Source organism: Protopterus annectens, chromosome 1.part1 (genome assembly GCF_019279795.1).
Source record: "Protopterus annectens isolate FY-2018-M chromosome 1.part1, PAN1.0, whole genome shotgun sequence".
NCBI classification, from domain to species: Eukaryota; Metazoa; Chordata; order Ceratodontiformes; family Protopteridae; genus Protopterus; species Protopterus annectens.
The window spans coordinates 1,915,728,215-1,915,872,393 of NC_056726.1; positions in this window are offsets into that span (position 1 = coordinate 1,915,728,215).

Sequence of the window (144,179 nt, forward strand, 5' to 3'; positions counted from 1 at the left end):
GAAACATGTCTTTTTGGCACTTTCCAAAACTAAAAACTCTATTTCCATGTGTCCTTACGATATCTCTAGATGTCTGCTGAGAAATATGAAGTCCCACTTAGCAGCAACTCTCCATTAAATCTTTGACCTGAGTCTCTCCACTGGTTATGTCCACAAAGAGTGGACAATGGCAGTTGTGGTGCCCTTGCATAAAGCTGGCACCTCTACTGACCCTGGGAATTACAGGCCTGTTAGTCTCACTAGTATTATTTGCAAGGCTTTTGAATGCATTGTAGCTGAACAAATAAACAATGATATAGGTGATATTATATAACTGGATACACATCAGTTCAGCTTTAAAAAAGGCAGATCATATTTGCTCATTCTGGCTGAATTCTTTGAAAAGGTTACTGAGGGCATGGATAAGAGTCATACAGTCCATATTGCTTATACAAACCTATCCAAGGCCTTTGACACTATCCCCCACATTGGGATTAATGACAAACTTTCCCACCTCAGCATTAACTCATACATAGTCTGATGGACTGGTAATTAGTTGTCTGGCAGAACTCATACTGATAAAGTCTTGGGATTTGCACTAGACAGAAAATGTTGTGTTCCATAAGGATAGTTTCTGAGTCCCATCCTGTTTGGTATTTCATTTTTGTGGCAAAAAGACAGTATCAAGGGACTTGGACCATCACATTCGCTAATGACTGCAAACTGGAAGCATTTATCAAATACCATTCTGATATGTAAATACTGCAGCAAAGGCTGAATCAAACAAATGCTTGATACATTAATCACAGACTTACCCTTAACACCAATAAATGAAGCATAGTTTCCTTCGGTAAAGCTATCATTCCTAGAGGCAACTATTATGGATAACTTTTCACTTAAATTTGATGCAGTCATCAGTGACTTGGGTACATATGTTTATAGCAAACACTTTTAACCACCATATCTCTGTGGTTATTAAAAAATCCTTCTGCCTTCTATAGCTTAACTTTTGTGGCATCTCCTCAAGATCCAAAGATATTATAACAGACATCATTCTCCCTTTATTAGGCTCATCACTGAATAAAAGCATGACATCACCAAGCACCTATACCAGCTTGACAAGCCTCAGCATTTTGCCACCAGAAAGGTTTCAGGCCTCAGTACCCTTTGTCACTTTGACAGACTGTAATTTTTGTTAATATACTCAGCCTCATCCAGACTCATGAGTGGTGTTCTCTGCTTAGCTTTCCATGCTATGAATAACCTAACACTCATAGAACTCATTTATCTAAATTGAACAAATGGTAAAGCAAACACCCCTTTCTAGAGGTGCAAACTTACACTCACAACAAGACCTAACCCAATGTATATCCCATTTCTGGAATAGTCTGCCCTTACTTATCAAGCAGGCTACTTTATTAGCAACTTTTTTACCAGTCTTGATGATAAATACGTGTTTTGAAATTGTCACCAGGAACATGTGGAGAAAATCTACTTAATAGGTGGGATCTCCTACTTCTTCCTGCTATTTTCTTCTTTTAATGACTTTTAGGACTTCTGTATTCATCGACAGCTTTTTTCATGTACCATATTTTCATACCTGGCTCAGCCACATATCTGTTCTCACACATGCTGTTTTGAGATGCTACCATTCTTCTTCAGCTCCACCTGCTTCCTTCCTCTAAGAATCTTAACTACTTCCTTGAACTCTTCTGGGACTTCAACCTAGTCTCTGTTGACCTTAGAACATTCTCTTATCACCACTTGCAGATGGTTGTATCAAACAATGGTTTATGCTGTGGGACCACTGTTTCACTGCAGATGACTTTGTAATCACTAATTCCACTGCAACACCCTTTCCTTATTAGGAGAAAGTTTACTTGAGTTGAAGTTGGCAGCTCTTGTATGCGATCTTGTCACTGCCTCTCTTGCTGAACCATATGGTGTCTACCATCAAGTCATTTGCCATAAAGTCTGGAATGGCCTCTCCTTTATTAGGGTTGCCCTATGAATGTATACTCAGGCAGTCCTTGTGTCCTTTTCTGTTATATCCCAATGTCACTCATTGTCAACATCACCTCATGTTGTCCTGCTTTCTCTAGTCGGTCTTCCTGGAACTTGCTTGTCTAACTGGACAAACATAAAACAACTTGATACATGACACAGATATCTGATTGCATACAGTATTTGGCTTTAATTTTGTATAATGGTGAATGCTGCTCGCCATTTTCATAACATAAGTACTGACAAAAGTATCATCCTCATTAGTTCCCTTCAAGAGCAATACATCTTGCTTCTGGGTTATTGTGACACAGATACCAAGAGGACAGATGGAAGATGCTATGGCTTACTAACTGAACACTATGGGAGGTCAGAGTCACGGACACAGGCCTGCTTCCAGTGTGTCCCTAATCAGTGTGCAAGGGATCTTACTGATAAAAAGGATATAAGGAACAAAACAAAAATGCCTCTACCCATGAAACCAGAGAAGCTCTGAGTGTCACTGTGTGATAATGCTCTCCCTGAGACTAGTTCATCAAGTAGAATAGAAATAATCCTTTCCTCTGTATGACCACATATGTAGCACACATATTTATCTGTCACTTCACTATGTTTGTCACTATGTTGGCTATAACTTACTGTATGTTGTATTATTCATGCAGATTTGTACAGATGATAAGACAGCACTGAATCAGACCCATGCTGCCTATTGTCCTAATAATGCCAGGTATATTGGAAGTGCCTGTTCCAGGACTCTACCTTTCACTTTTGCAAAAGGTTTCATATCTGTGCAGATTATCTCAGTGTATGTGTGCATATGATTACAGACTCTTTGTGAATTTAGCACAGTCATGTAACTGTCTGGTGGTTCAGGTGTGCTACTTTCATAAGGCATCTCCTTCACTTTACCTGTTGTTCAGTTCATGAACAAATGCTTCTCATTTGTAATCTGTTAACATTTTTGTGGTCTTTCTGCATTTGCTGCTGCACCCTGTAGTGCTAGCAGTTTGCCAACCAGTTTGAAGGTTAGACTGAAATTCTGAGTCAACAGCCATGCCTGCTCGGCCAGTGTTCTGCAATGTTACAGACTTGTGTAACAAAGTTAGTGATATACAGAGTATGGTTAAAAGTTATCTATGAGGCATGTCTAGTATGCTAATGAAGGTTATTGTCGAATATGGAATGATAGTGGTGGATGATGCAAAGGCACAGTTTAACTCTGCTTAAAACACCTCAGAAGGTGAAGTTCAGGGGCAGTGCTGTGCACACCCATGGTGCAGTAATCTATGAGACCCCTAGGTTGACTGCACAAGCAAGACATGCATAGGAGGTGGTTGTCTGTGATGGTTTGTATAAATATTGACAATGGTATGCTTGGGTTGTATGATTAACCTTCATCAAGCTCATCAGTCCAGGTATCCCACATTGCAATATGCAGCAGTACAATGTCTTTGAAGCTAGCCATGCAAGAAGATGTCACCATTTTTTATGTTGTCATACTGTGCAGCATAGCACACATGTACTGCTCATTCTAGATGTTTCCTCAGGTACATATTACAGGGCATCGCTGAATGTGTGCAGGCACCATTACCAGGATATCCCAATTTATCTCTTACCTGCTAGTGTGATAATTTGTGCTACCACTTTACGAGTTTTGAATTCATGTCGGCATCCATGTCTGTAGTGAACTTTCTTGTTTTCATTTGCCTCGTATTTGCCATATGATATGTGTGTATTATGGTCTGTAGTACATGTTTGCTATTATCCAATCTGATAAACAAACCACTTGATAGTTTTCTCTCAGACTATATAGGTTTCAAAGTCACCAGCTGTTTGGAGTTTGGTGAGGGCAGAAGAGCAGTCAGTATATCTTAGTGCCAGGCTGTCATCTGTTATTTTAATTAATTTATTTATGTATTTATTTATTTATTTGACATTTGTTTACTGAGAATGTCTGACTGGGCAGATACCCCTTTTCAGTGGAAGCCCAGGGGGAAAAGCGCCACAGTTATACAGAAAGAGAAATAAGCTAAAAAATATAAAAAAAAATAAAAAAAAAAACTTTGCAGGTGTTTTTAGGGAACTTAACCTGGCTCACTGACTGGTCACAGAGGATGGTAAGAAATGTTTCTGTCATGTGGGAGGTAGCAAATTAGGACCCATCACTGATATCTAACATAAAGCACTTGTAATCTTCAGACTCAAATTTGTTCAACAACGATTCTAGATTCAGGTGTCAGAGGTTTCACAGAGGCGTCACGTGATCACATATTTAACATAGCCATCACAAACTCTCAGTATATTCGTTATTGATCTACCACCTCATATTCAGAATTCTTCCAGAAGAATAGCTGTGGATTGCACAACAATCTGTGCTGCATGTGGGTGTGTCTGTGTGTGTGTGTGTGTGTGTGTGTGTGTGTGTGTGTGTGTGTGTGTGTGTGTGTGTGTCTGCATCTACACATTTGTGTTTTCGCTTATCATGATGTCATCTGCTATAAAACATTAGATTTATTGACCATGTCATGTTGCATTTATGGGAAATCATCTATGAATGTACCTTATAGTTTTGAGCCCTTATCCACAATCTTTGTCTGTCTGTGAGTGTGTGCCTCTCTCTCTCTCTATCTCTCTCTCTCCCAACCACCGTATTTACTATAATTTCTATTATCTATCACAAACCAAAGTAAGCAATCAGATGAGGGACCTGAAAGTCTGGTGTGAGGTAAGAAACAAGGGTACATTTTCCACTCAGATGATTATTTTCTTTCAATATTTTTTTTATTTGGTATGTAGGTATAGATGCTTAGGAATGGAATATGGTCCATTTTTAAACATTGCAAATTGGATATGACATACAGTAATAAACATGTAAGGAATGTCCATTGTATATTTTAAACAATGTCTGCTTAATGGTATAAAGTTTATCTACGATATATAATGATTAGTTGTTTTAAAGTTACTTCACTTTATTGCATTCTATATCTTACCAAGCAACCACAGACCTGAATGATGCTATCAGGTGCTATCTCAACTGTTTGCCCCACAATTGACTTATTCTGTTAATTCTAAACTACTTTTCTTCAGCAGATCTTCCACCTTACCATACAATAAATAATTATGTATAGTTGTTTGGATAATAAGCAGAAGCAGAGGGGTCAAATTGGTTGGATATTGGTTTGTGGATACTTGCATAATCATGATATATGGATGTAAATTCTATTCAGTTTCATAGGTATATGACATGGACAGCAGAAAATGTGATCTCAGGATCCCTTTGTACCCAATCAATGTCTTTCAGGTATATTGCCCTCTCTTACCTTAACACTTATCTTGATAGACTCACTTGAATCTGCCTCATGTTGTATATGTTTTGACAGGTACCCTTGTCCTGACCTATTAAACACCTATTCAGATGTTGCACATTTGTACATTGTTGTTTTCATGCAACATTAGTCTCATGTCAGAAATAAAAAGAGTCTCCCACAAGGAAAGTGACCAATAAAGGTAGAAAAATAATAAGAATAATCAAAAATAGATACCTCGGTCACTCACGGCAGGTAAATAAAATGTATATTTATTGCTAAAAGGACCAAAAGTAAGCGCTTTCGTGGTTCAGCATAACCGATTCATCAGACTTTAGTTGCTAACAGAAAGCATACCTTTATATAGGCACAATCAAGCTAGCATAATTAAAACAATTAAAAGCAATTAAGAATAAAAGCCACAGAGACCTCCAGAGTACATTTATATACAATTATGTCTGTGTGAATCCACACATCAGATACCTAATGTTTCAAGCATCTAGATTTTAGAAAAGGTTTTAATGAAACTTTACTATTTAGACCAGGGGGCTTATCAGCCTGTAAACGTATAATCCATTTTTGTTCTATTTCTTCCATTTTATTACAGAAATCACCACATCTGTTATTTACACCTATATGCTCAATGACAAAAAATGGAACTCATGGCCTAACTCTTCTCTCAAAACATGCTGTGCAAGTGCACTAGTTATGGAACTCATGGTCTAACCCTTCTCTTAAAACATGCTGTGCATGTGCACTAGTTTCTTTGCTGTTACGCATATCCCTGTGATGTTCAAGGATTCTATCCTTCAACATTCGATTAGTTTTACCTATATAGAATGCAAAACAAACTTTGCAGAAACAAAAATAAACCACGTTCCTAATTCTGCAATCAGCATAATATTTAAAATCAATCTTAAACTTCATAGAGGGATGTTCAAAGTGATTACATGTATAAATATGCTTACATGCAGAGCAGTTTCTACATGGATAAGTCCCTGTCTTATCGGATAACATTACAGTACATTTATTAGATTTGTAGCATAGTTGTTTCTTTAAAGAGCAATTATTCTTAAAGGAAAAAAGGGGGTCATCATGAATTACATCCTTTAATTCCTCTACAGCATGCAGACCATTCCAGTTCTTTTTAATAACTTCACAGGTTCTGTTAATGTCATTCAAAAAGGGGAGCACTACTCTGAGAGGTTCATGATCAATCTGCCTACTATCCGCAGTAGTATTGGGATTAATCTCAGTCATGTCACTAAAGTACGGCCTACATCTAGAGCCTCTTTCATTCCAAGCAGTCTTAATACATTCATCTGTTTCATGTTCTTTATATCCCCTGTCTAGGAACTCTTGTTTTAGTTCTTTCAGGGCTGTCTCAAGGTGTGCATCATTATTATGAATTCGCATTATCCTATACACTTGCCCTTTTAACACATTCCTTTTAACATGTCTTGGGTGCACGCTAGTGTAATGTAACAGGCTATTCCTTCTGGCCGGCGTCCTATACAGTCTTGTTTCAAAGATATTAAGCCTTTCCTTGTTGACCTTTATATCCAAAAACTCACTTTCAAAATCTGAAAATTTATATGTAAACTTAAGAAAATGACTAGTGCTGCATAAATAGGCGACAAAATATTTAAACTTATCAACAGTGCCATCCCAAAGTAAAAACAGGTTATCCACAAAATGTATATACCATATGACATGTTTACTAAAAGGATTTCCATCAAAGATAAAGTCCAACTCCCATTGGACCAAACAGAGGTTGGCATAGCTGTTGACACAAGGAGTGCCCACTGCTACGCCAACCTTCTGTAAATAAAATGCATAATTGAACAGGAAAACACTGTTCTCTAAAATCATCTCAAGTAAAGTACCGATGAATGATATTTTTAATCTATCCCAATTCCTAAGGGTTAGAGACTTCTCTATGTTAGCTATGCCCCAATTATTGGGGATCACAGTAAACAATGATTCTATGTCCAAGGTTACTAGTAAACAATCTGTCTTAAGATTCCAAATTTCACTGTGCAACTTTTGCATCATCACTCGTACTTGTTTAAGATTATGGGTAGTATTCATGACCATTATCATTAAGCACAGTGGGTATTTGCTTGGGTTGTGCCTGAGCACAGCTGAAGAACAATTCAGATACAGTAGGTGCACATGACACAGCTATTTGAACGGGTCTGAGAAAGTCTCATACAAATGAAGTATCAATGAGATACAAATTATGAAAGTGCGAACAATTTGCCATTTCTTCTTCTTTTTCTTTTTCATTCAGCTGCTCCTGTTAGGGATCACCACAACAGATCATCTGTTTCCATTTCTTCCTGTCCTCTGCATCTTTCTGTCACACCAACCACCTTCATGTCCTCACTCACCACATCCACAAACCTTATCTTAAGCCTTCCTCTTTTCCTCTTACCTGGCAGCTCCATCCTTGGCATCCTTCTCCCAATATACATAGCATCCTTCCTCAGCCCATGTCCAAACCAATGCAATCTCACCTCTCTGGCTCTGTTTCCAGAGCTGACACTCTAATATACTAACTTCTAGTCCTGTCCATCCTAGTCATACCCAATGTAAATCTTAAGATCTTTAATTCTGCCACCTCCAGCTCTGACTCCTGTCTTTTCATCAGTCCCACTGTCTCCAACCCATATAACATAGCTGCTCACACTACCATCTTGTAGACCTTCCCTTTCATTCTTAATGATACCCATCTGTCACAACTCACTGCTGACACTGTTCTCCACCCACTCCATCCTGTATGCACTGTCTTCTTAACCTCTCTTCCACACTCATCATTAATCTGAACTGTTGATCCCAAGTATTACAACTCATCCACCTTCACCAACTCTACTCCCTGCATCCTCACCATTCCTCTGTCTTCCCTCTCATTCACATACATATATTCTGTCTTAGTCCTGCTGACCTTTATTCCTCTCTTCTCTAGAGCGTATCTCCACCTCTCCAGGATCTCCTCAACCTGTTCCCTACTGTCACTACAAATCACAATGTCATCCGCAAACATCATAGTCCATGGGTACTCCTGTCTGATCTAGTCTGGCATCCTGTGAAAAATGTGTGATTACCTTATGTAAATTATGAGCCTTTCCTGCCTCTAACTTATTAATTGTCAGTTTTGATACACATCTATGCTGTGCACATAAGGCTTATAAAAAGGGAAGTTGCACCTTTTCCACTTCTTTGCAGTCAAAAAAGATGTTTGTGTTCACTGACAGCTTTGTTGATGTGCTCATGTTGGTCATGCCAATACTAGATGTGCCCAATGACAGCTGAGAAGACAAAGATATACGTCAAGCTTAACCAATCTGAACTTTGCTGATCAGAATATATTCAACACGTTAGACAGGACTGGGCTATAGTACATGATTTGATCATTTATTTGGCCAACAAAGGGCATGCCTGTGTATACCAAGGTATGTATAACACTTATTACACTTGTCACAAGGATCTTGGAGGGAGAAACAACTGACACATTGGGTGTGTGGCAGTCAACTGTCTTGAAGACACTTCCACAGTTCCTCAACATACTCTTGCCACATGTGGTTCAGTACGTTTATTTAACACTGTCACCTAGGATTGAGACTGTACTGTGCATGCCTTTTGTGGGACGGCATGCTTTCCTGAGATACATGGTACAATTGGCCACATCCATGTTGCTATAAGAGCCCCATTTGAACCATAGAGGAGCAATACCGGAAAAAGAAGGGCTACCATTCCATCATCTGCAAGGTAGTGAGTGATGCATGTAGGTGGATCACCAATGTGTTGCCTTAGCATCCTGAAAAAGCCTGCAATTTCCATATTTGCCACACAAGTTCACTGTACTACTTCTTTTTGCGTGATAAGATTTTTCATGTTTATCATATTTTTAAGTGCAAAATATTTAAACTGCTGCTAATCATAGTAATTTCTTTAACTATATATTTAAATATATGATGCTGGTCATTCCCCCCACCCATACTTTCACGAACACTTGGATCACTGAAATTTTACTTCAGGAAAGGAAAGACTTCGCCACCATGGTGAACCTTGTCATTTTCCCAGCTGTAGTTCGATCTCGGAGTTGGTATATTTAGTTAAGGGGTGGTGCTTTTGTGAGTTTGATTTGCTTCGGTTTGTTTATTTTCATTTTAGTTTATTTTGTCATGGTGGCCAAGTGGTTCCTTCTCCAGAGTGGTGATCCGAGTGCTCTTGAAAGTAAGATTTTGGTGAAGTCGTCTCGTTCTTTTATGTTTCGGGTAAGTGAAAATTCGATTATATGAAGTAGATCCTTTTGTTATATGTCCCCAACCTGCTTTGTTTTTCAGGTCACAGGCAAATGGTACAAGTGCTAGCTATTGGCAGTGTTTGATTGAAGTGTTGGAAAGCAGGAGTTATGAAACATGTTTAGGGCTATACTGAGACTTTAATACTGCAGTGACCAGAACAATGTATGGTAAGTTTAACTGTTTAATCAAATGAATTGCCCTAAAAAGAAGTGTGTGTGTGTGTGTGTGTGTGTGTGTGTGTGTGTGTGTGTGTGTGTGTGTGTGTGTGTGTGTGTGTGTGTGTGTGTGTGTGTGTATGTGTGTGTGCATTTTTCCCTCTAATATTGTGTGTTTATTGTTTTTCAGATGCAAGGAAGAACTGCTGCATTGGCCCTGTCTGGAAAGTGATTGCTGGGTGAATACTATTTACAGTATGTGTTACTAATGTTGAAAAATGTAACATATATTTGGAATTTACCATACAAAATGTACCCTAAGGATAGTGAGGGAGATGGTCCCATATATCATGGGCTAGCTCATGTCTTAGTTGCCCCAGTGGTAGGATCTATTCGATCCAGAGTAACCACTTTGCCTTTGACCTAACAGTGCTGTGGGACCTACACCTTGACTGAGAGGTTCTGCCATGTGTTGTGGAATTCTTGCTACATGTGGTTCAGTACATTTATTTAACACTGTCATCTTGGGACTGAGACAGTACTAGGCATGCCTTCTGTGGCCTGGCTGCCTTATCATTTGGTGAATTAATGCTTATTTGAGATATATGTGGTGACTTGGCTACTTTTCCACCATGCATGAGGTCAGTCCCTTGTTTGTGTCTAGCTGTGTGCTTTATGAGTGTACATATGGAGGCTGACATTAAAAATTAAGAAATCTGGTTCTGTCATCTGCCTTAAAATTAGTTTGTACCAGTGGATGGGTGACAGGGTATGCAACCATAGGGAATAAGCTGCAAACTCTTAGGTGACATGTCTTGGCTTAGAGACTTAAACATTGATTATTTTTAGTTCATTCATGATTTTTATAGACTTTTGTGGAAGTAAAGAGTCCAATGATGCTTGAAAATGTGGATTGAAGTAGGTTGTCATAAGCTGGGCTGATATGAAAAGTTCTCATGCAAAACGAGGCTCAGCCATGCTGAGCTCTATGATCACATTGCAGCATACCTGTGTATAGGCATAACTGCAGTCACTTGCTGTGAGTGAACTGCAGTCTGATTATGCATGCTCATGAGCACAATTCATGCTTCAGGTGAACTTCAGTATGTTATACTTTATGCATGGTGTGTAGGTATTTATATTGGTTATAACACATTAAATGTTCATAACATCAACATAAAATGTGAAAACAAAGGATTGACATTCACATTGACATATATTGCGCATGCTTTGAAGATTACCACTGAGCAGGCTAAACAAGCAAGTGTTTTTGTGGGGTGGGGCAAGCCTGCACCAGCCACACATCCTGTTAATTATATATACTAACTTCAAGATTGCACAGTCCCAGGGGATTGTCGATATCATGCACATGTCAACCATCTGTTTCTATTGGCCAAACTGTGTCAGCCAAACAGATGTCAACCTAATACCTGTTCAGCCTTAAGTAATACAACCACATATAGACATAGATACATAGTTATAGATATAGATATAGATATAGATATAGATATAGATATAGATATAGATATAGATACAGATCTAGATGATAAAAAAAAAGATATCCCATCCATGTGTATTGCAGAAGTGAGTTTTCAGGCATAAGGCAAGGCAGCAAAAAATGCAATGGGTCAGGGTTATTGTAAAAAAAAAAAAAGGGGGGGGGGACTGCTATCATTTCAAAATCATATTTAAAGTAATTTGTTAAGGAATGTTAATGTGCTGTAATAGTTATAGATAGCAGTTCATTCAGTCAGTTTCATAATTTAATAATAATAATAATAATAATAATAATAATATGTATTTATTTATTTCACATTTGTTAACTGGGTTAGTTCACCTGAGTTTGAAAACTAACGAATTTCAGTGGAGACCCGAGAGGAAAAGCCCCAGCAAACATAAGTAAAGATGAAGTGACAATATACAAATATTAAATAATCATGATACAAAATAATTGTAAAATGAAAAGGTTATTAGCTATTTGCATTGCACTAATAGTAAGCAACCCATTTTCAGTGGAGACCCAAGGGGAAAGAGCCCCAGCAAACATAACCAAAGGTAAACATACAGAACAAAAACTATTAAAAACAATTATGCAAATATGAAATTAATTATAAAGAGAAAAACAAAAGAAAAAAAATTATGAACATTAAGTTAAACATTAACTGATAGCAGTGGTCTAAAATTTACTACATATGAGAGTAAAAACAAAAAGATACTCATTGTTCAAAAGAAGGATAATGTATAGACATTGACAGGAAGTGGGGAGAAAAGATAAATAGTGTGGAGAATGGGAGGCGGAGAGAAAGCAGGGGGCTATAGTAGGGCTATAGTAGTAGAGCTGCAGGTATAAGAAGTTAGTTTAAGCAGAAGTTACTAACAGAAAGAAAGTTAGGAGATGCAACAGGTTATACAGTAGGTCTGACTAAGACTACGTATGTTCAAGGCAACGGCATAATTTCAAGTTTAGTAGGTGGGATTTAAGCTCCTTTTTAAAACAGGGAAAGGAAAGGTTGGATCTGATAATGATAATAATAATAATAATAATAATAACAATAATAATAATAATAATAATAAAACAGTTGGTGCTGAAAGTGCGCATTCCATGGCGTAAAATTCAGCATTGTAAGCTTTCAGTATAATGAGACTCAGTTGAATGAGTTTTCAGAATTTTGAAAATTAGGTAGTGTGGTCTCATTAAAATGAAATTCAGTACTTTGAGTTTTCAGTCTTGTGAAGTAGACCTATATATATATATATATATATATATATATATATATATATATATATATATATATAAAATGATAATCTGTGAATAGCACCACTATGCATAAAATAAGTAGAAAACATTATCGATATGTGCATAATAATTTAAATATATATATATATATATATATATATATATATATATATATATATATATATATATATGGGTCTAGGTTAGAAGATCGACAGCTGATATAACCGACAATGGATTAGCGGGCGCCAGATGATCGACACTCGGAAGACCGACGCTACGGATGAACATGCCGATGCCAGTGATAGTGAGTTGGAAAGAAGGCTGTGTGAGTATGCGGTGGTGACGGACGTTAGGGTGCGAGTAAGGTAAGTGTGGATAGTGACAGTCTGTGGGGATAGGGGTGGGTTAAGTGAGTTAGGGTTAGGGCACGGGTTAGGTAAGTGTGCGGTAGTGGTATTTTTTGGGTTAGGGGCGGGTTAAGTGAGTTAGGGTTAGGCGGTTAGGTAAGTGTCGGTAGTGGTATTTTTGGGTTAGGGCGGTTAAGTGAGTTAGGGTTAGGGCGGGTTAGGTAAGTGTCGGTAGTGGTATTTTTTGGGTTAGGGGTGGGTTAAGTGAGTTAGGGTTAGGGCGCGGGTTAGCTGAGTGTGCGATAGTGACGGACCTTAGGGTAAGGGTTTGGGTTAGGATTGTACATAGTTGTGTGTGTGAGGTTTAGTATGGGTTTGCGAGGATTTTGGTGTGCTTGTGTTCTGTGTGTGGTTTTTGGATAAGGGGATGTGTTTTGTTAGTTGATTGTTGTTATTGTGGTGTGTGCAGTGTATGGGGTTTCGTGTTTGTGGACCGTCAGTTACTTGTTTGTCGGGCATGTGAGGTGTCGTGTTTATGGTTTGTCGGTAATGTGGTGTCGATGTTTCTGTTGTCAGTGAAAGTGGCTGTCGATCTTATGACCTAGAACCATATATATATATATATATATATATATATATATATATATATATATATATATCTACAAAAGCATGGGAATATGAATATCTTCTTATGCAGTAACCTAGCAAGGATGGAGTGAAGGAGGCACTTACCCCAAGTGCAAAGTGTTGGGAGCATGATTGAGCAGCATGCTTTTCTGGGTACTAAAATGTTGGTAGAGAATGGAACTTGAGTTTGCCACAGTTAAGCTTTTTCTCTTTTTTGTCTTCAACTGAAGAGCTAAGGGGGATATGCTATATTGGTGGGAAGTCGATTTGTACAACAGTACAACTGGCATTCCACACTATACTGAAGTCTTTTTTGTTTTCTTTTTGCTCTCCAGGGGTAGGAGAGGCATGGATTAGTTGCTGTAGGAAGATGATGCCTAATTGGATTTCTACAGTAAACCAAAGTCCTTCTTTTTATTTTCTTTCTTTTTTTTTTTTGCTCTTGTCTCGAACAGCTGAGGGACTGAGTGTATGTGGATTGGCTGCTGTAGGAAGCGGATGTCCAATCAACTTCTGCAATATGCCAATAAGCCAAAGCCCTTTTTTTTCTTCACTTGAACAGCAAAAGGAATGGGGTGGTATAATGGGACTAACAGCATGAATTAGATGAGATGGCTATGGCTCAGATCCTCTTTCAAGCTATCCCAGTCTCACTTTATCTGGCCTCTAATCTAAAATAAGTCTCATACGTGTGACTATATATAAATTGCCTCTGCCCTACTAAAGTCGTTACAAAGGTAAATTCTTCAGACCTGCACCCAGTATTTCAGTTGGGATCTTATAATTGCCAATGTAAGGGGGTATTAATATTCATTGCACATGCAAACCTTTTTTCTCTACCACGTATAATGAGCAACTGTTGAAGTAATGCTGTCCATCATTCAAGCAGCCATCCATGAGACCTTAGTTCCCATTTTCCTATTCATTCCAAGATAGCAGTTAAGGGTAGGAGTGCATTGAGTGCTCTGGAAATGGTCGCTTGCATTTATGAATGACATAATCATCGCATGCATTGCCTACCTTGGGAACAGTAAGAAATGCACCCCTTCTTCATCCCGTCAGGTAGGTGAACCAACAAAGTCTTAGGATTCCTACCCACCTTTTGCATAGAGGGATAAAGCCTTGACCATGTCCAAGAAAATCTTAGTCTGAATAGTGTCTAAGATGTGCTTGAAGATGGAAGGATGGGAGTAAGCATCCACATGAGCTTGCACATCCTGAGGAGAGGGGAATTGTGTTTTGATTGGTGGATTTTCATAAATGAGTACACAAATGGGGATGGCAGAGTAGGTCCCCATAGTGGTATAGGTGCTTATGGCATTCTTCATTGGACGTAGTTAGGGCATACATAGAAATGTTTTCTACATCAGTAAGTACTTGTGATGGAATTAACCCCTCCAGGGCTGTCTGTATGACGCAGTTCTCCCATTCTTCTCACTGTTGTACTATAGACTTCCCATTGGCTGTGAAACAAATGGCCTTCACGGTTTACAGGCTTGAAGGAAAAAGCACCTAGAAAAAAAAATAAGTCATACCATTCTATGTTTTAACAGTCAGCCTGAAAGCCAAATTGCCTATGTTGTAGTTAGCGTTGCATTTTGCTATGCCACAGCGTTGAAAGGAATATTAACTTTGCCTTTGAATGATAAGCCCTATCTTCTGCATGTTGGTATTGCACCTGCCTACCACAGTGCCATTTTATGAAGTTTACTTAAGTTTATGAAATCTGCTTGTACTCCCCCACTTTATTTCCTAATTTCCTTCCAATATTATTTTAACTCTTGCTATGTTACAACATTTTTCATTTTATTTAGTTTCTTGTGTCCTTTTTCACATTTACTATTGATACTTCTTCATCTCCTACTATGTTCTATTATTTTGTTATTTATTCATTTGCTTATTTATCTTCCCATATGCACTATTGTTTTCATTTCTGTGTAACAGAATTAAGCTACCACATTTAACTGCATTCATTCAGTTTCATAAACGATTTTTCTCATCTTTTCAATATCTTATTGCATGTCAGTCCTATTGCATAAAAGTGAAACATTTCTAATTTATTGCACAGTTTCTGGTATTGCACCTATAGTGTATTTGGAAAGCACTAGTACCACAGCTGAACTTTTGTGCACCTAGTGGTGAAATCTGAGTATAAATAATTTAGTATGACTTTTAATATCTTAATAAATTGCTACTGTTTTCCCATGTTTATCAACCAAAAACTCACTCCACTCTTTCTAATTTATTTATTAACTTAATTGTGTAGAACTATGCATGACATTGTTAAATACTCTAACATTTTACTAAAAAGGGTGGGGATATTACAAGCTGTCCACTAAGGGCCTGTACCACATGAAATTAATTTTATAACTGAAGACCTTTAGCTTTGTTTTATATAACTTCATGCAGTTGTAAAACTTACATGACAAATCCCATCAGGCTTACTGGTGTATACAACTTTGTCTATTCAATTATTTTAGGATAATTTTTCTCTGCATGGAAAACGCGATCATTCACTTAATCCTGGGTTCTCTGATGTTTGGATTTTATTAAACTTCATTCTGTTCCGTCATGAAAAATAAGCTGTAATAGTTGGTTGGCAGGTTTGTTTTCTCACCATTTATTTTCTACACACTCTACCATCTTTTTCAGCAATACTTAATCATAGTTAGCTTTAGACACCAATGAACCCTGCAGTCGCTGGGGGCACCCTTTATCTGGGGGTCCCAGAACCACAACAGTTATCTTATCTTGATATTTTGTAACATGTCTGACAAACCAAAAAAACTAGTACAGCAATCTTGTATACTTAATAAACAAAGTGGGTAATAATAACTTTTATTTATATCTCCTTTAAAAATCAAATATATCTCTGGCTATAACAACAGTGTTTTATCAATTAACAGACTTCACAACTGCATTAAATATTTTACCTCTGACATAGTGCTCCTGGATTAGTTGAACCCTGCTGACAGACATTTTCTCCAGTAAAACTAACAACATAGCCAGCTTTAGGTACCCACAATGCTCATGGCTGCAGACAAGGGCATACCTCTTAACTTCTTAGTGTAATAAATCTGGCAAAACCTGACAAAATGGATGACAAAGACCCAACAATAGGGACATATATTAAATAGTATAAACTTAGAAAGTTGCTAGAGTATCAGGGTTTATTTTAACATACATTTTCTGAAGGATTTAGTCTGAAACCTTAAATGTATATCATTATTTAGTGATTTCAGTCCTCAGATCATCCCACTGATTTGACAGAAAACTACAAATTCTGTAGGACAAACCAAAAATATAAGGCAAAAATCTAGACAATCTGCAAACATCTGGACAGATTAGAGCTATGAGGAGGGAGTCTTTAATAATCTTTAACTGTGTGTGTGTTGGTGGGTACAGAAGCTGCTGCTGGTTGAAGAAAAGTGAGGAGAAGAAAAATGTATTAATTTCCTGATTACACTCTTTAACCTGAACAGGGCTCTGATATGACCCTGTTCAGATAAAGCTGACAATGAACATGAACAAAATAACACTAGAGGTCATCAGCCCAGAGTGACTGATCTCAGTCCTTACCTTGGATGTCAAGAAGAGCTGATGCTTCCAATCTTCAGCAATGCTTTTCTCCTTTAAGGAGTTTTATAAGTAATGGCAGAACACCTGATAATATAACTCTCAACTTCCTTGCTCAATAATTCTGCACAGTGCCAAAAATAATAGCAGAATAAAGGTATCAGGAACATTTTAAATATTACTCTGACTCAGTTAACAATTAATTGAACACTTTTTGCATAAGCTTGCACTTTCTGGACTATACAGAGTATAAAACTATCATGTCCTTAGTTTTGTATTCTTTTTCTTTTATTGATTGCTTTCTTGCTTCACTTTACTTTAATTGATGTTGGTCTCTTTCTTCCTACTTTTTTGTTGTCTTATTCTTTGTTAAAAATATGCTTTTTATAAAAGGAAGTGCCTTCTCTTTACAGCAATATAGTATATTTTCTTTCTATTTATTTACTTTCTCTTGCATATTGATTTTATTGAAAAGCATGTTACTTCTGTGGCAGAAGTGTTTATGAATTGTTTCTCTCTGAACCAACATTATGCCATTTCAAAGTACTGTTTCTCACATATTGTAATTTATGCTACAACCTTTGTCTGGCATTTGGCTTAGAGAAATATAAAGTTATTAGAAAGCTATTTCCTGTGGTCCATTGGTGGAATGTTTGATCCCCTCAGCTTTATTGCCTTACTGTGTAACTCTTAGCAAGTCACTTAACCAGAAACCGCAATTGGACTGAGTCTGAAAATGGTCACGGAAATCAGTACTCCACCCCAGAAAATAAATGCAAGCAAACCTGGCATCTTATATTTCAGAATAAATAAGCCCCGGGATTCATGAAGCTCGGCACAAGGCCGGCGTTAGGCTTGCGCCGACCATGTGACATGAAGATGGCACAGTAGAGCCAAATGCATATTAATGAAGGTGCACTGCCACCACAGCCACGTGCATATGAAAGGTGCGCGAGTGCATAGGGCGTGTCGAAGTGCCGCACGGAGGCGTAGAAATGTCAGCTGTCGATGTGCAACCTAAAATGCTTGCATATAACAATTTGCAAGCAATAGTAATCACATCTGTCAGTGTCCGTGGATACTGAAATGTATGCAAAGCATGCAAGACAGTTCCTGCGAACACAGAATGAAGAAGCAAACACAAATGCACGGTAGGGAATAACGGGTCCCTATCCCTTGAACAAATGACATTGAAAACCGTGTGCCCAGACAGGAAATGAATCTACCTAGAAGTTACATTGTTATAATGAGACAAGTTAAAGAACTAGCCTTGAGCTATTTTAGGAACTTTAAACCTGCAGCCGGATTTGTGGATAAGTGCTCTGAATTGTGGCAAGCTATCCAACAAGACACTAAATTTATAGCAACTGCATACAAACTAATTAAGGATTTGAAATTTCAGGACAAAATTTTGCTTTCAGAGTATTGGGTAAACAAAGTAACAGTAACAGACAATCAGATATTAAAAGCAATTGATATAACTAGGAAATCAGTTTTCAAAAACTGATGTACACGCAATTGATGATTTGGAACAATGCATATTACACACATCTTAGATTACATAAATTTAACCCTAGGAATTCTCCAATTTGTCCATACTGTGCAGATCAAACAGCGGATCTTCTTCATATGTTCTGGAGTTGTAAATGCGTATATAAACTTTGGAACTCTCTTAAAGTACAACTGTAAAAGATGGGTTATCAAAGTTCTACACTGTCATAGGAATTTATGATTCTACACATTCCTCCAAGAGAGCTTTCCAGATCGCAAACTATTATTTGTATGAATATTTTTTTGCTGATGAAAGTCTATATTGCCACAAATTGGCTAGAACCACATAAGACATCATGGAATAATTTTAAGCTTGTGGCTATAAAACATATACTAGCACATAAATTACTTCTGAAACAAACTAACAAAAATATTAATAACCCAAAAATATGGGAAAAGGTCTTCAATATTATATTAGCATAATACTGATTTTAGGAATATATTAAATATAGAAAGCATTTCATGTAGATATTGTATAAATGGTTTGTAGTAGTTATAGTGTATTATGTGTGTGATGTTTATTGTATTTTTGTAATGTTTTTGGAAAATATATTTCAATAAAAATTTATTATGGAAAAAAAAAAAAAAGAAAACCGTGTGCCCATAGTCCAACGCAGTGTAGATAGTTATACCAAGTGGAAGTGAAATGCATCATATGTTAGCATGCCGCCAATAGGTACGTCCAGCCCAATAGTCAGGGTCACCAGCTGACCCATATTGTGAGGGAGATTACACAGCTGGGCAGATGTGTCCATAACAAAAAACAAAATACATGTAAATATCTAGCGACCGTATGACCGAATTCTATCCCAAAATGCATGTAATAGTCACATGCAATAGGAATGTCCGTATTTAACATACCATATGTGACAGGAAATAGAATAAGCATGTAAACGAAACAGAAGGAGCATATAAACTGCTACAACAGTAAGGCAACATGTAGGCTGAAAGAAACAGTATTATCTGTAGCGTTGACTGTGGGTACGTGTTGTCCAGTACAATCGGATATGTGTCCGGAATATATCCCATCCTGGACATAGGAAAAGGTGGCATCCTACCAATGGTTAGAACAGTCAGCCAAAATCCGCACATCTGCGGTCCAAGCCGAACTTGTCAGGATGTGTCACAGTTGAACGGGTATTACCGGAATATACCAACCATGTCATGAAAGTTAAGTATGTGCGTGTACCTATGTGCATGAGGTATAGCATGTGGAAGGTCAAACATGGTAGGCTAGTCCACACAACCATACAGGTACCTGACATATGTAGGGTATGCAATGTGTTACCTTGACCGTGTCATGGGCCATCAACCAAAGCAGTGATGGATGGAGTGTCAAGAATATGTGTGTGTGGGAGATGGGTAATGGTATAATCCTCAAAGGTGAGACTGTGTCGTATGCAGAATAGTTGAACTGGAGGTGTATGAGAGAGCAGCAGGTGAAGCAGAAAGAAACACAAAAACATGTATACACATCTGCAGTACAACCAGACAGGCCATACTGTAGAACACAATCCCACAAACATATGAATACTAAAATGTGCGATACAAATGTACAGAAATGTCACCGGCACATACCCACAGATTGGTCCTGATGGAACTGGCCATATCAAATGCAACACACCTGGATGCATAATGGACTACCCAGCATCCCCTCTAAAGCACACAACATGCCCCCATACCTGAACGTCCATCAAATCCAGCCATACCTGGCCTACAAGTTTGGCGCAGCCACATCTACACATAGTGACCACTACGCATATGTAGTAGGTAGTGTCACCCTAGGCAGTTTCAGGATTGCAAACTATGTATCCCTTGCATGTAAAACCCCCAGCACATTTTCATAATGCCAGAAGAATGGTCAGTATCGGTCTTGTTTTTATCGGTCTTGTTAAATTTTTGGATATCCCTCATGGGATAAGTAACCTGTGTAAACATTAGAATGGGTATCAAGACACGATGTCCAGTCCTGTAGACATCTGGACACAAGTTGGAATGTGCAGTAGTGGTGCACGAGACTGTCCAGCCCTAGATGGTCATGCAGAACCTACTACCCAGGATCAAACACCTGCCAGTGATGCACGTGTCCTGACACGAATAAGCGAGAGAATATATTGCACACATTTGCATAGTGGCACATGGCACAAGGGTGATGAAGGCACTGATGTAAACAGGATAACCCCTGATCCACTGTGTGAGGGACAATTACTGTGTGTGTAGGTGGGAACTGACCAACAATGATACAATGCCAAATGTCCTGTGATTGTAAGAAATAAATATGTACCATACTGCATGTAACAGTTGCCTAAAGTGGTCACATCAGGATAGAATAAACGTAATTCATTCAAGAAACAGGCAAACAACAAAAGTGCTAAAGGTATAGGCTCACAGCTAGGAAACTAATGAATGTTCTAAACCTGCACTGACCATGGCTATGTGTTGGCCTAAACAATCTGGTGTCCCCAGAATATATCCCAACCTGTACATATGACAATGTCAACGCTACCAATGGTCAGAGCATTCACACAATAACTGGCCAGCCTCTTAACCACTCACAAAGCCGTGAACTTTGGAGGAAAGGTGTTGAATGAGAATGACTACTTACAACAATGAAGAGTAATAGATGCATTTAACTGCAGAAAATGAGTAGTATTACAAATCTATCAACACGTTCCAAGTTAATAGTACTAATATGGTAGAAGTGTCCATGACTGTCCCTGAGTTGTCATAGCCTTGTCCCTGTAGAAACGAGTCCCCGAGTATCACAGAGGTCCGTACACATAAGTACACCAAACAACTGTCACATCTGTTGACAGGACTATTTCATACCTGTAATGAATTTATAACTGATGTCCAGAATAATATTCATTGTATCTATAAATGATTGAAATAGTCAAATGGAAAGGGAAACATGTGGAAACCCCACCCCCGCATTATGTAGTGGAACCACTCCCCGCCCTAAATTATGTAGCGCCGACCGAATAATGTGGTCAGAGGTGCCCAAACACCTGCATCTGTAAACACAGGTAGAAAGTTAAAATCTGGACTAACTCTGTCTATGTGCTATGTCTGATATTTGAACAGCACCAGGGCAGTTCTAATTACCAGTTGGCCGAGCCAAAACCCAGACCAGCACATGAACACCCTGACAATCAAACACACGTATGTGCGAGGACTATAAGCGTAGGAGTTCTAAATATCCTTGGAGTGAGTAGACATGCAGCACGGGTCCAGAGCAGTAGGAAACAGGGAATGTCATAAGTGTAGTACTGCGGTTTTCTCAGCAGGAGAATGGATGCCTGCTGTGTAAGGGAAGCAGTGAGGCATATGTCAGAGTAGCTATGAACCATGGGTATACATATAAATGAGCCAGAACAACAATAGTGTAGTGGTTAGAGCAGCCGGCTAACGTAAAGGCATTCCCAGTTCAAGTACGACTATAGCACATAGTAATTGTGTAATGAATGCCTCTGTGCTGTAAAGCCAACATTTATACATGTAAAGGTGACCACGTTCACATGGGTCCGTTAACAGGATTCCGTCAATCAAAGTACTTTCATAAGGAATAAGGCACATGTAATCCCAAAGAAGTGCCAGTAAACATATGTAACTCAGAATAAGTAGATGCAAGTGTGCCTGCATGGGTGTACGCAGCTATTAGCATAGCAAATGTATATTGTCTTGTTCAGCTGTAACGTTTACATATATATATATATATATATATATATATATATATATATATATATAGATAGATAGATGTGTGTATAGATAAATATCCACAGACATAACAGAAATATGCAATTATATATATATATATATATATATATATATATATATATATATACATATATCTATATATATATATATATATAGATATATATATATATATATATATATATATATATATATATATATTTATTTTATTTTATTTTATTTTTTATTTTACATTTGTTGACCGGGCTGGTCCAACTGGATTTATGTCCATTTTCAGCAGAGGCCCGGGGAGAAAAGCTCCACATGCAAGCGATTGTAATATCAAGTAAAAATAATTAGACATGGTTATAATATATATGACAAAATCATTGGATATGAAGGCAGAAATGGAGAAAAAATAGTGAGTGTATTTTGTTAGGAGTTTCTAGAGCTAGAGAAAGTAAATATATATATAGGAAAAAAAAAATTTGTTTTTATAAATTTGGTGTAACTCTTATTGCCTTGTTTCAGCTGTTCTCTGCATGTGTTATTACGTAAATTGTACTATGTTTTACCCCATCAAATGTATATGTATTTCCTCTGTACTTGGTACTTTTCTCATGTTGAACCCCATGTTATGTCTATGTATATCCTCATTCTCTGTTAAATATGTATGTGGAGCTTTTCTCCCCAGGACTCCATTGAAAACGGGTTCTTGAGCCCAATGGACTATCCTGGTTAAACAAATGCAAATAAAATAAATAAATAAATAAATAAATATATCTATACATATATATATATATATATATATATATATATATATATATATATATATATATATATATATATATATACACACACACACACATATACATATATATATATATATATATATATACACACACACACACACACACACATATACATATATATATCTATATATATCTATATATATGTATATATATATATATATCTATATATATCTATATATATATATATATATATATATATATATATATATATATATATAGATATAGATATGGATATGTAAGGAACGCCGAAAGATGAAAGCAAACATAAGGGTTGAATCTAGAGCAAGTAAGGAATTATAAAGTGCTCGCAGCGTATGTCAGATAAAGCTGCACAAGTGTGAGTAGAGCACCGCTATACACACCAGAGGTAGGGTTATACCAGTGGCCATAACATCGTTGAAGTGCTACTTCAACATTGTAAACAGATGGAATGTAGTACATGTTGCGACCAAAAAAACTGGAAATGCGGATGACCTGGATTCCTACTCCGGTAACAGCAAATGTTCACCAGCAAAATGTAAAGTTTACGTTGTTGTAAAATACAACTTCGAAAAATTCCAAATGATGCCAAGATAGCAAGGAACGATGAAATCCAAACAAAATGCTTTATTCCACAAAGTGAAACACGTAAAACACAAGCGCTTTCGCCCGTTAACGGGCTTTTTCAAGTGTACAAGTTTCAGCTAAAAACAATGCTTTTATAGTACTTTGGCAAAGGAGTTATTGGTTAATTAACTTAAATCAATTAATTAATTCTTTTCATCAAGAACCAATGGTTTCTGTGATCAAATTTACTCCTAAAACAGTGCTTAAGTCACTACAATTGAATGAATATTTCTAAATGCTCGTGGATATTAAAACTTTAAAAATGTTGCATTACATTTCTTTTGTAATACTAAAAAATAAAAATTAGAATTCGCTTCCAGGTGCGTCACTACCATAATACTTAAAACAAAAATTTCATCTATGAGTTATTTAAGAACCTTTGAACCATTGTACAAGGAAGCAAATGTCTATGAAACATAATACAAATGAGTTTTTAAAAACAAATATGAAAAAAATAAGTTTATATAAGACATTTGTAAAAAAAACAATTATTAAATATACAATAATAAAAATTGATAAACATTGCATGCTACAATAATATGTCAAATTGAAACAGATAATTAACTGCACAGATTGCGGGGTATTACTTATAAAAATGCATCAGCTTAAATAAATTTAGAATATTCATAAAAATGATGATTGCTGAAAGGGCTGCAGGTTTCTGTGTGACCATGAAGTTAAATAAGTTCTAATTGTAAGGATTATAACCTATTTCTTTTAGCTTTAAGGATGCCAGCCAAACTCAGCCAATCATTCAATCCTGGATGCTTTGTGGCATTCAATCTTAATTACCACATTAATTCTCTGATACTAAGTGCCGTTTCCGAATCACCTCCCCTCAAATCTTGAAGGACCTTGTCAAGAACAAAAAAACGAATGGACATATTAGAGCAAGTCAAAGAATGTTTGAAGAAAGCATTTGTTTCTTTTTTGTTTTTGACCTCATACATATGCTCATATATCCTACGTTTCATTTCTCTTTCTGTTTTGCCCACATAAAATGATGGGCAGTTCTGACAAAGCCCTATATAAACCACTCCTGAGGAATTACAAGAATAGTGATTCCTAGTTGTTAATGTGATATTACGAGAAGAGATATGCACCTGGTCAGTATCAGCAATGAATGAGCATCGGTGGCATCTGTCACATTGGAAAGTCCCTTTCCTTTTGGCAGTACCATAATTTTACATCTTGTCTCCACAAAACCTGCTTTGTTCAAACATACCGTTTAAATTGATGTTCCTTTTCCTAATAAAAGAAATGTTGCTGGGAAAAATGTTAGTGAATTCCTCATGTGAAGAAACAACAGGCCAAAAGTTTTTTATAGTGTTTTCAATGAAAAATGCATCCTGCGAGTATGTGTATACAAAATTATTATGGACATTGAAATCCAGTGCTTCATGCACTCTGGGTGTGAATGTCCCTGCACCTAATAATAGGGGGAAATGCTGGTCTCTTTTCTCCAAAATGTCATCAAGTATGTTATGAAAAAATGCAGGTGGGTAACCCCTATTTAAAAATAAATTTCTAAGAAACTCTGCCTCTTCCAAAAATAAATCTTTAGTGCTGCACATTCTGGAAGCTCGTACCAATTGCCCCTTAATAATACCTTTTTTAATGTATGGAGGATGCCCACTGTCAAAATGCAGATAGGAATTGCAATATGTGTCTTTTCTAAAAATCTTGGAGACAAAACCTTGTTTGTTCAGATTTTTTGTTAACTGTATGTCCAAATAATGCAAAGTCATGTTGTTTATTTCGTAAGTAAATTTAAGAAAATCTGTGGTGTTGGTCAAATAATCCATAAATTTAAGAAACTGCTGTTCAGATCCCACCCAAAGGATGCATATATCATCAAGATACCTTTTATAAAAACTAATGTACTGCCTCCAGCTAGTGGAATGGATAAATTCCGTTTCCCATTTGTGCAAAACTATGTTCGCATAAGTTGTAGCACAAGGGGCACCCATGTCTACCCCGCTCTTTTGCCGAAAGAACTCCCCATTGAAATATATGAAGTTGTTGCTTAAAACTATGTTCATAAATTCTATTATTAAATTAATTAAACCATTACTCAGACCAGATTCCTTACTTATCACTTCACCGAACCATTCCATACCCTTTCCGTGGGGAATGCTGGGAAACAATTCCACAATGTCTATTGTGACCATGTATACATTGGAATTGTCCATATCTTGATTTAGACAAGTTAAAAATTCCCAGGAGTCTTTGCAAATAAATTTTAAACCTGCTACGTAGTTTTTTAGGTGGAAATTGACAAATTTACTAAAAGGTTCCGTTATACTCCCAGCTCCTGCAACTATGGGGCGAAATTTTAAAGGGTCAAAGCCCTTGTGCACCTTGGGTATGCCAAATAAAATGGGGGGGGTCTAGGTTTAGGAACTACTAAATAGTTGTGTGTCTTTTCATCAATAAAACCTTGCATTAAAAGGTCATGTATACAATATTTTATATTCCCTAATGCAATATTTAACTCATTCAAGGAGATAGGTTCATAAATTTTAGTGTCTTGCAAAAGGTTGTAAATGTAGTTTTCATACTCTAATTGCTGCATTAATACAATGCCCCCTCCCTTGTCGGGTTTCATTACCCGAATGTTTTCCGTTTTTAGTTTATCTACTATTGCCTGTAGTCTGTGAGGAAAATTAGGGGATTGTGTAGTCTGCTTTTTACCAAGATTTTCTCTCCACGCTTTTTCAATTAATTCCTCAAAGGTTTTTAACGTGGGATGGGTGGAGGGGTTAAAATACTACTTCTAGTGAGTGAGTGGTCATGGGCAACCTGGTTCTTAAAAAATGACGCTAAATTCAGGTTCCTTACAAATAATTTCAACTCAGTTAAGAGCTTGGGGAGATAACTGGTCCTGTGAGGTACATAATGCAACCCCTTAGTGAACAGTTCAAAAAAGGTAGGAGTAATCTCCATGTCCGTGTAGTTGTAAATGGTAAAATTGTCCAAGCTGTTAACACTACAGATTCCTTGCTCATTCTCCACCAATGAATGCATGATGTTATTACACACTAATTCATCTTCCCTGCTAAACGCCTTTTCACCCAAACATTCTGCTGAAAATGATTTGTTTTCCGCCGTGGTCTGCCCTGGGGAACTTGAAAACCCTGCTGCACATTAGCAGCACCCTTTTGCGCTAACTGTTCACTTCTTCTGGGAATTTCAGGGTGGGAGTAGTCATACCCTTCATCTAAAACTTGCACTTCGCTAACACCTGTTTCTTCAAAATTTAGTCTTTTCCTTCCACCCGGAGCTGGGTAGGCCCTCCCTTCACTGTATTCAATTAAATCCCTTTCCAATTTTTTGGCCTTTCTGTCTAAAACCTTAAAACAGTGCTCATCAACCTCCTTGAATGTGTCATCATATTTTTTCTTAAACCCTTTAAATTTCTCATCTTTAATGATACTGTCGTGCAAACCATTCAGTTCTTTTAAAATACAATTACCCTTATTAGTATAATCATCAATCATTAATTTCAGCATTTCTAACCCTGTTTTGTTAAATAGTTCAGTTAACTGAGAGTGTAAAGCAGAACCCAAATGTGCGTTGTTCGGGAACCGAAAACAATGCAACCCTTTGGGTACACGCTCCACCTTGATGCATTCTCTTAAGTAATTTATTTCTAGCTGTGAATTTTTGTACCCATATAACTTGTTTTTAAAAGTTTCAAACTTATTTTCTAGTTGTTCGAACTGAGCATTAACAGTACCTGTAGTGAAACGTGGTTGCTGCTCAGTCCAAGCTTTAAAATTGAAATTATTGTCCGTACCAAAATTTGAATAGTCATTTCTGCTGTTAGGCGTGTTGCCTTGAGGAGAAACCGATGGATGGTCCACAATAACCAGTTGCCTTGAAGACGTGTTTTTTTTCAGCTCTTTTTGCTGTTCCCCATTCCGCTCTCTTTCTTTATTATGCTGTTGATTACAAAGTAATCCTGACACGTTAGAGCTGTTAGCGTTGGCCAGTGATTTGTTTAGCTGAGTCAAAAGAGCAAGAACTTGATTTAGTTCCTTCCTCGTAACTGGCGTGTCATCTGGTTTCTCCATTAGTAAAATGGGAGTGTCAGCAAAGTCCGGAAAGGATAGGTCTTCCGCCATAACCCGAACAAACCAATAAGCAACGAGAACCAAACCCAAAAAAACTGGAAATGCGGATGACCTGGATTCCTACTCTGGTAACAGCAAATGTTCACCAGCAAAATGTAAAGTTTACGTTGTTGTAAAATACTTCGAAAAATTCCAAATGATGCCACGATAGCAAGGAACGACATGTTGCAACCACCTACACTTGTAACCCACAAACCATTCGTAATCCATAACACCAGGAAAGGCACGTATGTGTAAATATGAATGGATGGTGAGCCTGTGAATACATGAGCCTGTACAAAATGTGTGTAGGGCCCCAACACTCTGGAGAGGGCAATGTGTAAAGGTGTGTCATGGCTGTGATATCAGGTGTATAATAGCTGTTATGCGTGGAAACTCAACACCGGTGTGCTGGAGAAACTATGGATATGCGATTATGGACACAGGAGTGCTATGGTATTTTGCACCGGGTGCAAAGGAGCGGCCCGTGGAGGTCAGCTAGTACGTAGGTGCAATTCCCAGATAGAGCATCGTTTGCGTGGAGACATGCGTGAATATGCTTATCGTTGTTGGACGTTGTGCATCAGGGCTGGCAGCCCAGCACGTAAAACCTATACGCCACCCATTAGCGGAACAGAGTTCTGCTGTGACAACCCCAAACTGGGAAAAGCAGAAAGACACAACTACATGAAGACATCAATATGTTGACGTACAATCTCAGTAACACAAACATTCATTCTATCAACAGTAATAATATGAATGTACACAGAAACAAACACAGTAGCAGGAATAATAGGCTGCGCATACGAGTAATTGGTCAAATTACACTGTATCACATCACAACACACTTATCAGCGGCATCCCAGACATGAAAACCGTGCGACATCTGTCCACTGTATAATGTGCAATATACTGATCACAAGTTCACCGGAGTGAAGTGTCACTGTCATAATGACTAAGGCAATAGTATGCTGTTGAAGCAGGGATAAAACCCAATACGCATGTGTAAGAGTCTATGTCCGGGAAATGTATAGGTTAACAGACACACAGATGAATACATAGATAAAAACGTATATGTATATGTATATATATATATATATATATATATATATATATATATATATATATATATATATATATATTAATTTATATACACAGATATATTTATACAGATATATATATATATATATATATATATATATATATATATATATATATATTTATATACACAGATGTATTTATACAGATATATATATATATATATATATATATATATATATATATATACATATATATATATATATATATATATATATATATATATATACACACAAGGATATACTACGGATATATATAGCTAGATATATATATACACAAACAACAGGTATTGATATATAGACATACACACAAAACAAATGTATATGTCATTGTAGATATACACATGTACATAACTAGGTTACTTTACAGCAATTAGGGGTAACATATCTACAGCCCAGGCATATGTGACTGGGAGGTCCAATAAATAAATGTTGTACCCCCCACACTGCCCAGCTAGGCCGGTCAGACATACAGACAGGCAATACAGATCAATACACTACCACTGTCCAAAACGCCAGTAGGAAAGTACCAGTGGGAGAGATCTGCAAGGTCTACACTTTAAACATGGATAACGGAGTCCCTTGCGGGACCCCAAAAATTCAGGGTATGTGTGAACCTGTTGTCATCGATGCGAGCAGGATGTAGGTGTACATGGTACAGTAGGTTGTGCAAGTGTGATAATACATGGGTTGACAAAACGTACGACATGTGTCCCGAGACGGGGAGAGTGGGCAATGTGTAGGGGTGTGCTCATACCCCAGCTGCGCTTACAGTAAGTATTTGTCATGACTACTGTAGAGGGGTGCCAGGTAGGTGGACTATGGGTATGCAATAATGGGCTTAGGTGTGCAGGTGCTGGTTGGCAGAGATGTAATAGGCCCAACCAGTGGAAGTCATTAATATTCCTATGTGGGCATAGCATATGCCTACACCTCCCAAACCTGAAGAGCACATCTACCGGATAGTCTGTAAACCATCGGGGGAATACATAGAGACCAAATCAGTGCCGTGTACATGATTAGCATGGACATCCATAGTTATGAATCAGAATGCAACAAAGTCCAACTAAACACTTCCAGAACTAGTGATTCTAGGTGGACAGGTGGCAGAATACAGGTAATGACAGATGACAACAATTATGAGTCATAAACAGCATGTACCTCGACAAACGTGAATGAATACATATGCTCTGTGACTGTAAATGTGGCTGGTTAATAGAACCAATCATCTAAATGTGTCCCACAGGGTGTTATGCATTGTTCCTGATACAGTGTTCATTCACACCCATTGGTATGTGAGGTCTGCTAGTGATGGAAAGTGCATAATTTGCTGACCACCTTAGGTACATGATAGCATAATAGATGAGGTTCATCACCTGTACGCCTTTGAGGGACACATCCATCTGGGCAGTTGTGTCCTGCAAAATTACAGTTATGGCACATGGCCTGTGAGTTCGGGAAAGGAGGCTATATAGTGTGTGTAGTGGTGTCAGAAATTAATTTGTTGTACCAGAAACAGCTACATGTAATAGGAAACAGTATTAGCAATTATAATACTGGGCGGCCATGGTGGTGCAGTGGTTAGCATTGTCGCCTCACAGCAAGAGGTTCTCCGGTTCGATCCTCGGCTGGGGTGCCTTCTGTGCGGAGTCTGCATGTCCTCCCTGTGGTCGCGTGGGTTTCCTCCGGGTGCTCCGGTTTCCTCCCACATCCCAAAGACATGCTGCAAGTGGATTGGACACTCTAAATTGGCCCTAGGTGTGCGTGTGAGTGTGCCTTCTGTGGAAGGTTGGGCGCCGGGCTGGCAACTCGACACCGTAAAACTCCACTGCCATTCAATGTGCGGACAAGGTGATCCGCTGTGGCAACCCCTAACCGGGAAAAAGCCGAAAGAAGAAGAAGAAGATTAGCAATTATAATACTACAAGAATAACCTAAACGTATGTAAACCGTGGAAGTCGTCAGTTTACCACTGGCTGTGGGTATGTGTTGCCTTGACACATGTGATAGCTCTACATATAGGATCTATCGGGCTGCCACCATTCTGAATGGCCAAAGTGGAACCTGCTCTGTAGAAATGTCAGACATACCAGGGCAGAACATACCTACAGCCATGCATAGTACAGAAATATACATATCGGCACAAATCAAAGTGTAGTCTAGCAGCAGTAAGGTTGCTTATGCTACTACATATAACATATCAACATGTCAGGTATACAAGACCTGTAACAAGCAACCACTACAGACATGTACAACATGAGAATGTCCCCTAATCAGGACAGTTGCAATGGCTAGAGTATTGTCCATACCTCTCAACTGTCCCTGATTTTCAGGGACGTCCCTGATTTTGACTGAAAGTTTAACTCTGTCCCTCTGAATTCCTCCTAAAATTAGTGACTTTTGGAGGAAAGGTGGTGAATTACACTTAATGACTAATGACAATAAGTAAGAGTTATAAACTTCTTTTACTAAAGAAAATGTGTATTAATTGACATGCTCTGATTCTGTCAATGTTTCAAGTTAATAACACTACTTTTTTAAAAGTGTCCCTGATTGTCCCTGATGTTTTCTTGACTTGTCCCTGATTCAGTAGAAATTTGTCCCCAATTGGTTGAGAGGTCTGGTATTGTCACATGACATATGCCTAATGAGGGACTGTCCCATGCAAAGTGGGAAAGGTGTCACTCCTACAGTCTCCCGTCATGCAATCTGAAAGGTGGAAAACGTACAGTAGGTATGCGGTGGCATGACTCGGCAGACAGCTGCATTAACTAAATCATATTCACATGTCAGCATTGCAGAGTATCGGTTCCCATGCATCAGGCAGATGGGAGCAGATCATATGAGGAGCATGCATATAATATGATTACGTCACTGGACAGGCCACCGAGTCCGTACAGTCGAACGCCTGCCATCGCCAAATGGTTACACATACCTGATACTGTAGTCATGTAGTCTGATGTAATACGCATCACAAGGGATTGCACACACCCAGTGAGAGTGACAAATGTAAGCAGAAATGTGGGTGAGTGAGCGGCTGTAAGCGTGTTTGTCTACCAGTATGCCAGTAGTGCACTGTCAAAGAAATGTGGAGTCTAAATGGGTATAAGGTGCTGTAAGCAGAGGTCAGCAGTGCATAACACTGTGCAAACCCACACACAACTGCTCCCACCTGCTGGAATGTGCCTTACCCAGTCCGTATCCAAAAACGTTGGTCTGTCAGCAAAATAAAAACCGCCCTATTCATGTGTTGGTAACAGTACCCTGCGCACATAGCTCATGTGAATTAACAATAGACCATGGCATATGTACAGACAATAGACCACACACACACCATACAGCGCAGTCATCCAACAGTATAGCAATGTACTGGCAGATATGTCCGGACCACTGGTGCATGCATGCCTGCCTGTCCTGTGTTTCAGTGTGTGAGCATGCCCATTATGACTGTTATGCATGTTGTCAACCGACATTGCCGTCATACCATCATATGTGTGAGCATGCCAAGTATGGTCAACTGTATCGCATGTGTCACATGTCCAGATAGTTAGTACTGTGTTGCTGACCCCTCCGTTCTACACAGACAGGTGTCATGCTGTGTCTGCAGGGTAGCTAATGGTCATGTGACATTGACAGTTGCTACATGTCTGCATAGTGTGGGGGGACATCCGACTGCAACCACAGTCCTACACAGCACTGTGGGTGGCGCACATGACTCTCACATGTGTAGGTTGGACGGGGGGCACAGCTGACAGTTGTACACATCTGCCTCTACTGTACTGGTATGCCAGGCACTCCATGTCAGTGTGTGGACCTACCTAAATTGCTGGTTGGAGGGATACAGATCCCAGCTTTAAATACCAGCACAGTGGTGTTGGACATCCTAGCATTCACAACCTACATCAAACTGCCTGGCCTGCTGTAGTCTGTGTGTGTCTTAGGGGGTTGGGGTCATCATTGGGCATATCCATAGGCCATTGTATATCATTTGTCTGTATTGGTCCACACCTGTCCAGCTGCATGGAACGTGTGTGGGCTGTACAGACACACATGATGGTCAGCCCATAATCTGCAGTGGGTTAGGATACCCTGTGTACTAATGGCTAGCATTGTGACCCCCCGTATGTGCTACAGAGGTCATGGTGCCACTATGGATGTGTACTGTCTGCTGCCCTGACATTCGGCCACCACAGTCACTTGCATGCTCACATACATAAATACACATTCTAATACATCTGCCAGATGTTAGGTCGATAGACGTACCCTGGACCTGAGGACGGTGCTGGAGGACTGCCTATGTTGGATGCACACAGTGCACCTTCTCTACATGGCCGAGCACAGGTAGTGTCATGTTTGGCATCCATTGTACTGTGTGCGGGCCAGAGATGGGAAATACGTGGGTACCTACTGTGTCAGTGCATATGCCTTGTATTGCCTCTTTGCCAAGGGCAGGTCATACTGTGCACGGCCTTTCGCCGACTGTGCCCTGCTCAGGTAGTTCCTTCGCCAAGTCACACTGTGCCTGTACAGGCCTTGGCAGTGTTGTTGGGCTGTGTAGCCCTGCCCCATGCTGTTCCTGCTGCAACTGTTACTCCAGGATAAGATTGTGTAGCATAGCAAATACCATAATAACTTGTGTGCATGTAGCTAGTGAATACTGCAGGGCTCCACCGGATGTGTCCAGATACCAGAACCATGAAATGAGCATCCCAAACACATGCACAATTATATGTCTTGCCTGTGCATCCGCCTCATTATGGTGTGAGTGTTCAGGTGTGTGTATGCATTGCTGATGGGTGTAATCAGCCATGACACCAGTGTTTACCCAGCATCCCCCGCTAATAGACTGTAGGGGATGTCACACTGGCATTGGTGTGGTACAGCTGTTTCAGAAGCCATATATAAGAATCATCATAGCTTCCAGGGCAGACAGCACACACATTCAATCTCATGCCCTGGCCATCGCATATGGCCTAGCTGTTGGAGGGTATGCCCCTGCAGTGACTGTAGGCCCTACCCCACTCACTGGGTGGTACTTCCATGTGTATGTGTGTGCAGGCTATAGCACCCAGTACCCCAGGGTAGTCATCCATGTGGTTAAACTGATGCATATTGCTGGTCTACTAATCACGTGTGTTGAGGACATGTACGTGCTCACTAGCATGTATAGACATGGCGTCTGTGAACTGGTGCAATACTCTGGACGCAGATGCCTGTGAGATATCCATGATATCCCCTGTTGTGCTGTGTGAGGTACCTGTGGCTAGTACACCTAGGCTAACACATACCGTGGTATCCACTGTGATGGGTTTCCCTCAACCTGTTTGATGTGTCAGGTGTGGCAGGCACAGGTCAACAAGCCGCTGTAGGAGGTCTCTGTCCACCCCATAGTGCTCCACCATCCCCAGCTCATGTAGCCCCTGGTAAGTCACTCTGGGTGTATAAAGTCTTATGCCACCCCAGTAAGGGTTGTTCAGCAGCATACACATCCTCACTGCCCTCAGCCTCCTGCATATGTTGGTTTATGTTGCCTGCTGCAACCCTTCTCATTTGGTTGGACTGTGTCATGACATGTCCCCGCAGGTATACACCGGTGGTGTAGGGTGCAGAAGAAATCTGTGTGTACGCTGCTTGCTCACATTACCGTACTGTTCAGGTGCGGGCTGGCCATGTCATCTGCTGATTGTGCTGATCAACACCTGTTTGTGCAGCCTATACACCCTGCTACCCCACCACTGCTGTTGTCCCTCCCAATGTCACCAGGCAGGTATAGACACACCCCTATCGTAGGCGTGCTAAGGCAGGAGCACTCCCGAGGCACAGTTCTGCAATGTATGTACAGTATGCATGACCCCCCTCCCATGATGTCAACTATATTTGAGCCCTGCACCCTGCTAATTACACACATACACTCCAGGGACCTGCATCACACCCTGGGGATAAATGGGATACACTGTTGTCAACCTCATCTGCATAGTATAGTCTTCTACCTCTACCCTTATCTCCCCATAACCACACCCACCTTGAATTTGGCCAGTCAAAACCACATCTCTGTAACTCCCATTCCTTCTCACCTAATTAACTTCATTTTCCTCTCATTGACTAATCACCTAGCCAATCAAACTTATTTACCATCTCAACTCTCACCCACAACCCACATACCCCCTAATCCTTCATAACTCTCCACTCATTCACCTTTATTAGTCACTAAATAATTCATTTACCTACACCTCTCTTACTACCACATCTACTTTTACTACAACTAAATAACCTTGAATAGCCCCTCTTCACAATGCTTCCAAAACCCTCATTCTTACTAACTCTACTCCTTATCTTAACCTATCTTTACTACCTCACCCAGCCCAATTATTCCTACCACTCCCAACACTTCCATGTAACTAACCATCTTATCTCTTCTCTCTCACACCCAAACACTCCAATTTCACCAGACCTGTGCCCTCTAGAAAACCATTTACTTTTTCCATACAAACTTATCACCTCTCAAAAATGCTCTACACACATAGTTGTTTCCAAATCCTACCATATCATAAGAGAACCAAATCTATTCTCTAAACTATCCAACTATTTCTCCAAACTATTCCGATATTTCATTAGCAACCTTTTATCTGGTGACATTCATCCTAACCCAGGTCCTACCTCCTCATCCAGTTCAGGCAAATCCTTACTACTTACCTCCTTAAACTCCCAAAGTATAGTTAACAAAATCCCTAACCTCCATGCCTGGTTGATACACAATAAACCGGACATCCTATCTATCTCAGAAACATGGCTAAAGCCCCATATAAAAGACTCTGAAATAATTCCACCAAACTATTCTATCATTAGAAAAGACAGGTCCCACAAGAAAGGTGGAGGAGTAGCTCTCCTCTACTCATCCTCCATATCAGTTACACCTTATAACAAACCTACTCCTCAATTTAACAACGCTGAACTATTCATAACTCTACTTCAAATTAACAAACACAAACACATATGTATCGTTTCCCTCTATATCCCCCCAGGGGATAATATTTCCACACTCGAAGACATCCTCTCCTGGCTCACCAACAACATTAGCAATGAAACAATAATCTTAGGTGATGTGAATATCAACTGGGCCTCAATCCAGTCTCCCACACACCCACTCAATGTCAACCTATATAATTTTTCACAACTTATCACCTCTATAACACACCCCTCAAAATACCTCTCCAACGGCAGCATCCTGGATTGGATCTTAGTCTCTCATCCCCATTATTACTCAAACAATGGTACTCTCCCCGATCCTCTTAGTGACCACCTACCCATCTACACCTACCGACTCTTACTACTAGATCGCACCCACAATTATATTACCTTACGTAACCAAAAAAACTTCAACCCATCAACCTTTGTTAACTCCCTAAAAGCAATACATTGGAACTGTCTAAAAACCTTACCTTTAGATAATGCAGTTGCCCACTTCAACACAACTTTCTTAAATATACTAGACTTCCTTGCTCCACTAAGAACAAAGAGAATAAAATTAAAACCACCCTTGGCTTACCAAAACACACTAGCTACAATGCAAAGAGATAAAGTCTGGGCACACTATCAGAAAAATAAGTCCCCCCTCACCCTTAATGAATATAAAATACTTAGAAACAGGGTAAAAAAGCTCATCATCCATGATCGACAACATTACTTTTCTATACTCCAAAACAATAACAAAACAAATCCTCAGAAATTCTGGAAAGGTGTCTCCACTCTACTTAATCCCAGTAAACCTGTCACCCCCACCCCAGACCCTAATGCCCCAGATGCCCACTTAGCTACTCAATTCAACTCTTTTTTCATTGATTCTATTTTAAAATTAACCTCTTTTTTCTCTAACAACACTTTCGCCAACTCACCCCCATCCACCACAAACAACACCCCACCCTGCACTACTACCACTCCCCCTCTCACATCTACTAACTCTGTACCCTCTACCTCTACTCCTACTCTCACTTCCTCCACATCTTCTTCACCCACTAATACCCCCTCTCCACACTCCCCAGCATTCACACTAAGACCCACACCCACTTCTACTATACAAAAACTCCTTCAGAAACTAAAACCTAGCACTAATGCTCCTGATAACGTCCCCTCCTATTTTCTTAGCATATCTGTTGAAGCAACTGCCTACCCCATTAGCATACTAATTAATCGCTCTATCCAAGAAGGCATAGTTCCCCAAATCTGGAAAAAAGCCTTCATCATACCTTTACATAAGGGTGGTAACAATAACAATGTTAATAACTTTTGCCCCATCGCTATCCTCTCTCCCATCGCTAAACTCCTGGAAAAATGTATTCAACTACAACTACTTCCTTATCTCTTAGATAACCATCTGCTAACTCCCACACAACATGGATTCAGACCTAATCACAGCACTATGGCAGCACTCCTCTCCTTCCTTGAAACTGTAAATAAAGCCCGGGACTTGGGCCTTACTGTCTCTACCCTTCTACTCGACCTCTCTAAAGCCTTTGATACTATCTCACACAGGCTGCTTCTAACCAAACTTGCAAAACTTAACCTATCTCCCTCATCACTGAACCGGTTCTCCAGCTACTTAACCAATAGATATCAAGCAGTAAAATGGAAAAAGACAACCTCCTCATTCCTTAATACCCCAACCGGAGTTCCCCAAGGCTCCATATTAGGACCCCTCCTCTTCAACATATTTATAAATGATTTCCATACCGCTATTCCTCTCTCCAATATCATCCAATATGCAGATGATTCTACCATTATCTGCTCTGCCACATCTATCCCCTCCCTCCTAAAACTAACCCAGGATGCTTTTTCAACCACTGAGCAATGGATGAAAGATAATCACTTGCACTAAATGCCTCTAAAACCAAGTTAATGATTTTCACCCTTTCTAAAGTCAACTCTATCAATATAAACACCTTCTCTATTACTAGTCAAAATAACATTCCTCTGGAGCTAGTGTCAGAGACCAAACTACTTGGAGTCCAAATTGACAACCAACTAAAATTCAACTCCCATCTACAACTAAATATCAAAAAAAAAACATCAAAAAATTGGTATGCTTTATAGGCAAAAGTACTTCCTTACAACTGCCACTAAAATCACTCTTTCCACTTCCTTTCTTATTCCTTCCCTTCTCTATGGAGCCCCTCTTCTAACTAATCTGCAAACATCTTTAAAAACACAGCTCTCCTCCTGTTACAACAAAATTGCCAGGTTTGCTACCAGCCAAAAGTCTTTTACCCACCATTGTTCCTCTCTCCAACAACTAAAATGGCTAGAACTACCCAAACATCTCACCTATACTCAACTGTCCCTCGCTCATAAGCTCATTTTCAACCCCTCCCTCTGTCCCTCCCTGTCCACTGTCTTTAAACTGCACCTTCCGATAGAGTATTAAGGTCCAACAACCAAAATCTACTTGAAATATATAAACCTACTCGTCCCCCAGGCAAAAATCTTCTATCACATGGCCTTGCACGCCTCTGGAACTCCCTACCTCCATCCATTACCACCTCTAACCATTTTAATTTCAAAAATCTCTTCATTCTTACCTAGCATTACAGTGGGAATGCTCCTGCTTCCACCCCATATAACAAACACTAAAATTCACAAGTCCTCCTAACTCTAGCACTCTCATTAAATTTAGGGCATCTGCTAGAATACTGTCTTGAGATTCTGCAAGAATACTAACTCTTAACTTGTACCGAATTCTCATTTTAACTTTGTACACCCCTTATAATGTGTATTCGATACAAGTTTCATTAATTGTCAACTTATTTGTAATGTTTGTTTATAATATGGATTTCCTGCTTGAATTGTTACAATGTATAATGCATTTGTATTGTTTGTTTTAATATGTATTCCTGCTTGAATTGTTAAAAATGTATAATCATCTCTAATAACCTAATGTAACATTATTTTGTCTGGAGCTTTTCTCCCCAGGACTCCATTGAAAATGGGTTCATCTTGGCCCAATGGACTATCCTGGTAAACCAACTGCAAATAAATAAAAATAAAAATAAATAGTCATATGACCCATACTGAACCTCCAAATTGATAACCACTGCTCAGTGTCACTCAGATCCCTACACAACTGGCAACATGTGCCTTACTGTCACCATATTCGATGTCCCATGGTCTTCCCAGCAACAAAATAACCGGTGTCTACACGACTACAACCCATGACCCTGCACATTACAGATGATGTGCATTACCACTACGCCATGGCAGATGTACATACATCCCAGGTTATCACATATAGATCATCCAGCACAAACATTCAATAGTGCTGATGTCCCCAGACATATATGTTCACATCTATGTCTATCTCTCTATATCTACATATATCATATATATTATTTGTATACATATATACATAGACATATATATATATCTATCTATCTATAGATATATATATATATATATATATATATATATATATATATATATATACATACACACATATACATGTACACACATATGTAGATATTGCATATATATCACAGCAGCAGACCACATGACAGCAAAGCATTAGACAGGAATGAAAAGGAAACTACATGTGCCACCTGCATCATGTAGTGTTGTTACTATCAAGGCACGTGTATTTTGTCGCGTCACACGTGTCAGACTGTATCAAGGGTAAGAGTAGGGCTGCTGACATTTACTCACCAGACCTATTGGCGAATGTATGTGTTGACAAACCAGTGCCTTTGCAGAATATGCGGGCTGTGGACACCATATAGGTCAGCAACAAAACACATCCTGCAGCTAGCCACCCACAGCTACCAACACATACAGTATAACTGCCAAACACACACACCTGTTATGACTTGGAATTGATCATCTACCTGTCTAGTCTACCACTACGCAGTAACAGAATGCACTACCATGATTACTGGAACACAGTACTCCCACAGGCATACTTCTAGGTGGATGACATCATCCACAAAGGCAAAGACGCCGATAGGGAATGTATGGGGAGTGAGCCGTCTAAAAGCATGACTTTGTCTGCAGGCAGCTGGAAACACACACACACCTGGCAGGGCTGGGAGTCGAACATACACCTAACTACTTTATCACACTACAGGATTATGCAGTTACAGAACGTGCTACCAAGATTACTGGAACACAGCAGTCCCAGAGGCATACTTCTAGGTGGATGACATCATCCGCAAAGGCAAAGACACTGATAGGGAATGTATGGGGAGTGAGCTGTCTAAAAGCATTACTCTGTACCCAAGCAGCTGGAAGCACACACACACACTTGGCAGGGCTGGGAGTCGAACATACACCTAGCTACCTTATCACACTACAGCATTATGCAGTTACAGAATGCGCTACCGAGATTACTAGAAAATAGCACTCCCAGAGGCATACTTCTGGGTGGATGACATCATCCGCAAAGGCAAAAACGCAGATAGGGAATGTATGGGTAGTGAGCCATCTAAAAGCATTACTCTGTCCCCAGGCAGCTGGAAACACACACACACTTGACAGGGTTGACAGTCGAACATACACCTAACTACCTTATCTCACTACAGCATTACACAGTTACAAAACACGCTACCGAGATTACTGGAACACAGCACTCCCAGAGGCATACTTCTAGGTGGATGACATCATTCTCAAAGGCAAAGACGCCGATAGGGAATGTATGGGTAGTGAGGCATCTAAAAGCATTACTCTGTCCCCAGGCAGCTGGAAACACACACACACTTGGCAGGGCTGGGAGTTGAACATACACCTAACTACCTTATCACAATATAGTATTATGCAGTTACAGAGTGCGCTACTGAGATTACTGGAACACAGCACTCCCAGAGGCATAATTCTGGGTGGATGACATAATCCGCAAAGGCAAAGACGCCAATAGGGAATGTATGGGGAGTGAGCCATCTAAAAGCATTACTCTGTCCCCAGGCAGCTGGAAACACACACACACACTTGGCAGGGCTGTTAGTCGAACATACACCTAACTACCTTATCAGACTACAGTATTACGCAGTTACAGAATGCGCTACCGAGATTACTGGAATGCAGTACTCCCAGGGGCATACTTCTAGGTGGATGACATCATCCACAAAGGCAAAGACGCCGATAGGGAATGTATGGGTAGTGAGGCATCTAAAAGCATTACTCTGTCCCCAGGCAGCTGGAAACACACACACACACTTAGCAGGGCTGAGAGTTGAACACACACCTAACTACCTTATTACATTACAGCATTATGCAGTTGCAGAACGCGCTACTGAGATTACTAGAGCACAGCATTCCCAGAGACATACTTCTAGGTGAATGACATCATCCGCAAAGGCAAAGATGCCGACAGGGAATGTATAGAGAGTGAGCAGTCTAAAAGCATATTACTGTCCCAAGGTAGACAGAGACAAACACACGGCAGTTGTGTGAGCGGGACAACTGCCTATCTACGGAGCACTATTACAACACAACATAGATATGAGATGTGCCACAGACAATACACCCTTCAAGACAGTCAACCAGTGTGTTCAATGTAGGAATCCATCCTGACATGAGGTATGGACATCTGTTGCCTGGATGACCACCATCGCTATACAGGATTTCAATGGCCATGCCCATACACAGAGGCACATAACCGACACAAGGTGTCACTGGGCATGCTCACACACTTAGTATCACATGTCCGTTTGGAATGTACTGTGTGTCTATCTACACAAAGGCGTACTGGGCATGCTCACACAGTAGTAACGGAGGGCTGTCTTGCATGCACATGGATTCTAAACAGGGAAGGGCACAGTTTGGAATGTACTGTGTGTCCATCTACACAATGGCATACTGGGCATGCTCACACACTTAGTAGTAGCGAAGGGCTGTGTTGCATGCACACGGATTCTAAACATGAAAGGGCACAGTTTGGAGTGTACTGTGTGTCCATCTACACAATGGTGTACTGGGCATGCTCACACACTTAGTAGTAGCGAAGGGCTGTGTTGCATGCACATGGATTCTAAACACGGAAGGGCACAGTTTGGAATATACTGTGTTTCCATCTGCACAACGGCGTACTGGGCATGCTCACACACATAGTAGTAGTGAAGGGCTGTCTTGCATGCACACGGATTCTAAGCACAGAAGGGCACAGTTTGGTGTTACTGTCCCCACGTACATGAAGGTCACTCACATGTACTGACCAGTACACACTCAAGAGCCATCACAGATGTCTCGGGTGCAGATCACAGTGGTAAATGCCGCATTCTACTATGTAGCCCTCAGACATCACCATGTCCTTGGACAAGCAACACACATCCATACATTACTACAACACCATGTGACTCATGACCAGTGGACTGTACATAGGTCTACAGCAGCTGTGCAGACTACACATGTACTAACAGGGTTCCATCATATGTTATGCAATGCAATGATACCACTGTTCATAACCAGGTCGACTCTACACATAACAGGGGCCCTGGGTCTTATACAGCTTTAACAGATGACTGTCACTGTACACCAAAGAACACTCATGTTTGGATATGACATACATGTAATCGCAGTGGATATGTACATGGCCCACACACACACACAACACATATGTACATAGCATAGCTTTTGCTGTCCTTCATGCAGACAAGTGGCTACAGCAATCACACACATGCACATGGAAGGTAGGTCCATGGCTGTTGAATGCTAACAGTACATAAGGTTGCAATGTTGACCAAGGTAACATTCCCTCTGTACTAGTTACCCATGACAACCATCATATCATACAACAGTCCATGTGTTATGTATGCCATCACACATGTCCACCAATTGCAATGCATACAAACATGGCTACATGACAGGAATGTAGGACCAACACACATGTACATGTAGTTGTGTGCATGCAGCTATCATGCATGTGCAGTAGCTGATGTATGTCATTCATCTCTGCCTAACTACAACATGCAGTTGCAATGCAGCCCCATCACTGACACCTGCATATGGTGAAATACTGACAGTACGGTAGGATGTACATCAGGTATGAATGGATGTGTGTACATAAAGTGGTGATCCACCTTTGCAGATGGATGTTTGCTGAAGACGGCTCACAGGTGTGTCACAAGCCATCCTACCATTACATGTGCAAACAGTATGCTATGTTACTGTTACTTGAAGGTGAAGACATACAACCTACACAGTGGTCAGGGTGTTACTGACTATAAATCACTTGACACCTGTAACACGTACATCCTACTATGTGCATATAGCAGCACAATTGCCGGAGGTAGTGTTGGTACATGTAATGCGGCCAATACTGCTGCATGTCTGTCAGATGTATCATCATATAGCAGGTGTATGATTCACAGTACTTCCATGTGTGTTTGCTTGTGTGACCATATATGGCACGTATGGTGGGGAATACATCCCAATTGTTACACACCCCTGTACACTGTTGTACAGATCTGTACATACTGCAGTGTAGAAAGCATGACATAGGCAGGGGTGGTGTGTGTATCACACACTTGTCAGCTATCTGTATGTGAATGAAATTTGTGGACTCCACAGTGTGTGTGTGTGTGTGTGTGTGTGTGTGTGTGTGTGTGTGTGTGTGTGTGTATGTATGTATGGATGTCTGGTGCATTGAGTGAGGGAGTATGCTACCATACAGAACAGACAGGATCCATAACCCCTCACGGTGATGCAATCTACTAACCTGTTGATGCCATTGGTCTCAGCCTTACTGGCTACCTGTACATGTTCATTCTCTGTGTCGCGTCTTGTGGGTGCACAGTACTGTGAGGGTGATTACCACATAGGCAGGGGTCCTCACCTGAACACTATCGAGTGTGCATTATAGTGTTGTTGACCCTGTGAGTGTGGGCATGTTACTGTGTGTTTCTGTGTATGTCTGTGTGTGTTCTCATCCTGTAATGTGACAGTGTATTACTGCTACACAGTGAGGCCTCATGCTATCAAGTGGCCTCTAACGTTATCATCGGCCAGACCGCTGTGTATACCCCCCTGCACCATGTCACCATACCTGTGATGTGACCTGGTATGGATGTCACGTCTCTAGCCACTGTAGCCTATTAAACAGCCCACATGCTTCTGGATCAGTAGATGTGTGGACATCTGTGGAATGGTAGCCTTTCTAACAGTGAGGTTGAGGCTACATATAGCATGCTGGTATTGCCATACATGACTGTGAGTACTCCACATTTACACATGTGAAACTGCAAACACTGCTACTTATTGGCACATGCAAGTAGACCTTAAGGAGGAAAGCAGGGCATAATTACCAACATGCTGTTACCGTTGTTACCAAGACACATACTGTGAACATATAACAATGCATTATAAACCTGTACTACATGGTATGTCTGGTGCATGTCAACAGTACACAACTAATGTAATAGACACTTATCTCACTATTCTGTTCACCCTGTGCATCAGACCATATGAGCATGTCCTGCACCGATTGTGTGGATGACAGAGATGCGGCACAGGCATCATCATATGCACAGGATGATAATGTTTGCCAGGGGCATAGGCTGCACCAGTGGATGACATAATGTGTGCGGGTAAGGGCTGGTGATCTGATTCAACATGTGTGGTCATTATGCATGTGGGTGTTGTGGTGCCCTACAGATGTTTCTGCTGTGTGTGTGTATGTGTGCACACAGTTCTGCCTTTTGTCAGGCCTACACAGGGGTATTATTGACAGCTCCAGATTGTACAGACCAGGATGTACAGCTCATTGTGTCTGGCCAAGGCCACATGACCTGTGCCTGCCAGGGTTTGCACGGGCACTACCAGGCGGAGGTACAGATTGGCTACTGTCCGATGACACATGTCCACTAGAACCGGGTCCCCACTGGGAATGTCCAGGGCCATGTCCACGTGGCCTGCTGTGTCCTGGTGTGGACAGCACAGCACCAGCTGCACTGCTACTGCTACCGGCACTATGGGAGTGGGCATGTTAGGTGGCTTATTCACGTTGACCTGCACTAGGTGGTGTAGCTGGCCTACGTCCACGTGGCTTATGCCTCACTCCTACCAGATGTTCCAGCACAGACAGCTCACACTCGTGGATTGCCATGCCATGGTCAAGGATTCCAACCATGTCACCCAATCGTCTGTCCAGAACATCAGCAATCTGCTGTTGAGCATTTGCCAATGCCTCGATGTTTGTCATTTAGAGTACAGATAGCAGCCCTCTGAAGCCTCTGCCCTTCTCTCTTCTGCCATTCAGCACATGCTTGTGCCACCATTACTGTCTGGAACATGCGTCTGGTGACACCAGCTGCTGTGCTCTGTCCTGCAGATGCATGTCTGCCAGAGATCCTCCTATGAGCTGCAGTGGCCACATGCCTGTGTGCCTAATCTGCAGTCATTACACTGACATCATGGTGTGGAGACACACCTTCTGTAGCCACCACACGTTCCTGTTTGAAGCTAACACATGCTGACTGTCCTTCCTCTATGTACAATGGTGATGGGGTATGTGTTGGCATGAGAACTGTGTGCGGGGAAGAGGGGGACATAGCTGGGATGGCAACCATTGGCACAGATTCAGCCCCTGACAACCCTGCCTGTACCTCATGCATATGTTCATCACTGCTAGTATCTGTGGGGACACTAACATCAGATGGACCACAGGAGGTAATGCACCTACATGACCTGTGAATGCAAAGAAAGACTCTACATTACAATAGACACACAGACACACCATGCATGTGATTTGACAGATGGCATGCAGCATGCATGTGATACAGCAGACGGCATGCAGCATGCATGTGATTTGACAGATGGCATGCAGCATGCATGTGATACAGCAGACAGCATGCAGCTTAGACATTAATAGTGGTAGTTAGCATACCTCTCTGGGTTGCACGCAACAGCAAGCAGGTGTCATATCAGTAGCCATGCAGTTCACACAATCGTGGTAGTAAGCATGCATCCCTGTGATACACCATGTGGACTAGCACAGGTTAAACGTACACATGGTTGAAGTAACCTTGACATGTAATCTGCTGACGTGTGCATTGACATGCATACATGTCTGACACAATGGTGTCCTGACACATGTACAGCATTGTAATGGGTATCACATTGCAGTGTTGTCTGTATGCCCTACAGATAGAATGCACTTTTAGCAAATGTGCATGAGCATTGAAGTGTAGTGTGAGGCGTCTACATTGCTATACAGTGTGAAGTACAGACACTGTGCCATTGCATGGCATCACGAGGCGTCTATATTTCTATACAGTGTGTAATACGCACACAGTGCATAGCCATAACTGTGTGCATACACATTACATAACTGTGGATTGTGACCCACGTCGCTGAGGTGTATACACACCAAACCATGCTGTGTCATGTGACAGGTCACTAGAAGACCTACGGATGACATCCCTGCACAACTACTACAAAGTCTTAGCTGCCTGGCAACCATGTCCACACATGGCAGACTTGTCAATACACCATGTCCCACATGACGTTAATGTACCACACACATGAGGTGCATGGGGCTATGCAGACAACGGGTTGTATGTTTGGTATGTGGGGTATGCATTATGGGATAGTGAGACAATATTGCAGCCGGTACACTACATGTCTGGGACATGTCAGATGGCACATCACAATGTGTGCACCCATTGCAGGGGCATATTACACAATGGTGACTCCTGTGGGCTGCCCATATCCCAGCTCACTGTGTGGTACTGTTTGTGTACCACATATGTGTTGTTCCAATGTATAGTACATATGCCTACATTGAACACCTCCACCATTGTATGCACAGCTGTCCACACATCTAGCAATGACAGATATTGTGGTTTCATGTCGGTGTTTCATTTAGTTTGTTTATATTACACATGGGTAGCCAGTGTGAATGATTACAGATGCAACCTGTATATCGTAACTGGACCATACATTATGTGTACATGTGTTAATTGGCCACATGGCCAATTGATATATGCATTAACACACCTGATACTGATAACTGTCTCACCTGCAACGGACTGATGTCTGTGCAGCATGCCAGAGGTACCTGTATAGGGGTGACACAGCAGTTTGAACATTATCCATGACTGTATGACAGCCACAGGGCACACTGTGCATGTTAACACATTCACCTGTACAATAGCATATAGTATGCACATGTGTGCATACACAGGGTAGCATACTGTAGTATGCGGCATGTGTGTAAACATACCTTGCATATGATTTTACATTACATATTGTACAGTGACACATGCAACTAAATGGGATATAATAGTCATATGTGCAGTAGTGACTTACCAGGCAACTCCAGGCTCATTGGTTGGGAAACACCCACCTCCACGATGGCAGCTAGTGTTTGTGGATGCTGTTCTGAGGGTGTCCCCAGGCTGGCCAGTAGCTCCTCAGTGGGTGTGAGTGGGGGCTGGGTTGGTGGCCCACCACCTGTTCCACCTTGTTCCCTGGTGATTGCATTGACATGCTGTTTCGCATGTCATATCAGGTCCGTGCAGTGTCTGCGCACCTGCTGGTAGGTGCGGTTATGGCCACCCACATCATTAACCTTCCTGTGAAGGTCCTGCCACAGGTCGTCATGCTGCTGGGAATGTTGTGGCACATGGCTGAATAACACCTCGTAGTTCTCATGGAGGTATGGGATGAGGGCATCATCCTCCAGGCGGCTATACACTGGCAGGCGTGAACGAGGCATTATCTGGAAGACATAATGATGGAGACAGGTCACAGTATCACAGAGATGAAGAGAGATACAGCTGCACATACATTTGTATTAAATCTAGTACATCTGAATATTTATCTTTGCAAATCGTCATGACACTGACACGACTGACATGTTTGTGTCACACACATGTAACACCCGTTGTGCATTGGATATCATCACCATATATGTGTGTCACCTCATTACATTGTTCATACTTCATGTGAATGCTGTCTTGATGTGGGCATGTCTGTTTGCCTGTACTTGTGTTCTTACCTATCAGCACATGCCTGGTTGTGTCCACAGTAATGCTGTTGACCTTGATGCTGTGTATATGTCACATATCAACACATACACTGCCTTAATGGACATGAGCAGTGACAATGCACACTTATGCACGGAAACCTTTACATGCATGTGTTTTGCCATATACATCTACACGGCACTGTACAGCAGTTCAACATCCTGCCACATACCACCTGTGTTGCACATGTGATAGACATGGGACAATGGCTAGCTGGACGTCATTTGCAGTGATGGTTATCAACTATAGCATGTACGGGCAAGGTTTTCTAGCTGTATCCAACAGCCATTTTGCCACCATGAGGTGCACCAGTGCCACATTACTGATCCAGACAGTTAATAATACATCTACCATGCGGTCATCGCACCATGCATGACAGAGATGACATGTGCAGCTTTGATGGACAGGGCTGCATGGTATGGCAGGAGTATGTAACATGTATTGCACAGGGATCTGTCTAGCATGTGGCGATCCTTGTAGTAGGATGGTGGCTGTCCATGACGTATGTCTTTCAGATCAGGATATGTACGTGTAGCATGTCCAACATCACAGTGTAGCACATGTCTTTATGCAAGGTAGCCAGCATGCTGCATAGTGGAGGTGAGGATTGTGAAGGCTGGTATTGCCCATCCACGCATGGCCAATACCCCTTAAAGGTGATATGTGATCCGAGTGCTAAGTATGCCTGTCCAATGATCTCCATGCTCATGGATGGCACCCTGTCATGACATGGGTGCCTCGTATGACTACCTAATTGGCCTGGAGACGTCACCAACTCAGGGAGGTGAACTACACAGCACCATCCCTTCCACAGTGTCCATAATGTTGACCGCTGCCTAGGTGGTAGTTAATGGGTACAGGGTTATTCACCTAGCAGTGACAATGCTATTATCAGCTGTCAGATTGTGCACGTATGTCACACACCTCACCCACAAAGCCTATTCTGTATGTTGTCCACAACACTGAGACAGCTATTGCTCCTAGGTGATGGCCATTCACATACTTACATACACAGATGCCTCCCATTTGTCTGTGTGTTATGGGCTACAAAGCAGGAGGAGCACAAAACATTAACCCTGTTTTACTGTAGCTGCCACTGGTGTGATATGCACATGTCACTCAGACACCTTTTGTAGTGTTGCTTCTGTCAACAGGCCACTGGTAATACACTCCTGTGACATATGAAGGTACATCTAGTATACTCAGTGTAGCTGGAACACGGTATGGGTGATGATGTCCTATGACCTGTCACAGGTATGCTATGCAGTGTGAAATCATCCGTACTGTCATCTACTTCTGTACTGCTAACATCTACGTTGATAAAGGTTCATAGACATGCAGACCATACTCAGCAGGGTAATAGTGCAGTGCCTCCAATTATGACTGTCTTCTCCACTTGTGGGTTGCAGTGGGTTGATATTATCCAACACCCTATCTGTATTGCATATTCATGCTCAGCACTTGTTCAGAACATGTAAGCACTTCATGAGCTACTAATTATTATAGCACCCATTCTAACTAATTTCTTACAAGTACACTGTCTGTCCTTACATTTCCAGCTTGCTTACAGTACAACAGCTGTTGTACACATGTATCTCACATATCTTGTGAGACATGGTTGAATATACAGGCATGTCCAAGTGTCACTTACCAGTGCTACTGCCTGTCTATATGATGAATATGGCAAACATGTGGCAATAGAGCAATTGTCTCATGTACACAGTCAATGCTCACCTCCCAACATACGACACGACAGCCTGTGGGAGATGCAAATATGTAGCCATGCTGGGGGTAATGCTCTCACCAACCAGACTGAACCTGACATTCTTGCGGGGATGTTTAACATTTGCAGCACACCCCACTCATCATATAGTCTCACTGGATCTCCACCACCACAGGCCACACATAGTGTGAGTACGACATTTGCAGAACCTCTCCATACTCTGTGTAGGCACCAGAGGCAGCCCCCATCACCAAACACAACAGCAATTACTTATAGCCCACAGACTCATGTGTGCCCATCAACTACAGCCAATAGGGTGTTATAACATACCCAACACACTGGTCATAGGTGACTCTGTAGGCGGTCACACTGATATGCCAGGGATCACTGCAGTGGCTGTACTGTACAGAGGTACAGGTAACGTATAGCTCTGCTGTTCACAGACAGGACACTACCCTAGAGAGGTGCCGCCAGTGTAAACACTGTAGTTGGGCTTACACATAGACTTGCCAGACAGCATAGTACCTCACTATAAACCTGTGAAGCTATTACATGTCCTTTGTGCATGGTTAATTGAGTAGCTCTTCCATTTTGATTAGCTATCATGCTGTTACAGTGTCCTGTGACTACAAGCCATATGTATCCTGTTATTGTGTATTGTACATGCCTATATACGATACCTTTTGTTTGCATGATATAACAGTTATGCTGTGTAGAATATCTGACATATCTACCAACAATACTGTGCATTACACATATTTTACACATTATCCCATAATGCATAGCATACTTGCACAGCAGGACCACCTTAGGCATGTTATTGTCGTTATATGCCCATACACATGCCTACTGTGACAGTATATCAACATATACTATCCCCTGCTATGGCACGTACTTGTTGGACATACCCTACCACTGATGGCGGGTGGTGTAGAATTGTTCTGTCTAAAGCCCTCATGTAACATCCCTTGTGGTGTATGTGATGTTTACCTTGTGGCCCACAGCAGGACACACAATTTCTACAAGCATTACTATGCTCAACAAGCCATCACTACATAATACCTTTTCCCACTTTATGCATTGTGTACACTTTTAATTAATACAAAATAGGCTCTACATACACTAACATACTGAGTGTTCTACATACCTTGCTAGTGTTCTGAATCTTCGTAGATATCTCTCTTATACCTTTACTGTTTAAACAGTTCTATGGTATGAGCATAAAGTTTGAATGTATGGCAAGTCATCCTTATATACGTCGATACCTGTAACGTGGTTTCCTGCTGCCAGTTGGTGTTCCTGAGAAAATTATTACATGCACATCAGCTGTGCAGCTACTCCATTCACCAATTATGCGGCAACAGTGGGGTATAATTGAATTCTCCACTTGGGCATTGCCCTTTTGCCCTACCTTCGGGGAGATGGCCTGTATGTGTTTTGTTGTGAGGAATTGCAACTGCTATTTGTAGAGACACGGATATTTTGAATTCATGTCCCCCATGGATTGTGTGTGATGGCTAGAGTATGTGGTTCTACATGTGAGTGTACCTATCATCTCAACCGTCTGATAAGGGACTATTGCAAACAAAACCTATAACATCGCCGTCTGTTCCATTATACAACAGCTACGATTTCACATGGTGCCTTTACAAATGTGTCTCTCACAAGGTATGTTAACCCCTCTGCAGATGTAATTGAGTGAGTGGCTGTTTTTGATGTTATTACAGTCTGTATTGCAATTGTTTCGGGTGTGGGGGAGATGTAGGTAGGTGTTCATAGCATATAGAGGTTTGTGGGGACTGCATTTCTACATATTCCATATATGTGTATGGGCTCCTTCCCTAATTGAAGACCTATCAGTTAGTAGACAGAACTATGGTTGTTACAGGCTTATACATTGAGCCATTGTTAATTGGTTTCTATATAGTATGCAGGTGAAGCTGATACTTCCATACCTCTGGAAATACAGTGATATGTAAAGGAATGTTACTAAATGACAGCTGTCTCGTGTATTTCTGTCACAGATATTTGCACTCATTGCAGTTGTGTTGGTGACTGAACCTCTTTGGCATGGGTTGTCACCTTTTCAAATGGCCATAGTGGGACATTTGCAGGACACACAACGATGTTTACAGGCTGACACATACCCACGGTCAGTACACAGGATAGAACATACTTTTATCCTGAATACATACTTATTCTTGTAGCACTTTAGCTACTTGTCATGTTTCATGTAACATTTACGTTTTGTAGATACAGGCATAACTATTTAATGCAACTATTACATAATATATGGGACATAATTATGTCCTACAATCTCGGACATTTGCCCTTTTTAATATTTTTTGTCAGGACACAACTGCCCAGGGAGGGGCTGTCCCTCTTAAAGTGGGACAGTTGGTAACCGTATGCTTATGGCCAGCTATAACCACACTTACCGTAATGATCTACCTCTGAGTTAGCACTAACAGACACACGATGTAAAAACACACACACACACATTACAGTCCCACGGAAACGCACACGGCACCCTCAACATACACATACACAGACTACAGCAATCACAAACACAGTTGAACACAGTACCTACGTGGACCGCAACACCGGCAGCGATAACTAAATGTCCCTTAATATCATGATAATATTACACGTGGTTCCAGTGTTTTGGTACTGTGTTCTTTCGGTCTTTAAGCCACGTGATTACGCGTGTCAGTATGTGACACATTCCATAGTTGGCAGTATCCTATTTATTTCTACCTCCATGGTTGTGTACATGTCATTGACCTATCTATATATTTGCAGATATAGGTGAATCCGTATATATCAACATATATCTCTCTATCACCCTTTCTATCTCTATTATATATATATATATATATATATATATATATATATATATATATATCTATGAGAGATCGAGTGAGAGGGAGAATACACCTTTCATTGTGTACATGTCTGTGTATACTGTTTCCTGGACTCCGCACGTTTGTGTTTGGACCTGTCACATTACACATCTGCCATTGGTACATCTTGGGTAGCTTAGTGTTAGGTGATTGTGTACATGATTGCGTGTTCTACTCCTGGCAGTGGTTGTTTTACCCTTCAGAGCAGGCACTATTAGTACAGGGGTGAATAATGCAAGTTTCACCTGTTCTGGACATCACTGACCATAATCTGCACAATATTCAGAGAAGCTTAGCCCTGTTTCGCGCATATTCGTATAGTCATGTTTAAACGGCGCTTACCAGCACTGGGCAATGCATATTCCTGCTAACATGTGCTAAACCTGATCTGATGACCTGCATCCAACATCCATTATTCGTGCCTTCAGGATTATGTAACGTTCCTTGCAGGACGTGGAACTGGGAACATGCACGACAGTCAGTGCATTTACCACTTGGGCATCTGGGATTTGTATACGTGTTATGGCATTTTGTATGTGGACTGTACTATGGCTGTTACTCCATACTGCAATCAAATGGGTAACTCAGTTAGTTTACATATGGATGAGACCTATTAATGGTATGTCCAAGTGATATTTAATGGATGTGCTCCAGCACTGGGAATGTATGTCACAGTGAGCCACACACTATAATGTGCTACACCTTCACACAACCATAGGTGGAGCATGCTGGGGTGAGAGATACCTGTCATGGGTACACCCCATGCTTTGCCACTACATCCATGATTACATTATATGGAGCCCCTCATTAACACACCATGGAATCCATGCAGAGTGTGTGGGGAACAGTGATTACACACATGGATCCCGCAATTGGCTCTGATCCACTGAGGGACAGTTTGTTACTCGATGTGGTGGCAACAGCAGACACTGTTTGCCTCGATTGATGAATGGCCTCTGACAATTGGGCGTGTACCTACTGATGTACCTAGGAACCTATACATACAGTACCAACATACGCTGATAGGTGCGTGTACTGTTCAGGTGTTGACATTCCTTGTTCCAAAAGCTGTTGTGTGTGCAATGGTTGAGGGCTGCCTATGTAGAATTCCCACAGTAGGCCACCTTTACATTACAATTTACAGGGGGTCGTGTGTGTGTGCCATGTGTGCAGGTGGAGAGGTGTGTCAGTCCGTAGGGGCCTACACTGTCAGAGTATGTGCTATACGTTCCCTCTTTGCCAAGGCGTAGGCATATTGGGCACACCTCCGTCTGCCTACTGGGGCTGGCACAGGGTGTTCGTGGTCTGAATCCCTCTGTGCCTGTGATGGTCTTGGCAATTGCGATGGGCTGTGAGGGTCTTCACCATTATGTCCCTGCTGCAGCTGTTTCCGCAGGATCATATTATGTAGCATGGCACATACTATGAAGATGTAGGCGCACATGCCTGGAGAGTACTGCAAGGCTCCACCAGATATGTCCAAGCAACAGAACTGTGATTTCAGCATCCAGAACACATGCTCTATGATGATTCTGGTTTGTGCATGTGCCTCATTATGGCATTCTTGCATGAGTGTGTGTGCATTTCTGATGGGAGTCATCATCCACGGCTTCAGTGCAAAGCCAGCATCCCCCACAAGGTGGCCATGTGGGATGTCCCCCCTGACAAATACCTGATACAGCTGTGAGGCATAACAGACGTGGGAGTCATGGTAGCTTCCAGGGCTGCTAGCACACACATCCATGATAATGCCCTGGGCATTGCACACGACCTGGCAGTTGATGGAGTGGTATCCCTTGCGGTTTATGTAGCGCCTACCATACTCACCGGGTGGTGACTTGATATGTATGTGCATGCAGTCTATTGCACCCAATACCTCTGGGTAGTGTGCCACATGGTGGAAGAGATGCATATTGCTGGTCAACTCCTCCTGAGTTCGGGGGAAGTATATATGCTCATTGGCATGTGGTAACATGGCATCCAGGAACTGGTGTAGTACCCTGGATGCTGATGCCTGTGAGATCCCCATTATATCTCCAGTTGGCCCTTGAAAGGTACCTGTGGCTAGTATTCACAAGCTTACACATACCTTTGTGTACACTGGGATGGGTTCCCCTCTGTTGTTTCTGGATCTCAGGCATGGCCGGCACAGCTCAACTATTTGCTGTAAGATGTCCCTGTCCACCCTGTAATGCTCTACTATTTGCAGATCATGTAGCCCCTTGTAGGTTACCCTTGGTCTGAACACTCTTCTCCTCCTCCGGGGCCTGCGGTGGTTGTCAGCATCATCCTCCAAAGCACCTTCAGTCTCTAACACATGGTGATGAATCACAGCTATGGCAACTCCCAACATGCACATTGTAAAAGTTCCCTGTCTGTTTACACCGATGGTGCAGTGTTTGGAAATACACAGGTGTGTGTGAGGTGCTTTCACACTTTATACTATTGTGCTGTGAACACTGATGATGTCATAGGGTGTGTATGTATGATCGTAGCTACAGGGTATCTTATGTGTTTTATGACAGGTACTATTGTTGTGGTGCCTTTGGTGTTGAATTACATTTGGCTGCCGTGGATTACCTCTTGCCCTTCCCTTTACATTTCTTAATGTTTCACCTCCCATTTTCTAGCATGCATCCAGCAGCCTGCTTTCATTTGTACTTTCCTAAACCTGGCTTATCTTGCGTAATGTGTTCTATGGCCAGTCTACTGCAGGTTTGCTTTGCTCTGCTATGACAGTTCTCTTTTCTTTGCAATCTGACACCTCCCCTATCCTGTTTTGCAGGTTTCTGTGAGCAGACTTCTCAGCTGCCGTCGATTGCCCACTGTGAGTTAATAGGTGTTAATTGCTCAGTTGTACTCCAATTACCCTACTGCGGCATTTCCTTATTTTCTTCACTAACCTTCCTGTTTGAGCTATGGTGCGCGGCACGTACGTCCACTTACTGGGTTTTGGGCCCTTTTTCATCCCCATACAGATGCGCTTTCAGGCACCATATGTGCTCTCAGCTAAACTATGCTATACCTACATCCCCACCCCTGTCCTGCGGCTTTGCTTAGCAATGGCCAGGCCTGATTTGCATTGCTCCAATGTGCTTACAGCTACGATGGCACACCCCACTGCTGATGTCATGTATACCTCTAAACCACTCCTTGGTGTTGTAGCGCTGCACCGTATGGTACATCCTTAGTCCGGCGGGACATTTGCGATTCACTATTACATGCCTCATTTGCATGGCATTAACTACTAATTCCTAGTTACCATACCGAACACTGTCACAGACCCTTAGCAACCCTTGCAGCTTGGTTGTGGTGTACCATGGATACCATTGAGTATTATGGAGAAATCATGATTTGCATTACATTGCGATTTTATGACATTTGTATATATTTTCTTTGTGTTCCCATTTGCGCACACATGCCCTGTGGTTATACTTTGCGTTACTGTGGACATGACATTAAATGCTGTTTTTTAGGTGTTGTGCATCTTTTCTTATGCCATTGGCTGTATATTTAGCCATTGGCATATGTTAACTTTGTAATACATGAGTCTGGTCCTCTTTCATAGCTCCGATGTTCTGTTTGGAAAAATGTTAACCATTTTTTTTGGTTTACATTTCTGTGGGCTTACACTATGCCTGCACCACTTCATGAATCACTATGTACCTTCATTTGCATGGTGCGGCAATGTGCATGGGGTGATTAGCATACCTAAGCCGAGGGCTGCGCAGATCTGGCGTACGCTGGTAGTGCATGTGGAATTGGATCGTACCTGAATTGCTCTGCAACCATATTTGGCATTATACCGCCTACGCTACACCTCCGCCTGGCGCAAGCTTCATGAATCCCAGGGAAGGTGTTTCACACTCTCATTACATTAGCCTGATTGTGAATGTCAGTTTTCTAATTTTTGTTTTCCAAATAGCTGCCCAGTTATAGATGTGCTGTTTCACTCACTTTCTAGGAATGAAAAGTACAAGATTAGTGATTGTCTTATAGACTCTTTTACCAACTACCTGCCATCTGCCCGTCTTAGACATTGTGAATGATAATATTCCTTAGGGTACCTATAGTCAAATTCTTCATTTCATAACTGGCATATTAAATTCTCTTCACTTCCAGTGACAACAGTCCCTTCCTTCCCAGCCATCATGCAAATATGAACATATAAACATTTTTTTTCGTCTTTTTAGAGACTACAGTCTCCATTCAACTCCACGTTTGGAAATGTACCACCCATAGACATATACTAAAGGTAGTTGTAGTGCTGTTTGTTAATTTGTTCTGTTGTTCAAATCTTATTGATTATACAGACATATACAGATCCACTCTTTTATCTTTGCTGTAGCTTTCTCCTTTAGAATGTTCACTCTTAATTACTTATCAGTCACATTTCTCTGTATACCATAGATCTGCTACTGAGACACTTACAGGATGTTATGAAAACATTATTATTCACTGGCATTTTAGGACAACACAATTACTTTTTTATGGCTTGTTTATTTTGTTGTGCAAAATAACATAAGATCTATAAAGGTTTTTAAAGGTCTCTTAGGGTATTTCATTTCTTAATTACCTCACTCAGAGTTGAGCATTATACAGGTACTGATAGACAGTATCAAATCTAGAATTACCACATCTGTCTCCTTGGCAGCTTACTGTTCTAATGCTTTTGCTATAATTCCAGACTCTCGCTATTTTTGTGAGCAGTTCATTTATTTATTTGTATTACAATACTAAATTACAAACATAAACTATTGCTAAACCTGGCTCTAAAACATTTAAAAGTCTTCTTTCCTGAGAATGAAACTGCAAAAACCTGTTATTTATTGCATATTAGAGTTACAGTGCCATTCTTATACAAACCCATTATGCTGCACATTTTAATAAGCTATTATTCAACAAGTCAGACATAATATGTGGTCAGATCTTTACTGCATGTAGTGCAGTTAATGGAACTCTACTGGAGTTATTTGAATTTGAAATATTTTTGATAATGATCAGTTTCAGCACACAGAAGCTTGAGAGGAAGCTTTCAAAGTACAAGGCACCATTATCTGAAGGCATATTATATAAAATTACAATCGTTTTCCATTAGAAGCACAGCTTATGAAATTATATTTTTGCTTTGCAGAAAATAAGATATCCATGTATTTGAAGACATATTATATCAAATGATTACAAAGCTTCATAATGAAATCCCGATAGGAAAAAGATGAAATTTTATTATTCTGGTATATTGAAACACACCCATAAATAAAATCAGGGGTCTAATTTTGGGTGTTTTCACCCCCATACCTTCTGTATCTTCACTTGCCTATTGCAGGTGTACATAACTATGAAGCAGGTTGTGATTCATTAACAGCAGATTCAAGGAATGCAGTTTCTTTTCTTTGTTTCAGACATTTCTTATTCTGTTTTCAAAAGCACTTCCAGTTGATCTATTTACTGATGAGAGTTTACATACATTTTTTTAACTATCTTTAATTGCAAACTATACTGACAATCATGTTTAATGCAGTCTTAATTATACAGATTGATCTTGCTGAAATATTTTAAAATGTAATCAGTGTATGGATTGCTAATTTCAAGAAATATTTTACAGGGCAATAAGGGACACATTTGGTGTTTGTTAATAATTTTCTCTGAATTGACATCTATCGTTTAAAAAAGTAACACAACTAATTGTAAAGGATAGCAGGAATAAAATAAAATGCATTTTGTCTGTATGGCTTACATATTCTTTCAGGGTACATATGACCATTCCTTATCAACTAGGCAGCAGTGTAATGTCAACTGTCAAAGTTTGTGTCTTTGCTTGCCTGAACTTTAAAGCTTTGCCCAAAAACAAGGTTATTTTTTTTCAGCTAGAATGCTTATTGTCCTATTCCTTACTAACAGGAAACAGTATTGGAATATAACACCCCCAACCAAAAAGGAACAGCTGTCCTGGAACAAAAGAATTTGAGAAACAAACATTCAATCTGGTGAATCTATAGCCTAAACGTGGGAAACTAAGGATGCCGTTTTCTATCCATAACCTCAGAACAGACTAGTTGAATAAACTGTTTTACTAGATGTTTTGCAGCACTGACTTAAATAGTTTCTGCCTTGCTGATTATTACAAATCCATTGCACTGAGTTTTCATGTAAGGCAGCAACAATATACACACAAAACAAAGCATGCTAAATATGTATTTTCTTGAAAGCAGTTATTTTTCCATGTCTTATAATTGTCAGTGGTATCGACTTAATTTTGGATGGAAACTCATTGTAAGGTTATTCAACCTTATATTTGTCTCAGAAACAATGTACTGTTCTAATGGATCTACATACATATGTGTTCATTTTCAGTCATATTTTATTAGGTCTAGATTTCAATGCCCTTATAAGGACATATTTTGTAAATATTTTACTTATCTATATGGTATGTCCTGATAAAATTCATCATCATTCTTGCAACTAGTTCATTAACCATATGCATCCTTAGCAACTTCATTCACTGAAGACACACTTTCAAGGAGGTTTCTGTAAAATTCTTTGTCTGCATTGCCACTCCAGTGACATAGAGGGATAAAGCCCTGACTATGACCCAGGTGACACAGTTTCAATTAGCGAGTCAGGTAACTGATATAGTGTCAGGGAGGGATGGGCATGCCCATACCGGGGAGTGGGTGGGGGCTTCATGGGTCCCTCTTGATGGCAATACCTGGTGAAGGCCAGGGACATTGCTAGAAGATGCGTGGTTAGCAGAAGGGGAAGGGGACCTGGCTGAACTGCTGCAGAATGTGGGGCAATGCAGTACTTACTCACTTTGCATGCTCATCCTAGACCAAACCACATTGCCACAAATGAGGGGGGAAATGGGTAAGTTGTACAGACCTCCCACACATAATGGATGCTCAGATGTGCTGAGTCCCCATTAGTTAAGGATTCATGACCAGCCCCAGCAATACTAGAAAAAGTCTGAGGGGGGCAAAGAGTTAGTTGGTAGATGAGCATGGATTGGGCAGAAGGCCCTGAACAGCAGCAATGATGAAAAGGCAGGACAAAAAAAATATTTGCAGTACTGTCAAATTTGTTCAAGGTAACAGGAATTAAACTCATTTAGGTTATCCCACTGTAAAAATACTTCACATATTCAAGGGTTTTAGATACTCACTAGGCAATTGATCCTTTGAGAACCTTTAGAAGTCTAACCATGCATCCCTTTGAAATGTTTAGCCTTTGTAATTTAAGTGTGAATAACCCAGCGGCAGTCAGAACATTTACATGTTACCCCTAACCACAAAAGACACAGTGCTAAAACAGGAGAGAATTTATGGTCTCCCATCAACTTGTCCAGATTATGTTGGAATAGGGTAAGAGAATTCCTGATGAGGACGATGATTTCAAAGAAGTGGTATTCTCTGTGATACATACCTATCCCTACAACATGTTCATATTTGTGTTACAGAAGAGATTAATATTCTTAAGTGACATTTTATTCCATCATTGGACGTGTGGATGTGCAGTAGATCAGACAGGTTATGGTCTGTTGACACTCTGTAAGTGAGGAAGAGATTAAAAGGCTTTGTGATGGTCAGTGCAGTTTTTATGATTTAGACCCTTGATTTGTTTGGTGCAAAAGTGTTATAGTAATTCAAGTCATGGTTAAGTGTTTGGAAAGATACATACAAATCAGCTTAATAAGTGTAAATACAGTGGAATAATCACATCCCTGGACATAGATGCCATATCTTTACTATTAATCTGCACTATGAAAAAGGACTTTTTCACAATAATTGATACATGGTGATCAAAGGACAGTTTATTGTCCATTGTGGTAGCTAAAGGGGATGTCATGCTAGACAAAGGAGAATATTACATATTTGTTTGTATTTAGTTGTAGTCCATTGCTATGGCAACAGCTATTTCTTTGAGAAAGGCACTTTTGGAGAATCTCAGTGTCCTTTAGAGAATTTATGATGTCACCAGGTTTACAAACATGCAAACTAGAAATGCTAAAACTCTTTACATTATCTTTCACTTCTGAGGAGTAAATGCCAAAGAGAAGTGATTCAAGAACTTAAACATGAGATACACCTCTAGTGACAGGTCTTTTTGAGGAGACAGAGACACCAACCCTACTTTTCCGGGTAGTATTTGTGAGCCATTTTGCTATCCAACAAGTTACACAATGATGAGCATTTAGCTGTGATTGTTTAGCATCAATACCTGATTGTAGGATGGTGTTGAATGCCTTTGCGAAATCTAGATATGTAGTGTTCACTGATTTTACCTCATCTGTTGCTTCAGTAACTTTCTCCAAGACGTCAACCAGGTTAAGCAGACAGAATTTACCCTTGAAAAAAACAAACTGGCTTGGGTCAAGAGTTTGCAGGTTAACTATATCCTTATTTATAAATTCCATAATGATCTTCTCTGTAGTATTACAGATGAGGCTTGTCAGACATATAGGTCTGTAATTAGCCTGATCCATCAATGCCACTCCTTTGAGTAGTGGGATGACTATTGCAGTCTTCCATTCATCTGCACAGAGCCTGTTTGGAGACCGATACTGAATAGCCTCTGCAGATGGTTTTGCAGATTCCTGTTATCCATTGTAAGCTTACTATTTTTTGTCTTGCCCATTCCCATAATACCATCTGCATCAGCATGTATCTCACTGTCATGCATATTAGAAAGCTCAGGGTTCTGTCCCCACACCATAAATTTAAAAATGTATGTTTCATTCTTGCCACAGCATTGCAGCAGATGGGGTATATTTCAGTCCTGAAGTCCCGAGTTGCTAATATTTAAAACTGTACATGTGTTTCTTATGGAATTGAACCTAACTATGTAAAAATAGATATACAGGCATATACACACATATAGACAGATAGCTGCATAAAGATATATAGCTATAGCTATGCATATAGATAGTTACCTTGATAAGGGGGCTTGATTTGATGTTTATAGGGCATTTATGGCTCAAGTATGTCAAGGTGTTTTCATGGTCAAGGAATTTTAGTGTGATAATATGTATATCAAAATTCAGGGACTATCTCCTGCCGAATGTTTATTGTCAATCCATTCACTTATGTATGCGTCAGTGTTATAAAAGGAAATATTTTCTTCTGTTTAAATCTCTGTTGAATATTTTCATATAATACTTATTCTATGCATTGCTGCTGTGCACAGGTTATAGCCAAACACAGCCTACTGACTGATCTGCTTGATAAAAAGTGGAAGACAGGTCAAGTCTGGTGAGCTTGGAGGAAAAAGATCTGTTGGCAATATAACAAAGAATATGTATTGTTTCTGAAAAAAAACTGCAAATAACACTCGGTAGTCTTTTATAATGTATATCATAATTCAAATAACAACAAACCATCTTTTGATGTTTTATAGGTACTTCAGTTCCTGCTGCTCCTGGTTCAGTTGCTCACAACTGAGCACTTATCTGTGTGTCTGAGTGTGAGACACGAATACACAGAAGTTTGTTTTTCTAAATGCACTTTCTCTGAGTTTGTACAGCATAGGAGACAGTATATTTAAAGACAGCAGATGTGGGGGCAAATACTTTACATGATAGCTGATTATGAGTTGTACATGTGATTGACTGGCTCTGAGTAGCTGGAACTTGAGTTATCTAAGCAAATCCTCTCTTTTTATTAGTTTAACTTAACTTGTATCACCCTGCTTAATATACAGCAAAGCTCCACATCACCTATCCCATATTTTACAAATATAGAAGATAATAGCCCTATTTCTTATGCAAGTATTTATGCATTTTTAAATATCCATAACATAACAATTCATTAGTCACACCACTTAGCCCTTGAGGGACTTTTTATCATTTCCTTCTGTTGCTTTACTCTCATTGTAATGAAAGCATGTTCAGTAGTTTCCTCAGTTTTTCTGTACATCTCACATAATCATAACACTTTTTTCCTTGACTTTATATTTTATAGCTGCATTCTGAAAATGTTAAAAGGGTCAGGCTCCAGAAAAAAAAATACCATAACTTCTAATCCTTCCTTTCTTATCCTCTTCTTTTCTTAAAAGCTGATATAATTACAGTACATTAACCTTCTCTCATCAATTAATCTACTATCAACAAATAACATTTTAGTAAGACAAGTTAATCTCTAAACAACTTTGCACCATTGCACCCTTCCTCACAGCCAGTATCATGCAAATTCTTAACAAACATTTTATATTAGGGACCTGGGGACCCAAGTTGATAGCAATCTCTCATTTGACAACCACGTGGCCAAAGTGGTTAGAAAAACATTTTATATAGCCCACCTAATCATGAAGGGATTCACATCTAGATCAGGGGAGGTCATCGTGCCTCTTTACTCATCCCTCATCAGGCCCATAATTGAGTACAATGCCCCTTTTGGGATGTACCTTACCAGACACCTGCAGCAACTGGAAAGACCCCAAAAGTACCTCACCAAGAGGATCAAAGGGCTCAAACAGATGCCATATGCTGCCCGGTTAAAGAAACTCCAGCTCTACTCAGTGGCATACCACCTGTTCAGAGGCGATCTGTGCCTGATGTATAAAGCCATGTCCAACCCGGAATTAATGGACATGCTGCACCTCAGAAAATCCAAATCCCATCGAGCTATGCTCGAGACTTGAACCTCAGCACTGAAATAAATAGGACATGCTGGAGGGACAGATTCATAACCCAGAGGCTCCCTTCACTCTGGAATAAAATCCCAGTCCAGGTTAGGCAAAGTCCCTCATTGACTCTCTTCAAGAGGAATCTTGATGAGTGGATGGGAGATCGTAGGTTTACCCCAGGTATCACTTCTGTGTCACTGTTAGACAGAGGCACAGTATACTAACCTCGAAAAAGGGCATAGCAAAATAAATTTAAAATGGGTGGCGAAAGCCAAACACATTCTGGTAGGCTTATAAATGCCCTAGGGCAGATAGCCTAGTATGAACCTATGAACCTATGAACCTATATATACGTAATTGCCCAAATGCAGTCTTACATACTGTATGACTATACATATTAATGTTTTAGAAGATAAGAAAACACACTTAACAACTGTGCTTTTGCTCTAAACCATAACCTATCTACAATGTAGTATGCAAAATTGCAACAAACATTATACTATAAAAATTGTAATTGATCTGTACACATTTACCAAATTGTCTAAATATGGAACCTTACATATGACTATACATAGTTATGTTTTTAGCAGTTATGAGACACTCTAAACAACTATTTCCTCTCTAACCTAACCTGTCTACAGTGTAATATGTAAAGTCTTAACAAATATTTTATAGAAAAAAAAAATTGATCTGTATATATGTACCTAAATGTCAAAATGTGAAATTTTATATATGTACCTGTATATATGTACCTAAATGTATAAATGTGGAGCTTTTCTTCCCGGGCCTCTGTTGAAAAAGGGTTATGTGACCCACTTGGCTATCCTGGTAAACAAATGTCAAATAAATAAATAAATGAATAGTCAACATGACCAAATGCCTAGGGCCCATTTATACACTGCTGATTGGCCAGCCCTGATGCTACATGCAGTCTGAGGTCCATGTTCTCTCTCTTATCTATTGCATACTATGTACCAGAGTCAGTGACTGAAGATGTTGGTTCAAATGATTCTTCTGATAAGTGCCATCTAGAGTCTATGCAGCTACTCAAGTCTCTCTTCATTTCTGGGTACTTTCTGTTAGCAGAGCTCTGCAGTTCCATTATTAAGGCTAAGTTTGAATCTTGAATCTTCTGTCCATAAGGCGGAAACAACAAGCATGCTTTTTGGTGGTGCGAACAATTCCATACATACATAGTGAGATCATATAAACTCTATGCAGACAGTGACTAGAGGTCAAGACCATACCTGTCCCATAGATATAGCTCTTAAGCTTTATACCACCATGTAGTATGTTAGAATATCCCTTTCTAATCTGTTCCATCCTTCTTCCAAATAATATCTATCTACTGTGTTTCTATACCATTCCATTCTAGACCCAAGGAGGTCTCCCCATAACAATGCCATTTTCTAAAATTTCTTAATAAGCTCTTTCTTACTCTCTGTAATGTCACACTGTTCCAACATTTATTATTCCACAGTTTTTCACAGGAGTCAATGCACTTAACCTTTGCCAGACTAGCTAAAGAGCTGTTAGTTTCTTTCATTATTTTTGTACCCATGAAAACCACCCACAAAGTAAAATAAAAGAAGAACCATGTATATCATCAACTCCTCCGTCATCTCACTTTTATATAAAATTCCTCCTTTAATTGGGTTCATCCTAGATTCCCAAAGAGTTGTAAAAATAGATTTCTGATAATTATTTTCAACCAATTGTCAGATACATAATGCAGTGCCTAAATATGCCTAAGTCTATCAAAACAGACCTAAGTAACATACAATTTTGTCAATTATAAGTGCTCTTTCACAGGCAAATAGTCTTTCATAATCTTGGACCATATTTGCTCTATTTTTTTATATATACACATTTCCCATATGTTATTAAAAGAATTTCTGCATTCTTTTCTACCAAAATCCCAACTTTTTCCTTCATTAATGTTTCATCCCAAAGTTCTCATTCACTTCTACAATGGTGTCTGTCATATTAAAATCAGATATTAACATACATTATTACACAATGGACACAAATATCAAATATGTTCAAATTATCTGCTCCTGCTCTAAGTTTAAATTAATTTACTCATTCTTATATATATTATATATATTATTCATCAAGGGACTTAAATCCCTGTCTGATGCCCTCTATTAACTTTATACTTTGTCTACTGAATGCAATCACTATAAAACTCAAAAGTACTTTTGTTATATACTTCCATTTAGATCATCACTAATGCTGTTGCTTCCCAAAGCATAAAGCAGTCAGTTGTGTTCAACAAGATCAAATGTTTCTTTTTTATATCCATATTAACTATCATATCTTTCTTTATTCCATCTATCACCCTTATCCCTTACCTTATACAATACAGCATGTATAAATCAGGTATTTATTCTTCCCTCCTCTTTGTATTTCCCTTTTACATTGTCCAAAAATAATGCTTTCCAGTTCCACTGCATTATCATAGAAAACAGGTTGTAATGCATATATATTACTTAAAGGAAAAGACGCTAGTTGTTAATGTCCCTTATCACACCTTTTCCATATGAACTCAGTTTCCCACTTAAAAAACATCTCTGCACTGATTACTGCCTCATTCAGCTCTTGAGTATAAATCACAATCAGTGCTACTCAAAATATAACAAAAAACTTATATTCTATGCCATCCCACCAAGGTAAAGTACTGCATTGTTCACTTTCATTTTTCATGCACTTAATGTAATTATATCTGCTGACATCCATAAGTACCAAACTTAATTCAGTTCCATTAGCATTCCACAATTCTTTTCCACAGTTTTTTCCATTTTTCTGTCAATAGGCCTTCCATAAAATAATTATCCCAAAAAACAGTAAAGGTTAGACCATGTACCTCTTAGCCAACCCTTCCATTTTATTCCAAATAAATACCTTTAACTTCTTTCCTTTTCTTATCTTTCAGTATAATTAATCTCTGTTGCTGCGTGTAACTCCTGTACCACATCCTTCTTTTCAATGTTTAATTTTCTTTATCACCATATTCTCTCTGCACATTTGTCAAACATATAAAGTTTCCTTGGCACTCATAAACACCAAGTGAATACAAGCATTATATGCACTATATTATATTAAATATGGTGCAGTTCTGAACTGAAATTCATAGATATGGACCACATTCCTTAATATCAGTGTACGATTGCCCCCCCCCCATTTTTCATGAATTCCCCACATGAAAATATAGTACTCAGTAATATGCTAAGCTCTCCTTATCAAATTCATCCCGGAATCCTGAATGCAACCAAAGAGTCCCTGTTCTGCGCTGCATGAACACAGTAAGGAATAAGTATTTACTGAGATATGATCTGTATAACTTAGTAAATACATATTCATTGCAATGCCCTATTCAGCTGTCGTGGCCATGAGTGATTCATAAAAACTGTTCCACTACTTAGGCATAATGGCTGAGTTACAATCATTACCATACTATGGTCATGAGCAGACTTATTGATATGTAAGCTCCCATATTCTAGAGCTCAGGGATTTCACTTAGAAAGCAGGACTGCTCACTTGTGGTAGCATGTTTGCTTCTGCTACCAAGAACTCTATTCCCTGTATGGGCTTTCTTATAGTTCAAAAGAGTTATAAAGCATTTTCTTACATAGAGGACTAATATGTGGCCCTCCTCTGTACGCTAAGCAACAAGTAAGCAGGAAAGGAGGATGCTGGGCTTCTAAACTCTATAGCATCCACTGGTATAGGGTTGCATTCCATGTAACCCCATTAAAATGTGTTACTTAAAAAATTATGTGGTCCTGGTAAATTCATTTGTGTGTTTGGTGTGTGAATGATATGCCCCCGGATTCATGAAGCTCAGTGCAAGGCCGGCGTAAGGCTTGCGCCGGCCGTGAGGCGTATATATGCAGTAGTCGCGCCATATGCATATTAATGAAGGTGCGCAGCCACCACAGCCACGTGCATAGGAAACGTGTGCGAGTGCTAGGGGCGTATCGAAGTTGCGCAGGGAGGTGTGTCAATGTCAGCTGTCGAGGAGCAACATAAACTGCTGAATATTATATCCTGCCAGCAATAGTAATTCTACCTATCAGTGTCCGTGGATACTGAAACGTATGCAAAGCATAGTCCCTGCGAAAGAAAATGAAGAATCAAACACAAATGCATGGTAGGGAATAACGGGTCCCTACCCTTGAACAAATGACATGAAAACCGTGTGCCCGTAGTCCAACATAGTGTTGATAGCTATACCATGTGGAAGTGAAACGTATCATATGTTAGCGTGCCGCCAGTAGGTATGTCCAGTCCAACGGAGAGGGTCACCAGCCGACCCATAATGTGAGGGAGGGAACATAGCTGTGCAGATGTGTCCATAACAAAATACACGAGGAGAAATGTAGATATATGTAGTGACCGTATGTCTGAATCATATCCCACAAGTCATGTAATAGTCACATGCCAAAGGTATGTCCGTATTTCACATACCAAATGTGATAGGAAATAGCAAATGCATGTAAATGAAACAGAAGGAGCATATAAACAGCATAACAATACGGACACATGTAGGCCGAAAGGAACAGTATGATCCGTACCGTCGACCAAGATTACCACCTGTCCCACTTTGCGAATGACAGTCCCTCTGTGGGCAGATGTGTCCTGACACGAAACATGTAAAATTGACAAATGTCCAGAGACTATAGGACATAATTCATCCGTAGATGTCATGCAATAGTTGCATTGAATATATTTCACTGAACGTATAGTACATAAATGTCATAACAAATAGAATAAGATACCGAAATACTACAAGAATAAGCTTAGATATAGGCAAGAATTGTAAGTTCTATCTGCCAAACTGACCGTGGGTATGTGTCGGCCTGTAAAATATGCTGTGTTCACCACAAATGTCACAGTAGGGTTGCCACCTTTTCAAATGGCCAAAGTGGGACATGTTTGGTACAGACATCAGATTTTACAGGCTGACTCATACCCACAGCCAGTACAAAGAACAGAACGTAATTGTTTTGCCTACAGAAAAGCGTATTCTTGTAGCAGTTTAGTTGCTTATTCTGTGTCTCATAACATTTTGGTATTTCAGATACAGAATAACTGTTTAATGCAACTATCACATAAAATATAAGAAACAATTTTGTCCTAAAATCTCGGACATTTGCCATGTTTACAATTACATGTCAGGACACAACTGCCCAAAGAGGGACTGTCCCTCGCAAAGTGGGACAGGTGGTAACCCTATGTCACACTGTGGCCAAGTGAAAAGGTAGAAACACAACCGTCGACTGTGGGGAGGCATTGTCCACAACAGTCGGACATATGTAAGGAATAGCTTGGACATAGGAAAAGGTGCCATCCTACCAATTAGTACAACAGGCTGGCAAAATCCGGAAGGCAGCTGTATAACCCGAATGTGTATGTGACACAGTCGAACAGGTAGTACCAGGATACACCAACCAAGTAATGAAAGTGAAGTATGGGCATGTACCAATGTGCGTGAGGTATAGCATGTGAAAAGCAAACAAGGCTGGGTAGTCCACACAACCATAAAGGTACCCAACACATGTAGGGTAGTCAATGTGTAACTCTGGCCGTGTCATGGGCCAACAACCAGAGTAGTGCTCTATGGGGTGTGAGGAATTCGCGTGCAAGGGGTGGGTGTTTAAAATTCCTCAAAGGCGATACTGTGTCATATGCAGAAAAGATGAACTGGAGGTGTACGAGGGGGCAGCAGGTGAAGTGGAAAGAAACACAACCACATGTACAAACAGCTGCAAGACAAGCAGACAGGCCATAGTGTAGAACACAATCCCACAAACATATGAATATGGAAATATGTGACACAAATGTATAGATACGTCACCGTCACATACCCACAGATGGGTCCTGATGGAACTGGCCATAACAAACGCAACACACCTGGATGCATAATGGCCTACCCAGCATACCCTCCACAACACACAACTTGCCACCATACCAGAACATCCACCCAACCCAGCAGTACTTGGTCCACTGGTTTGTTGCAGAAACAGCCACATACACCCTACGCATATGTAGTAGGTATTGTCACCCTAGGCAGTGTCAGGATTGCAAACCATGTATCCCCTGCATGTAAAACCCCCTGCATGTTTTCGTGAAGCTACAAAAATCTTCGTCATCTAACTTGTTTTGGTCTAGTCCAATTTTTGGGATATCCCTCATGGGATGACCAACTTGTGTAAATAGCAGAATGGGTATGACGACAAGATGTCCAATCCAGTAGATATCTGGACACAAGTCAGAACGTGCAGTGGAGGTCCATAACACTGTCCAGCCCTAAGTGGGCATGCATAACCTACCAACCAGGATAAAATACCTTCCCATGACGCATGTGTCCAGACACGAATAGGAGGGAGAATATAATGCACACATTTGCAAAGTGGAAAAGGGCAGGAGGTTGAGGAAGACACTGACGTAAACAGGTCAACCCTGATCAAGTGTGACGGACACTGACTGTGTGCAGTCATGACCGACCATACCTGTCAATCTGTGGGAGCAAGATATCTGGACAGAGCCATGAATATAAGTGAGACAAAGGTCCAAAAACAGGGACAATCTGTAAAGATAGCTCTTGGAAACATTTGATAGAATAACAGTTTGCACATTGGCATTAATGTCTGGAGTATGAAGTCTGAAACCCAACTGCCAGCACGTTCCGACTGCAGTCTGTAATGCTGAGCTACTGCTGTGCCAGAATACAACGGCATATTACAGAGGTCCGTGCCATACCACTCAACTGTCAGGATATTCGCAGAACGACTAGGGTCACCACCTGTCCCACTTTGCGAGTAACTCTGTAGGCAGTTGTGTCCTGTGAAAAAATGCAAGACATAGCAAATGTCCTGAGAGTTTTAGACAAAGTTATTTCCTATGTTTCTTCACTAGTCGCATAAAACAGTTATCTTATATATGAAACCTCTATATGTTATGTGAAGAAGCAGAAGCAATTCAAATGTTACTAGAATAAGCTATTATATGTACAAAAAAGGTTAAAGTTTTGAACTATGCACGGCTGTAGGTATGTTTTGTCCTTGAAAATCTGACATCTCTACAGAACATGTCCCACTTTGGGCATTTGAAAAGGTGGCAACTCCAAGAATGACCACAGGTTCGCCCCATAGTGTTGATGTGTGCCTCTGACAATCTGCACCAGGGTGGTAAATAGCTGAGGATTGACATCACTAAATAATGAGAAATATCCTGAGTTTAAGACTCCACAACCTGCAGAAAAGTCATGCTAATGCAAAACCTAGTATTCTATCAATGTTCTAAGCTTGTAAGAGCAATTGTTAAAATGTGTCCCTAATAGTCCCCCTATCGTGTAGGTTTTGCACAGGTTTGGTGCTCTAAGAGGTTGAGAGGTATGGTCCGTACATATTTACAGTAACAACTCTTCACACTTGTGTAATGTACAACTGCATACCTGTAGTCACTTCATGTCCAAAATAATAATCCCCATTTGACTGTATACAGGTAATAGGCAAATGTGAATGGGAACACCCCTCACCGTGGAGTATGGACTGTAACAACCCCACCCATAATATGGAATGCCAACAGAATAAGCTGCTGACAGGTGTCCAAATACCTGTGTCTATAAACACAGGTAAAACTTCAAAATAGGGAGATAATCCCTGGTCTATATGCTTCGTCTGACATTTGAACTCGGCCAGGGAAGTTCCTTTCACCAGGTGGACAAGCCTAAACCGAGATCAGTACAGGAACACCCTGACAATCAAAGACCTGTATGTGGCTGGACTATATGCCTTGGTGTTCTGCATATCCTCGGAGTGATTAACAATGCAGCCAGAGTCCACAGCAGTAGGCAATAGGGAATGTGTAATATGTAGTACCACCTTTTTCCCAGCAGGAGAATGGATGCCTGTGTTGTAGGTGAAGTGGTGAGTCATATGTTGATGTAGCTAAGCACTATGGGTATGCATATCAATGAGGGAGAACACCAATAGAATAGTGGTTCCGGCATCCGGCCAACGTGAATGCAGTCCCGGTTGACCTATGACATCTGCACATATAACTTGAAAGTGTAATGAATGCGTTCGTGCTGTACACACATTTAAATATGTAAAGGTGAATGTGTGTTTCGCAGCAGTCCGTAAACTGGAATACAGATATGTAACTGTTACGGTCAGAATTATGAAAGTTCACATAAGCACAATTATCTATGAAACATATGTAACCCACAATAAGGATATGCAAGTGCGCCTGCGCGTGTGTAATCCACTCACAGAATAGAAAATGAATGGTGTTTTCCCCACGTTCCATGTACATGGCTCATGCCTGTTAACCCCGTAAAGTACAAAACCAGACAAAGCCATGACAACAACTGGTACAAATAGGGATAATCCCCAGATATTGCCCTAACAAACATAGAAAGTGGATAGAATAACAGGTGTGTCACTAGCATGGATTCTCTGAAGGGTATGAAGTCATAACCGGAAATGTTTGTCATTATTTACCAACATCAGTCTGTAATGATATGCCACTAACTAAGACTATGAAAAATGGACCAAAGATAAGAGGCAAACAGCTGTACATGCAGCGGAAATCTGTACAATTGAAAGGTATGATATGGAGAAATATATACACATATATCCACAGACATAAACTAAAGCAAATTATGAGATAAGGAACATACAGACATATGTATATATGTACATATTATATCTATACACACATGATACATGAATAGATATATACACAACAAACATATGTCCCTGTACATATAACACATGTACATAAATAGGTCACGTTATAGCTATTATGGATAGACAGACAGACTTGCATGAAAGGAGAATACACCGATGCTTTCCAAACCATTGCCCGGAAAGTACCAGTGTGACAGGGCCTGCAAGTTCTACACGTTAAACATGAATATAGGTGTCCTTTGCAGGACCCAAAAAATTGATCCTGTACGAAGTGCAAACCATCATCGATGCAAAAGGTGTCACAGCTGCAACTACGATATAGTTGTACATGCAACAGTAGCAGGTGCAAGGGTAATAGCACATAGGTCGATAGAATGTATAATGTACGACCTGATATCCGCAGAGTGGGGAGTGCTCAGAAGTGTCCTCGCACTTTATTATCGCTCACATTAAACATGTGTAATGGGTACTGTGGAGGGGTGTCAGGTATGGGAATCATGGGTATGCAGAAATGGGCCAAGGTGTTGGTTGGCACAGATCTCTTAGGTACGCCCCATGGGAGTGATCAATATACCTATGCGGATATAGCACACGCCTATATTCTCCAAAAAGGTGCAACCTATCTACTGGATATTGTGTAAACCATTGGGGGAAGATGTAGGGACCTATATCAGTGTCATGTAGGTGATTATCATGGATGGACATGCGTACGACCAAGATGATAACCATACCTGCCAAAATGTCAGAATAAGACAGCTGGACTAAGGCATAGTACACGAAAGACAAATAGGGACTATATTAAATATACCCCAGACAAAGTCAGAACATTGATAGAATAATTGTGAAGTCAGGAATACGAATGTTATGAGAGTTAGTAATCATGAAATAGAAATGTCAGTCATGATTACCTAACTGCACAGTCCATCATGCCTTGCCAGCAATCTACCAGAAAGGCACATTATCATGACAAATGTAACAGATTCATAAGTCAAACCTTGGGGCGTATACCCTTAATGTGTACAGGTGAGAGGTATGAAGGTAACCCGTCCTAATTAAATGTACAGAACAAGTGATACTAGGTGGACAGGTGAGAAGAAAGATGTCAGGACAAATGACAAAATATGTACAAGTCAAAAACATGTATTTCCACAAATGTGAATGACAACGTATGCCCTGTGAAAGTCAATGTGGAAGGTTAATAGACTCAAAAGACATGTGTCCCACAGGGTGTCATGCAGTGTCACCGATACAGTGCCCAGTCCCCCATACTCGTACATGAGCTCTGCCACTGATGGAAAGCGCAAATACTGGCGTACACATAAGGTACATGATAGAATAATTAGTGTGGATAGGCACCTGTTGGCCTGTGTGAGGAATATAACCCTCTGGGTGGGTGTGTCCTGCAATAGGAATGTGATGTCAACTGGCCTGTGATGGCGCCATGTATTGTGTGTATTGGTGTAAGAAATTGATTTCCAGTATCAGAAACATACCTCGCAACCGTACGAATGTGCAGATGTATGCCTCATATGTGTGGTGTGTTCCTCTTACAATCTGTACCTGTCTGCCAAATACCCGAGAACTGACGTCATTAAATAATGATAAACATATGAGTTTAAGACCCCAAATCCCTCAGAAAGGTCATACTAATGCAAAACCTATAATACTGTCAACTATCTATGTTTGTAAGAGCAATATGTATAATCTTCCCCTATATGTCCCCCCATCATGTTGGACTTTGTACAAATGTTTTACTCTAGGAGGTTGATAGGTATGATCAGAAACAGATACATGTCTGAGGAAACAGCATTAATGACTGCAAGATAACTCCGAAGGTATGAAAAGCGCTGCAGTAAGAAGTGCAGTATTGGCCGCAGGTATGTGCTGACATGTCAAATGACACAGCAGTCTACATGAAGTACATATAGGGCATCACCTTCACCAATGATGACAGTGGGACATACCCACAGCCATGCATACACCATAACTACACATAGCACACAGCAAAGCCTAGGCCATGGTACACGAAGCCTCCGGCATGTATGGCTTGAGTGAGAGTACAGCAAGGAATGATGACTGCCAGGCTATTCAGCAAACACCCATAGGGGCATGCAAGACCGCCCGTAACATGAACATTGCATGGACAATGTTGGGATTTGCAACATACCCCATTCCTATGTGTAAGCTATGCAAATGATGTAATTATGCGATACATGAAACAGTAAGCTGTCCGTGCAAGAGCAGAGTTATGTGTAGACATTTACCCAGATGTTATGCGACTAACATTTTGCACGTTGCTAAACGGAGCAATGACAGCTGAAAATACAGCATGAATACAGTCAAAGAAGCATGCCAATGTCCAAGTCCAAGACCAGTGGCGGCTTTGTCCATTGGATATCAATAAACCAGTAGTTGTCCTCCCCCAATCCCTGGTGTGGAAGCATAGCGCAGCGCCACGAGAAAGCGCTGCACTTCAAAACAAGACATATGTATAATATACATACAAAATGTATGTTTAGTTAGATGTTAGCATGCCATGCAGATGAATGGCAAGCTGGAGACAACATGGCTACTGCGTACTGGTTCTTATGTGTGGAAGCGCTCTGTCAGAGATGTAATGAAGCATTTCTAGGCAATGTGAGGCAAGTGAGGCTGATGATAGTGAATCACAACATGTCATGCCATATGGGCCAAGCCACTACAGTGTAGTGTAGGTTAAGGGGACTATTACAGTAGAAGATAGGTGACAACATGAGTCTGTATGTATAAAACACTGTAACCTCACTGGAGCAGTGTCACATGTGTGCTGTCAGTACTCAGTGGAAGAGGCATGTCATGAGCTATCCTAGTGAACGTCAGGAGACTGATGGTGTACGCCATTGATACCACTGATGTGACCTGCAAATCTGCCCACAGTGTGTCTGCACCCGTGCACACCAGTAAGCCCGAGTAAGCATGTGTGCGCACGTGTTAGCCCATGTGCGCGTGTGGAGTGTGGAAGAACGAGTAAGCTAATGTATGAATGGTGAAGCCCGTGTAATGTCGTGTATGCGTTTGTAAGCATGTATACATGTGTACTACACACATCACACACGTACTGCACACACAGACACACATGCAGCCAATACTACACACATCAGTGAAATGGCACATGGATGGAGAATACATCATCAGAAGTAACAGGGCTGTAAACTATGCTACAGTGATGGTCATAGCTGCAATGCATCATGCCTGCTGATATACCCAGGAAGTAACACACTGTGTGTTAACAGCATGCTAACATCAATACAGTGGAATAAAGCCACCATGTGCAGCAGCACCAGGTTAGTCAGATCCTGCATCAATGATACACATTACAGGTGGTGGCACAGGTGACATCATATGCACAGGGTGTGGTGTTAACATTTCCAGAGCTGTTAATGAGCCATCCAATGTACACGTAGGTGTGTGTGTGTGACGGACAATGGTTATTGCATGACCCAATGGTGGTGCAATGGGTGTGTGTATGTGATAGTCACAGCTGTTTGCGGTAAGTGTGGGTGTCTGCATATACACAGGTACAGCATGTGTCAGCCATATACAGGAGGTTGTGGGACAGTCACAGACTGCACCTGCCAGGCTGTACAGATCCCCATTACTGGCCATGGACACCCCTCCATGCATCCAACACAACCCAGTCCTGCACCTGTCATACAGTCCTGGGATCTATACCTCAACCTGTGGATAAACTTGAGTCTATAATGTTAACCTGAGGTGCATAGAATTGTCTGTTACTACAGATGGATATAAGCCATACTCACACTCCAATGTAATAAGCACTGCTGACTGTTGCCGAGATCTGCATACGACCATTCAAAGGTGCTGTACTAACATTGTTTCCAATGCCCGTGTAATACCCAGCAACACAATAACTGGTCACTACACATGTATAGCCCACGATCACTACAGCACACAGTATGTGCACTATCACAGAGCCATAGCAGATGTACATACATCCAAGGTGCTCATGTACAGATAATGCAGCACATTCAGGAGTGATAATCCCAACATACATATCTAAATACCATATACTATATATATATATATATATATATATATATATATATATATATATATATATATATATATATATATATATATATAAATATATACAGATATATATAGCTATATACATACATATATATATATGTAGATAGATACATACACACACACACACACACACACACATGGCAGGGTTGGGAGCAGAACACAAACGTAAGCACTGTACCACACGACAGCATTACACAGTTATAAAACGTGCTACTGTGATCAGTGGATTACATGATTCACACAGGCACACGTCTAGCCTGCGGACAGCAGCATCAAAGGCAAAGACGCCACGCGGATGTTATGGAGAGTGAATACTGTAAAAGCAATGTACTGTTGTCATACAGCTGGAAACACACACACACACACACACACACACACACACACACACACACTTGGCAGGGCTGGGAGTCGAACATACACCTAACAACCCTAACACACTACAGCATGATGCATTTACAGAACGTGCTACTGAGATTACTAAGCCCAGCACTCCCAGATGCAGACATCTAGGTGCGTGTCATCATCCGCAAAGGCAAAGACGTTGGTAGGACACTGCTGTGGTGTGAGGCATCTAAAAGCAAGACTGAGTCCCCAGGTGGACGGGAGCATGTGCGCAAACACACACACACACACACACACACACACACACACACACACACACACACACTTGGTAGGGCTGGGAGTCGAACATACACCTAATTACCCTAAAACACTACAGCATGATGCATTTACAGAACGCGCTACCGAGATTATTAAGCACAGCAGTCCCAGAGGCAGAAATCTAGGTGCGTGTAATCATCCGCAAATGTAAAGATGTCAGTAGGAAACTGCTGTGGTGTGAGGTGTCTAAAAGCAAGACTGAGGCCCCAGGCGGACGGGAGCATGCACGCAAACACACACACACACTTGGCAGGGCTGGGAGTCGAACATACACCTAACTACCCTAACACACTACAGCATGATGCATTTACAGAACGTGCTACCGAGATTACTAAGCACAGCAGTCCCAGAGGCAGACATCTAGGTGCGTGTCATTATCCGCAAAGGCAAAGACATCAGTAGGAAACTGCTGTGGTGTGAGAAATCTCAAAGCAAGACTGAGTCCCCAGGCAGACGGGAGCATGCACGCAAACACACACACTTGGCAGGGCTGGGAGTCGAACATACACCTAACTACCCTAACACACTACAGCATGATGCATTTACAGAACACGCTACTGAGATTACTAAGCACAGCAATCCCAGAGGCAGACATCTAGGTGCGTGTAATCATCCGCAAAGGCAAAGACGTCGGTAGGAAACTGCTGTGGTGTGAGGCGTCTAAAAGCAAGACTGAGTCCCCAGGCGGACGGGAGCATGCACGCAAACACACATACACACACACACACACACACACACACACACACACACACACACACACACACACACACACACACTTGGCAGGGCTGGGAGTCGAACATACACCTAACTACCCTAAGACACTACAGCATGATGCATTTACAGAAGGGGCTACCGAGATTACTAAACACAGCAGTCCCAGAGACAGACATGTAGGTGCGTATCATCATCCGCAAAGACAAAGACGTCAGTAGGAAACTGCTGTGATGTGAGGCATCTAAAAGCAAGACTGAGTCCCCAGGCAGACGGGAGCATGCGGCAAACACACACACACACACACACACACACACTTGGCAGGGCTAGGAGTCGAACATACACCTAACTACCCTAACACACTACAGCATGATGCATTTACAGAACGCGCTACCGAGATTACTAAGCACAGCAGTCCCAGAGGCAGACATCTAGGTGCGTGCCATCATCCGCAAAGGGAAAGACGTTGGTAGGAAACTGCTGTGGTGTGAGGCGTCTAAAAGCAAGACTGAGTCCCCAGGCAGACGGGAGCATACGGCAAACACACACACACACTTGGCAGGGCTGGGAGTTGAACATACACCTAACTACCCTAACACACTACAGCATGATGCATTTACAGAACGCGCTACCAAGATTACTAAGCACAGCAGTCCCAGAGGCATACTTCTAGGTGTGTGTCATCATCCGCACTGACAAGGACATCGACAGGGATTGTATAGAGAGTGATCAGTCTGAAAGCATACAGACATATCACTGTCCCACGGTACACGTAGACAAACACATGGCAGTGGTGTGATCGTGGCAACATAAGATTTATGGTGCACCATGACAACATGACATAGTCATGGGATGCCCCACAGACAGTACACCCATCAAGATAGTCGACCAGTGTGTACTCAGTAGGCATCCATCGTGACATTGAAAATGGACATCTGTTGCCTGGAGGACCACCATGGTTATACAGGATGTCAACGGCCATGCACAGAGGGACATCACCGACACAAGGTGTCACTGGGCATGGCCACACACTTAGTAATACACGTCCATTCGGACTGTACTGTGTGTCGATCTACATAATGGCATACTGGGCATGCTCATGCACTTAGCAGTTGCAAAGGGCCATCTTGCATGCAGACAAAATCTCAACTCGCAAGGGTTCAGCTGGGACTGTCATGTGTGTCCTTCTACACAACAACGTACTGGGCATGCTCACACACTTAGCAGTTGCAAAGGGCCGTCTTGCATGCAGACGGAATCTCAACTCGCAAGGGCTCAGTTGGGACTGTCATGTGTGTCCTTCTACACAACAGTGTACTGGGCATGTTCACACACTTAGCAGTTGCAAAGGGCTGTCTTACATGCAGACGGAGTCTAGACATGGAAGGGCACAGTAAGGTATAACTGTGCCCACGCACAGAGCGGTCACACACATGCAGTGACCAGTACACACTCAGCTGCCATCACAGCTGTCACAGGTGCAGATCCCAGATGTACACACTGCAGTCTACACTGTAGCCCTCGAGACATCACCATGAAGTTGCTGCAGCAGTACACAGCCATACATTACCACAACACTGTGTGACACATGACCAGTGGAATGTACAGAGGTCTACAGCAACTGTGCAGGGTACACATGTACTGACAGGGTTTCAAAAGGTGTTACGCATTGCAAGTATACCACTATACATGACCAGGTCAGCTCAAGACATACCAGGGACCCCGGGTCTTACACAGCTGTGACGGATGAGTGTTGCTGTACACCAACGAACACACATGTTTGGATATGTCAAACATGTGAGTGTAGTGGATGTGTGCATGGACCACACACACAACACATATGTACATAGCTAAGCCTTTGCTGTCCTCCATGCAGAACAGTGGCCTAAGCAATCATACGCACGCAAATGGAAGGTGGGTCCATGTCTGTTGAATAGTCACAGTACAGGAGGTAGCAATGTTGACAGAGGACACATTCCCCTGTATTAGTCACCCATGACACCCGTGATATCATACCACAGTCCATGTGTCATGCATGTCAACACACATGTCCACCAATAGCAATGCATGCAAACATGGCTACAGGAGACACATGTAGGACCAACGCACATGTACAATCTGTACTGTGCATGCAGCAACGATGCATGTGCAGTGGCCGATGTCTGTAACACAGCTGTGCCTATCTACAACATGCAGTCGCAATGCAGCCCCATCAGTGACACCTGTATATGGTGACATACAGACAGTACAGTTGGTTGTACATCACGTATGGAGGGATCTGTGTACATAAAGTGGTGATCCACCTGTGTAGATGTATGTGTGCCGGGGATGGCTCACAGGTGTGTCACACGCCACCCTACCATGCCATGTGCAATCAGTACACTATGTCACTGTTACTTAATGATGATGACTTAACACATACACAGCGGTCAGGTGTACCCAACTGTATGGCATGTGACACCTGTATCACTGACATCCTCCCATGTGCACATAGCCACACAATTGCCAGACATAGCTTTGGTACACATACTGCGGACAGTACCACTGCATATCTATCAAACGGATCATCATATGGCAGGTGTATCATTCCCAGCACTGCCATGTGTGTCCGCTTGTGTGACCACACATGCCACATATGGTGGGGACTACATCCCAGATGTAACACATCCCTGTACAACGTTGTAGGGTTCTGTACATACTGCAGTGTGGAAAGCATGAGGTCGGCAGGTGTAGTGCATCACACACATCGGCTATCCGTACACACATATCTGGTCACCACAATGTGTGTGTGTATGTATGTATGTATGGCTGTCTGGAGCTTGGTGTGAGGGTGTATGCTGCCATACTGTGGAAACAGGATCACTAACCCCTCATGGTGATGCAGTCTACTACCCTGTTGATGCCATCAGTCCCAGCCTTACTGGGTACCTGTGCATGTCCCTTCGCTATGCCACATCATGTGGGTGCAAAGTACTGTGAAGGTGATGACCACATAGGCAAGGGTCCACACATGTACACTATGGGGTGTGTTATAGTGCTGTAGACCCTGTGAATGTGGCCATGTTCCTGTACTGTGACAGGGTTATTACTGCTACACAGTGTGGCCTCATGCTATCAGTTGCCTCTAATGTCATCATTGGCCTGACCGCTGTGTACAACCCCTGCACCATGTTAACATACCTGTAATGTTTCCCGGTATGTATGTCACATCTCTGTCCACTGTAGCCTGTTCAACTGACCACATGCTTCAGGTGCAGTATATGTGCAGACATCTGTGTCATGTTCGGACATCTGTGTCATGTTCGACTGTACAACAGTCAGGTTGAGTACGTTTAGCATGCCAATATTGCCATACATGCCTGTGAGTACTCCACAGTTACACATGGGGGAGTGCAAACACTGCTACCTGTAGGCACATGCCAGTACACCATAGGAGAGAACCAGGGCATTACCAACATGCTGTTACTGTTGTAACCAAGACACATACTGTGAACTTATCACAATGCATGCTGCACCTGGACTACATGGTATGACTGGTGCATGTTGACAGTACACCACTGATGTCACATACACATCTCTCAGTATTCACACACGTCCAATGCAACATACACATCCCTCAATATGCATACACTAGTATTGTTAGATACACCTCTCACATCTCAGTATTCACACACAACCAATACAACATACACATCCTGCAATATGCATACACAAGTAATGTTAGATACAACTCTCACTATTCTGTTCACTCTGTGCATCAGACCATATGAGCATATCCCTGCACCGATGGTGTGGATGACAGGGATGTGGCACAGGCTTCATCATATACACAGGGTGATACTGTTTGCCAGGGGCATAGGCTGCTCCAATGGGTGACATCATGTGTGCAGGTAAGGGCCAGTGATTTGAATGGACATGTCTGTTCCATATGCATGTGGGTGTTGAGAAGCCCTACAGTTGTGTTTGCTGTGTGCATGTATGTGTGCACACAGTTCTGTCATTTTTGTGGCCTACACAAGGGTAATATGGACAGCTCCAGATTGTACAGACCAGGTTGTACAGCTCACTGTGACCGGACATGGCCACGTGTCCTGTGCCTGCCAGTGGTTGCACGGGCACTACCAGGCAGAGGTACAGAATGGCTACTGTCTGATGACACATGGCCACTGGAACCGTGTCCCAACCAGGAACATCCAGCACCATGTCCACGTGGCCTGCTGTGACCTGGTGTGGACATCGCAGCACCAGCTGCACTGCTACTGCTACCGGCACTATGGGAGTGGCCATGTGAGGTGGCACGCTCATGTTGACCTGCACTCGGTGGTGTAGCTGGCCTACGTCCATGTGTCCTATACCTCACCCCTACCACATGTTCCAGCACAGACAGCTCACGCTCATGGATCGCCATGCCACGGTTGAGGATTCTGACCATGTCACCCAATCGCCTGTCCAGAACATCAGCAAGCTGCTGTTGAGCATCTGCCAATGCCTGGATGTTGTTGTTTAGGGTACTGATAGCAACCCTCTGCAGCCTCTGCCCTTCTCTGTTCTGCCGTTCGGCACGTGCCTGTGCTGCCATTACAGTCTGGAACATGTGTCTGGTGATCCCAGCTGCTGCGTTATGTCCTGCAGGTGCATGTCTGCCAGAGGTCCTCCTATGAGCAGTACCAGCCACATGCCTGTGTGGCACATCTGCAGTCAGTATACTGCCACCATGGTGTGCGGACACACCTTCTGTAGCCACCACATGTTCCTGTTAAAGGCTAACAAACGTTGGCTGTCCTTCCTCTATGGCCACAGTAGATGTGGTATGTGTTGGCAGCTGAACTGTGTGCGGGGAAGAGGGGGACATAGCTGGGATGGCAACCATTGGCACAGATTCTGACCCTGACATCCCTGCCTGTACCTTGTGCATATGTTCATCACTGCTAGCATCTGTGGTGACACTATCAGATGGACCGCAGTAGGGTAACGCACCTACATCACCTGTGAATGCAAAGAAATACTCTACATTACAATGGACACACACACACACACACACACACACACACACACACACACACACACACACACACACACACACACAATGACACACACACACACACACACACACACACACACACACACTGACACATCATGCATGTGAGATGACAGATGGCATGCAGCATGCTTGTGATACAGCTGATAGCATGCAGCTCAGACATCAATAGTGTTTGTAAGCATACCCCCTGGAATGCACACTACAGCAGGAAAGTGTCATATCATTATCCATGCAATATACACGATCATGGTAGTATGCATGCATCCCCGTGATACACTATGTGGACCAGAACAAGATAACAGTGCACATGGCTGACGTGACCTTGACATGTAATCTGCTGACATGTTCATTAACATGCATGCATGCCTGACACAATGGTGTCGTGACACATGCACAGCATCGTACTGGGTATCACATTATGGTGTTGTCCATATGCCCTACAGATAGAATGCATGTTGAGCAAATGTGCATGGGCATGGTATGCGACTGGGCCATCTACATTGCTGTACAGTGAGATGTACAGACACTGTGCCATTGCATGGCATCATGAGGTGTCCATATTGCTTAACAGTGCATGTTATGTACACATTGCATATCCAGAACTGCATGCATGCCCGAGACATACCTGTGGATTGTGACCTACGATGCTGAGGTGTATACACACCCAACCATGCTGTGTCATGTGACAGGTCACTGGAGGACATACAGATGACACCCCTGCACGATGACTACAGAGTGTTAGCTGCCTGGCAACCATGTCCACACATAGCGGACCTGTCACATCACCATTTCACACATGACATTGATGTACCACGCACACATGGTGCACAGCAAACAGTGATGTCCTATGGCAGGGGGGAAAAAGTACAGTGTCTGTGACCTGGTGTCACTGTCAGTGGAATCTGTGAAGGTGACTACAGTCATGCTATGACACAGACATCATGTTCAACACATCTTATGAGGTACATGTCACTGACACCTCCACTAGCTGTGCACAAGCATTTATGATGTGCAGCGTATCACATCACCTGTACAATCGGTCTAGTACAGCTGTACGTGGACCATGTGTGGACAAAGTGGGACAGGGTGTATCCACATCCTGTCTTCTGTGTGGCTACGTGTCTCTGGCCATCCCCCATGGCCATGTGTGCACATGTGTTGGTCATGTATGTGATGGCCGTCTATCACACATGTCTGTGTTGTCCCATATGACATACACCCATAGATGTTGGTTATGTCACCATCCACAGGGCTATGCAGACAACAGGTGTATGTGTGGTATGTGGGGTATGGGTTATGGGAAATTGTGGCAATATTGCAACCAAGACCCTACGTGTCTCAGACATGTCGGATGGAACATCACAATGTGTGTAACCATTGCAGGGGCATATAACACAATGGTGATGCCTGTGCTCTGCCCATATCACTGCTCACTGTGCGGTACTGGTTTGTGTACCACACATGTTGTTCCACTGTATAGTACATATGCCTCCATTGTAGAACACCTCCACTGTTGTATGCACAGCTGGACACACATGTAGCAATGACAAATACTGTAGTTTCATGTCTGTGTATCATTTCAGTTGTATATATTGCACATGGGTGGCCTGTGTGGATGATGGGTGATGTAACCTGCATATCCATGTATTAAATGGCCACATGGCAAATAGATCTATGCTTTGACATGCCTGATGCTGATGATAGACTCACGTGCAATGGACTCTTGTATGTGCAGCACGCCAGAGGTAACTGTATAGGGTGATACAGCAGTATGAACATTATCCATGACTGTATGACAGCCACAGGGTGCACAGTGCAGGTTAACACATTTGTCTGTACAATAGCATATAGTCAGCACATGTGTGCATACCATACCTCTCAACCTCTTAGAACAATAATTGTGGACAAAGCCTACTATGATGGGGGATATATAGGGACAACTGTGACATATTGCTCTTACTAACCTGGATATTTGATAGACCAATAGGTTTGCATGCACATGTGTTTGCAACGGAATGTGCAGTCATAAACACTACTGTATGTCATCATTTAATAACTCCATTCCTCAGCTATTTGCCAGAAAGGGACAGATATTAAGGGGAACACACTGACAATATGAGGCAGACATCTGGACATCCTGCAAATACCTGTACAGTTCAGAGGTATGGTGCCTATACAGGGTAGCAGGAAGCATGTGTGTCCACATACCTTGCATATGTTGTTACATTACATGATGTACACTGACACATGCACATACGTGGGATATACTGGCCATATGTACAGTACTAACTTACCAGGCAACTCCAGGCAAATTGGTTGGGAGACACCCACCTCCACAATGGCGGCTACTGTTTGTGGTGGCTGTTCCGAGGGTATTCCCAGACTGGCCAGTAGCTCCTCTGTATGTGTGAGTGGAGGCTGGGTTGGTGGCCCACCACCCATACCACCTTGTTCCCTGGCGATTGCAGTGGCACGCTGTTTTGCATGACGTATGAGGTCCATGCAGTGTCTACGCACCTGCTGGTAGGTGCGGTTGTGGCCGCCCACTTCGTTGATCCTCCTGTGAAGATCCTGCCACAGGTCATCCCGCTGCTGTGCATGCTGTGGCACGTGGCTAAATAACACCTCATAGTTCTCATAGAGGTATGGTATTACAACATCATCCTCCTGTCGGCTATATGCTGGTAGGCGTGTACGCAGCATTATCTGTAAGACATGATGAAGGTGACAGGTCACATTTACAGACATGTACAGTGATACTGCTGCACATACATTCTAGTACATTCACACAGTTATCTTTGCAAATCAACATGACACTAACACGACTGGCATGTATGTGTCCCACACATGTAACACCCAGTATGCATTGGATATCATCCCCATATATGTGTGTCACCTCATTAGTGTTCCTACTGCATGTGACGTCAGTCTCCATGTGGACATGTCTGTTGGCATGCACTGGTGTTCTTACCTATCTACCCATGCCTGATGTATCCACGGTAATGCTGTTGACCTAGATGATGTGGATATGTCACATATCAACACAGACACAGCCTTACTGGACTTGGGCAGTGACAATGCACCAAGTACGCATGGAAACCTGTACATGCATCTGTTTTTCCATAGACATCTACACTGCACAGCAGTTCAACATCCTGCCACCGATCACCTGTGTTGCACATGTGATAGACATGGGACAATGGCTAGTCGGACGTCAATTCACAGGTAAGGTAATTGGCTATAGCATGTATGGGCTGGGTTTCCTAGCTGTATCCGACACCCATTACGCCACCACGAGGGGCATCAGTGACACATTACTGATCCAGATAGATGATACTACATCTACCATACGGCCATCACACCATGTATGGCAGGGATGATATGTGCAGCTATGTGGACAGGGCTGCATAGTATGGTGGGAGTATGTCACAGGTATGGCACACGGATCTGTGCAGCATGTGGCCATCCTAGTCGTGGGATGGTGGTTGTCCATGCCGTATGTCTTTCAGATCAGGCTATGGACATGTAGCATGTCTAACAGCATAGTGTGGCATATGTCTGTATGCAAGGTGGATAGCATGCTGCATATTGGAGGTGAGTATTGTGGAGGCTGGTATCGGCCATCCACGCATGGGACCTAGCCCTGGAGGGTGATGTGTATTCCAATATTGGTCACACGGTTGCTGTGTATACATGTCCAATGATCTCCGTGATCATGGATACCACCCTGTCATGTCATGGGTACCGCGGATGACTACCTAAAGGGCCAGGGAGATGTCTCCAGCTCAGGGAGGTGTACTACACTACACCATCCCTAACACAGTGTCCATACTGTTGACCACAGCCTAGGTGTTTCTTAATGGGTACGGGGGTATTCCCCTAGTGGTGTCATTGCTGATATCATCCATCAGAATGTGCACATATGTCACACACATCACACACACAGCCCATTCTGAATGTTGTTCACACCACTGTGACAACACTTGCCCATAGGTCATGGCTATTCACATCATCACATACACAGATGGCTGACATTTGTCTGTGTGGTATGGGCTGCACTGTGGGTGGTGTACAACACATTAACCCTGGTTTACTGTAGCTGACACCATGTGATATGCACATGTCATTGTAGCACCTTTGGTAGTTGTGAGTTTGTCAACAGGCCACTAGTAGAACAGTCCTGTGACATACACAGGCATCTGTAGCCAAACATCCGTACTGTCTTGTACATCTGTACTGCTAACATCTACATTGATAATGGTTCATGGACCTGCAGCCCATACCCGGCAGTGTTCTGATGCGGTGCCACCAATCATGACTGTTGTCAACACTTGTGGGTTGATAGTATACAACACCCTATCTGTAATGTATGGGCATGCTCAGCACTTGTTCAGAGATTCTTGGCACGTTATGAGCTACTGCTTAGTTGAGCACCCATTTCACACCAGTCCTCACAGGTACACTGTCTGTCCATACATTTCCAGCTTGATAACTGTGCAACAGCTGCCGTACACACATCACTCACATACCTCGTGAGACATGGTGGTTTCTATGGCCTGTCCACCTGCCATGTACCACTTATATACAGGCATGTCCAACTGGCATGTACCGGTGCTATTGCCTGTCACTATGATGACTATGTTGTACATGTGGCAATAGAGCTATTCTCATGTCCACAGTCAATGCACACCTCCCAACATACAACAGTACAGCCTGTGGGGGATGCACATATGCAGCCCTGCTGGGGTTTATACTGTCACCAACCCTGACTGCACCTGACAGTCATGTGGGGTTGCGCAACATTGGCAACGCACCCCACACATCACATGGTCCCACATGATCCCCACCACAGGCCACACATATGGAGACACCTTGTACAGTACCCCTCCATACTCTGTGTGGGCACAGATGACAGCCCACATTGCCAAACACAACCACACCAACCTATAGCCCACAGACACGTGTGCCCATCACATACAGCCAATAGGGTGTCATAACATAAAAAACACACCTGTGTTAGGTGACTGTCGGCAGTCACACTGCTGTTCCACTCAGCAGGATACACAAGGCGATAGTCACTTACATCCTGCTGTCCAGTAACTGGTTCTGCAACATAACCTATGCACACATGCCACAAGTCAGCAGGTACGATGTGACTCCCCTTCCATGTTTGTGTGACTGCAGTTGTCACTCAGGGCACAGACTACGTTTGCAGGGACATGCGATAGCCCACCAGTGTTGTCACCCTGATGGTGTGGTCCATGCCCTGGGAAGCATTTTGCGTTCATCCGGACCTGTTACCACTGTACTACGAACGACTGTGTCACTCCTAACAGTTGTCCATGCTTCTGCTGTCATTCCACAGGCATCCAGTATATGTCCACTTTGACAGACCCGGCCAAACAACATGATGCTGTGGCACAGTTGACCTGCACCTGCCAGCCCTGGGAGTACGGATCACATGTTGGACTCTTGCTGCTTTTATACTACCTGTCTTGCACAGTGCCCAGTAACAGTCGCCACCAGAATGGGAACTAGCTAGCGAAGCATGTGGTCATGTCACACAATGCTTGACATCATCCTCTGTGATGCACGCAGGCAAGGCACACCTGATACTGCACCACTGCAATATCTCTGCAGTGACTGGGACCTGCCTCTTGGCTCTGTGGAGCACACCTGCAATGACTGGGTATAGACAGACAGTACCTCTCAGGCACGTACCTGGACTGGCACACCCACAGCTGAGGTGTCCCCATATTCCACTATGTTGTACACACATCCCGGCTGGTTACTCCGCACAATACATCACAGGTGCTCCACATGCATATAACTGTGTCTGGCACTACTGCTGCTACTAGTGTGAAACTGACAGTAACCCACACTTAAATGTGATAGCCACACATGTTCTGGCACATTAGGCGTACACTGTGCATGAGTCATGACCTCCACTCAGCTGGTTCGACCCATACACCACCTCCAAGACCAACAGTATCCTTGACATGGACACTACCAACATGTGCCTGCTGTTCCACACCTGCGGCTATCCCCTCACTGGTGGAATCCGAACATCTGCTACCCACCCTTGTTAGCCACATACCGGCTCCACACACTCCACTGCATACAGAGTAGATGAATACTACAACACCAACTACAGATATCGTATGACAGCGGTAGTTGTTGTCATGACACACGTGCAGGTGGACAATGCACATGCAAATGCTGAGACATACCCCAGTGCACTTCAATAGCACATACATGACAATGTGGTTCATGCTATTCCACACAGAGCCATGCTGGTACACACCAGAATACAGACGACACTCTGGGGGTGCAGTCCCATGGACATACTGTACAACAACAGGTGGGGGCTGTTACACAGTGGTGTACATTCCCATGGGCAGGGTGACTCACTGGTCAGCCTTGGTAGGGCCACAGGGTCCCACATCACATACACCATAACTAGCTACATACACATTACTGCAACACATTCTGAGATGTACCACAAGGCATTATGATGGTATGTTGGTAGTCATATGCAATACCCACATCTGCTCACACATACAACTGTCACTCTGGAACATGACAGTAACAGGTGATGTTGGCAACATGCTGTCTGATGGCTTCATTGCTAACATTACACCCTCTCACTCCCTGCAGGGCCACATTCCTTGCAGGTACATTGCAGTGTACCTGCAGTCACACCTACACAGTACTGACCTGCACTCTATATGTCCTAGGACACAGGCCCCTTGTTACCCTGCAATATCCCAGGCTGTAATGTCCACAGAACTCTGAACAGCATGTCTCCCCACTGGGACACCATATTCAGTAATAGCCTTGTACCAGACATTGTGGCCCCTGACTGGCACACAGCGACAGTAACACTCCTCACAGGTGGCGCCACACTGCACGACTGGGACTATTGCCCTACACACCTCACTGGACTGTTATGCACGGCTATAGGGCACATCATCATGGACATTATTTGTTGAGTCTTTGTTGTGCTCCAGTCCTATGATGCCAGCTGTGTTGGTCTTGTTGGGGCCACAGCATGCCTCCTACACCTGTTGAACACCTTTCCTACAGTTGCCAGAGTAGTTGATGATGACAAGGGTGTCCACACAGCCTGCATTGTCCTCTCGCTGCCATTCAGCACCATTCTCCATTCTGGTATTGACTACATACACATCCACCTGCACATCACACCATATGTCTCCGGATGTTATGCAATGTGGCTAATGGACAGGACACACACACTGAGGGTGGCATACCATATCACATACTGCAATCCAGTTACACTTGGCTTACCGCAGTCCTGGGGGCCTCATGTTTGGTATATGCTTCCCTGAGGTACAGGCTACCACTGAGGGGACTTCCCTGCCTAGCCTTACAGACCACTGCAGACTCAGCGCCATTGTTGCTCCAGCAGCTGATACAGACCCCATCCATACGGGTGTCACTGTGACAGATACCAATATGAACAGCATGGCCTCTACCTGCATGACACATGGTGTGAATATCACCTTTGCATTACACCATCCTCCCACTGGTTATCACATAGGTGTTAGTCCCCTACATACATGTTGCATTGTACATGTTTGTAAGACACATGTATGTCACACACACTCCTGTGATTACCACATTGCCACTGTGGCATGGATATCCTTCTATGTGTTCACACATTTCTGTACTGGGTGTGTGGGTGGTACATAGGCACCCATTGTACCTCTGAACACTGGACGTATACACACATCCATTGGTACAACACCCCACATAGGGTGTACCTTACACAACAGCTTTACATAACCCAACATTAAAACACCGCAATGTTTATTGAGCTACGACTGTTACTGTATGCGACTTATGTACAGACACCACGTCTGTACACATTTGCAGACTACATACTCAGGGGTGACGTCTGCTGCAAAGACAGGGCCCATGTCTGCAAATATGTTTATGGATATACTCCACATACACGACATACACAATAGCCACTATGACCATGATGCTCATGGATATGTGCACACACGCGACTGTGTGTGGCATGTGCTTGGGGGTAGCATTCCCAGACCGGACACTCACCATGCTTTGGGACATGATTCCTATGTACATCACGCATGGACAGTCAGTAGCAGTGTTCATCTGATACCTCACTTGCTGGATGTTGGACACATGTACGCCAGGGATCACTGCAGTGGCTGTACTGTGCAGTGATGCAGGTTACACATGGCTCTTCTGTTCACAGGACACTACCCTGGAGAGGTGCCAGTGGTGTGCACACTGTAGTTGTTGTTACACATTGACTTGCCAGTCTGCATGATACTCCACTATGAACCTGTGCAGCTATTACATGTCCTATGTGCATGGTTACTGGTATAGCTCTTACAGTTAGATTGGCTGTCACGCTATAACAATGTCCCATGACTATGGGCCATATGTATACTGTTACTGTACATGCCAATCATGTTCATGTTAGTCTGTCACATCTCTTCTGCTATTCTAGTATGGGAGTAATGTTTGCGTCCTTTGCAAATGCACAGAGTGGAGTACATAGTTATTTCATCATAACTGTTTATACATATCTTAATTACATACTACTCACATCACTATACAATATGTTTGTTATGCATCATATGCCTGTTCTCCTGTGTAACATATCTGACATATCAATCTACTGTACTATACATTACACATGTTTTACATGGTATCCCATAATTCAACCATTACTTGCACAGAGGGTCCACCTTAGACATGTCATTGATGTTATATGCCCATACACATGCGTACTGTTACAGTATATCTACATATACTATCCCCTGCTATGGCACGTACATATTGGACATACCCTGCAACTGACGGCGGGTCATATTACATTGTTCTGTTTAACGCCGTCATGTTGCATCCCTTGTGGTGTCTGTGCTGTTTACCATGTGGCCCACTGCACATCTTCTACAAGCATTAGTACGATCAGCGAGACATCACTACATAAATACCATTCCCCACTTTATGTATGGCGGACACGGTTAATTACTGCAAACCAGGCTATGCATACACTGACATTACGTAATACAGAACATACTATACATACAGTTAGTGTTATACATACCTTGATATCGTTCTGGTATTTCATCTCTATCTCGCTCTTCTGTATCACTCTTTCAACTGTTATATGGTATAAGCATACAGTGTGCATATCTGGCAAGTCATCCTTATATACGTTTATACCTGCAACATGTGGTTTACTGCCACCAATTGGTGGTCCGGTGTGACTAATTATGTGCACTTCAGCTGTGCAGCTACTCCATTCACCAATTACGCGGCAGCAGTGGGGTATAATTGAATTCTCTACCTGGGCATTGGCCATTTGCCCTGCCTTTGGGGAGATGGCCTGTATTGTGTTTTGTTGTGTGTAATTGCAACTGCTTTGTGTAGAGCAAAGTCTATTTTGGGGTCATGTCCCCCGTGGATTGTGTGTAACAGCTTGAGTATGTGGTTCTACCTGTGACTGTACCTGTCATCCCACCCATCTGATAAAGGACTATTGCAAACACCTGTAACATCGCCGTTTGTTCCATTATACCACGGATAAAATTTTGCATGGCGCCTTTAAATGTCTCTCACAAGGTATGTCAATGGTTCAGCAGATATAATTGACTAACTAGATGTTTGGGCTGTGGTTACGGTCTGTATTGCTATTGTTTACAGTGTGGGGGATGTAGGCAGGTGTATTTAGCATATACGGTTTTGTGGAGCTTGCATTTCTACGTAATCCATATATATGTGTGTGGGCCCCTTCCCTAATTACAGTGCTATCACTTAATAGACTTCTATTATGGGAATTTACTTTGGGCCATTGTTAATTGGTTTCTATGTGGTATGCAGGTGCAGCTGATACTTCCATACCTCCGGATGTACGGCAATATGTGCAGGGATATTTGTAAATGAACGCTATCCCATGTATGTCTGTCCCAGATATTTGCAGTCATTGCAGTGGTGTTGGTGTCAGACCCTCTGTCACATGGCTTGCCACCTTTTCATATGGCCATAGTCGGACACTTGCGGGTCACACAGTGGTGTTTACAGGCTGACATATGGCCACGGTCAGTACACAGGATAGCACATACTTTTATCCTCATTACATACCTATTTTTCTTGGTCCTTCACTACTTATTGGTTTGCATGTAACATTTCCGTTTCTTACATACAGGCATGAGTATTTCCTGCAACTATTGTATATTATGTGGGACTTACTAATGTCCTACACTCACGGACAGTTGCCCTTTCTAAAGTTTCATGTCAGGACACACCTGCCCAGGGGGGGGCTGTCCCTCCCAATGTGGGACAGGTGTTTACCGCATACCTACGGATAGCTATACCCGCACCTACCATAATCATCTACCTCTGAGTTGCCACCTACAGACACACTATACACACACACACTTTAGTCACACGGGAACACACATGGCACCCTCAACACATACATACACAGGCTGCATTACTCACAACCACAGTTGTACACGGTACCTACGTGGAACGCACCGCAGACAGAGGTGACTACATGTCCTTACTATCGTCATATTGCTCGCGGTTCTACTGTTCCAGTTCTGTGTTCTTTCTGTCTTTCATCCTCCTGGTTACGCGTGTCAGTGTGTGACACATTTCATAGTTGGCGGTATCCTGTTTATTTGTACCTCAAAGGTGTTTAGAATGTCGTCGACCTATCTATATATTTGCAGATGCCAGTGACCCCTTGTATATCGGCATATATCACACTATCGCCCTTTATATCTGTATTATATATATGTAGATGTATATATATATATATATATATATATATATATATATATATATATATATATATATATATATATATGTATGTATATATATATATATATATATATATATATATATATATATATGTGTGTGTGTGTGTGTGTGTGTGTATATACATATCTTGGACAGGGGTGGTGACAGGCACTCTACGCCTTTCATTGTGTGTTTGTCAGTGTATACTGTGTTTCCTGGACTCCGCACGTTTGTGTCTGTACCTGTCAGATTACACACCTGCCATAGGTTAAGATTACCTCCCATCACGCTTTGCGAGGGACAATCCCTCTTTCTGCAGTTGTGTCCTGTGAAATATTTGTGAACATAGCAAATGTCCTGCGCCTTTGGGACAAACATATTCCCTATAGTTTATGTCATAGTTGCATGACACACTTATTCTGTATGTGACACACCTACATGTTACAGGACACGGAACACGTACCTGTGACCATTACTAGACGATAAGCTTTTTATCTATGCAAAACACTGTCATTCTGGTTTTTGTCCCGGCCGGGTGTGTGTCATCCTGATGACATTTGGCGTATGTCCCACATTGGTCATTTGAACTGTGGCAACCCTACCGTATGTACATCTTGCCTAGCAATAGTGTTGGGTGACTGTGTACATGACTGCCTGTTCCACTCCTGGCAGTGGTCATTTTACCCTTCAGAGCAGGCGCTATTTGTTCAGGGGTGACTAATGCTGGTGTCACCTGTTCTGTACATTATTTACCGTGATCTGCGCAGTGGTCGGTGACACTTATCCCTGTTTCGCGCATATCCGTATAGTTGTATTTAAACATCGCTTACCAGCTGTGGGCAATGCTTATTCCCGCTAACGTGCCGTCGGGATTATGTGACATCCCTTGTGGGACGTGGGACCGGGAACATGCACGACAGTCACTGCATGTACCACTTGGACATCTGGGGGTTGTATGCGAATTATGTCAATTTGTATGTGCAGAACACTACAGCAGTTACTCCACACTACACTCACATGGAAGACTCCGTTAGTTTACAACTTGATGGGTGCAGTTAATGGTATGTCCATGCGATGTTTACTGGCTGTACTCCAGCACTGGGTATGTATATCACAATTAGGTACACCCGATAATTTGCTACACCTTCATATGACCATGGATGCAGAATGCCAGGGTGTCTAATGCCTGTCATGGGTACATTCCCTGCCTTGACACTACATCCATGATTACATTTTGTGGAGCCCCTCAGTAACATGGCGGGTAATCCATGATGACTGTGTCGGACAGTGCTTACACACATGTGCTCCCGCGATTGCCTCTGCTCCAGTATGCAATAGTTGCTTACTCGATGTTGTGGTGACGGGTGTCACTATTTGCCCTGTTTGTTGTTTTGCCTCTGAAAAACAGGTGTGTACCTACCGATGTACCTGGGAACCTATACACACAGCACCAACAGATGCTGATGGGCACATCTATTGTTCCGGTGTTGACAGTTCCGTGTTCCCATGGCTGTTGCATGTACAATGCTTGAGGGCTGCCTATGTAGGATTCCACAGTGGGCCACCTATACATCACAATTTACAGGTGGTCATGTTTGTGTACCATCCATGTTACTGTGTGCAGGTGGGGATGGGTGTCAGTCTGTGGGAGCCTACACTGTCAAGGTATGTGCTATACGTTCCCTCTTTACCAAGGTGTAGGTTTATTGGGCATGCCTCCGTCTGCCTACTGGGGCTGGCACAGTGTGTCCGTGGTCTGGATCCCTCTGTGCCTGTGTTGACCTTGGCACTTGCGGTGGGCTGTGAGGCCCTCTCCCATTATGACCCTGCTGCAGCTGTTTCCGCAGGATCATATTATGTAGCATGGCACATACTATGAAGATGTGGGCACACGTGCCTGGAGAGTACTGCAAGGCTCCATCAGATGTGTCCAAGCACCGGAACCATGATTTCAGCATCCCGAACACATGCTCTATAATGATTCTGGTTTGTGTGTGTGCCTCATTATGGCTTTCTTGCATTGGTGTGTGTGCATTTCTGATGGGGGTCATCATCCATGGCTCCAGTGCATAGCCAGCATCCCCCACAAGGTGACCTTGTGGGATGTCCCCCCTGACAAATACCTGATATAGCTGTGAGGCATGCCAGATATGAGAGTCGTGGTAGCTTCCAGGGCTGCCAGCACACACATCCATGATACTGCCCTGGGTATTGCACACGACCTGGAAGTTGATGGAGTGGAATCCCTTGTGGTTTATTTAGTGCCTACCATACTCACCGGGTGGTGACTTAATTTGTACGTGCATGCAGTCTATTGCACCCAGTACCTCCAGGTAGTTTGCCACACGGTGGAAGCGACGCATATTACTGGCCAACTCCTCCTGAGTTTGGGGGAAGTGTATATGCTCATTGGCATGTGGTAACATGGCATCCAGGAACTGGTGTAGTACCCTGGATGCCGATGACTGTGAGATCACCATTATATTTCCAGTTGGCCTTTGAAAGGTACCTGTGGCTAGTATTCGCAAGCTTACACATACCTTCGTGTCCACTGGGATGGGTTCCCCTCTGTTGTTTCTGGTTCTCAGGCATGGCTGGCACAGCTGTACTATTTGCTGTAAGATGTCCCTGTCCACCCTGTAATGCTCTACTATCTCCAGATCATGTAGCCCCTGGCAGGTTACCCTTGGTCTGAACACTCTTCTCCTCCTCCGAGGCCTACGGTGGTTGTCAGCATCATCCTCCACAACAGCGTCGGTCTGTAACACATGCTGATGAATCACAGCTATGGCAGCTCCCAACATGTACATTTTAAAAGTTCCCTGTCTGTTTACACCTATGGAGCGGTGTTTGGGAATACACAGGTGTGTGTTGGGTGCTTTCACACTTTATACTGTTTTGCTGTGAACACTGATGATGTCATAGGGTGTGTATGTACAATCATGGCTACATCTTCTGTGTTTTATTTACGTAACCGCTATTGTGCTGCCTTTGGTGTTGCATTACATTTGGATGCCGTGAATTACCTCCTGCTCTTCCATTTACATTTGTGCACGTTACACCTACCATTTGCTGGCATGCATCCAGCTGCCTGCTTTCATTTGTACTTTCCTAGACCTGGCTTATCTTGCGTAATGTGTGGTATTGCTGATCTACTGTGGGTTTGCTTTGCTCTGCTATGACAGTTCTCCTATCTTTGCATTCCAGGTCCTCCACACCTTTCTTTGCAATCCTATGCCTCCCTTATCCTGTTTTGCAGGTTTCTGCATGAAGGCTTGTCGACTGCCGCCGATTGGCCACCGTGTGTTGATTGGTGTTAATTGCTCATTAGTACACCAATTACCCTGCTTCGGCATTTCCTTCTTTTCTTCCCCTGACCTTCCTGTTTGTGCTATTGTTCGCGGCGCGTGCATCCGCTTACCGGGTTTCAGGCACGTGTTCATCCCCGTACACATGCGCTTTCGGGCACCATGTGTGCTCTCAGCTGAATGGTTCTATACCCTCCTCCCCACCCCTGTCCTTTAGCTTTGCTTAGCAATGGCCAGGCCAGATTTGCATTGCTCCAATATGCTTACTGATACGGTGGCACACCCCTCTGCTGATGTTATGTATCACCTTTGATACACTCCTCTGTGTTATAGTGCAGCACCGTCGGTACATTCTTAATCTGGCGGGACGTTTGCGATTCAGTATTACCTGCCTTATTTGCATGGCATTGACTACTAATTCATAGTTACAGAGCCGAACACTGTTGTGGGCCCCTGGCAACCCTTGCTCCTTGCTTGTGGTGTGCCATACCTACCATTGCATATTATGGTGCAATCCTAATTTGTCTTTCATTGCGATTTTCTGCCATTTTTATATATTTCCTTTGTATTCCTATTTGCACACACATGCCCTGTGGTTGTACTGTGCGTTACTGTGGACATGACATTAAATGTTTTTTTTAGGTGTTGTGCATCTTTTCTTTTGCCATTGGCTGTGTATTTGTCCACTGGCATATGTTAACTTTGTAATACATGCATGTGGTCCACTTCCATAACTCCGATGTTCTGTTTGGGAAGATGTAAACCATGTTTTTTGGTTTACATTTCCATGGGCTTGCTCTATGCCTGCACCACTCCGTGGATCACTGTATGCCTTCATTAGCATGGTGCGACACTGCGCATGGGGTGATTTGCATACCTATGCCGAGGGCTGGGTAGCTCTGGTGTACGCCGGTTGTGCACACGGGATTGGTTCATACCTGAATCGCTCGGCGGACATATTTGGCGTTATGCCACCTACGCTACACCTGCGTCTGGCGCAAGCTTCATGAATCCGGGGGATAGAGTATATCCACAAGGGGTATATAGACTTACTCTACTGTGTACATATCTTATGAATTTCAGATGGCTTTCATACAAACCCAAACCTTGGTACAACATCTTTATGAACAGCACTTAGTATATATATTTTTTTAGCTTTTGCTTAAAGCAATCCAACAGTTTACACATGACTCATAAACTTATTGCATGGTAAAGCAATCAGTCTATGCATATCACTCTTTTTCTTAATAATTATACATTAATCTGAAGAAAACATTCATAAAAATTATGTTACAGTTTGTAATTTTCATATTATAGCTATAAGATCAGAAGAGCAATCACCTTTTTACAGGCACGTAAAATCATACATTTAGTTCAAATCTTCTTCTGTGTTTCATCCAGTAACATGACATATTTTCTTTCAAGTTTTTTTAATGATGTTATCATTTAGGAAAATACTTTCCTCCTATCTTATTTTTCTTTCTTGTTTTCATTTTTTTTTTTGCTTATTCTCTTTCTCTCTTTCATCTTTGCTTTATTTCTTTAAATATTTCATTTTATAAAACCCAGCCAATGTGGATGCACAAGCCAGTGCATTTCGTTTTGCCAGTCCCAAGCCTGGATAAATGGGGAGAGTTACATCAGGAAGGGCATCTGGTATAAAACTTTTGCTAAAGGACATATGTGGACAACAATACAGATTTCCATACCAGATCGGTCGAGGCCTGGGTTAACAATGACCACCACCAGCACTGCTAGCCAACAGGCTGTTGGTGGGAATTGGACTACTGTTGGTCAAAGGAGAAAAAAGGTGGAAGGCATGCCCAAAGGCAGGAAGAGAGGAGGAAGGTTAGGAGTTTGGTAGTGAGGGTAGGAACTTTAAATGTTGACAGTATCACTGGTATAGGGAGAGAGCTAGCTGATAAGATAGAGAGAAGGAAGGTTGATATATTGTGCATGCCAGAGACCAGATGGAAGGGTACTAAAGCCAGATGTATCATAAGTAGGTTCAAATTGTCATATCATGGTGTGGATGGGAGGAAAAATGGGGTTGGGGTTATCCTAATGGAACAGTATGCCAAGAGTGTTTTTGAGGTGAAAAGAGTGTTGGATAGAGTGATGTTTATGAAGCTGGAAATTGATGGTGTGATGTTGTATGTTGTTAGTGCATACGCTCTGCAAGTTGGGTGCGCAATGAATAAGAAAGGAAAATTTTGGAGTGAGTTGCATCAAGTGGTGGTGAGTGTACCCAAGGGTTAGAGAGTGATGATTGGAATGGATTTCAATGGGCATGTTGATGAAGGGAACAAAGGGGATGAGAATGTGATGGGTAGGTATGGTGTTAAGGACAGGAATGCAGAAGGTCAGATGGTAATGGATTTTGAGAAAAGGATGGACATGGCTGTGGTAAATATGTATTTAAGAAGAGGGAGGAGCATAGGGTGACATACAAGAGTGGAGGAAGATGCACACATGTGGATTATATCCTATGTAGGAAGGCCAGTCTAAAGGAGATTGGAAACTGTAAAGTAGTGGCAGGGGAAAGTGTAGTTAGACAGCATAGGATGGTGGTCTGTAGGATGATGTTGTTGATCAAGAAGAGGAGGAGGAGTGTGAGGGCAGTGCCAAGGATCAAATGATGGAAGTTGAAAAAGGGTGATCATGAGGTGGAGTTCAGGGAAGAGTTAAGACAGACACTGGGTGGCAGAGAAGAGTTACCGAATAGCTGGGTAACTACAGGAGAGCTGGTTAGGGAGTCAGCTAGAAAGGTGCTTCATGTGACATCTGGACAGAGGAAGAAGGACAAGGAGACCTGGTGGTGGAATGAGGAAGTACAGTAGAGTATACAGAGTACAGTGAAAGAGGTTGGAGAAGAAGAAGTGTGATTGTTAGAGAGAAGAAGAAAGTAGACAGGAGTATAAGGAGATGAGGTGTATGGCAAAGAGAGAGGTGACAAAGGCTAAGGATGAGGCATATGGAGAGTAGTATGAAAGGCTGGACACTAAGAAGGGATACAAGGACCCGTACCACTTGGCTAGACAGAGGGACCAAGCTGGGAAAGATATGCAACAGGTAAGGATGATAAAGGATAATGATGGAAACATACTTACAAGTGAGGAGAGTGTGTTGAGCAGATGGAAAGAGTACTTTGAGGGGCTGATGAATGAAGAGAATGCATGAGAAAGAAGGTTGGATGATGGGGGAATAATGAATCAGGAAGTGCAATGGATTACCAAGGAAAAAGTAAGGACAGCTATGAAGAGGATGAAAAATGGAAAGGCTGTTGTTCCAGAAGACATACCTGTGGAAACATGGAGGTGTTTAGGAGAGATGGCAGTGGAGTTTTTAAACAGCTTGTTTAATGAAATATTGGAAAGTGAGAGGATGCCTGAGGAGTGGAGAAGAAGTGTTTTGGTACTGTGTTTATGAATAAGGGTGATGTGCAGAGGTGCAGTAACTACAGAGGGATAACATTGATCAGTCACAGCATGAAGTTATGAGAAAGAGTAATGGAAGCTAGGCTAACAAGGGAGGTGATGATTAGTGAGCAGCAGTATAGTTTCATGCAGGGAAAGAGCACAATATATGTGATGTTTGCTCTGAGAGTGTTGATGGAGAAGTATAGAAAAGGTCTGAAGGAGTTGCATTGTGTCTTTGTGGACTTAGAGAAAGCATAAACAGGGTGCCTAGAGAGGAGTTGTGGTATTGCACAAGGAAGTCAGGAGTGGCAGAGAAGTATGTAGGAGTGGTAAAGGATATGTACGAGGGTAGTGGGACAGTAGTGAGGTCTGCGGTAGGAGTGACAGATTCATTTAACGTGGAGGAGGGATTACATCCAGGATCGGCTATGAGCCCCTTTTTATTTGCAGTGGTGATGGACAGGTTGACAGACCAGATCAGACAGGAGTCCTAGTGGACTATGATGTTTGTTGGTGATATTGTGATCTATAGTGAGAGTAGGGAACAGATTGAGGAGACCCTGGAGAGGTGGAGATATTTTCTAGAGAGGAGAGGAATGAAAGTTAGCATGACTAAGACAGAATATATGTGTGTAAATGAGAGGAAGGATACAGGAATGGAGAGGATGCAGGGAGTAGAATTGGCAAAGGTAGATGAGTTTAAATACTTGGGATCAACAGTTCACAGTAATTCTGAGTGTGGAAGAGAGGTGAAGTTGAGAGTACAGCCAGGTTGGAGTGGGTGCAGAAGAGTGTCAGAAATGATTTGTGACAGATGGGTACCAGTAACAGCGAAAGAGAAGGTCTACAACAGAGTAGTGAGACCAGCTATGTTATATGGGTTGGAGATGGTGGCACTGACAAAAAGGCAGGATTCAGAGTTGGAGGTGGCAGAGTTAAAGATGTTAAGATTTGCATTGGGTGTGACGAGGGTAGACAGGATTAGGAATAAGTATATTAGAGGGTCAGCTCAGGTTGGATGGTTTGGAGACAAAGCCTGAGAGGTGAGATTGCATTGGTTTGGACATGTGTTGAGGAGGGATGCTGAGTATGTTGGGAAAAGGATGCTAAGGATTGAGCTGCCAGGTAAAAGGAAAGGCCTAAGATAAGGTTTATCAATGTGGGGAGAGAGGACATGCAGGTGGTTGGTGTGACAGAGCAAGATGCAGAGGACAGGAAGAAATGGAAACAGATGATCCACTGTGGTGACCCCTAACAGGAACAGCCAAAAGAAGCAGAAGACCATTTTATGAAACTTACACAATTTATTTTTTTAAATACCAACATTTTTGTCAACAGTCATGTGCTTTCATTTTTTTCTTCTTTTGTATTAAACACAAAATTTCTTCACGTATTTGTTTTATGTAATCTTCCACATGTATTACCATTTGATAGGAGAGAATTAAGAAACTCAGCCACTTCACCAAATACAGATGGGATACTAAAATGTCCAACACAAAATTGTAGAAACACAGGCAAAAAGCTGCAAATGTCCAGGCAGGTGGCCCCTACAAAAGGCCAAATTGTTGTTTGCTTTCACTGGTTTATTTAAACTTAAAAAGTTGATTTAGCGCTTTCATGACAAAAGCACTAGACTAACATGTCCCTCATTAAGTAGACTTTTTCCACATATCCCTTGTGAAAATTTGTGATCACCCATCCACTTATTTAGACTGGTATTGAAGGCTACTATGGAAGTACAATGCTTGATAAGTGAAAGCAAACTATTCCAGAAATGGGGGGGGGGGTTGGATACACATTTGCAACACAATCTAAAACAACTGGTATGAGAGTATAGGCTTAGATCTCATAAATGGTCACTTGCTTTTTACCACTGCTTCTGTTTAAGTGAATGAATTCAAAGAGTGCTGAGTCATTTATCGCATGGAAGATCTAAGCAAAGATCAACCCCTCTGGAGTTTGTATGGCATTGAGTAGAGGACAGGGCCTGTTCTATCAGAGTAGTAAAGGGCACTGAGACCCAATATCTTTTCAGTGAGGTCTTTTGAGTGATCTATCTAGGTGCTTGGAAAGATGAATGCTGAAGGGTGCATTGTATTCTATCATTGGCCTAATAAGATACTGAAAAGTTGGATTATAATTTCTTTGCCCTTGGAGATTCCATAATGGATAAGTTATGCAGGGTAGAAGGATTTTCTAACCACCACAAAAATGTCATGGTCAAAGGAGAATCTCTTTCCAACTTATGTACCCAAGTCCCAGATAAACATACCAAATTTAACTGGGATGTTGTTTATATGATAAACAGTATTGATACTACATTTATCATAGGAAACTATGCTGCATATTTTGGCATTGATGGTAAGTCAATAATTACTAGCCTAAGTATTTGTTTGGTCTAAACCTGTTGGAGAATTTGAGTATCAGAACAGGATTTGATGACCACCCACAGTTTGCAAACATCAACAAACTTGGTTAGCCTTTTGTATAACAGAAATATATACCAAAGAGTGAGAAGCCCAGTAACGAGTCCTGTGATATAAAAATTATGATATTTTTCTATCTAGAGCTAATGCCATGACTCCTAATTTGTGTTTTGTCAGACAGCCAATTACCAGTCCAGCAAACTATATATGGATTAATATTGAGTTGGTAGGGGTTTCAATAATCCCAGCATTGAGAGATCGTAGGTTTACCCCAGGTATCACTTCTGTTTCACTGTTAGACAGAGGAACAGTATACTAACCTCGAAAAAGGGCATAGCAAAATAAATTTAAAATGGGTGGTGAAAGCCAAACACATTCTGGCTAGGCTTATAAATGCCCTAGGGCAGATAGCCTAGTATGAACCTATGAGTGATAGTATCAAAGGCCTCGGCAAGGTTGACATAAGCACAGTGGATTGTTTGACCCTTATCCATGGCCACAGAATTCCTTAGAAAGAATTCAACCAGGCTGAGCAGGCATGGCCTGCCTTTTCATTAAGGAAAACGTATATGCATCCAGGTATATAAGGTCACCTATATCATTGTTTATTATATCAACTGCAATACATTCCATATCTTAACAAATAAAACAAGTGAGATTAATAAGCCTGTAATTCCCAGGGGCAGGACTGTGATCACTTTTATAAAAGGGTACTGCAACTGCCATTCATCACACCTTGAATACATAATCAGTGGACTCATAGGTTCATAGGTGTTTGCTAGACCAATGACCACAAGGGCCATTTTAAGCCTAGCCATGCATCCCAAATCTCTGACATGTTTTGATGCCCTTGATAAGTGTAAAAAGGGGCTTGGGATATGAAACAGTTACAAGCAGGGAACTGGGAGATAAACCATTTTCAAGTTGCCTGTGTCCATTAGAGACATATGTGCCAAACCAGGTATGCATTTTCTGTTCCCCATTCAATTGTCCAAGCTGCACTTGAATTGGGTTAGGGAAGAGCTCTTCTTCACATTGATGTAGAGCCTGTTCCAGATATTGGGTAGTCTCTGGGATACATACCTTTCTCTCCAGCAGGTCTTATAAGATCTAAATACTAGGCTACATGCCCTTGTGGGCTATATTAAGCATAGCTAATTTTCTCAAGGTGAAAATCAAATGCTGTATCTATAGGTAAGCACCATAATCATTATGCCAACTCATAATTCCCCCAGGTTGAATATTTCATGAAATGGGTAACATTTATGCTTCCCATATGACATTCAGGAATATTTTAGGACCCATGTAAGTAGTGTCCTTAATTTCGTTAAGTGCCAAATACCATATTGATGGGTGACTTTAATTATCCCACTCTTGACTGGAAATCCTATATATTCATAGGTTAGTACTAAGCTGACTGCTCTTGCAAGCCATTGTAAGCCTAGCCAATTATCCCTTGTGAGACTCAAACCCTGCACCTTGTGCATGTAAGGCAAACACCTTAACCGTTAGGTCACCCTCCCAACCATGACACCAAACATACATGCACAGAGATTCCTGGATTTTGTAAACACAAACTACCTGGACCAGATAGTCAATACACCAACCAGGGGTGCAACCATACTGGATCTGGTCCTCAATAATATGGGATACTGCTGCACATGCCCTACTGTAATGCCATCCTGGTAAGGGCAGACCACAAAATGATCTCCTTTGAAGTAAAAATAAAACCTGGACCCCCAGTTCAACCAGGAATATTTAGGAGCTATTCTAAGGTTAACCTCCTGCTAATAAACTGAGAATCTAGCAAATTTAAAGCCCCATAAACCCTGAGAACACTTCTGCTTATGCATATTAATAGTTGCATAGAGGCAGCTGTACCCACCAGGAAGAAGTACTGAACTAACTCAAAAAAAAAGCTGTCCTGGTAGAATCACAAAATCAATCAGATGTATAGCAAGAGGAAGAAAAGCATGGCAAACATTAGGAGATGCAGTACCCAGCAGGATAAAAGCACTCTCATCAAACTAAACAAACAACTCAGAGGACAAATAAAGTCTACCAAAGCCAAATTTGAGGTAAATTTGGCCTTCCATGCCAAGGACAGCCACAAAGCATTCATTAGCTATGTCCACAACCTCAAAGGCAATACACAATTGTGTGCAGAGCTCATTGTAAATGGATCCACCTATACTGAGCCAGAAGGTATAGCATACCTCCTGGCTGATAAATTCATCTTCAACTTTACTCCTCTCTCCCCCCTCAATCTTCCCTCAGGAAATATCATCAAATATAACTCACCTACTATTACTAGGGAACAGGTCCTTAATGCACTCTCTAAGACCAAGAACACTGCATCAGTGGGCCCAGACAATATCTCAGGATGACTTCTAAATGGTATGAAACATGACCTCTCAGGGCCTCTGGAATTACTGTTTAACTGTAGCCTCCAAACAGGCTTTGTGCCTCATGAATGGAGAAAGGCAACAGTCATCCCTCTGCACAAAGTTGGGCCATCTACAGACCCTGGAAACTAAAGACCCATAAGTCTGACTAGTCTTATATGTAAAGCCATGGAAAGAATTATCATGGAGATGATCAACAGAGATATAGTTAACCTCCAGACACTGGATCCAACCCAGTTTGGTTTCGTCAAGGGCAGATCATGCCTACTCAACCTGGTGGACTTCTTTGAGAAGGTCACCAAAGCAATGGATGAGAGCAAAATCATTCACATGGCCTACCTTGACCTGGCCAAGGCATTTGACACAATACCCCACTTGAGCATTGTTGACAAACTCAAGAGGTTAGGTACAAATTCATATATTACCCGCTGGATAGCCAACTGGCTCACAGACTGGACCCAGGAAGTTAGAATTGGGGAGTCCACCTCTAGAAAGCGGCCAGTCACAAGTGGAGTCCCTCAGGGATCAGACCATGGACCACTCCTTTTTGGCATTTACTTCTCAGAGGTCAAGGCCAATGTCCGTGGTCTTCTGCTGACTAAATTTGCAGATGATTGCAAATTAGGAGCTGCCATTGAATGTCACACTGACACAAATGTTCTCCAGGAGGGGCTGACACAGACAAATAACTGGTGTCAGAGTCATGGACTAAAACTAAATGCCAAGAAATGCAAAATAGTATCATTTGGAAAGTCATCTGTCTCTGGTAACTATCATATTGACAACACATCCCTTAGAGTTGACCCAGTAGTCAGGGACTTAGGGACACACATAGTAATCTATCCTTTGATCATCGCGTGTCTATAGTGGTGGTGAGGAAATCATACTTTGTTGCACAACTTACAAACAAAGTATGGCATCTAAGTCCAAGGAAGTCATTGTCCCACTATATTCGACATTCATCATACCTATTATTGAGTACAATGCCCCTTTGGTATATACCTAAACAGGCATATCCGACAATTGGAAACTCATCAGAGGTTCTTTACTAATAGAATGCTGGGCATAAATAATATGTCCTATGCAGACCACTTCAAGGCCCTATCCTTGTATTCTGTCTCCAACAGGCTTTTCTGGGGAGGATCTATGCCTGGCATATAGGGCATTGTCAGACCCTACTCTGATGGACCTCCTGCATATCTACAAAACCAACAGTACCAGAATTACCCATTGTAAAGACTTAAATCTTGTCTGTGTTATAAATAGGACTTGTTGGAGAGATAGGTATGTACTCCCCCCCATCTATGGAACAGGCTGACCATCCATGTGAAGCAGAGTTCTTCCCTAACCAAATTCAAGTGCAACTTGGACAATTGGATGGGAAACCAGAAATTCATCCCTGGTTTGGCATCTATGTCTCTAATGCAAACAGGTAACCTGTAAATGGTTCATCTCCCAGGACCATGCTTATACTTATCGAGGGTATCAGAACTTGTCAGAAATTTGAGAGGCATGGCTAGGCTTAAAAAGGCCCTTGTGGTCATTAGCCTAGTAAACACATATGAACCTATGAACCTATAAAAATACTTCACCCATACCTCTCAAATGTTGAGATTTTAAAAGAATGTCCAGATTTTTTTGTCATATTTTATGATCTCCTCCTTATTAAAAAGTATTTTTCTGGCATATTATTGAGGATTTAAGTTACTAAATAATGACAGCATTTGAGTTTCAGACTACATATCCTTTAGGAAATTATACTTACACAACGCCTGTTATTCAAGTAACTTTCTAAGTTTATAGGAGCAATATTTAAAATGTGTCCCTATTTTTGGGCCTTTGTCCCCACTATCAACTTTGGCTTTGTTCAGATTTCTTGTGCAAAGAGGTTGAGAAGTATGGTCTTCACCCAGAATTGATCTCAGGCTTAAAATGATGTCACTGACCAAATGGTGCGCAGTTTGGCTTGCGCTCTCAACACATGTACATCTTCCCCATATTTCTGTCATTCTTGTATTATCATATAATCCCTTTAGCTCACTTAGCCTCTTCTGCTAGTAAACATCACAATATTGTCTAAGAGAAAAAAAATCGCATAATGTCATTTCACTAATATAGGTTCTTTCCATCCCCCAGATACCACGTATTTCTAAAAGTTTAGAAAAGTTACATTGAGACAAAAGGTTTCAATTATTTCTATGACACAAACATCCTCATTTCATAAAAAAAGGAAATGTTTCTGTGTGTTCACTATTAAATATAGAAAATAGTAATTCCATGAAGTTAAATTTATGTTTTTTGAAAACAGATAAACATTACAACTTAAGTTCTTATTCAAAATAAATGATATATAGGATCTGAAATCTGTTATAACTGCATACAAATCTTGATACATAAATCATGAAGGCTGAAATAATTTCTGTAATATAAAATGACATTATGAATGTAACAATGTTGATAAAAATGGTATGTTACGCTAAAGTGTAATCATTTACTTAGACACTACTGCCTATTACATGAAAGGTGAAGTCATAATGGCTTGTGATTTTAATTGTATTTTATCAGATAGAGATTCCACTGCAGACAGAAAGCTGATAATCAGTTCTTCAGCCAAACACTTAACAAATTTGCAAATCAAATGAATTTAAAGAGTATATATGAGCTAAAGAAAACAAACTCACTTCAATCTACCCATTATTCATATAGGTATGGAACACAGATATTGATAAAATGTTTGTCTCAAATAATCTTTTATCACATATCAAATAAGTTTCAATAGTGTATTGGAGCATAATTCTATAACCTTTAATATTATTTAAAAACAGACAATCTAATACATCAGTGTACATTATAAAAATAAAAAGATTCAAGGATTGGTATGTTAAAGAAATCAAAGATTTTCTAGAAATAAACATGAATGTTGAAGTAACTGACATTGTCCTGTGGGATTCGTTGAAGGCTTATTTAAATGGAAGAGTTACAAGCTAGTATAAACAAGAGAATGGGACAAAGAATTCAATATACTACAAGCCAAAATAGACACACTAAAGTTAAATCTTAAAACAGATGACATTATCAGTCTGTCTGAACTCAAAAACTTAAATATAAAATATGTTGAAATTCGAAATCATAAAGTTTCAATAAATCTAGAAAAACTTAAACTTCAGTCATATTCAGTAAACCCTATGAGCTTCTATAAACATGCTCTTAGATCAAAGAAAATTAATAAACTGAATCATATCAAAGAAATTATAACACAGATAAATATAAAAAAGAAAGTAGAACAAATTTTAAATATATTCTTGAAGTCCTTAAAATATTTCATGAAAATTTAAATAATAATACAAATAACCTAGATAATGATGATATAGTTGAAAGTTTTCTAAGGGAAATATAAATAATAAATTAACAAATGAACAAATAAAAAAAAATGATAAACTATTCATTTAACAGGAATAAAAGCTCAAATAAAAAGTAAAAAAATAATAAGGCACCGAGCCTAGATGGTCTTATACCAGAAATATATAAAATGCTACTGGATGATACAGTTAAAATACTAGATAAAATCTATAAACAAATAAAAACAACTGATGAAGTCCTCCCATCATGGAAATATTCCCTTATATCACTTATTTTAAAACAAGATAAGGATCCTACAAAGTGCTCATCATACAGATCCATTTCACTTTTAAATGTGGGCTATAATATGCTCATGACCATTTTAGCTAACAGAATTAACCTAATACCTAAACTACAAAACAATCAGCAAAATGAACCACATAAATCCAATAAACTCTTCCAAGTAGTACAATCAACTCTTTATTATTTTGAACACCAAAACCACAGGACGGCACGAAACAGAAATAGTAAGACCAGTCAGTCAAGCACTTTCACCTGAAGCTATGTCAGGCTTTCTCAAGATGAACCACAAGTGCTTAGGATTTGTTTATATGCAACAGTCAATTAAAACAACAATAAATTCATTTCAATTAGTGACTCTTCGTTAAAGTGCTACGTGCTTAATAATAAAAAACTTTCTGTACTTTTGAAATGCAGTTGCTGTTTTTTACAACAATGAAAATATATGATTTTAAAGTGCATTGAGAATATTTCTTGTATCCCAGTGCAACCTTGTCAAAAAATACATACATCTACTAAATAGTTTCCTTATCAAAGTACATCTTTAGATTACATCTTTTGTTGAGTATACTCAATAATTAAAATGTTTAAAAAATTTTAAATCCTCGTTGGCCAATGCACAGTTGTTAAACAAACATTTTTGTCGTGCAGTTCCGTAACAAGTCCATTCTATTTTGGTTATGTTAAAAAACACTTTAAATAGTGTATGCACAACATGAAAGTAAGTTTGTTCGGATATTGTAGATCTGATTGTTAACCCGCAGTATTTGATCTCTTTCGAAACCTAACTAGGTTGTACAATGTATTACTTCGTCTTGAAGAGACGAGCTGAAAAATAAAACGTTTTTGTTATTAAAGTCAAGACTTACTTCAAAAACCTACAATACTTGATGTGCTTGTAGGAAATAACTAGTGTAAATAACACAAGTATTAACTATTAAAAACCTGGGTGTAAAAGGAATTAGATATTAAAAAGGAAACATGTACTTGTTCTATCTACTGTTTTGATAAGAACTTGACTGTTAATGATAAACGTGTATTAAACAACGTTCTTTAACTAGTACATGTTTCCTTTTTAATATCTAATTCCTTTTACACCCAGGTTTTTAATAGTTAATACTTATGTTATTTACACTAGTTATTTCCTACAGGCACATCAAGTATTGTAGGTTTTTGACGTAAGTCTTGACTTTAATAACAAAAACGGTTTATTTTTCAGCTCGTCTCTTCAAGACGTAGTAATACATTGTACAACCTAGTTAGGTTTCGAAAGAGATCAAATACTGCGGGTTAACAATCAGATCTACAATATCCGAACAAACTTACTTTCATGTTGTGCATACACTATTTAAAGTGTTTTTTAACATAACCAAAATAGAATGGACTTGCTACGGAACTGCACGATAAAAATGTTTGTTTAACAACTGTGCATTGGCCAATGAGGATTTAAAAATTTTTAAACATTTTAATTATTTATACTCAACAAAAGATGTAATCTAAAGATGTACTTTGATAAGGAAACTATTTAGTAGATGTATATATTTTTTGACAAGTTTGCGCTGGGATACAAGAAATATTCTCAATGCACTTTAAAATCATATATTTTCATTATTGTAAAAAACAGCAACTGCATTTCAAAAGTACAGAAAGTTTTTTATTATTAAGCACGTAGCACTTTAACGAAGAGTCACTAATTGAAATGAATTTATTGTTATTTTAATTGACTGTTGCATATAAACGAATCCTAAGCACTTGTGGTTCATCTTGAGAAAGCCTGACATAGCTTCAGGTGAAAGCGCTTGACTGACTGGTCTTACTATTTCTGTTTCGTGCCGTCCTGTGGTTTTGGTGTTCAAAATAAAGAGTTGATTGTACTACTTGGAAGAGTTTATTGGATTTACGTAATACCTAAACTACTTAACAATGATCAAACTGGGTTTATTTTAAATAAAGTATAGGATAATATAATAAGAATACATACATTAATAAACTATGCAAATAAAATTAAAAAAAAGAACTTTCTGTCATTAGTATTGATTTAGATAAGGCTTTTGACTCACTTAATTGGTCATACCTGTTTAAACACATAAAGTATATAATTTCTCACCTCAGCTAATTGCATTAATTTCTAAGTTATAAAATAGCTTGTGTGCTTATGTTAAAATTGTTTTTTTCTTTATAGTTCCTTTAAATTACAAAAAGGCACAAAACAAGTCTGTCCGTTATCACCTTTACTTTTTGCATTAGCTATAGAACCCTTTGCTAATTGTATTACATCTAATAAGAACATTAATTGTATCAAAATAAAAGAAGATTTGGAACTAGAGATTCAACTCATTGTTGGTGATATTCTACTAATAATAGGAAATATAGGAATCTCATTAGAACATACAATTAGTTCTATGAGTCAGTTTGATGAAATATTAAATTTAAGATTGAAACATAGCAAACAAGAACATTATTAATTAACAAAAAAGTCATATAAAAATTATTCTAACTTCAATTGTAATAGAAGTCAAATGGAACACCTTGGTATAGCCATTATGTCTAATAGTAAAGAAATGATACAAACTTTCAGTAAGTTGCTTATAAAATTCCAAGTTTAGTCACAAATTAGAACAGTTTCTTCTTTACAATAGAAAAATTATTAATGCTTATTAAGATGGTAATTTCCCCCTAAAATACTGTTTGCCTACAATCATTAGTACTATCTCTAACAAAAAAAATGATAAAGAATATAAATAATATTCTACTTATTTTTTCGGTATCCCAATAAACCAAGGGCCGGACTCACGATGGCTTGCATGGAGTCTAAGAGTAGAGTAAGACTCCATGCAGCCATCATGTCTGACGAGCGATTCAGGAACAGCCTGTAGGGGTGTGTAAGAGAGCTCCTAAAACGGCTCTTACATGGACAGGGCTGGGATATGCAAATTACCTCAATTGCAGGCAAAAGGCATGCAAATGAGGTAGATTTGCGATTCAGGAAACCCGAACCTGTCCGAGTAAGAGCAGTGTTATCTTCAGAAATGTACTCAGTTGACAACTGAGTACCGTTCTGCAAATAGCAAAACGAAGCCATGACAGCTCCAAATAAAGGTTGCGTCCAGTGCAGGAAGCATGCCAATGGCCAAATATACGGCCATGTGAAATGTTTCCTGATGTAATATGAAAATAAAAATATTTTATTTTTTCCGCCGATTTCCGATGTTTAAGCATAGCACAGCGCTGCGCAAACGGTCTGCGCTCTAAAACCCAGAATACTAAAAATTAAAACCCACAAATGTGGATTTTATTGAAATTGTTAATGTACAATGCAAGGGAATGGCAAGCTGAAGACAACATGGCCACCGAGTAGAGGTTGCCAAGGGGGGAAGCTCAGTCTAAGACATGTAACCAAGCATTAGTAGGCAAGCCTATGTAAATGAGCGTTAGGATAGTGAATCGCAAGTTTACATAGCAAATGAGCACAGTCAGTGGAGTGTTGGAGTAGGATATGGGGAGTAACAGAGTAGAAGATAGGTGAAATCATGAGGGGAGTGTGTATGAAAGAAGTGAAGCTCATTGGAGCAGAGTGGCATGTGTCAGCTGTCATTTACACATCATGGAAAGAGGTGTGTCAACAGATAGGGAAAGGCAAGAAATGGAAGGTGTATGCCGTGGATAACACCAAAGTTTCTTGCTGAGCGGGTATGCGTGCGTGTGCATGCCTGTAAACCCGGGTAAGACAGAGTGCGCACGTGTAAGCGTGAGTGCACTGGTTTAAGCTGGAGTAAGCATGTATAAGGCTGTTTAAAGTGTTGTAAGTGTGTTTGCGCTGGTGTGCGCGTGTTTTAACTCGAATAAGCAAGATTTAGTCCATGTAAATATGTGTGCACACATGTTAGCTGCCGTGCACGTGTTTGCACTTGTGTACGCGGCACCCCCCCCCCCCCCGGGGAAACAGAAAGGAAAAAGGAAGCACAACAAATAGTAGACCAGGGAGTACTAGCAGAGCTAGCAGGTGAAAACAATCAGAATCAGGCAATTACGCAGGCAGTACACTAGCCCAGCCCAGCCTAGCACTTAAAACTCTGCAAACAACAGTCCATTATGTTTCTTACAACAGACACTGCAGTAATCTAATAGTAGTGAAAACTGAAAAAGCTTTACTGAGACAAAGAAATGTTAGGGGCTGCCATTGCTGTTATAAGATGACATATGCAACATGCTGAGGGTGGTGACAATGTAAATGCTGCTGGACAACCCACAGTGAGGAGACGGAGAAGAGTGTACAGGCCCAGGGTAACCTACCAGGGGCTACATGAGCTGGAGATAGTGGAGCACTATAGAGTGGACAGAGACCTCCTGCAGCAAATTGTTGAGCTGTGCAGGCCATGCCTCACACACAGAACCAACAGAGGGGAACCCATCCCAGTGGAAATCAAGGTATGTGTTGGCCTAAGAATATTAGCAACAGGTACCTTCCAGAGACCAATTGGTGATACGATGGGGATATCACAGGCATCAGCATCCAGGGTACTAGACCAGTTTCTGGATGCCATGTCAGCACATGTCAGTGATCATGTATATTTCCCCAATTCCTGTGAGGTATTGGCCAGCAATATGCATCTCTTCCAGCAAATAACGGAATACCCTGAGGTAGTGGGTGCAATAGATTGCACGCACATACACATCAAAGAACCAGCCGGCGAGCGGGGTAGGGTCTACTTCAACCACAAGGGCTTCCCCTCCATCAACTGCCAGGTTGTGTGTGATGCCCAGGGCATAATACTGAATGTGTGTGTGCAGGCTGCCCTGGAAGCTACCATGATTCCCATATCTGGCATCTGATGCAGCTGTACCAGACATTTGCCAATGGGGAAATCCCACTTGGTCACCTAGTGGGGGATGCTGGCTATGCACTGGAGTCGTGGCTGATGACACCCATCAGAAACACACACACACCTGAACATGAACGCCATAATGAGGCACACGCACAAACACGTAATGTAATAGAGCGTGTGTTTGGGCTGCTCAAGTCACGGTTCCTGTGCCTGGACACATCTGGTGGAGTCTTGCAGTACTCACCAACTACATGTACCCAAATTGTCATGGTATGTGCTATGCTACAGAAAATGATCCTGCAAAAACAGCTGCAGCAGGACCAGCATAGGCCTGGGCCAAACAGCCCCCCACCATTGCCAAGGCCATCACAGGCAGAGCGTGACTTGGAGGAGGAACAACCTGAGCCTGCCCCAGTAGGCAGAAAGAGGCATGCCCAGTATGCTTTGGCCTTGGCAAAGAGGCAATGCATAGCACATACACTGGCTCAGTAGGAACTCTGGAAATGATACCTCTCTCCGACTTGCACATATAGTAAAAGGGATGCCAAAGTTTACACTACCTGCTTTCAAACATGTACAGGGAGTGTAGTATGTGCATCCGACATAGGCAGCCCTGCAGCACCACCTAAGGCATGATTGCCATGTGTTAAGCAATATAAAGCAGTGCTAAACAGCATTTACCACCATGTAGTATATGCAAACAAAATCGCACACACCAACTAGCACAACTGCGGTCAATGTTCAGTAATATTGGGCAACGTCCAGCAATGTTGGTGAATATTGAGCAATGTCGGACAAGCCTGGTCTAAGTAGGGCATAGCTGAACAAAAGCCAACATGTTCATATTTGCTTAACTGGCCCTTAAGCAGTCTGGTCTGCTCAGTATGAAAATATAAAGCAGTGATGGGCCTTGAACCCAGGATACTGTGCACTATAGCCAAAAGACTAAACCACTAAACCATGACAGTATTGCGGTGGTCAGCCTGTATGAAGGAATGTTGATAAGTCTATGCAAAGTATTTCATGGAAACCCTGCAGGCACAGCATAATCCTTGTCGAGTTATGACACAAAGGTGAGTCCTGCAGTGAGAACAGAACCTGACTTCCAACACACACTGTATAAATATTAATATTGGTCATGTTCGCACACATCAACAAATGTAGTGGACCTCAGATAGCAACATACTGAAAGGTCACACTGGGCATGCTCACACACTTGCATAAATGAGACAAATGTCAGGCAACAAAACACGGAATGGCAGAACTGGGCATACTCACACACTTAGGCCATGTCTGAGTACAGCAGTGGGCCACACATATCTGGCAGTTCCATGTGTTAACCCAGGAACCTGTCACTATACAGCAATCCTCCCTGTGCACACAGTTATATGACAACAGACACATCTATAATATAGTGGAACCCTGTCATAATCAAATATGTTCTGCAGATACCGAAGTTGTTCATAGAAACTGGTAAAGCAAAGATGATAAAGACCTGGAAACAGTATCAGCAATAAACATTGTGCATCTTGAACATTAGCATAGGTTCAGAGGTCGATACTAGGCTATCTGCCCTAGGGCATGTACAAGCCTAGCCAGAGTGTGTTTGGCATTCGCAACCCTGTCAGATTACTACACTGTGTGTGTGAATAGTAGGTCACACAAGATAGTCCATGTACGTTTAGGCTAGTGTTCCTCTGTCTAGCAGGGACACAGAAGATATCCCAGGGGTAAACATACAATCACCCATACAGTCATCAAGATGTCTCCAATTTTTGGTCAGTGGGTTGCTCTGCCTATGTGAAACTGGGATTACATTCTGGAGTGAGTGGAGACTCTGGGATAAGAATCTGTCCCTCCACAATGTCTTATTAACATCTGTGCTGAGGTATACGTCCCTGGAGTGTGTTGCTCCAAGGGAGTTGGATATCCTGAGGTGGAGCATGTCCAGTAATTCTGGGTTGGGTATATCTGTAAACAACAGGCACACATCATATCTGAGTAGGTGGTAAGCGACTGAGTAGAGCTGGAGTTACTGCATCTGAACTGTGCAGGGCATCTGTGTGAGTCCCTAGATCTGCTTGGTGAGGAACTTCCGTGGCCAGTACAGTTGCTGCAGGTGTCGGGTAAGGTACACCCCAAATGTGGCATTGTAACCAAGCATGGATGTGATGAGTATAGGGGCACAATGACCTCACTCGATCTAGATGTGAAACCATATGGGATAAGGTGGCCTACATAGAAGGTGTGTCCAACCACTTTGGCAATGTGAATGTCAAAGGTGACAGTACGAACAAGTCATGTCCCCAAACCCGTAACAACACCTACCATATGTAATGGAGTACTACCTATGTGGTAATGTGTGGGCATGTTGTTATTCCCATAGGGGATGACTATGCAACTAATGGCATTTAGCTGTAGGCCATGGCTCAGGCATCAGTCATCCATCTCTGTGAGACCCTGTTTGAGTATGCATTTGGCAACTGCAGAGTTGATCATGGCACCCAGTTTGCAGTCAAGTGCAAACATGTACAGCCATATTCCCCCTGTGGTAGCCTGTACATCAGACAAATATATACTGAACAAGAGAAGTGCCAGGACTGAGCCGTGTGGGATGCCACATGTAACTGGTGTATAGTCAGACATGGCACCTGCAATTGTGACCATGTGGGTGCTATCCCTGATCCAGGTATCAATCCATCGTGTGAGATATGTGTCCATATCGACGCTGGTAAGCCTATGCATAATGGCCCAGTGGGTTATTGTGTTAAAGGGTTTTGCAAGGTTCAGGTAGGCTGTGTGGACAGCCATCTCTATGTCGATGGACCTGTTAGCCATTTAAAGAATACAAACAGGTTCAAGAGGCAAGATCTGCCCACAACAACACTAAAATGTGTAGGACACAGTGTCCGTAGGTTCCCGATGTCTATGTGTATGAGTCCCATGACAATACACACCATAGCTTTGCAGAACAGGCTACTTAGGCTTATAGGGCAATATTGTCTGTGATCCGTTGTGGCACGAACTCTATGGAGCGGGACCCTGTTGCTGTACACCATTCCTTGGGTAAATATATCCTGTGGTAACTCCGATATTGAACAGTGATGTAATGTGAGGGTTACGTCTGTCATGATGCTCGTGTAAGATGCAGGCTGGGACACCGTCTGGTCACATTGATACTGTGATCTACACTTTGGGGAGAGCAGCACTCACCTGTTACTGTGTGATGTCAGGGAGGTTATACTCTTTTGGGATGGATAGTTGCTCCTTAGGGGGGATGGGTGGGAGACATCTGCACTGAACCTGTTTGCCAGGATGTTGGCAATGCCAGTTGGTTCAGGGTAGGTTTAGTCAGTATGCAGTAACTCACAGCATATCAGTGAGTGTCCACCCAGGTTCCTGACATAACTGAAGAAGGCCGTGTGATAGTCCTATGTGTCTGTTGCAATTGTCTGGTAGAAGCGGCCCTTAGAAAAGTTCATAGTGATCTTAGCTGTCTGCTAGTACAGAATTAAGATGCCTTCCCAGTCTGGGATTGTGCTCTATCATGTAGCAGCTTCCTCCTGATGTTGTACAGCTTATTAATGGCTGGGGTCTACCAGACAGGTCCCCTGCCATTGGAGTAGTGAGTCCTGTTGTTATTTGGGATAGCACAATCCATGCAGTCCACTAGGTGTCCATAGAATGTGTATGTAAAGGATGCAGCAGTGTGAGCCGTATTTGCCACTGTCTCAGGGTCTATGAAGGATACCACCTTGCTGCATTGAAGTGAGACATTGGCTCATGAGAAGTTCACCAAGATTACCGAGGATGGGTGTGTGGAGGGTATATGTATGTCCAGTGAGATACATGTATGTTCTGACCTTACCAATGAGGGGTATATCGCTGGTGTGGAACATAGAGTCCCCATGTTGGTGATGATCAGGTCCAATATGTATTCCCCCTTGTGGCTGTGCTGACTGGTTGTGCCATAGCATATGAGTCTACAAATTGTAGCGACTGTTGGGTGAGGGTGTCGGGGCTTGAGTAGTATCCCCAGTCAATATTTGTGTATATGAAGTTACACAATATAATGGTGTTTGTGGAGACCTTCATATTCTTCATAGTTCCCACGAAAGCCGAGTGTGGTTCCTGAGTTTTGGAGTGTGTTCTGTAACAGGCAACAAACTGAAAGGCAGTATTGCACAATGGTGGTTGTATATGTATGGTCTGTGATGCTTTGTGCAGTGCTACTAACCCGGAGGTGTGTGTATCTGTGATGTATATGGATACTCCCCCTAGTTGTGTTGTCTGTTCCAAGGCTTCTTGTCAGACAGCATGGTATGAAACATAACCTGGTAGTGCTGGTGTGCATAAGCGAGCCTGAACCAGGCGTCTGTCAGTGCACAGATATCGCTATCCTCCATACTGAAGAGAGTCCTGAGTGGCCACAATATGAGGTTAACACAACTGTTGTTGAGCAGCATTACCCTTAGTTTCATTTAACCTGTAATGTCTATGTTGGTGGGTTTGTCTTCTGAGCCCTGCTTAAAAAAGGCACTATGGTGGTAGCAAGAGCCTTAGCCAGCATTCCAAAGTCCAAGGATGACAGGTGCAAGCTGTCCATAGTGAAGCTACGTGGCATGTTGAGCATGTCACCATAGGCTGACAGACACTGTATCCCCTATGAATTAAACAAATGCGTTAGGCAACTGTTAAATGTGATATGTGTGTCTGTATACTGTGACATCATAATTGGTGGGTGTAAGATGCTAGACAAGGTAAGGGTCATACTGGCCTGGGCTACATGATCAGAGTGTTCCTCCATGTATCATGTCATGTGGTCCAGGGAGTAACATCTGAGGTTATACACACCAGCATGGACAATGCTGGTGCCAGTCCTGTACTTGCTTTGGAGTGACCAGGATCTGCCTGTGTTATGCGGCAGATCCTGGCACCCAACAGACAGCCCAAAGTGACTATTCCCTTGTTAGGGCTGGTGAGTGGTACGTCAGTGTGTCTGACCATAAGTGTCGCCTATTACAAGTGTATTAGGTGTGTTGTTTAGCCTGAAGGGCAGTGACTGTGTGGCACACTGACATTGTGAACTATGTGATATGTGGGTATTGTAGTGGGATAGCAGGTGTGTGTGTGTCTGCTTTGGAGGTCTCTGCTGCTTAGGTAGAGTACATTTACAGCATCTGAGTATGTCTATGTGTGATAATGTGGACTGAGTGTTGTTGCTAGAGGATATGTGAGACAGATATGTGGTGTGTGTGGTTACCTTCACCACCTGATAGACTGTGCCAGTCATGGGTCGAGAGAGTTCAGCACCCTGTATGTCTATATAGGTGCATCTCGCACATATATCTGAGTTTGTCGGGAGGAGGAGAGGGTTGTCTGTGTACATGAGGCAGATGTGACATTGTGTCAATATCACAATATCCACCAGCTGGACTGGAGAGTACACACGAAACCAACCCCTGGACATGCCAGAATATTATCATGACATACTCTGTAGCCTGATCACAAAGGATCAGTAGGGTGTTAAGTATGTAAAAGAGTATAACAGGGATTAGTGCTCATGTTCGTTGGTGTTTTGTAAAGAGTAGCTGAGAAGGAGTCCAGACTGAATCATGACACCTCCTTCAGCTATGTCATAAATAGCAATGTGCACCCATATATGTCCTGAGTTAGGGCCAAATGTACCTGAGTGACAATGCCGACATCATAACAGACTGGCCCATATGTACAAACCCACCTCCCACTGACAATAGTCCATATCATCATACCAGGAGATATCACATGTAGAATGGATGAGCAGCTACCTCCACTGCCAAAGGCATATCAGCAAGTGGAATACATCGATTCCCAATATGTGTCATGCACAAACTACAGAACAAACAGATCATGCACCTGAACAGTCAGCTGAGCCTCACCCCCTACACAGGATGTGGAACCATTGAATGTGTCACAGCTACATATGGCACTCCCCACAAGTGTTGGTGCAAAACACACCATGGGAAGTCAAGTCCAGTACGCCTATGAAGTCTGATCTGCAAGGTCATGGAGTCCATCATGGTTGCAGTCATAAACAGAGCTATTGGAAGCTGACATACATGCAACCCTACCAGCTGTGATATGCTCATGTGCGGATCATGGTTCCCAAACATGCTAGACTGTTTGCAAGGCAGCCACCCAGAACATACATCAATGAACACATCTACACATGTGTCACATAGACTTTGAATAGCCATTTATCAACATCCCAGACACATGTAGTATCCACAAAACCAACAAGCTGTGCATAAATATGTGTTGACATATGACAGAATGTCAATGTGTCCACAGATAGATCACACAAGGTAAGGATTCTAACGTCTTGTTCAAGCTGTTGACACCTGCTGACCCACATGGACCATTCCTGGAATGGCAGAAAACAAAGTGTACACACATCACCATGTCCAGTCTGATGATGTCACCATCCTATAAATACAGCAGGAGAAGGGAAACCAGCCAATAAAGCAAATAGCATGCCGTGTTAATGTGTCTCTTTCTAGTATCATAACATAGTTAGGTAGGGTTTTGAATCCTGCAAACAGTGTGGGGGGGGGGTGTAGGTGTGCAGTTTCCTTTGAGTGGTGTCCTCTTTTTGGAGACTGGGAAAACTCACTAAAAGAGGTACATTCCTCTTTGGAAAGTCTGATGATGTCACCATACTACAAATACAGCAGGAGAAGGTATACCAGCCAGTAAAGCAAATAGCATGCCGTGTTAATGCGTCTCCCTGTAGTATCATAACATGGGTAGGTAGGGGTTTGAATCCTGTAAGCAGTGAGTGTGTGTTTGTATGTGTTCAGTTTCCTTTGAGAGGTGTCCCTCTTTTTGGAGACTGGGAAAACTCACTAAAAGAGGTACATTCCTCTTTGGAAAGTCTGATGATGTCACCATCCTACAAATACAGCAGGAGAAGAGATACCAGCCAGTAAAGCAAATAGCACGTCGTGTTAATGCATCTCCCTGTGGTATCATAACATAATTAGGTAGGGATTTGAATCCTGCAAACAGTGAGTGTGTGTGGGGGCTGTGTGTATGTGTGCAATTGTCTTTGAAAGGAGTGCCCTTTTTGGAGACTGGGAAAACACACTAAAAGAGGTACATTCCTCTTTGGAAAGACTGATGATGTCACCATCCTACAAACACAGCCAGAGAATGGAAGCCACCCAGTAAAGCAGATAGTGCGCCATATTAATGCATCACTCTCTAGTATCATAACATAGCTAGGTAGGGGTTTGAATCCTGCAAATGCTGACTGTGTGTGTCACTGTTGGTCAATGTGGTGTGTGTTTTGCTTTTACTATGGTATGACATAGTATGATTACAACAGTAAGTGCATTGCACACATCAGGTATCTGCGTGGCAAATATATATGTGAACATGTCCCCTTAATCAGTACATAGGTGTGAAGCCTGCATATTAAATGAATACATTTGTTTCCACTGACAGGTTGTGCCGCTGCTTCTCAGATCGCAGGTCACATATGTATGTATGTGACAAGGCCGTCCACTGTCATTATTGTGGCCAAGGTCATCTGTAGCACACACACCCATGACAGTTACTTAAGAGTAGTGTGAGTGAGGGTATATGCCTGAGGTATATGTCAGACATGGTCATACACAACAAAGACTGCCAAGAATGGACAGTCTTTATAGGTGTACGACTGCCTTGTGGATATGCATTCAAGCCTCTAATGTCTTATGTGATACACCTAGGGACTCCACAATACCTATGGATATGTGGATACCAAGGGACACATGACATAACATGAGGCTGTATGTACACATTGGTACCCAACATACATGTTGAGGGCTACCACCTGTGTGGTACTAATGGGATAGTATGTATAGTACATGAGGATCACTATGCCATAGTCAGCTCACTGCTATACAGCATGTATCAGACAACAGGTATCTGTCTGTAGGATACCCTTGTGTAGGATATCCATCCATGGAATGCATTGTAGGCCAATCCATGCATTTCCAGATTTGGATGGACACATCCCTAGTGTGTCTGCATGTACCTAAGGGAGCTATATGCCAAACAGGTGTGGTCACAGGAGTGGGTGGTGGTCATTACCACTGGTTAGTGTTATAGTGTAGCACCAGAAGGATCCAATTGTTACTGGGTTCCCTACTACTGTGTGTCATTTGTCAGGACATCATCCAATGATTGCTTACAGTCATGCTGTTGAGGTTGTGTATACTACCAGACTGCAAATCATTGACAGATATTAACGGTATCACCCACAGCATAGTGTCAACCCATGTCATACACATGTCTACCCATGTTAGTACATATCTATAGTAGAATGCATACTGGCCATTGAAAGATACTATGAGATGTTAATGTGTACAACAGGGTATGCCACATGTCCCATGTGTCCACTATGCACGTACATGCAGACAGTGCACACCCACCATGTTCACAGATGTACACTTGCTAATCTGTACTGCACACATCACACACATACTGTCCACTCACTAACACATGCTGGCAACACATTACACTTCAGCCAAGTGACACATGGGTGGACAATACATACTCAGACCTAACAGTGGTGTAAACAATGCTACATTGACAATCAGAGCTTTGATGCATAATGTCCACTCAGATATACCTACAAGGATGTCATTACACATCCTTGTTGACAACTTGCTATTATTGCTACAAGTGCTATAGTGTCACCCTGTGCATCAGCACCATGTTAGCCTGTCCCTCCGTCAATGATGCAGATGACAGGAGGTGACACAGGTATCATCATATGCACAGGGCGTTATGTTGTTTGCCAGAGCCTGACAATGACCCATCCAATCGACATGTCTGTGTGTGTGTGTGTGTGTGTGTGTGTGTGTGTTTGTGTGTGTGTGTGTGTGTGTGTGTGTGTGTGTGTGAGGGACAACAGTACAGCATCGGCCAATGTTAATGTAATGTGTATGTGTGTATGTGTGAGCCCTAGTTGTTTGGTTAATGTGTGTGTGTGTGTCTGAATGCACACAGCTCCATCATGTGGCTGCCATATACAGTAGTTTGTGGGACAGCCACAGACTGTATCTGCTAGGCTGTACAGATCACTGTCTCCGGCCATGGACACAGTACCTGTGCCTGGCAGGTGTGCTACGGACAGTATCGGGTACCAACCCTGACTGGGTACTGTCATCAGAGGCAGAGGTATGACGACTGGACCCATGTCCCTGCTGGGACTGGCCAGAGCCACGTGCACGTGGTCTACTGGAACGGTCAATGGACAGGCCAGCCCCAGCATTGCTGGGGCTGGTACTGCCACTACGGGAGCGGCTTTTAACTGTGGGCCATCCGCGACCACTGCCAGCTGTTGCTGTTGCTGGCACGCGTCCACGTCGACGTCGCAACTGTCCCGCATGGTCCTGGCTCATGGAAGACATGTTGTGGAGGGCATCTAATGTCTCCCCCCAACATCTATCAATGACCTTGGTGTAAGTGCGAATGGCACCGGCAAGGTCACGGATGCTGTCATTGATAGCGGTGTGATGTGCCCTCTGCGCCCTAGGTCCCTGCCTGGTGTACCATTCCATACGTGCCTGAGCCTGCATTACAGCCCGGAACATACTGGCCATCGTAAGACCTGTGAGGGCACCCCTGCCAGGGGCAATACGACCAGTGGTGCTCCCCCAAGAACCCCTGGACCTCCGCCTATGTGGTACCGTTCCAGGTCTACGGCTATGGCTGCTGTGAGGGGATGCAAGTGCCATGGGTACCACACTCTCCTGGTCACTGCCAACTGTATGCTGTCCATCGCCTATGGCCATTGGTGGTGAGGGATGTATTGACAGTATGAGTGTGTGCACAGATGGGGTTGAATGCTGTGTACTGTCGATTGGAGGACCAACGACAGACCCTATCAAATCTTCCTGTGCTAATATACATGTGTTATCATCACCACTATTCGTGGCAGTGGCTACAGGTTGCCTGCTGCTTTCGCCAACCCCTAACTCAGCACCTGTGAGAGGAAGACAGGAAACACATGTTACGGTCTGCACAATGCACACATGCACACATGAACACATGCACATATGCACACATAAACACATGCACATATGCACACGAACACATGCACACAAACACATGCACACATGCACACATGAACACATGAACACATGTGCACATGCACACATGCACACATGCACACATGAACACATGAACAGATGCACACATGCACACATGAACACATGCACACATGCACACATGAACACATGAACACATGCACACATGCACACATGAACACATGCACACGAACACATGCACGCATGCATATGCACACATGCACACATGAACACATGAACACATGCACACATGCACACATGGACACATGCACTCATGAACACATGCACACATGCACACATGAACACCAATACACACCTCACTACAGCACATACACACACATACCAGCAATCCAACACATACTCTATAGTGGGTGAAGGTGGGTGTCGGTATCACAAGGTAGACACTCACCACACACGTGTCAGCATGCAGAATATGTGTTGCACAAGACCATGCAGTGCAAGTGTAGACGCCCCTGTTAAATGACAGTATATATGGCTTTGATGCAACCGTGTAGTTGTTCAGTGATTGGCTACACCCTGGAACACAATGTGTACATGGACACAACATTGCTGTGCAGGTATTATCAGCTCTGTAATGCCCTGTGCACCATCACTCACAAGTATACATGCCATGGCTGCATGTGTTATCTGTGTGACACATAGATATCCATGTCTGAGTGCAGTGTCTGTGTCCATAGCAGATAATAGTGTTCACGGGTGTAGCACATGCATGCTATGTACACACATGGGATGTGCGGTGTATGTTGATGTGAAGGAATCCCAATGCTCAACATGGCCAGTGTACAGTGGTTATGATGAGTGTGGGACATATTGCAGATATGTGGGTGCCAGACATGGCATGGCATGCTACATGACTGCAACTTTAAACACCACACATACCCAATGTGTGTCAAGTGACCTATACACCCACTAGCATTTCAGGGCATATATGTGACACTTTGTGTGAATGGTGACTGCTGTGCATATTGTGTATACTGGCATATGTAAGCACACAGACAACATGCTATACATATTGTGTATAGGTGCATATGTTTGCACACACACAACATTGAGGTGCAAAGCAATGACTGCTATGAGTAGTAATGTGGTCACTGTAACTGGATGGAGTGTAGTACCCTGTGCCATCATCAACATGCATCTTGTGGTCACTCACAGCTACTAATGTGTGCAAGACCACCACCTAGCATGCTGTACCTGAACTGCAGTGCCATGGCAATGTTCACAATTACACAGCCACCTTGTACATGGGTGTGTGAGGTGCCCAATAGGGAGCATTGCCTAACATGACTGTGTTATGTGTTGCAGAGTGTTGCACAGCCCCATGATAGGCCTCTACCCCTGACTGAGGTACATCATGTGTGTGTGCATGACATGTGGGATACTGAAGTGTGACCTTACAGCGGGTGTGTGGTAATGACAAATGTAGCATGTTTTTGTGTATTGCGTATGATAAACATATTATGTTGTGTACAGCTGTAGCAACTATGCATATCCAATGTGCAGTACAGTGTTTCCACAACTGTGTCTGCTGCACTGTGCATTGCATGTGATTGAGGCAGCTACTGACTTTACTGAGATGATTGATGTCTCACAGCAAACATGCACTGCATGCATTATGCATAGGTGTGTTACGTGAACATGGCCTACACCTCACCTATGACATGCACATTTCATTACCAATATTAAAGTGTTAACACACTCACCAGCATGCATTGTCTGCCCTGCTGTCACAACAGAGGGACCTAGAAGAATATGACACAGTTTGTCAGTGGCCACAACTGTGGCATTGCTACTGTGAGTGTGCTAAACGACAGTGGAACAACAGTCAACAGTCACAGGTGTACGGATACTATTCCAAATATCAGTATTGCACACGTTAGGCAGCACAACTGCTAAACACACAGTACACATCTCACATATGCATATTCTAACAATACAGGTAACGGTAGTCTACAGCTAGGGCTTATTACCTGCACACTCCATGTCATCCTGCTGGGTGGCTCCGGCCTCCATGATGACACATGTGTGATGCTGCTGCTGCTGTAGGCCAGGAGCCACCATGCTTAGGAGCAGCTCCTCCACTCTGGTGAGGGGAGGATGAATGGCTGCCCCACCACCTGTGGCAAGCTGTTGCCTATGGATATCAGACACATGCCGCTGGACATGTCTAATTAAATCACTGCAGTGATGATGTACCTGCTCATATGTCCAGTTATGTATGCCTATGTCATTTACCCGTCGAACAAGGTCTTGCCACAGTGCCGTATGGTCATGCTGGTGCTGGCTGGCCCTGGAAAAAAGCAGGTTATAGTGCTGCACCAGGCTGTTCAGAATTTCCTGCTCCTCTGCAGCTGAATACAATGGGTTACGTTGATGAGCCATAACCCTGGAAGACAATTAAATGATATGTGTGAGCATGTCTTGTGGCACACTTAACATTATGAAGTACAGATATCACTTCACTGCCATATATAGCATCTATCTGTCTATCAGAGGATACACACATTCAATACCACATATCAGTGCTCAGCCCACAACTGGCTGACAGTGCCTGCAACACTCCATATAACACACCAGTATACACCAGTAGTCGGCACACTGTTTGGGATACAAGGCACAACCTTGCCCCGGGGGTGTATATCAAGCTAATGCATGAAGAAATATGTCATCCAATGCAACGAATGTCATGTACATTTACAGTATTACCGGTAGACCACCCTAGTCTTTGATGCCATACCCCTACCTAACATATGTGCACGGTTGTTAATATAGCTGGCATACTGCTGTAACAGAGTAAACATGTTGCTAGGTACACACACATACCCTGTAACACACATGTCATTGCGGGCATGGTACAGGCATCATTAAACACACATCAGACATACATACAACACACAGATGTATGCCGACACAGATGAGAATTACCTGTGTACCTTACAGTACTGTGTGCCCCTACGTACAGATACCTATGCCTGTGGTATGTAATCTGTGCAGACTACAGGAAACACACAAGACAGTGTTATGAGGGACTGTGAACATAGACCATACTATGCTGTTTGGGCCTACAGCTTCAGGTAGTACAACAGTTCATATGTGAGTTGGAGTCAGCAGTAGTACCACTTACTGAGCATACATATATTGCTTCAGCCTACACTGGGACACCACAATCGTACACAAGGAACTACGTCACAGCATATGCCATCCTACTATGTCTGCATCCCAATAACTGACACATCTTTCTCCGGCCTCACACCTAGGACACAAACTACCATGAGAGACACAACCTCACACTAAGCTATCACACCTTTACAAACCTTGCACACAGTCACTGTCACACTCATTCCACCTCACATAGCAGGTATTGCACTGAGTACATGTGTGTGTGTGTGTGCATTGTGTCATAGGTAGGTAATACGCTATTGGCCCTAGGGCCTAGAGCAGCCTAGCCATATGCTACCCTGGCCTTTGACACGCATATAATGTGATTTCACTTGCTCCTGTCAACTGGATACACAGAGGTGACTCCCAAGGCATATTACCTATCTCCAAAACAATCATCAGTGGTATGTATGACATCTGCTAATGAGGAGCCTTGTTTGTTCATGCTGGGTGGTTTAGTCCAGAGTATGGCATATTTGTGGATAGGAATCTGTACCTCCAGCAGTGAGGTGACAAGAATTAGGGCCCTAGGTCATGTAGCCCAGAGGGATTGTGAGGTTTTGTCATGGTGGTTGGCCGACTGCTGTGGGTGTGACATACCTCTGTATGTCCGGAAGTGGTAACCTTGGAGTGGGCGGTATGCAACGCACTCTAGCTGTGGTTTGTCAGTCAGTCTTCATAGGGCATGTGTTTGAGGGCAGTATTACTCTTTGTTAGGTATGTCTGTGGCCTTTCCACTTGCTTTAGTTGTCATGTGAGGTACATACCACATGGGGCATTGTGATGAGTAGAGGGGAACACCGACCTATATTTCCCTAGATGGCACACCTTTTTTGATGACACGTACCACGTAGACAGATTACATTACTACTGTGGCACTGTGATTATCAAAGGGGAGCCTACAGTCCACCTGTGTCCTGTGTACCCTTCTGACACCATCAGTGTTAGGCAGGCTACCACCTATGTGGCAGTTACTGCGTCAGGTGTTTTGGAATGGGGTATGGCACTGCAGTATCAACACTGGTGTTCAGTCCATGCCTTGGACAACAGGCACCTGTTGCAGTACATATGACCCGTGTCTTCCTCACTCTCTCTCTTATACATATATATATATATATATATATATATATATATATATATATATATATATATTTATACACATACATGCATATATACATATCTATCCATATATATCCGTAGCTATCCATATCTATCCATATCTATCCATATCTATCCGTATCTATCCATATCTATACACATCTAGACACATTTATACACATCTATACATATCTATAAATATCCATACATACCTATATATATATATATATATATATATATATATATATATATATAATATATATTATATATATATATATATATATATATATACATATATATATATATATATATATATATATTTAGTCTACATATATATATATATATATATACATATATATATATATAAATCCATATATATCTATATTTATCCATATATATCTAAATATATCCGTATATATATATATATATATATATATATATATATATATATATATATACACACATATATATATATACACACATATATATATACATATATATATATATATATATATATATATATATATATATATATGTGTGTGTATATACATGTATATATACACATATATGTAAACATCCATTGCTGTACATATAGCTGCACATATAGGCACATATACTGCCCACCTTTCATGGTGGGGATGTCAATTATGCAACAGTTGTGAGACATACGGTTATGTAATACTATTGCACAATGTTGTGCAGAATGCATTCTGCTGTCCTTCGGCCGTATAGCTGCTGCAGGCCTCACTGCCTGTAGCTCAGTCCCACAGCATTTAACACCACATGACATATACCGGCACTGCTTGCTTTCTGCAATGCCACACACTACAACCTACATACATATGTGCACATAGCAGCCTTCAACAACATACTTATGTCCAGCCTTCACTAACAGTTGCAGTATGTCCTTTGCCCTATGCAAATGTGCATGTACATATAGATACGGACTGCTGCCACATATGGATGATTCACAGTATGTAGAGTACCCTTCAGACACATCTTTCGGATGTCAGCAAGTACATATCTGTTACATACCTTATCTTTGCATTCCTCACCTCCGTCTGTTGTAGGTGCTGTTTTTTTATTTTTTATTTTTTTTTATTTTTTTTTTTTATTTTGTTTCCTCTGTGTGTTGCTGTTTGTTTTCAGCGTCTGATTCCTTCTGCCTGTTTGTGTCTGTCTGTCTCTGTCTGTCTCTCTCACCCATGGTCTCTCTCTCTCTCTCTCTCCCAGTTGTTGCAATGATATTATTGCATGTGTGGACAGCAGATACAGGCTGCTTTTCTAGGTATCTGCACATGTACATGTGATGGCCTCTGCACCAATTGGTGCCCACCATTTAGTAATTGCATGCAGCCTGCTCTGTGGTAATTGCAGTTCTCACTGTGATTTCAGGACACTGCTAAAAAATGATAGGTTAGGTAGGTGTAGCCCTTTCAGCTTTGCAAGGTGGGGACCATGCTTGTTTGCTGTGGACACTGTTGTCTCAGTCAAAAGGTTGGTATATGTCTCATATCTGAAGCTGGGTTGTAGCCAGTGAAATGCATGTTGTACTGAAACCTGACTGTTGCTTCTTCCAGTACACTCTTCTCAGTGTGTAGGTTTACTCACACCTCCTAATGCTAACACTGGATACATGGGAGTATGTACTTTCTTTTTGAATTAGAGAATTAACTGGCATACAACAGTAGTTATTGCAATGTATTCCTATGGCTTTCCTATTTTCCCTTTACATTCACTCATTGTAATGCATGTTATATTTCTTTCAGCACCAAGTTATTGTATATCTGCTGTGGTGTAGTAGTACTTCATGCAGACTGGTGAGTCCAAGGTCCTGGGTTTGAGACTGACAAGGTTTTTTATTTTGCTGCTGAGCAGTACAAGGGCCTTGTCATACAGAGTGACTAAGGCACTTTTAAGCAGTTGTAAGTGGGTTTCTCGGGTTTGCGTGATGCTTAGCGATGCTAAGCTAAGCTTAGCTTAGCTTATTTTATGTTAGCAATACTAAGCCAAGCTTGGCTTAGCTTATCATATCTTAGCAATGCTAAGCTAAGTGCACACATGCACACACTGGTGCAAACCCGCTTACTACTGTTTACAAGTGCTCACTCCCGCTAACCACTGCGCTAATTTCTTTGACAGAAAAGTAAATGGGGAGATAGGAATGTGGTGATAAAGGGTGCACAAAGAGGGGAAGACAGAAGGGAAACCAGCTCGGGATGAACAGGATGGGTGTGGAGAGGGTCCATAGCTGCCCATTTCTTTACCAGCAACAGCTGTGCATATGCAATACATTAGGAGGGATATTTGAAACCTTCCACCCCTGAGAGAGGGTTGAGGACAACTAAGTATGTTGTACTACCAATTATGAATATCAGGCACATGCACTGTTTGAGAGCTGCTACACTGTCATTAGTACATTACTCACTTCTGAAGAGTTTGTGGTTTGTTTGTGTTGACATTAGCGCAGTCTGCTCAGGACAGCTGGACATATTTCACTACTGTGTATGCCTACCTACACCCTTAGTTGTGCCTGACTACACGGGTATATAGTACCTTTGGGTAGGGGTGCAGAAGTGCAGAGTGTATTATTTATTATCGTGTGATGTTTATCTTACTGAACATGCAGAGTTGTTGTGTACCTGTAAGTCTATAAAGGCTAGTAGTCTGTCTGAGTAGCTCCTACCTGTGGACATATCCAGATGGTAGACAGAGGTCAGCCTAGTATTCTTTGACTGTGCACCACAGCAGTCTTTTCAGCACCTGAACAATGGCATTGTCACAGGTGGTTGCTAGCAGTTCATGGCTACATCCTTTGATATTTCTGTGTTGTACTTCTACATAAGGGCATGCTTGTGGGATTCATTCTACAGCTATTTGCAGAGTGTGTAACAGCAGACAAGCTGATATGCCTGTGTGTTTCTGACTCTTCCAGGCCTCAGATACTCTCAGGTATATATTTGAACAGCCTCAGGGAAAGGTACATATAACTGGGATACACCTGTGATATATTTCAGACATTTTGCAGTTCAGACTTTGGGGGATTTAGAGCATATGTATTACTACACCTTTTCTGAGGTGCAAGCAGTGTCTACTCTCACTTATTGACATTTTCATTAAGTAAGATTCCCCACCTTTCTGCCTACTATTAGTACATTTCACAGGGAGTCAGAGGGGCACAGCTAACATTTGTTTACAAATCAGGGTCATTACTGTAGATCAGTCACTGTTGGGAGGTCTGGCCTGTGACCTATGCAAATATGCCAGTGTTTATCCTCCTCTGATACTGTGTGGGGTTTGTAAAGTGCTACTGTAACATTATTCCCTACTAGCATGGCTGATTCTCTTTTCACAGTCATGTCATGCAATTCTACAACACCTGCTGGTTAAGGCCCACAGAACAAGATTTGTGTTATGCCATTCCTATTTTCCCTTTACATTCACTCATGGTAATGCATGATATATTGCTTTCAGCATTAAGCTATTGTATATCTGCTGTGGTGTAGTGGTACTTCATGCAGACTGGTGAGTTCAAGGTCCCGGGTTCGAGCCTGACAAGGTTTTTATTTTGCTGCTGAGCAGTACAAGGGTCTTGTCATACAGAGTGACTAAGGCACTTTTAAGCAGTTGTAAGCGGGTTTGCATGGGTTTGCGTGACGCTTAGCGATGCTTAGCTAAGCACACACAAGCTCACACTAGCACACACCCGCTAACTACTGCTTAAAAGTGCTTACTCCCGCTAACCCCTGTGCTAATTTCTTTTAAAGAAAAGAAAATGGGGAGATAGGAAAGTGGTGAAAAAGGGGGCACAAAGAGGGAAAGACAGTAGGGAAACCAGCTCGGGATGTGCATGGTGGGTGTAGGGAAGGTCCATAGCTGCCCATTTCTTTACCAGCAACAGCTGTGCATATGTTTGAAATTTGGTGTGAAATTTGAAACCTTCCACTCCTGAGAGAGGGGTGAGGACAAAAAATATGTTGTACTGCCAATTAGAATTATCAGTTTACATGTCCAGTGGACATGTGTGCGAATTGGGAAGCTATGTATGGGGCATGATTTTTTTGTGGGAACAGATTGCCCTTTTATTTTATTTTTTTTTTCAGGTGAGAGTGGAATGTGAGGTAGAGAAAGTAGGTATATTTGGGGAGGTAGGTTGGGGAGGTAAATAGACAAGACAACAAGATGCATACAGGGGCGGAGTGTGACACATGGGGTGGTTGAACACAATTGACGGGGAAGGATGTTTGGAAATCGCAAGCCCATGAGCCCACAGATGGTAACAGTGGAACTGAGATCCCCACCCATGGGCAGTCACCACTGCACCTTCACAGCCCTGAGGGTGGCTGTGCTGTGGGCTGTGTAGGATGGGCAGGCTCACCCGAGAGACGCGACACTGTCGCCTCGAGCTGGCGTAGGGGATCAGCGACTGAACGCTGGATCTCACTATGCACCACAGCCCAGACCCTAGCAAGGGTGACAGGTGGCCCTCCTCTACCCACGCTTGCACGGGGGGATGAGCCCCATCCCCTGCAACACTTCCACTCGAAGGTGGCACAGGACCAATGGAGGAGGGGAGCCCGGGCTGGGCACCAGAGCCGCTGGTGCCAGGTGCACTCGCCAACTGAGGAGGGACAGGTGGGTCCGCTGGGACTGGCCTTCCCATACATTCTGTGATTAGGTGTGTTTAATTACAACATAAACAACAGCATTCCAGATTAGTTGTAACAGCATGCAGTAATATTCCCATTAACCCAGCACACCAAGGTTCCAACAGTTGAACAGCAAGCATAACACATGCATATATTGAATGACAGTGGATATTCCAACAGCATGCAGGGATGTTTGGTAGCAACAGGCCACCGTGAATGTGGTGTTTGAACAGGGCACATGCATCAACATCAATGCAAATATTTATAAAACAATAGGACATATGTCCCAACAAATATTTAAGATTACACACACCCTTTGAGGTGTGGAATTGCATGGTTTATGCACATATGGTAGGGTGTAGAAAAAACCTCGGTTAACATCTTATAATGACCTTTTAGTCTATACTACATTCCCAGTGACTGCAAGTGTATATCCCCTACCTGTATTATTACACTTGCCACCATACTTTAGGTTGTGTCATGGGTTTGGCTAGTTCAATATATGCCTGACCTATATCTGACGTACTAACTGTCCAGGATGCAGATGTTACTGCTACATATTTCTTGTTTGCATTTATATTTCTTTATCTACATATCTGGGATGTTTTCACATGACATTTTCACTTCGATTTGTACAGAACCCTGCATTTCTTGACACACACTCACATTTCTGGTGAATAATTACATGCTACATGTGTGCCAGTAACTGACTATTGTGGACTGTATATATGTTTCACAGCTACTAGCACTTCTATCACCCACTTTATATGGGACTGCATAACTCTGGGTTGCCAGCACATTTTCAAACAGTACTGTTTGTATAATGCAAGGGTACAACAACATTTCAGACTCTGTGACACAGACACACTCTGGGTTTTAGACCTTTATTAATGACATTGCACACTTTTCCACAGGCTCACTCCTTTATTTGTTTTAACGGTGTTTATGGCAGACATGTTCAAGACATATTATACCTTTATTAATGGGTTAGAACAATCTTTTTTCAAGCTCACTCACTTATGTTATATGACAGTGCCTGCAGAGATATTATTCCAGACATATGTTACCTTTCTTAATGGGTTACTACACTCTTTTTCTGCATCTCTGACGTTTCTGTCTGACAGTACATGCAGAGGACTTATTCAGGCAGTTCTATGGCTGTTTTATTGGACTACAACACTTTCTTTCATGCTCTCTCCCATATTTTATATAACAATACATGCAGAATAATCACTAACCTGCCTGGTGGTGCAGCCTTAGCAGCCTATCAGCATAGGCTTGCTGATTTGTAGCACGGTCACCTGCAGCTGTAAAGTAAATTAAGGGATATTGAGACATACCTATCAGTTATACATACTCCATTATCAATTCTTACATACTGCATTCCACGACTACATACTCAGTTGTGGGGCATTCTGCATCTCCCGGGCCTCCTGTATTCACTGGTTCAGGCGGTCCTGCTTTTGTCTCTTCAGGTCTGCATGGTGGTGACGGACCTGCTCACCAGTCCAAGGAATGCCTGTGGCACTGGTGAGGTCACTAGCTAACCGGTTCCAAGCCTCTGCCTTGTACTCCATCCCTTGGAACTGGCCCTGCAGGAGTCTTGACTCGTGATGGTGGAAAAGGAGTCAAACCATGTATTTGGACTCCTCGATGCCCCAACATTGTGCTTGGAAGCATGAACCCTCTCCTGCCCCTGCCATTCTGACTGCAAATGTGAGCTACAATCAGTTATGGCGAGTATTCCCACCTATGGGGCTTAAATATGCCGCATTTCCTGCACTTTTTTGTGATTGGCCATTTTGTAAAATTCTCGCCTGACTGCAGACCTGCTTAGTAATGGTTAAGCTACCATTCGTATGTTTATGAATGTTAATAGTGGCTGCTTCCCTTATGTTGTCATGGCTTAGTGGTTCTGTACTTTGATTATGATGCACAGGGTCCTGAGTTCAGATCTGGTCATTATTTTATTTTAATACTGTCTAGACAGGCTAGGGGGTGTGGCTGCATTTAAGCAACTTAGCTCTATGTTGCTCCACAGTGCACTACGGTGCCCTGGTTGGCACAGCGCGCATGTCTGCGCAAAGACATTGCACTTGGTAAAGCACTTTTAAACTTTGGGCAACTCTATTGCACTGGGTAAAGTGCTATTAAACTATGGGTAACTGTGTTTAGCTGGGTAAAGCGCTATTAAACTATGGGCACCTCTGTTTAGCTGGGTAAAGCGGTATTAAACTATGGGCACCTGTGTTTAGCTGTGTAAAGCGTTGCTTAACACCAGGCTATTATATATCTGGGTCCTTTAAAAATATATATTTTGTTCACTGATATATTGGCCATGTCACTGCTTTTAATAAAATTTTAATCATATATGTCTGGTATTATTTCAAATACTGATTTAAAACATAAATAAGAAGGGGAGTGGTGCGACTCAAACCGTGAATGCCTTCTCTTTGTGCATATGCTCTATCATTACGCTATTGCAATTTGGTGTGATTTGTATAAACATTCTTTCTTATGCTCTTCCATGTCAGAATTGCTAACTCTAGCTAAGCAATGGGCACACCCGTGCACACACGCGCAAATACGGGCAGCTATATCATGGATTTAAAAAAATATATAATTATTTACTTTATATAAGTGTGATGGGGGTTTACAGTGTCAGGATATGTGGTGTTGGGTGCAAGTACATTTGAGTGAACTCACTCTTGTGTGTTGACATTATGCTTTTTAAAACCTTGCAGGGGCATGCACATTTAGACTGCTCGGCAGTCGGACATGCCCCCTGCTTTCCTACTCAGTCCGTGTGAGAGTTACGGTTGAGTCAGCATGCCCTCATGAATATTTCTGGCATGCTGACATCAAACCGTTCAACTGCAGCCTCCAAGTAAGACTTATTAAGTCTTACATGGAGGATTAGTGAATCAGGGGGCAAGAGTTTCATTTGATTTGTACAGAAAAGGCTGGGATAATAGTGGAACAGGATTCCCTGATATTCAATTGTATGCTGCTTCAACAATTGTAAAAGTTATAGCATTGTGGATAAATTCATCTTGTGATTCAAAACAGAAACAAATACATCGAGAAATATTATAAGTAAATAATAAATATATCACAGCCAGTCATAAACAAATAGTACCTAATAGTTTTATCTGGTTATTAAAACATTTTTGCATAAATGCTGTTACAACCTCTTCTCAAATTCTCTATTTAATTAACACCATTTTCTCTTTCCAAAAGTTCACATATTCTAACCATTGTATTAAAGACTTAATATTTCTATGTTTGCATATACAAATAACTGCTAAGAAACTCAAAACTTCAACAAAATGCTCACATTGAAATAAAGTAATTTAATTTATTGGCATAAATTCTTAAATGTTACTGACATATATTTGTAAATTTAAGGTCCAGATGCAATCAAGGTTCGGAGAACTGGTTAATTTTACAAATATTTAGAGACATTGGGCCAGATTCAGGAAGCCTCCGTGTAAGAGTTATAACTCTTACACGGAGGCTGCAGTTAAACTGTGTGATGTCAGCATGTCATGCATATGCATGAGGTGCATGAGGCATGCTGAATCACACCAGTAACTCTTACACGGTCCGTGTAACAGAGTAGGGGGCGTGTCTGTAGGCTAAGCTCTGCAAGTGGACACGCCCCCGGAAAACTAGAATGGCTGAAAGTTAACAGCCACGAGAAAGGCCATGAAAATGTGAATAAACACACTATACAACACATGCCCCGACTGGCCATCAGTGTATAAAGTGAAGAGATGTCATAAAAGTAAATGAAAACCTTTTTTTTTTTGTTAAACCCGTAAATGTTTGCTACTGTGTGCGGTGTGCTACTAGCGCAATCACAGTTAGCAGTCAGGGAAAAGGATATAAGAACTAAATATGCAAAGTAAGCCAAGAAATAATAGCTTAGTGGTAGAGTACCCCCTATGAGTAGGCAGGCAGGGTTCGAGCCCCTACAACAACCTTTTTATTTTTGTAAATAAGCACTAAAAGCCCCCAGACAGTATTGTACAAATGTAAATGTATTCCCTTTTGTAAAATGGAATGAAACAGAGCATATATTTTGAAGTAACATAAGAATAAAAATAGTCAGAAATGTACTGATAGCTAAGCTGCCGTGAGACAGAGTGCCCGTAGCCGAGTAGTGTTTAAAAGCTGCAAACTGCGTGCCCGTTGCCAAGCAGCGGATAAACAGGCTGAAACTGTGTGCAATTAGCTGAACATGTGTGTCACTAGCCAATTAAGATTTATCCCAGCGCACACCGTTTGCGCGCCGCTCCCACAAGCTAACTGCCAGTGCGCATGCGTTACCTCCAGCAAGGCGCAGAACAGGTTTAAAGTGCTTAAAAGTGCTTTTGGCATGTTTGATTGACAGGTCTTCAACTCATTTCTGTCAGGAAAAGCAAAAAGCAGTTGCCAGATTCGAACACAGGATACCATGCACTAGAGTCAAGGAACTAAACCACCAAGCCATGACAGCAATACCTAGAAAAGCAGAAATAGCATATATATGGGATAAAACCCAGAATGGAGCATGAGAAAGCATTTACAGTGAAGTAGATACAATTCCAAAACGGCCAATCAGAGAAATGTGCGGGAAAAGCGGCATATATAAGCCCCATAGGCATAACTGATTGTAGAACAGACTTGCAGTCAGCATGAGTGGAGTAGGTGAGGGACGTTGCTTTCGAGCACAGCGTTGGGACGTTGAGGAGTCCAGATACATGGTCTGGCTCCTTGTCCATAATCACGAGGCCCAACTCATGCAGGGCCAGGTCTCATGGGGAGTATATAGGGCTGAGGCGTGGGACCAGTTGGCTTGAGCTGACCAGTGCTACTGGCATTCCACGCACTGGTGAGCAGGTCCGTCACCACCATGCGGACCTGAAGAGACGCAAGCAGGACCAATTGAACCGTTGGATCCAGGAGGCCTGGCAAATGCCCAACGCCCCACTACTGAGTAAGTCACATTTTACCCATGTATGTAAGGATTTCAACCAGCTGATACCATGGAGATGTGTAGTCCAATATTATTCCCTTTGTATTACAGCTGCAGGTGTCCGCTCTGCGAATGTCGAGATGCACGCCAGAAGGCTGGTGCGGCTGCGCCACCATGCAGGTTAGTAACCCCACCCAGTACTTGTAAATAAATATTATTATGTACCATGTATCAGAACAGTGCAGTGTATTGATTAAAAGTAATATAATGTGCAAGCAGGAATTGAACGTCTGCAGGTATGGCTGCAACAAGTTCATCAGTATGCAAGTGTAACTGGAAATATAATTGATAGGATTAAACAGTGCTGTAATACAGATGTCCCATCATTAATTAAATATACTGTAACCTGCAGTATAGTCTCAAGAGTACAGCTTCAGAATCTGAGGTAGTCACATGTCAGATATATGCCCTGTTGAAATGCTGAATCATGACAGAAGTGAGGCTGTTGGAAAGTGTTTGAATCACCACAGGTCTAATATGTGAACAAAGCCTAGAAGTACCAACCTGAACTGTGAAGTTGCAGAATGTATGAGAGTGACAGAAATGCTCATGTATGAATAAATAAAGTAGTAATAACCCCTGAATATATAAGCCTCAGTGTGTTTTACAGAACTAAATGCATGTGGGAAGTACAAATTAACATCCCAAACTGATTTCAGTGTGTCTGAATCTGAATGTCTAGCTCAAAATCTGTATATGGTGATAACAGTAAACAATTTGCAGATAGAATGAATGATTATCTGACAGACTAAACAGCCATAGTTGTCCCCTGTCCTGTCATCAAAGTGTAGCAGGATGATGTATCTGATCAAATTCAAAATAAGTAGGATAGTGATGTATGTGTAACAGGTGTAGCATGACAGTCAAATAAAGATTATTTTGAAACATCAGCCTCAACTTAATTGTGTATCTATGATAAATGTGAATTAATGTTTAACATATGAATGTGTCATCACTTTCTATCCCCACCCAACCCTGTAATTCCATATAACAACATCCACTAAATAATGGTATGTGAACATTTCATTAATCATGGACATTTGTCCGTTCAAACATATATGCATGTCTGTTCGTGCATGTGCCCTGTTCATACCTGCAAATACGATGGCCTGTTGCCATTAATCAACCCTGCATGTCGTTTGACTGTGTTCTGCTGTTCAAATAATGCATGTGATATTGATATGCCCCTTGTTCAATGGTGTCCATATCTGGGTGTTTGTTTGATGGGAATACCAATGCATGCTGTTACAACTAATCTGAATGGAATAAAATGCCACTAACCCAAACTAACATAACTACTCACAAACCTAGAACGCTTGGGAAGGCAGGTCCCAGCGGACCCACCTCTCCCACCTCAGCTGGTGACTGCACCTGGCACTAGTGCCCAGACGGACCCCCTCCGGTGGCCCTGTGCCACCTTCGGGTGGAAGCGCTGCAGGATGGGGCCCGTCCCCTCTGCAAGTGTGGCCGGAGGGTTCGTCCACTCACTCTCCGTGGTGTCCGGTCTGTGGTGCGAGGGAGATCCAAGACACTGTTCTTGGACCCCTCGCCAGCTCGAGGCTCGTGTGGCTCAGCTAACGGCCCGCCGTTGCCCGCCCACAGCCCCCAGCACAGCCCGTCCTGGGCTGTGAAGGAACAGTGGCAACTGCCTATGGGTGGGGATATCAGTTCCACTGTTGCCATCTGTGGGCTCGTGCATCTCACATATCCCAACCTGCGTTCTCGTCAATTCTGTAACCCCCCCACGTGTGTCATACACCGTCCCTGCATGCGTCTTGTCTGTCTTGTCTGTTAACCTACCCAACCTACCTCCCCAGCTTTACCGACTTCCTTCACCTGTCATACCACTCTCACCTGTAAAAAAAAAAAAGGGCACTCTGTCCCACAAAAAATTACGCCCATACATAGCTGTCCATGTGCAGACATGTCCGCTGGACATCTAAACTGTTAATTACAATTGGCTGTACAACAAATATTAATGTTGTCCTGACACCTCTCTCAGAGGTGGAAGGTTTCAAATGTCTCACCAAAATACATAGAAATATACAGCTGTTGCTGCAAAGGACATGGGCATCTATGGGCCTTACCTACACCCTTCCTGCAAATCCCACGCTTCTTTCCCTACTGTCTTACCCTCTTTGTGACCCCTTTTCACCACTTTCCTGTCACCCCTTTTCTTTTCTTTCAAAGAAAATAGCTGGTGTGGCTTGTGTTAGCGGAGCTCACCGCCAGTGCGTGAGCTCCAGCAAACAGCGCAGACCTGGTTTAAAGTGCTTAAAAGTGCCTTTATGGCACTTTGATTGACAGGTCCTGTACTCAGTTCCAAAGTTTGCTAAGAAAAATAAATTCCCACTGTCAGTCTCGAACCCAGGACCTTGGTAACATTAGTCCGTATGACCTACCACTAAGCCATGCCTGCTTTACAAAAACAAACTGCTAAAATAAATATAACATGTAATAGTAGGAATCAGTATAAAGGTAATATAGGAGATGTACTATCCAAAGCATGTGTGGTAGAGTTTTAATGGCCAAATTACTGGATTCCCATACTAGTTCAGTGTGAGCAGAAACAGCACTGCTACCTGTTAGCTTGTACATAATAATGTAAGGTAATGTACATATGTGAAGGTATGTATATCTACACATACATATATATAAATATATATTAATACATATGAAATATAATCGTAGGTCTCAGTAGCCATACACACTCACTACAGGAAAAAGTTAACATAATTGCTGCAACCTGAATCTGCAACACAGCCTGACCCCTGTGTGACCTACTTACCCTTCTAACTGCTTACAGGTGGCCTCAACACCTTGATTGACAGGTCCTGTACTCAGTTTGAAAGTTTGCAAAGTAAAAAATTCCCACTGTCAGTCTTGAAACCAGGACCTAGGTAACATTAGTCTGTTTGACCTACCACTAAGCCATGCCTGCTGTGGAAGAGCACACTGCTAAAATAAATATAACATGTAATAGTAGGAATCAGTATAAAGGCAATATAGGAGATGTACTATCCAAAGCATGTTTGGTAGAGTTTTAATGGCCAAATTACTGGATTCCCATACTAGTTCAGTGTGAGCAGAAACAGCCCTGCTACCTGTTAGCTTGTACATAATAATGTAAGGTAATGTACATATGTGAAGGTATGTATATCAACACATACATATATATAAATATATATTAATACATATGAAATATAATCGTAGGTCTCACTAGCCATACACACTCACTACAGGAAACAGTGAAGATATATGCAGCAACCAGAATCTGCAACACAGCCTGGCTCCTGTGAGACCTACTAAGCCCTTTAACTGCTTAAAGGTGCCTCTAGCACTGTGATTGATAGGCCCTATACTCAACCCAAAGCAGAATATGAGCATACTAGTAGGCCCTACCACAAGACCATTGTAACACTAGTCTGTATGACCTACCACTAAGCCATGACTCTCATACAGGAATATAGTGCTAAATAAGTGGAACATGTAATAGTAGGAATGAAGATAAAGGCAATATAGTATGTCTACTACCCAAAGCATGTCAGGCAGACTTTTATAGTCCCAATTACTGGATTCCCATACTAGAGTAGTGTTAATGGAAACAGCCCTGCTAATTGTTAGCTTGTACCCAATAATGTCAGCTAATGTACATATATGAAAGTATGTATATGTACACAGATATATATATATATATTCATATAGCAATACATATGACATATAGTTGTAGGTGTCAGTATGCATACACACTCACTACAGGGAACAGGCAAGATAAATGCAGCAACCTGAATCTACAACACAGCATGAAGCATGGGAGATGTACTAACCTTCACACTCACAGAACACTGTCAACAGCATACCAGCATGGTCCACGCCCTACAATCTGAAAGGGCAACGCCTATCTCACATACCCTTTTATAGCAGTGTCCTGAAATCACAGTGAGACATGCAATTAGTACACACCCAGCTGCTTGCAATTAGCAAATGCTGCCTTACAATTGGTGCAGAGGCCATCACATGGATCCATGCAGATACCTACAAAAGTATTCAGTACCCACACTCCACTCATGCAATACAGTCATTGCACTAACCGAATGAGAAAGAGAGAGAGAGAGACAGACAGAGAGAAAACAAAATATACTGACAGCAAGCAGCAAAACAGCAGCAGCAGCAGCAACAGCAGCAAAATACAAGCAGCACGACTGACTCACCAAAAGCTGCCACAAACACAGGTAATGCAAAGTAGCAGGTTAATCCTGTGTATACTGTGACACCTCCAAATGTATCATAGTTCACTATCAATAGGTATGTCCATGAGATAGGTTGTGTGTAGATAGTCATGAAATATAAACATATGTAAAATTGTTGTACATGTGGGCCATAACTAACACTTCCATAGCTTAGAACACAAGGCCAGTTGTGCATATGATGCAGTAGTTCCCAGGGTCAGTAGAGGTTCCTCCTCATTGGTGTGGGACCACTGTGTATGTATGGCACTGTTCAGGTACATATCCTGTAGTATGGCCATGGATTAATATCAGTCTGTCCTGTGGTGCTATGTCCTCCAGGGGTGAATGTAGCACACATCCATGGATACCATTCCGTAACAGTGATGATATGTGTTCTGCAATGATGAGGGTGGCTCTCACCTGGACATGTGAGAGGATAGGGAGGTTACAGTCATCTGGGATAACTAATAACACGTGTGTAGGACAATGGGGGGGGGGGGTACCTGCACCTAAACTGTCTGCAAAATTGTTGGCAATATCTGTGCATTTGGTGAATGTGAAGCATCTTAACACTGCAGACAACAGATGCCTTCCCGTCATGTGAATCTGCCCTGTGCTGCAGTAGCCTCCTACTATTGTTATACAATATGCAATGGTTATACAATATAACAATGGTGCAAGAGCACCAGCTGGCAGTGGCTGCGGACGACAACGGGCCCACTCGCGCCTCATGTGCCTGCACCAGCCCCATCAATGCTGGGTCTGTGCTGTCATCCAGACGCCCAGGAGACCACGTGCACGTGGCTCTGGACAGTCCCAACAGGGAACTGTGTCCAGTCAACACACCCCTGCTTCCGATGACAGTACCCAGTCTGGGTTAGTACCGGATACGGCCCGTAGCACCCCTGCCAGGCACAGGTACCGTGTCCGTGCCCGCAGACACTGATTTGGATGACCTGACAGGTGCAGTCTGTGGCTGTCCACAAAACCCTGTACATGGCAGCCATTATGTGGGACTGTGTGTGCTTACACACATGCAGAAACCTAACACCTAGGGCAAACACATACACACACACACTGCACCAACAACGGTCCACCCTGTACTGCTGCCCCTCACAAACACACATACACACACATGTCAATTGGTGTTACCATTGGCCGGCTTGGGCATATCTAACCCACACCCTGTGCATATGATGACACTGTGCCACCTCCTGCATACTACAACATCGGTGCAGGTAAAGGTAAACACGTTGCTGATGCACAGGGTGACTACATAGATGTGTATAAGTAGTAACATGTTGGTAACTGTTGTGTGTTGCAGTATAAATGTGTGTATATCCCATCAGTCCTGCTGCAGTAACTGTATGAATGTCCTCAATTGTTATCTGCACCCATAATCCCTCAACCAACCCGCTGCGTGGCTCCTAGATTTAAGTGGAGACGCCGAAGAACCCAAACCTCAGTGCGAAGGCATATCCCATCAGTCCTGCTGCAGTAACTGTATGAATGTCCTCAATTGTTATCTGCACCCATACTCCCTCAACCAACCCGCTGCGTGGCTCCTAGATTTAAGTGGAGACGCCGAAGAACCCAAACCTCAGTGCGAAGGCACAGGCTGTTTGCCAGCCATTTACAACAGTTAAAAAGTACTTCCCCAAGGAAACTATTGGGTAAAAACTAAACCCTCAACATAGTGTTCTAATAACCTGAAAGAGTATTGCAGGCAAAGAAACACAACAGTACCCAGTATTTAACCTGACAGCCTTCCCCCTAAATAACCTCAAATCCCTATACTCATTTGGCTATCTAACCAGGGATTTGTCAAAGCAGTTGAGCGGAAACCTAATAAGAAATCAGCTCATGTTTAGAAGCTTAAAGACTAAGTAATACTTACTTCAATTCCAAGCAACCTAAATAGCAGCCCTGTTTACCTACAGGTAGCCGGCTTTAGGACCTTGCAAACTCCTGAAGTTGTGTATCCCCGCTCCGCTTCGCCCTCGCTACGCTCGCTCCGCTCCCCACCCTGCCCCCATATCCCACCCGCCCCCACTATCTCTACATTTATGAGGTCAGTAAACCCAACCCACTAATTCTAAACCAATCACAGCACCCCACCAATTGGATACCCCCCTCCCACAATCCCGCCTATCTACCTAGACCTTAACAGGCACTTTCAAAAGCAACCTACTCTGACTGCCAATTGCTTATACATAATCATGTGTAAAGTTATAAAGATTATTACAATATTAGCTGTACTATTACTTATCCCTTACTTTGCAACCAGATATGAAAATTATACTCTATCTGGTATCCATATCCCCAATGGCCACACATACAAATATACAAATCATCCCTCCTATCCTACTTCTACTATTATTTACCCCACTACACCATGCTTCAAAACTGAAATCTTAACTCAACGATACCCCAAAGTAACTACTACTAAACATGTTCATAAGATATTTTTTAAACTACTAAAACTATTTGACCAACTGAAAAAATGTATAGCCAAAGATGGGGATATACACCCCAACCCAGGCCCAACTACTAATTTCGACTCCACTTACCCAAATGTAGCCTCTAAATCCTCCAGCACTCTTCTTATGTTCCATCTCAACCTTAGAAGTATAAATAATAAGGTTCAGAATCTTCATGCATTATTAGACATGCATCTCCCAGACATTATATGCCTAAC